The sequence below is a fragment of the Linepithema humile genome, chromosome 5 (genome assembly GCF_040581485.1).
Source record: "Linepithema humile isolate Giens D197 chromosome 5, Lhum_UNIL_v1.0, whole genome shotgun sequence".
Taxonomy (NCBI): Eukaryota; Metazoa; Arthropoda; class Insecta; order Hymenoptera; family Formicidae; genus Linepithema; species Linepithema humile.
In genome coordinates, this window is record NC_090132.1 from 7,550,086 (window position 1) to 7,694,264 (window position 144,179).

Sequence of the window (144,179 nt, forward strand, 5' to 3'; positions counted from 1 at the left end):
AAAGTGCGTACAAAAAATCCTTTTTATATGACACAAACTTTACATATATACACATCGCACATTTTGCAAAATAAAACATGCAAATTAACGTTTGATAATTACTATAATCATCGCAATATACACGGACGGAAAATCAACGTCGCGACGAATCGACGCGGTTGCGATTAATGGGGGGGAGGCACCGCGGGCTTTTCATCTCGCTAATGATCCGCTGCAATTTGTCGTCCAAAAGCACAATCGCGGTTGGGTCTCGTGAAAAAAAAACACGTTAAAAGAGCACTGTTTGACTGCGATCGGCATAGGTCGATCAGCGCGGCAGGGATAAACGGGAATAAACAGGGATAAAGTAGAATCCGCGGGGTGTAAGCGGGGAGATGCAGCCGCGGGGGTTGCGCGGGGACGGCTGATGATGCGGTTTGAAGCCACGCGTATACGGGAATTTGTTGTACGTCATGCGGCGTCCAGGTACGAGGTGACCTGAGGGGGACGGCGGGACGGCGGAAGGAAGAATCGGTGGAGGATGAGACCAAACCGGGGTTAGGGTCGGCACCAGGGTTGCTCTGCACGCTCGGAGCGAGAGCGTCACGGGGACGGGGGTAGCAAACTCCCTCGGCGAGGGTGAGAGCGAATTCGCGGCATTAAACATGGTGGACTCGCGCATTGGTTGCGCAGTAGCTGGGCGTTACGGGCCGCACCATCGACCAGCAGGGTGCACTATACCGGTCCGCTGTATACCAACCATCCAGCGGCGTGTTCATCCCCTCTCGTCGCGAGAAGAGGAAGAGAGAAAGAGAGAAAGAGACTCGGGGCTCCCTCGCCTCCTCCGTGGCTCTTAAAGCGAATTTGCGCGGTGCGCTTTTGGCGATCAGTCAGAATGCATCATACGAGAGATATGGTGTGGTGCAAGAAAAGCGTTGCCACGATTTTTTTTTTTAAGTAACGAGATGCTACATTTATATTCGAGTTAGATCCAGATAATAAAAAATGATCATATCAAAGTAAAATATAGAAAAATATTATATTTTGAAAATAACTTATAAAATAATCTAACGAATATATATTTTAAAGAGAATTTTACACAAATATAAAATATATTGTAAATATATAAAAAATATTTTCTACTCTCTATGAAATCTGTGAAATTTTTTTACTCGATGATTTTACTTGCCGTTTTGTGTCATTATATTCGTTTGTTAATAAATTTGTCAGGATGTATCTCCTGTCAGATTCGCCTGACAAATTTTATCAACAAAGGCTTCAGGATAGCTTGGTTGAGCTTGAAGCATCGATCGTGTGACTTAATTCGGTTCGATAATATTCAGGATCGATTGTAATCGGTTTCGGAGGACGCCTGATTGCGCGGTGCATATTAATGCGATCGCGTGCTCAGGACAGGCGAATCATGCGGTTATTGGTCACTTAAGGAATAACTTAAGTTCCTTCCACTTTGTTCCTCGTTCGGAAATAATTATCGCTCGATATTTAATGAAGAATAATATATACATGCGTGGTAATTCTCATTTATATCATTTACTTTGCATATGAAATATAAACTATGAAGCTTACACAAATCACTGAAATTGGGATTTGCATGTATGCGCGTGTATTTCCTCGCCGAAGGTGCGTCGTAGGCAACGGACGCGTTGCAGTTTTAAACGTAATTCAAACAATATTCGCGTACAATTGACATAGCCAAGCGCGATATTCAATAAAACGCGTAACTGGAAATATTTATTTTAGAAGGAGTTAGGAAATCGAATAAACGGTCAAAAATTAACTTGCAAATTTACTTTGCAGTCTAGATATCCGCGCCGTACAATTCACGTATCAATTAATTAAAGACGTTGTTGTAGAATGTAACATTGAAAATTTTGAACGAGGCGATTTGTAAAATGTATAGCTTGTTTAAGATTTTAGCAACAACCAAATTTTAAGTCGTAACACTTTTCATCGGAAGAACGAATTAATTAATTATTTTTCAGTGCACAAACTGTTTGCATCTGTGTTATATAAAAAATGTATTCCCTTAATTTGATACTAGAGGGGCAAAAAAAGATAAATAGAACGGCGCTTTGCGTTAAAAGTTCACTGCTTCCCTCTTTTCAGATTTACTAAGAGAGTTACAAAACTTTTCAAAAACCGGTTAATCTAAAAAACTTTCAAATATCTATCGGCACATAAAAAAAATAACTCACAAGAAATCTAAAACTTTTTTCAACAAATAAGGGCTTAATAATAAAAGGATTGATACGAGAGTGTTTACACAGGGTGTGCACTATTTGTACAAGAGAGCGGCGCAAAAATTACAAGAACGGAAAGACGAATAAAATGCGCGCGGAAGAATTTTCAGCAGAGACAGAAAGGAGGACTCAAAGGCGGACTCAAAGGGGTCTGATAGTCTGATAGAGGAGAACGGAGGAGAGAGGATGCGCGAGTATAATAAAGGGTAAACACATTTTCACCGGAGCGGCGGAGGGTCCTCCGCGATTTCGTGAGATTTTCAGTTAATTTTCTGGTTCCTCTCACGGACCACTCCATCAGGCGCCCCTTCCAGGCTTCCCGGGCTATCTCCCGTCCACCATTCGGATCCTCGGCCCCCGAGCCCTACCCTTCCGTAAGAGTTTCCAACCCTTCCAGCGAGGTAGCCTGGTATAATATTCAATTACATAGCTGCAAGTAAAGTCAAACAAGCCCACAGGGCCTGCAAATCTTTCTCGCTTTCTCTCTCTCTCTCTCTCTTTCTCTCTCTCGCTTTCTATCTCCTTCTCCCGTCCCTTCCTGGGTTGGACGAGAGAGTCCGTGGGGAGTGGGAGGGTGTATACACCCACCCGGGTGTATATACGGCGCGTTACTCCACGTTACTTTATCGCAACGTTCGCGCAGTTTGCAGAGACGCCTGGCCGTCGTAACGAAGAGAGTGCAAATTCTTGTTTGGAAAAGGAGGGACTGCAGGCTACTCTCGTCCTCGCTCGTCCCAAAGAAAGTCCTTGCGCAACGCATGTATTTCGTAAGGACTGCGTAGTATTAAACATTTTTTCTATTTTATTAGATATAGATAGAGGTTGTATTTCTGCTTTCCAAATGCATCTTGATACGATTTGATAATATGCAAATTAACTGGATTTTCCTATTATTTTTTATCTAATATTGTATAATTACAATTGTTTAAGTATATTTATATTTTTATTTGTAATCGCTCCATTGTTATTCTTTTCATCTTTGGTGAGGACTAACAATTTATTATTTTTATAATATTGTACATCATGTGTATTGATTGAACTATTCTTCAGTAGCTATAAATTCGACTTCAGTGGCGTCATCTGTGGAGATTTGTTGGAATGAACAGATCCTAAGTCTATCTGAATTGTTTAGGATTACAGTTGAATGCGGAAATATCCTTGAATTGATTATGCAAAAACTGTTCTTGTTAGCATTAAATGCGTAGCATTTAACATGTAGAATTAAAAAGCTTGCTTCTTCAAGACAATTATTTATTTTCTAAATTTTGTTTATTTAAGCTAGAGACCCTATTTATTAATTAAAAAAAAAACTGATTTTGTGAAAAGAGTATATTTATTTTTTATCAGAAATAAAAATTACAATGTTTTATTTAACAATTAAAAGAATTATAATAATCACATTTGAACATAAAACGTCAGTTTAGTTAATTAATACTATAATTTATTTAAACAATAGCGTAAGTCTCGTATTATATTAATTCGCAAACGAGGAGAGTGGATGTACTTTGCAATTGTCCCCAATTATTGACGATGATGCGTCGACAATGGAATGAAGTCCGGAAACGTGGTATAATATCTCACGTTTAACCGTGGCTAGCCCCTACGATTGACGCTCGTAACTACCCCCTTGACATATCGGGTGAATAAAATATGAATAGGCAAAGCGCCGGCCGACCGAGTGATTCTCATGGTTTGCTCGCCCCATAAAACAAATGGTCATTTAATGGTACTCGTATGAGGTATAATAATTGGAGGAGAATCATTGAGCCTAACTCGTTCGTCTCGCGTAATATATTTTCTACGGAATTCAGTCGCATTGATAATTCGATCCTGCGGTCAGATGGATAAAATAATCATTTGACACAATACAGAAAAGCATGAATGCATAATATATATTTATGTACATGTGCGCGAGATTGGATTGAAAATGCAAATTAATATTACATTATTTTGTTGTCGATAAAAATGTAAAATAGATAACCGTTGATGAATCGAAATATGTCGCATTAGCACAAGTCTGAATGAGAATCAGATCAATTTTTCACTTCAGATGCGCGCATAAAGGCAACTCGACAAGACTTGTTATTGGTAATCCTTTTTTTGCTTTCTTATTCCACCTATCTTGACAAATGAAGTCGCAATTATACCCTTGAGAATTACATCGAGACAGTCGATTAATCGGTCCGAGATTACTGGCTCGGAATAAAGGCTGTCTCCCGCCTCGATTTCTTGCTTTCGCGTCCCTTTCGGCCTCCGATCCGCTCTCTCCCTCCGCCTTGATGAGGAATTCTCGCCGGCTCTCACGAACACCGGGCCAGCCGCCGCTTAATTCCAGCTAATTAATAAACTTTTACCATCTCCGTGTTTGTACCCAACCCCCGCGCTCGTACTCGCCGATCTTCCCTCCTCCCTCGCTATCCCTTTCGTACGCTCTTCCGCGAGGAGAAAGAGAGAGAGAGAGAGAGAGAGAGAGAGACGGGGAGAGCGTTCGAATTCATCTACTAACCAGTCCGCTTCAAAGGGTGGCTTTACTGTTCGTTCTCTCGGCCCTTTCTATCACCGCACCACCATCCCTTCTCTTCCTTCTTTACTTCGTTTCCCCTCCGCAACTTTACCCTTTCGAGAGTGAATTCAATCCGCTTCAAAGACACGGTACAATCATCCGCCTTCTGGTATCCGACGTTCAACCTCGAGATTTTCCGCTCCCATCCCGTGCCCATCGTTTCTCCGCACGAAAGAACTGACCATTTCCGCAACATTTCCAATCCGTTTGTCAACTATCGCAGGACAGACGTGCCGCGTGTAATTGTTCCGCGCCATAGTGCTGAGGTAGCATGATGGATTATTAAAAACAATGTTAAGTAGTTTAAATTTTAGGCAAAAGTACAATTTTTGTCCCATTATTATCTACACATATCTACGCTTCAACGCATAAGAAAGCAATAAAATTAATTCATTTGAGATTAAAGCACGATGGGGAAATTACTTTGAGCCGGTTAACCATTCTTGTTGGAAGAAGAATTAAACAGAAGTCAAGGTAAAACGAATGGAGCATATTCGCGATGTGCGCGAAAGACAGTTGCGGTACCTTTCATCGTCACTCGGCGTCATTAGGCGAGCGATAGCGGGCGGGTCCTGTGGTAAACGTGCTTTATCTGCCGGCAGAGCACAAGGCCCGCCGCCCCTCTCCCGTGGCCTTTATTGGGGCATAATTTCACTTAACACACAACGCGACAGTTATTGCAGGGCGGTACGGGCCAGACTTTCGACGGGGATAGATCTTTAAGCCGCCGTTTCCGTCGTTTGTCCCGGCTCCTTCACTCCACCTGCCCCCTTTGTACATCGTCCTATTGTAGGACAAACATTGCCAGTCGCCGGGTCGCTAATAAACCCGGCTTCGGGGGACGTGATTTACACCGTTGTCGTCGGTGCGAGAAAGAGCGGGAGTGAGAGAGACAGATTGTGCACTCGCCCGGCGCAAATTACACGCGCGCGCGTTTACGATCCGCTACGACTGCCGTCGTGTACGCACGCGTGTATGCATATACGTACATGCCAGCGGCTGTGCGTAGAGTGGCGCGAAAAAGTACTGCGCAGTCGCTATTTGTTTTTCGGTTCACTCGAGCCGCCGGTTATGATCATCGGCGCGATGTAATTATCCGCGTGTTAGCTTTGAGCCTGCGTTTGTATATACAGACGTACCTACTCGGTGGTGAGGCTTGTTCGCGATGTTTCTGAATACCGACATGCCGAAATTACACTCGATTTCGAGATGTTACGATGATCAAAGATCTCTTTAATTAAGCTCAAGGTAAGCTGTATAGTTATCTATAACTTTGTTTTAACATAAAGTCCAATTTTAATTTAGCTAAATCTTTCGGTTTCAATTTCTGAAATTTTTATTTGTGCGAACGAAAAGGAAAAGTTAACGTCGTCGTTCTCTCTCGCGATTATCTTTTTTGCTGCGTCTACGTGGACGTACGACGCTTCAACGCGATGCGATTAATTATTACGCAGCGTCGCCGTTATTACACGTGGATGTGCGATGTCCTCGATGTCCACGTCGTTTTACTTCCGGTCACGTGGCTAGTACAGGAAAAAAGAGGGTCAAATGTGAAGGACCACCCTCATTAGGCGCCGTATATCAGAACGTTGGCGTGTGGCGGCGGCGCGTAATTGCGCACCTCACCTGAAGCAACGACGAACCCCGTGGCGTGTCACTCCGTGTGTTACATGTGTTACATCGGCCGGCCGCGTGGACGCGAGCGTGTCCGCGAACATTAATTGCGGCGGGACCGGCCGCCTAATTTATTTGCTTCTTCGTGTCCTCCGTGTGTGTAAACTACTACCCGCGACGGAATCTTTTGAGTTCCCACGCGACACGGTCGCCACGGTCCTGTTTCATTTGCCCAGCTCAAATATTTTGCTCGACCGGCATCTCCCAGGTTACGCCGCGACGCCACCCTTATGTGAATGCCGTGAAAAAAAAATTAAAATAAACGTCGTGATGATGGAAACACAGGCGTTCCTGTTCGAGATTGTTGACGTGTGCGATAGAGGTACCTCTCTTTCCCTGCGCGATAAATGCTCGATAATCAAATTATAAAATAATAAACTTCATAATATTAATGTAAACTTGATAAATGAAATTATTGCATTAATATATTTTATTATAATTTATTGGGCACAGCTTGTATGTGTGTGGAATATATGCGGCCGGTACTGAATATTAATCTATAATATGCTTCGCCAATGATGATACATTAATAATTACCAAACAACATAAAAAATAGAATACAAACAATCAATTAGATAATTTATAACATAAAATTCACATTACTCTTTCAGTATATTTTGTTAATAATTTTAGAAAATGTCGTCTTGATTCATTATAATGAAGTAACTTTTATAATTTTTTTTTTCTAATAAAATAATGATTTCTTATTAGTTAATATAGTTTACGGTATAAACGGTATAAACTATAAAACAGCAACAAGACGCATTTTGTATCACTGACATTTATTTTTGATGAAAAACGCGCTCTTTTTATTTCCATACCTTTTTAAATACCTTTCGTCGATATTAAACGAATTTCGCAAACTGCGGATTTACGTTACCGTCATCATTCGCAAAACCTGGAAAATTTCTTTCCCGGAAAATTTACCATCTCGATCGGCCGATACATTATTCAGTCCCGTCCCCAAACATCATAATTAGCCAGAATAGCTTTGCGGAGTAAGGACGACGACATGGGACCGGTTACGAGCGAAAAACGACGAGCGGAAAGTGAGGCTCGCTCACTGGTGTCTCGCTTTAAATCGACGCGCGGATGTCTATGTATCTAACGCGAACAACTATGTATATTTGCCAGACATAAACGGAATGGCACGGCGGAGGCACCATGGGGTTGCCGCACCGGGTATCTATGCCGCGCCACTACCTTGTAATAATAGGCACTCAAATATTTCCCGATTAAATATTTGATCTCGTTTTTATGCCATTTATTAAAAGCCACAAGTGAAACGCGAGCGCGACCGGAATTCTCGCTACCGCGACTGCGATTCTTGAGCCCGACGATATGTCGGGCATTTTAGAATTTCTATTAGGCCAGTTAGGCCGATTAAACGTATGAGCGCTGAAAAATTACATGGCCAATCGAACGTAAAAAATTAATCGTAGAAAATGAACGATTAATACGCAGCAAATTCTACTTGCCGAAGATTAAAAGCGTTATTGATAAAAGGCGCAATCTCGGTATCTCTCGATACTTGTTTTTTTTTTTACGGCGAAGTCAAACGCTTCTATCGTCGTCATTTTTCTCTCTCTTCGTCTCTCTCTTTCTCGCTCTTCCTGCTCTGCCACTTCTCATTTCCTGCCATTTCTTTTTGCAGCTTTTTGCCAGCGACAGCGCACGTCGCCCAATATCAACATTTTCAGCACTGCGCCGATGCACATTCCGCACACATTCCGTTAATTCGCGATTAATAAAAATTGCGACCGGTCGACTGTCACTTTTTTTTTTCTTTTCCTTCGCTCCAATGGATGTACACGGTGATTCCTCGATTTTAAGTGACCTCAGCGTATTACCTAGATTACCATCGGCGATGGATTCCCTACTCCCTCTCTTTCTTTCTCCCGTTCTATGTGCGCGAGAGATTCTCGATGGTCAGAGTTAGTCAATATATTCGGGATGATAAAGAAGGGGATGAGGAATCCTCGATAAAGGGGCGGCAGAGAAGGGTGCAAAACGGTCGCAAGGGGCGAAGGGAAAGGGAGGGAGGGGAGCCGGATGGCGAAGGGAATAGGAAGTGGCGGCTGGCGGCCCGAAGGTGGAGGAAGGAGGAAGAACAGGAGAGAGATGGGTTGTACGATCGAGGGGGAGTGGCGCAAACATTTGCCTGCCGCCCGGTAAATTAAAAGCACACAGAGAGGAGAGAGAATAGAAACGAGAGAGGAGAGTGAGTAAGTGAATGAACGAGCGTGCGAGGAACGGATCGTAGGTGGCCATCGTTTTCTCTGTCCCCCTGCTCCATCCCACGTCATCGTACCTCTCCTCCACCCTCACACCCGTGTCACCTCTCCTTCTCTTCTCGCCCGAAAAGGTCTACGTGAATGAAGAGGCTTGCTTCCTACGCGAATACTTTCCTTTCCCACCATCGGGACGAGCGTGAGCGCGCGACTGTTTTCGAACACCACTTTTGTCGTTTTTGATATACATATTAATTTTGATTTCTGGCAAAGAATTTTTCTGTGTCGACATAGCATTAAATAATTCCAATATATGTTAGTAAAAGTTGTATTGACGATTCTAAGGATTAGTAAATATAAAGCAGCTTTATGCGATACATATTTTGTAGATTATAAATATTGCTAGGGAAAAAATAAAATTAGATAGTAAATTAGTGATACTTGATTTAAAATGATGCTTGGCAATTCAACTCGAAATAATGAAGTTTTTTCCGTAATTCCGAGATCACTTCACAGTTTATTTGCTCATGCTTTATGTCACATTATACGGATCTAAAGTACGCAACGCCATAACGACTGAATACATGAAAATGCGATTTAACTATCTCACTCTCTATTGTCTCTGTAGCGCTCAGCTCTTACTACTCAGCAACCACGTGTAACCGCCTTCGATCATTATCCCATCGCAACGCGTTAGTATGCTGACAAACTGTCGCGATCAGGTCGGAACGGCGGGAATCGAGTTCTCCGTGTTCTTATCGCGCATCATTACCCTCCTCGTTCCGCTTTGTCTCTCAATCGGGCTCTTTTATGATTCGTTTGGTTCCCCGTCCTCCGGCACCTCCCGTCAAACGTTCCTCCCTCGGCTATGCATGTCGTTTGCGGCGCGCACAGGGATAGAGCGGGATGGTAGCGCGAGCCTCTCTGTGTTGACAGGCAAATATTTGTCGCGGCATACACCACCACCGTCAACCACCTCCGCCGCCGCCGCCACCGCCTCCGTCTCGTCAACGCATCCATCCTGTTCCGCCAACCCTTTACCGCTCCTCCTCCCGCTTCGCGTTTTCGCGCGACGACCTGAAGACGTTACGCTTCGAAGAGGCGCTGAAAATTCCCCGGTAATGCAATGATGACGTTCCGCTTCGAGAATCTTGGGTCCTCGGCTTTCGCCGTATAGCCAGGTCACGCATATTTCAAGACATCTGTATTTTGGGACCGACATACTTTGAGAGTTTGAGATAAAAAAATACGGTTAAAATACGGTTTTTTTCTCTGAAAATGTTGATAATAAAAATTGCGATAATGAAAGTGCTTAGAAATATTACTATCTTTTAATTATGGGTTTGATTACTAAGAATGGTGAGGTTAAAAAAGAAAGCGATGCAAAAAACATTAAAAAATACAGTTACCCAAAATTATCATTGAAAAAAATAGATTGCTTAATAAAAGTAAGATCTTAATGCATTCTGAGATTGATCAGTCTGTTTTTATATGAATTTGCAAGTCTGGAATGTTCAAGGAATTTGAAATTGGCGTTGAGTTGCGCGGAAGGGAATGAATATTAAATATAGCGGAACCTTCCTCGTAACGAAACACAATGAATGAGGTCAGAGCGACCAGGCGCAACCACTTTAAACAGAAGGTTAAGCATCATTTTAAGCCAGGTATGCACGAATACTTATATTTACTTAAACGATTGGCGCCACATGCAAATTTTTTACTATATTTTACTAGATTGATAAACATATAAAAATAATAATGATATTTTTATATGATACAGTGTAAATAATAATTTTTATAATATATGAAAAATTATTTTGTGCACATTTCCGCTGAAAAGTTTCGCAATAAAATTCAATGCGTACATTAAAAATGCAGAAAAATTTAATTTCTATATTTAGGAAAGTTTTATTACAAAATTACAATCCTTTTTTTATTAAAGAATTTATTAAAGGTATTATTTATCAAAGGCAAATATTGTTTTATTAAAGGATTTATTCTTATATTATTTATAAAAGTTATCGTTAAAGATTCTATTAAAGGAAGAAAATAAAAGAATCTTTTCGTACAACTTTTTTTAACTGATCTTCTCACGGAGTGTAGATGTAGTTTACGAGATATTTTGGGACAACATGTACGACGTAGATTAAGATGAGGAATCGAGTGTTTGAGATCCATTATGATACTCCCGCGTAGCCGATAACAATATTGTGACAACGTGAAGGATGTTTGACGGAAGGGTAAGCCTCCGTCCGAATTAAGAGTCAACGGAATGACATCCTGATAATTGGTTATCGAAATTGTGTTTATATATGAATAATTAATTTCTTAGCAGCAAATTGCAGATCTCGATTTTTGATAACATTGTCTCTTAATGTGTAAAACAAGTTAATCATTTCGTGAAAGAAATAGTAAATGTAACATTTTCTCGAGTAACACTGATTTCATTAGGATTATCGTCGCTTATTTAGATATAATATATATTACATATTTGCCATTTATTGTATAGATGATATATTTCGGATGTCCAGCTTCACAACAGTTCAAGTATAATTTTTTGCGATTGTTCCGCGCAAATCCCTGTAGTTCGGAAATTAATGCGATTGATTGACAACGTTTGGCGGCGCTTTATCATTCGATTAGCGACGGAAACTGGGTCAAAAAAAAAAAAGAGAATTTTACGCTCACGGGTGGGAACGAAATGCAATTGAGTCTTTGTTGCGCTTTTGACCCCGAAGTCGACTAGACCGGCTAGTGTCTGCCCGTGTGTTTGTCCCGCGCAAACTTTGTTTTTGCAAATAGAACCACGTGTTCCTCCGTGCACCCTCTATCCTTCCCTTCTCTCCGTGCACTTCTGTACCCCCCACCTCCTCGCTTCATTCTCTGTGTCTCTTTTCTCTGCTCCCCCTCTTTCTCTCCCTCTTTCACTCTGTTCTTCTCCCTCACTATTCTCCATCTCTGAATCCACACCCCTTTGCGCACACATGCGACAGGTGCCTGGCCGGTAAACTATAACAAAAAAGCAAGCTCATTCAGACGATTTGCGCACGATTGGCTTCGCTGTTTGATTAAGGAGTTTATCCGACATCGGAATCCACGGCGATTTCGCCGCCTCGATGTTCATCCACGTTCGGTCTGTTCTCACGTGCGAAGCGGCTAATAAAATTCTCTTAATGTACAATATTGATTATTAATTTGCGAGTGTTTGCATAAGATTAAATTGTTGATAAAAAGGTACCATCACAAATAATATAATTAATATTTACATTGAAATAATTGCAGTAATATTGTTATTGTTATTGCGTGTTTTCAATTAAACAATAAAAAATAATGATTGTAACATAGTTGCAATCGATTTATTATAATAAGACAGAATTATCTAGCTGGAGTGTAAGAGTATTTAGCATTACAAGTGCTAAATTTGAATTTCAACGCGGGTGTTGTATATTTTCGGTCAAACAGGTTTCTCGTTCTCCTAAAATTCATTGCGAACGTAACTGATGAGACCGGCACTCTGTACCACGTGATTCGACACATGTGTGGCACATACTAATTGAAGGGCCGGTCAGAAGCAACACGGTAGCGAGCCAGGCGATTAACACCTCTTGAAGACCACACGCATTTCGGGTTCCACGTATTCGAAAGGTGTCTTTGTTTGAAAAAAAGTCGGATTCAATTGTACAGATTGAATAAAACGGGATACTGATTGACGAGAACACGCAAAATGTATAATGATGAATAAATTAATAATAACTATATTATTGCAATTTAATTTTCAATTCAATATTATGTAATTTTATACAGTATCTCGAAAATATTTCATTACGAGATTTGCACATAATTGATCTTTTCAAGTTGAGTTTTCAGTCGTGTCAAGTAACATGAGTCTTTTGTTTATTGGCAGCGCAAATTTATAAACTCTAGTTGTTCTCTTTATTATTATTGGAACAAACTGCACGTGTCGCGAGCGCAAAAGAATCGAGGATGGGAACGACAGGGAAGATGTGAAAAAGCGACGACTTTCGGAAGTTCATGAAAGTTCGTTTACACAACTCTTTCCCTCGCTGCGATGCATTATGCTCTCGAGACGTAGTGACCTGAAATCTTCGACCTCTGCCGCTGTTCTCGAGGGAACAGCAGCGCGTCTCGTTATTCAGGTGTGCTTTCTACGGGTTTGCGTTATACAACGTGTTTCGAAAATCGTTTATGGAGAACGGCAGAATTATTCACATTTGCAAACGTGGACTTTGAAATGTGTATCTGCTCTTCGATGAAAATAACGTTTTCGATGCATGAAATAACTTATATTTGAAATATTATAGCAGTGACTGTTGTAATATTTTAATTACGACGTTAAAATCATCGAGATTAAAATCGTCTAGACTTTAAATTAATAAGGAAGTTTTTTCCTGTAAAAACACCGAAAGTTTGAGATTTTATTGCAATCAATGAATATTGAGCGTTCAAGCAAATAACAAAACTCAATTGTAATGTAGCTTAATTAGCAGAGCATAAGAAAGATAACTAAAATTTATAAATTGTTTTTATTATTATATACATATAAATTATCTTTAAAGACTTATACATTTCTAAATAATCTCGTAACAGATAAATTTCCGTGAAAAACAGGCTGAAATCGGCGCGCTTTGTTCGCACGATAAAATTGAAATTCATGGTTTTTTTAATTTCACGAAAATGCAGAATACGATAGTACGGTTCGCGTCTAAGAAAACTTCGGGAGTTCGATTCGACTGATACGAAACGCGCATCTCGAGACTGGTGTCGTTTTCTACCCGGTATGCTGTCCGGCCGACTACTTCTTCTGATGGAGTGCTTCGTCCGCGCGCGCAACCCCGGAGAGCACTCGAGGCCGAGTCGAGAGAGACCTCTCTACATGGGTGGTCCATTCTTCTTACGCATGCATTATATAAGTCTTGTAAAGTTCACACTAAGGACAACGGGAGCCGGCCAGACGGTAGGATTCGTTAATTGTACCCGGTGGTCGAGCGGTGAGGAATGCGAGAACGTGTTCGAGTAAGAAACGCGATAGAAATTGGAATCTCGTTGTAACATTTGCCTTTTTTATTAAGTATGAATACAATTCGTCGAATAAGGGTCGGGAAATTCATTTTTATTTTGAAATTGCATTGTAATTGCATTTGTGACTGAGATTTAAATAAATCTCGTGATTTAACTTGTAGAAATGGACAATTAATGTTCAGAGAAAAAAATCTAACTATAGCAATGAAATAAAAATTCGATGCTTTTCGGACACTCTGTATATGCTGTGCAGCATGAACGAATATGAAATCCGCCGCTTGTAGTTATAACTGATGCTAAAGCATGACTCGTGAATATAAAAGATACATATCCTTAGAACTGGTTACCATGCGTGGTTATCACGTCTGTCGCTACTGATAAGATGATTTGTCATCTTTTCATACACATATTGGGATCAAGGATAATAATATTGCATCTGTAATTTTATAATGCCTATCTTTTTAATTTGTGTCTCCAAAATTTTACGTATAAACTTATTAATTATTGAAGGATTATCTTACTTAACATAATTTTCTTTTTAAAAATGATTATTGCTGATATGAGAAGTATAAACATTAATTTAAAAAAACAAGAGAAAAAAATACGATTGCTGAAAATTATTTATACTTTTACTTGACTTTAAGTTTTGTGAACAGATTGTAAAAAGGATTATATTTTCTAGCGCATATTTCGTCTTAAAATATTGCGCGATTTACGTGATTAGTATATACTTTTGCTTGAAGCAAGCGTGAGAATATATGTAACAAAAGAACAGTGTACAAGCAGAATTAACCCTCTTTCGAGAATGGTCTAGGGCAATATAGCCGATTCATCACAGTATGTCCTGTTCGCTCTTCTCTCCTGGACTTAGGACATCGGGAGAGAGCGGGGAGACATTGCCTGTATTCCGCAGATAAGGACAGACCCTATATCGTAACGCTGACAACATCCCGACCCTTTCAGTGCGATCACTCCGCCTCGCCCTTGAGTTTCGCTTCGTCTTTACTCTCTCGTTGGAATTTCACACGGTCACGGTCCATCCCGTGCAAATATGAAATATGAGACACATGGTCGATTACAAATCTCGAAAGCACACTTGATCTAATAATTTATTCGATGGAATTTTAACTCTAAAATGTAGCTATGAATAGTACGTGCAGTATTAATTATTAATTGGTGAACATTTGAAGAAAATTGATATAATTTGTATGTCTACCAGCAATATGAGCAAATTTTTTATAAAATAATTTTAAATGTAAGGATTATTTTATCAATTTACAACACATGAAAAAATATTTAACAAGTAAAATAATTTTTTATTGATTAATTTTTTAAAAAAGCGTGATTTTTTGCAAGCGTTTATGAATTAATAAATTCTATTGTAATAAAGTAGAATGTTGGATGAATATTAAATGTGGTTTAGAAATTCGACATTTAATGAATAGTTGAGTCATCTGTTGTCGTGAAGGACAGTTGATGAGTATTATCATTTTAGAATTTTACCTCTTTTATTTAACGATTGACGATAATTATTAACTGACAATTGGGGATTGACAATAATATGACTTATATCAAAATATGACATGCATTGTCTCAGAATATTATCATCAAGTTTGTATTGATAATATATTTGTAAAGAACTGCATAAGACTTCTAGAACTAGATAAGAACTAGATAGGACTTTTTGTAGTACTTGTATCATCTTCTAATAAATTATTTAAAGTGTGATAAATATGATATTTATATATTGTAAGCTGTAACAAGTATAAAGTGTTAAAATATCTTTAGAGATTTTCTTCAATATTTTCGTGCAAATTATATTATCAATAGAATGAGTTATTGTCAGTCGGCACATACCAGATATGCCGACATGTCGCAGGCATGTCTTGTAAAACCAAACTGGTAAAAAATATACATCAGTGATATGTATTTTGTGTGTATATCTTAATTTTTAAATATTTTCTATTACATAAAAATTTTAAACGGATTTTTATATTTCAAATTTAATTATGAATTATACATTGCGGACTTTTGATATATTCTTTTAAATCACATCTTGTCGGTGTTTTGAATTAATAATTGCTATTTAATGATTATTATTTGTGTTACTTTTATAGTTTACTTTTTGTTGTTATTTCTAGTTATTACCTTTAGTTGATAAAGATATCGAGTCTACGGTAAAACTCTGTTTGATAACACATACCTCGTCGGTGTCGAGACTTCGGATCAATAATCACTGGTTAGTAACGTTATCTTTAGTTGATAAAAGTCTGATTGTTATCAGTTCTCCGATATTATGAAATGATAAGAAACGAGATATAATATTGGCATTTGATAATCTAGAAATTGAAATAAAGCTAATAATAAATTTTATTGAACAGAATTTGATTTTAATTTTAAATTTTTAATTCGACAATTTAACAATTAAAAAGAGGGCAAATTTTAAAAAAATAATGAAAGATTTTGTAAGAAGATTATTTGTTAATCCTTAGCTGGTAACATCCATCTGTGAGAGCGTTAATCAATCTTGAGAAGAAGAGACAACAAACTAGCAAAGTTGCAAGAAAGTTGGGATCAATGATTAGTTATATGTGATGAAGAAAAAAAGTATATTACCTAAGTATTGAAAACTTCTTGCCTTTATATCACTTATATCACTCGCTCGTCTAATATCAACTTTTCAAAATTAAATACATCTTGAGAATAAACGGGAACTAATAAAAATAAAAACTTGGAGAATATATGATGCATTGAAAGTTTAAAACTTATAATAATAAGTAGTTTTTATTTTTCAGTAATAAAAAATAAATCTCAAATTGATAAAAAAGGCACTTATAACATAGCTACATTTAAGATTTAATGTTATTGAACGTTTAATTATTTTATTTAATTAATTAATTGAACTCAAACTACGACCAATATTAGCTTTTATGTATGCATCAAACATGATATAATTATATGCATACGTATATATAATATATATACAAAGTTCATGGTAATTTCTCTTTTGAATGAAACTCAATTTCTCTCTCCAATGAAGATGAGTGATGGATAATAATATTATTGAATATTATTTTAATCTATTTAACTATCTGAATTTAAACTAATAGTTCTCAATAACTGTTCTCAATAACTGGTGAGAATGTTTAAAATTTAGAAATGTGTTAAACGTAGGTGAATGCGTGTTTGAATATAATGCCCTTTTAGAATTTGTGGGAAATCCCTTTGAGAGATACATAAACGCGAGTTTGCATAGCCACATAGTAGTCTGCATTGCCTGCATTGAAATTCATTAGTTTCTGCATGCGCGGAAGAAATAACCTTGCATGTTGTGCAAAATAGATCATAGTAAAAAGCAAACTTGTAAATTGTCCAATTTTATTTTACTGCAATATATCTTTAAGCACATAAAGCAAAAATAACAATGAATAAAAGTTAAACAAATCATCTGTAAAATAAAATTTATTAGTAACATTTTTTTTTCAGAAACGTTTTCAGAGCTGGAAAATGTTTCACAGCAAGGGAATAATAGTGTTTGAATAAAATATTAAATGGTCGAAATAAGCATTTTCATGTTTAAAACATGATGATAAAACATTAAGAAGAGATTTTTCGCTTCTGAATAGTTTATATTAAAATACTTTTATCATTTATTTCAATTACTTAAGGTATGAGAATGTTTGGTTATTGAAAGAATGACGTCTGAGACATTTTTCTTCCTTTTTTGTTTGGTTGTCGAGAGTCAAAAATTATTTCACGGCTGACTAAAGGGAGAGAGCGTGAGAGAGAGTTAGATCAATAAATTTAGGTGCTGTTTTCAAACGACTATATCTTTTTTAAACGGACGACTATTTCGGAACTGATGTAACTCATCGAACAGAGTTCTCTCTTTGTTATATTGCATGCTGCTGTTATATTGCAGCTGACATGATCAGATTTAGAATCGATATTTGACTCGGAATTGCTGCTTGCGAATTTCCCGCATTTACAACGTGTCGGTATAAATTAACTCAATTGGAGTACAATATTGTATATTTATCAGAACAACACGAATTAAAGGAAATTCCGTAATATCAAGCAATAATAAATTATATATTACTTGACACGCTTGAACCGATTTAAACCGATTAAATCGATAGGAAAAGTCAAAAGGTAAAGTAACTTTTTCGATTCCCAAATAAAAATCGAGAATGTCTCTTTCCGATTTTCTCTTTTTGTTTGCTCAAATATGTCGCGGAGAATTTTGCAAAAATCGATTTTCCTGGATTATATTTATAAAACAACGTGATGCGCGGTGCAAAGCGTATAACGCGGACAATATCAATTTTCCATTCCTCGAACTCACGATAATAAATTTAAAGCAAAGTATTCACTTGGAGGGGAAGCAAATTATAACTTCTACGCCCGCTGAAAAAGCTATTCTGTATCTTTTGGATTCTTCTTTACAGTTTTCACCATTCTTCTTTTTCTTCCGTTCACGTCCTTTCTCCTCCTTTCTTGTTCTACCATTTGTACCTGTCGGTGCGCACCGATCTGGAACACGAGGCAGTAAAAGAACCTCCAAGTACATCCCATAAGTGGTAGCAGAAGAAAGAGGAGAGCGATAAATTGCGCGTATCCAAGTGCGGTGTGCATTTTTATGAAAAACTACGACGACCCCGCGAGTTTGTGAAATCGACCATCTGGAATGCCTGAATTGAAGTTTATGAGGTTCGAACTCTTTGATATGCGCATTTTGAACAATTCTACTAACATCCGTGACGTCTGTGACGTTGTGTAACAATATATATATATTCCTAGATTGAGAGAGAGAGAGAGAGAGAGAGAGAGAGAAAGTAAAAAGTAAAATGTAGTTGTTAACACTTCTGTAAACAAAGTTTTCCAAGAATCTTTTCCGTTATTAAACCTCCGAGCATACTATCACAGAAGCACCTTAGATGAAACAAACCGGATTCTTTAGAAACCACATTTACAAAACCATTTTCAACATTTATAAACTTTCAAATTTCTCCAAGTTTTCTTCTGCTCGCAACTCCATTCAATATCAGGCGACAGCCATTGCAACTAAAAGCGTTGCTGGTGTGGTATTCTGTTGATTTTACTGGCTACTAACAGACGTATCCAACCTACAGCTACTGATTTGCAAACAGAGTTTGCCACAAAGTGAGATTTGCTATGCAGCATCTCTGTATGAAAGATCAAAGGGCATACAACTAAGAAGAGCGAATAAACAAGTCGGATTGATTGTAAACCGTTAGTAGAAATAAAACCTACATAAGAGAAATATTTGCACATTATTTTTAAATAATTTGCATATATTTTTTTGATCAGTTATAATATTTTTCGTAAAAAAACGCTATCACATATACATAGTAGATGAATCAATTTAATCAATATATTAAAATAACTTTGAAAGTATATTGAAAGTATATTAACAAAATAAAAAACTGAACGGATTCATGCAAGTCAAATCGAGAGCGACATTTTATATTCAACGTGACTGCTCTTTCTATCACGAGCAGAGTTGCCTTTTTTAAAATGAAAATTTTAATGATTTTAAAAATTGTTTCAATTGCATGTACAAAAATAATTAAGAAACATTAGAGTAACTTAATAGATCACATTTTGTTTTATCGAATATTTTTGACAAATGTATATAGCACAAATTTAATTTTGATCGCTTCATTTATGGTATCCAGTTGCTTTTTTAGTCCACTTTAATAACTAATTTCAATGGCAGGATGATAGGAATATATTCGTAATGTAGTACATTTTAGGCATTATTATTAAAGTAATTTGAAACATGCGGTTCTACACCAGTGTGGTTCTGTCGGAACTGAAGGCTGATGTATTTCTACAACGCGTTAGCTAGAGTGTGATAAACGAGTCACAGTTGAAGTTCAAAATGCTTACAATTCGTCTCCCGTTCCTCTCGATTGCCTCAATTTGCCCTGCGTGAGATTATATTAAGGGATCGATTGATTTTCATGTCCGGATTGTCACTACAAATGGATAACAATGGCGTGCGATGGTCGCATGGTCAACAGAAGATTGAGACGTAAAAGGAAAGGTCGGAGCGGAAAAATGGAGAACCAAGAAAATCAGCTTCATTATCCTTTACGAGATAAAAATGACCGTTGAGTATGAACAAAGCCGATCCTTTGGCTACGATGTAGAAAATCGCGATTCCTCCCATCATCGAGAAACTCGATACGCGAAATGCATATTACCTAAAGGCGACTTTGTGGAGCAGTGTAGCTTCGAGTTTCCAAAGTGACTATGTGCTGTCGGCGTAGTATCGACTTTGAAACAGTATAACAATAAACGTTTTACCGGTACGACGTGCCTCAGATTTTACGTTTCGAGATATTGGCAATTTTTTATTTTTTTATTGCCGGTGATTATGTTAAAGGCTATATATATATAAGTGCAAGATTTTTGCAGAGAATTTTTCTTACTTGTCCCTCGACTTATTTTTATGATTTACTTTACGATTCATACATGTGTTGCCATTGTGCTGAGCATATAAAAAGATTCATCACTGAATCACACTAGTGTGTCGTAAACTACACAATTGTAATCGATGAATTCAGGATCTTAGTGTAGATTCAATTACGGAGGTGTCCAAGTGTGCTTTACTCTTATAATAAATTAATTACATCAAGGATTATCGTGAAGCAGTCGAACCTAGACGGAATCTGGAAGGTATTATACGAGCATTAAGCCTACGGAAAGAGAACAAATGGTCTGGTATTCTGCAATAAATTTGTTGTCAGAATAACTTCTCGCGATACTGTAAATCTCAAGCTATTAAGGATTAAAAGCGTTTGTAACAGAAATATTTTATATAATATTATAAAACGCGATTATTCATTTTAATGTAATTTTTATTTAATTTTATAAATTAAATTTATTAAATTTGCCTGTCAAAAAATATGTGGAAAAGAATTATACAGTTTTATAAAAAAAAAAGAAAACAGAGACAACTGAAAATATTTTTCAAAACATTGAGAAAAAATTTATGTAGAAAATGTGCTATGGCTAGCATACGGATCTTTCTGTGTTAAATTTTTCAAAACAACAAAAATACTACTAAGAGGAATATTAAAATATTCAAATGATATTATTTGCATATTCATGCATTTTTTTACATTTCATTTAAGGTTCTGTTAATATATAAAATTTCCTTTGGGTATAAATACGCTTTTAGATTAAATAAAATTCTTAGATTAAATAGCTTCTAACTTTACGTGTGCGCATATTATTATGCATGTGCATGTTTATATTTAGTTCAAACAGTTTGTGCGATTATTATAAATTACTTACTAGAATTGGTTGCTTTATAGGTAAGTTGGATTTCTGGTTGCAAACAACTGCCACGTGATAAGTTTATTATCAGCTTGCATTCCCCACGCGATATCCCATATGTACATGTAAGCGCGCAGTGACCCTCTTAAAGCAAATCACTCTCTTCTGAGAATCGTAAAGTATTGCATTTGCATTCACGCAATTGTATCCGTATTTTGTACAGCAATTGCATTCTTTTTTTTTCAAGTTTTATTAACATTTTATTTGTTTCACAAACCAATTATTGGGCTAACGTGTTTTCCAATAATGGAGAGAATATCGCAAATATTTATAGAAATAAGAGTGTAATATTATATTATTATAAGTTGATCAAAAGTATTTATCTTTTAAATAAATAATTTATTTTGAATGGATCACTTTCTATAAATTGGGCAAGTGCAGAAATAATATTATCTATATATTATGCGATTTATATGTGTTTCATATTAACGTTAAAATGTTTTCTTTGGTACTTCTCTAGCTGTACGAGAAAAAGTACGTTTATACGTGACGATACTGTAACGTGCTGTTGCCTAGATGCCTTGTGCCATATTTCATAGTGCACGGATCTCGCGCTGTATAAACGATAGCTGCATGAATGAAATGCACATAGCGAATGTCTTGTTTATTTTCATTGTTTATTCTTGACGCAGCCATTATTATTTATACACTATAAATTTTTATTAACGCGACATATTTTTTCTTTTTTTTTAATATGATGTGTTTAGATTAAATCTGATTATTTTGCTGAGATAGCTTCAGACACAGCTTTTTGTCAGGCGTGAATTCCATGGCAGCGGAACTGATAAGATCACTTAGTTGTGTCGAGATTCCTTCGAGAAAGGGCAACCTTTGGAATTTTTTGGCTTCCGTGCAGCAGCACGGTGAAACTTATTAACATTCTAGAAGCTCTTCCTCTTATCAGTGTTTAGAGTGATTTTTGTGAAATTTTATTGGATTAAACAAAGCATTGTGAAATTCCATAAGTACAATGTGTGCATGGTTTTTCATTAAATCGTGAGATAACGTGGCCACTTCCTCTAGTTGCTAGTCGCGTAATATTAAACTCGCGTTATGAAACGCTGCGACGAGAAAAAAAAATCAATTTGTTGCGAGGGTCAAATTAAATTTCTACAGATTAAGTTTTTAATCGTGACTACCAAGACGAGTATAGAATTATAATGAGTCAAAATTATCATTTTCTGCAATAATGTAGTTTTAATGTACGATATGTATAACAAAAAGAAGACTTTGAAGTATAATATCTACAATAACCACAAGTTTTATCTTTTTAGAGAGATTATTATATTATATACTTTTATATTATTTTCTGAGATTTTAAAAACTGACTTATTTCTTTATCAATAGACATATATATTTCTTTATTACTATATTTCTCTAATTAACGAAAATGCAATTTATATCTTGATTATCAGGTAAATTTGAATTAAAAAATTGTTTTTTAAAATTCAATTTTTAACGCATATACCGTCTAAAGTTCTAGCTATTTAATCTAGCTAGTAAAGTGCGTCGTAAAAGTATATACGTGAGAATAAAACAAGATATTGAAAGTAATCACCTAATAATAAGCTGTAATGATATGTCGCAAAGTTATAGAGATATTATGCACGTCGTCGTTATTTTTGTTATAACCAGAAACTCTACTTTGAATTTGTCTTCAATTTACTTTAATGAAGAAACTTTTTCTATCATTGCATAAATGATATAAAAGTGGGCGAATATGATTTTGATATCATTTATATAATTATTGTTTGTATTATGTAATCAAGTGATAATAGATATTAATGTAATATTTTCGGTCAATACGTAATTTGCATATCGTAATTAGGAACAGTTTGATTTCATTTGAATAGAGAAATTTATTTTATTTTATTTTGATAGTTACGATCAATTTATATAAATATCCTGATTTATACGAATAATCTAATTTATATGAATATTCTAAATACATTTCTCTGTTTATATTTTTAGAATTATTTCCGTTTTCTCTGATATTAAAAAAGTGACATCATTAAAAAAAGTAATAATACTCATTTTTTGTATAAAAAGTAAAAGTTTGGGTAACTTGGATAAGTTTGGATTAAAAATAAAATATTATTTTTTTTTTAAAGAAAATTCTTACTACTAAAATATTTTGTTAGCTTGAAAGTATGGTTCTACTTCGTATTGTAATGATATCTGTTGCATACGTCTTTTATAGCGAGACATTCATTATTCTAGTCACGGTGCTAATTATAGTGATCTTTGATATGTTCTTTGCGTGTCGTAAAATTTTATCACGTCGTTTATGTTAATGCTTTTTTATGTGGCCTTTACATAGAAAGTACGTTAATCTTATGATCTTAAGATCATGAAATAGTAGGACTTGAACAAAAAATATAAAATTTAATTGAGGTAATAAATTTGAATAATATAATATATTTAAATAATATAAAACAACTTTTTTCTCTTTTTCTCTATAAAATAAATCAGTCAATTCTGTGAAGGGTTTTTCAATTACACACAATATAATTTAATTTATATACTGCGTGTTACGCTTGTTTGCCTGTGAATTTATTTATCAGATTTATTTATTAAATTTAAATTCGCTCGATGATTACGGTTATCACTTTACACAATTAAAACTGTAATCATATTTCTCGTCGATGTTATGTAGGTGGTATCAAAGTGATACGGGAAGTGCTTCATGTGTGCAAGAGTTGTAACATTGTAATGCTCAAAGCAAGTAATGGATATATCCTTTCGCCGTGACAGCTGCAATCTGCAGCAAAGTTCGTAATTTTGTCGCTAGATAGAATCGTAGGTAAAAAGAAAAATCCGTAGTTGCACAACAAATGTGGCTTGGGGTATAATTACGAGACGTTATTTAATTTATAGATTAGCTCAACTAGCCCTGGCGAGACGATATACCTCTCGTATCAACTGCCTTAATTAATTAAAAAAGTAGCTTGCTCAACTTACTGCTTCTAATTAAAATATAATAATATAATAATAATAATACTAAAATAATTAATAAAATTAACAATTACTTTTGTGTAAAAAATATTCTAAATATAAGTGTTTATATACTTTTTACTTTTTAAAATTGATAATGTGTACCATTAATAAAATATATGTAGAGTGATGGTGCAAACACATACCTATAATTTATCACAAAAATAAATTGTAGCATAAATTATTTTTATAAAAACTTTTCTAAAACATCAATTTATGGTGTTGAAAAATTAATATTTTCTTCTCTTTTATTAAATTAGAATAACCTTTAAAAATATTTTGTTGCAAATTATTAAAATTGTTTTTATGAATATATTATAAATACGAAATTTTATTAAAAAAATATAAGAAAGATTTAAATATTTTACATAAAATTTTCAATAATCCAAATTATTTTTAATTCTTTTTTCTTATTAATGACATGTAGTTTTTTAATTATACTGCCGTAGACGGTAGTACAACATAGACAAGATACAACATATATAGACAAGATAAAAACGTTGAAAATTATTAAATCTTAAATAAGAAAAACGATATTATTTTTCCAATTTAAAAAATTTTAAAGATATTACTTTTTCAATCTATAAAATTGATTTTTATAGAAATACAATTTTACAAAAATATGTACTTATTTTGTAAATTTGATTTATTTTTATATAAGAAGTTATCTGATATATGTTGTTTATACCATTGTTGTCGTTGCATCCTTTGTAAATATGAAATAACTATCCATTATCTTAATTATCATAATGATCATAGTACATTTTCTTTATTGGTATATGTATTTTTAATGCACTAATGAATGAAAACAGACTGATCACTTTATATTCAGTACACTGTAGCGTGCCATATGGAGATATTTGCCGTATAGATATAGAAATTACGTAATAGCAACACATAGCAGAGCATTTACACGCACATGACGGTCTATAGCAAATGTGCAATATCAGCACTTACAATTAGTAATGAAAGGTTCATGAGATGGAAATCGTAGGAAGGTTAAAGGGTAAAGGTAATTAGGCGAAGAAACGCTCCGTTCGCTAGGAAATTTAATGTAATTTTCCCATGCAAAATTACAGTGCGAGGAAAATGCAATTTATCAGTATATGGTGAATAATGTAAGCGTTCTTAAACGTGATGAACTTTGGCGTTAGAAAAATTAGTTTAATGAGATTTTAAGAGACTGTTTATGGTAAAATGTGAATGGCAAGAAAATGGAATGGTGCAAAATGTAAATAGTAAAATAGAAATAAAAATTGAACGATTTCTATCTCTATTCTTCTTCTTTTTTGACATTAGTTAAGTCAAGGAATATGACAATTTCACGACGATACAACTTATTGGCAATAAGATCTGTCGTTAAGTGGTGCTTCGCATTGCATTAAGTATGTGCAGATGTCATAATGACGCAATTTCCGCGGAGTACAGCTTGTCTGATAACGACAACTCTTGGGACAACTACTATGCTTCGGCTATTAAGATTAGCATTGTACCTTATCAACTTTCTACAAACACATAATCTCTGTATATAAAAGCTTGTAAGCTGCGTAAAGTATAGATTTTTGTATTATGAGATATATGTATGTATTAAGATAGAAAGAATATAATTATCAATTTTATTACATTATAATTTGTAAAAATATGAATTGTAAATGAGAATGTGTTTATCAAAGTGTAGCAATTAATAAATAGCAGATAAAAAGGATGCGCATGATATCAACTTTGTGGAATATCAATTTTGATATCAATTTTGTGGAATCATGCAAATATATTAAATGTTTTACTCATTGGTGTTGTATCCTAGTCAAGTATATCTTTGATCATATTTTGAAAAATAAATATATAGGTTGATTATTATATATCATTTAATTAATTAATATTTTTAATAATTTAAAAAAAATTTCTTATTTTGATTCAAATATAATTATCAATTATAACACAAATTGCGTGAATAATTACTTTAAAATTTTAATAAATGTTTTTAAATATTTTAATAAATATTTTTAACTACTTCAATAAGTTATTAATAAATATAAATTGTAAATGTATATAGTATATGTTTGTTATCGTGCATATGAGCCTCTGGTGATGAGGCCTCTAATAATAATATTCTATGTTAAATTATATTTAATATTCTTGACTAAGAAAGAGACAATCGTAGCTCTTTATCATTACTTTTTTCTTAGCGTTTAATGATGTCCAACGTAATAGTCAAGCAATGCGGATTTTAAGTATTGTAATTATATACATAATTAAATAATGACTAGAAAATTATATTCACCAGCTAGGATATTATTGTTTGCTTCATCTGCTGCAAATTCTGCCTGGGATTGTTTATTGTTGTGTCAACTTCATTAAAGAATCGATGAATATCGAAAATTTGCACTTATTGTTAGTTATGCACATTTATTAAAGAAAAGTCAATTCGCGCATTTTATTTTTATTTTTTACAGATTTGCGGATTTTACGAATTTACCACACGCTAGGTGAAATACAAATACGAGAGAAATGTCTTTTGTGTCGCGATTCGTCTACGCACATAATTACAAGCGACACTGCACACTCAGAGCAAGTGATAGAGATAAACGTACTACGTTTTACCGGATTTAATTCCAAGCTAAATTATCTAAATTTCTATCTAAATTACCAACATGTCTAGTGAAAAGTATATTGCATTTCAATCCTCTTTAGCGAAGGTAGTTTCAATTTTCGCGCATTTGCGGTATCAGAATCCGTACTCATTTAGCAGCTAAACTCTAAATAGGTTTTAATCTGCAGCTAATAATTGTGATTACTCGTAATTAATATGTTCTGACCGTCTATTATTTAAACGGAACTTTTGATAGAAATTCATACGTTTACAATTAATATACGCACGATTTATTGCAGACGACGCGTGCAATTAAATCTTGCAGCGGCCAGAAGATGGTGCGCATAGTATCGATTATGGATCATTTTGCGCTAGGCGCGACACCTCTCGGCTTCTGGGACAATTTTTTTTGACGCCATATTGATATGGATTTCGCAAAGCGCGAATGCTCCTTCGTGATTAATCCCGTATTTTATCGGTGAAAGTGCGTAACGAGTGCGAATTTTCGTCGGGAGTGTCGATTAAAGTGACGGGCGAGTGCCGGAATGTATTATTTGCCACGTGTGTTTGTGATGAACGGTGTTTTGTCGATAGCTGTACCGTGTATTGAAACCGGTAACCCCAGCAAGAAGTACAGAGATCCTGATGCTACAGACGTTATGTATACTACACAGACGGTATACTTTTTACGAATGTAGCATGTTTAGCTTATTGAGATTCGACGAAATCGGATAAAACATAGGTATTGTGTAGCATACTGGATGACCTCCGCATGACCGCCAATGCAGTCGTCATTTGTCTCGCTTACTCGGAGTGTGTACATAGCATCGTAGTTACATTATCTCGCGTTTGCGTTTTGTACATTGCGTGATATATTCGCGACATAAATCCGTGATTTTTGAAAGTAAAGTGTACGGGTTGGTATTTGACGTGTAACTAACAAGCGCAAAGTTTTTAGTGTTTATTGGTTTTGGATGGTTGGAGTGAGATGGAGCAATCTGAGGCAGGATCTGCAGAGTTAAGCAAACTGCAATATTCTAGCTAGGTACGATTATTTATTTATTGCTTAAATATGTACATAATAGTGATAACTAAAATCTGATAGTGCTTAAAGCGAACAGCCGAGCGTTTGGATTGTAGCAATAACATATCAGTTACAGCTTGTATTAAACATTTATTAAAATGTTTGAAAATATTCAAATATTTAATAAAACAAATATTTATAAAATTTTTAAATAATTTATACAAATTATCGCACATATAATTATGTTTTAATTTAAATAAAAATAAATAATGCGTAATAATAAGCATATATAACATATATTATATATATATAGAAAATATATGATAATTTATAATAATTAAAATATATATTTATTTTTTTAGGTACAGTTGGTGCGTGTACTTGGCTAGGATACAACGACTGGTGAGTGAAATCACATTATATTTGCGTAATTTCATAAAATATTGGTATTATCGTTATCGTTTCATGTGCCAATATTTTTTATATGTATAATTGTAAAGTGCAATTTGACAATTACATGTTTGTATGCAATTTGTATAAATATAATACATTTTTATAAATAATTAACAAAATACAGGATTGCTTTTTTGTCTTAACAGTAAAAAATTTTAAATTTTGAAAAAATTATGCAATTTATGCTTTTAAATTGTAAACCTCTAAAATTTTGAAAATATAAATTACATAAATATACATGTATGTAAAAAAATTTATGACAACATAAATTATGATATATTTATTTCAAAAACTGGGATTTAAAAAATATTTTGAGAATATAATTTTTGAAATATAATTTGAATGTATTATATTTATGCTTATTTTCAACTTAATCTTATTTATAAGATTAATTATTTAATATTTTTACAAAAAACGTATGACTACATGCGAATTTTCAAAGAATGGTGTTGAATACGTAATTAGTTATTGCAATAAAAAAACCGTAGTTATTGATAACATGAATATAATAATTGATATAATTGACTTGTTATCAGACGCGTTTTTTTATTAAATAATTTTTTTCTCTGGGCTTTGTAAAATTCATGAATTTTTTAAATATGACGTGCTTTTCGTGAAAAGAGTTTTTTTCTGCATAGTAGTTAAAAATCATTTTTTTTTTAATTGTTATTTTGTTATAATCTTTCTAATTAATTGGAAAAATTTTAGTTATCGTTCAACTTATCAAGCAATTTACTTTTTAATTCAGCTATTGATTTATCATATATATATGGCTCATAATTACAATACAAAATACGTTTTATCTCGCGTTTCTGTTTCGCATATTGTGGTGCGGCAAATTTGCAAAATAAATTTATACAGATTGCATGATACAAGGCAATTTGTAGTCGTGTCATTTTTAGGAGGGCATATGATCAGACGATTTCAAGCTCAGAGCGCAACAAGTTTGGCGCAGTAACTTTTGCAATAACAAGCTTGCGAATCACGAAAGCATGAAAAAGGCAAGGAGCGCTTGATAAACGGCGTCGCGTCGGCGATAGCGCGTAAAATTTCAACTCGCTACGAAACTCACGCGTAGTATTGAGCGTCCCTTCCTCCTTATTTTGGTAGAAATTCCGTATGCTTTAAACTAGGATATATTCTCCGCGGATCTGTTTCGTTTAATCATCGTGAGAAATGAGCGTTGATATTAAGGACAATAATGGCTCTAAGTTTGTGATGTCAAGGTCTTAGGGCATTTAATTTTTTGGAGGGTCGCGCGTGTATTTGTTGAAAGTTTGACAAGAAGGAGGGGCAGAATTCATGATACATACAAAACCGGAGCTTAAGAACACGCAAACTTCAAGTTTATTTTAAACTGCCTTTATATTAGTTTTACGTTAATTGCGTTAATTAATTAACTTTAAAATATCGATGGTGAAATAGTTCACTGACAAAGAAGTTTTTTTTGAAGAGATAACACGAAAAATTTTCTTAAGTGTACTTTGCGAGTGAAAAGAAAGTTTGTGGAAGGGATTTTATACAATATTACATATTACACACACATAGTATTTGTATACTATGTGGATATCATACATATTAATATATGTGTATATATTTATTAATTTAATATAGACAAGACTGTTATTGAGGTGCGATATAGTTTTCATTGAAGCTTAACATAAGTATTATGGACAATTCAGATCGGTGAACAAATTGATTTATGAACTACTGCTTATTGTTTGCACACGAACAATGAGAAATTTCCAGCTTGTTGGAATGAATCTGTATAGACCCGTGAGAGTCTAGCGGATTGGGTAGCTGTCAGGAGTGCAGGCAGAATATAAAGGGAGGGGGAGGGGGGTGCAAAACAGAGGCGAGAATATTATCGTAGGAAAATTGACGGCCAATATTCATAAAATTGCCAACAAAATTAAGCTAATGTAATAAAGTTTCTTAATTTTGTTATCAGTTTATAAATTTATAAAACAATTTATAAATGAATGCTACATAAGCGAGAAATCTATTTATCTCTTTATCTCAATTAATAGCAAGTTATTATTGCGACTACGTATACAATTGCATACAGTCATCTCTGACGTTTTTGTTTGGCGTAATTCTCTTTACTTTATATCTACATTATTTTCACACATTTTACATTTATTAATAGATAATTGAAAACTATTTTATTAACATCAAATTAGTGGGAATAAACTTATGTTTTATCGAACTGATTTACTAAAGCTCGTTATCTATTTCTGTGCGTACGTGTGTTAGGCTGCAAAAGATATTTTGATAAACAATCTTGGTTTGTTAGAGTTCTATCCGTTTATAATTTATAAAGAGATGTGGTGATTTTAATTGTTTAATGTTATGACAATTCTTAGTGCATAATTTAACATGAGGATCATATTAAACGGTTAATGAGAACATAGAAGCTGGTTGAATCTGTGACAATGGTTTTGTTTATTCCACGAATATACGTTTTGTTTTGCAAATTAGCTTGCAGAGGTGCTGCAAGTCTTTGTAGTTGAGCGAAGTAAACCTATATATCGCGGCTAAATTTTCTCTCGAGATGTGAGAGGCAATTAGTTATGAATCCCTAGAACATCTTATACGAGGCGGCATTTCACAGCATTGTCATTTATGTCGAGCTTGTCGCTAACAATTTATATAGTGAACCGTTTCCGCTTAATCATAACCGTGCTCCTGTACACGTGCTCTTCATCATGTCGACGTTGAAGTTTGCATCGCATAATTGTACACCTGTCATTTACACACGCGCTATAAAATGTTTGATGTCGTTAATATTTCTTTGAGTGATAAATGGGTGGTTAATTGAAGTTATAATTGTCAATTTGTTAAATAAGTTGTTAATTCGCTGAATTTGTTAAAATGTTAATTACTGTTGTTATTATTACTATTATCATTGAAACTTATTGAGCGACTGTGTTAAGGATATTTTAAAACAGAAAATACATAATTTATTTGTAAAGAAAAATTACGTAATTTTTTAGATTAGAAACTGCATAAAAATAATGATAACAGTTCTTAATTGTTTGAAATTTTATGAGCGGGAATGAAATGGAAGAATGCATAAAACAATTTTCTTTTTCTCTCCTCCATTATTCTACACGGAGAAAATTTTATATAAAAAATTACTATGTACGGTAGTAGCCGCGGACCATGAAGAAATTATAAAAATTTTTACTATATTTTTCACATGTGAAACATAGTAAAAATTTACAGTCCGCGGTTTTATGGTCCGCGGTTAATGCCGTACATAGTAATTTTTGATATAAAATTTTCTCCGTGTAGTGTGACGTTAGTTGGGAATTGAAAATTAAGTTGTCATTGAAGCTAAATCAGTGTTCTTTCGGTTGCCCTTATTATCGATAACATCATCGGACACGCTAATGTGGATGATGTCATTGGGTGGGCGGTTTTTGCTGCTAGTGTCGGAGGCGTAGGCGTCGCGTACAATTCAATAAACACGATTAGTCTAGACAACTCAATGACATAAAAAAGAGTGCAAGGAATAGAATTCAATCAGAGCACGAAAAAGATCTATGCATGAAACCGAACGCTCGGCATCATAAATCAAAGCAACTTTATCCGCAACTACATATAAGCAAAAGAGAAAAGTCTCATAAATAACAATGAAAAAAAGATATACCAGTATTTTCCTGTACGTCACACAGTTTTGCGCATTAAAATAAGAGTTAAAATTCCGTTTAAGCAAGATATGTAAAATTCTTTTCCTACTTAAAATTCTGTTCAACGGACATCAAATATTTATATAAATTTTTCTAGTCATTATGAATGTACGCGTTAATTCACTCGACCATCTGATAAAACCTAATTTGAGTAAATTTCCAAATTTGGTTGATTGATTTTAATCAAAATATATAGAACAAGTACAATCAATCTATCTACGCGCGCGCGCGCGTCGATATCCATAAAACAAGTAAATGGATTATTACACACAATTCAATGCATGTTGCGTTATCCAAGTAACGTGAATATTTAGCTTCTACAAAAGAAATTAACATACCAAATTGAGCTATAATCATAGTCATGTAAATAAATTAAAACTCTCTTATTTATACAAGTATATTAATATAAATAATTGTGATATTTTATGATTGCGATTAATAATCTGATTTATTTTTTACTGGGCATAGATAAATATATGATAAGAACATGAAAAGTAACACCGTTGATAATATCATATTTTATGCAGAATAAACGCGTTTGTTTAATCATTATTAAAGTTATTTTTTGAGAAATATGTATGATACAGTAATTGTACATACATATACTATACTTCAGAGCACTGAATTATGCACGAAAAATTTCAGGCGCACTTAATGTAAATTACAATGCAAGTGTAATTTTTAATTAAGTAAGCAAATTATAGTAAGATGAGAATACAAAATGAGGAAATGGAATATACGGCAGTACAGTGTAATTTTTTTTGCATTTTGTTTAATTATAAAAAAATATTTGTTCGTTGCTCAATATGTATAATATAAAAATTTATAGCGAAAAAACCAAGCATGTTCATTCAATTATATCATGCAAGTGAGAAGGAAAATATTTTATACGTTTGTTTATACGTATGAAATATTTTAATACGATTAGCTTTATTAAATAGTAACAATGTGCACTACGTACCTTCATTAATTAAAAGAGGAAAAGCTTTATTTTGCTTCATATTAAATTCTATTAAATATTAATAAAAGATATGTCAGATTGTATTAATAATGTAATTTAATAATATCACGTTTTTTACTTGACATTTAAAAATCAAAAGTAGCATAAATAAAAATTTACGAATGGATCATTCAAAAAAAATTAAATTACAAAATATATATGCATACTCTTCGTTTTTCTTTGTTATCTTTTTGACACTGTTGGGCTACGTAGTTGTATTAAAGCCGATCGATCAAGATTGTCCACACCTACCGTACGAGACGCAAGGTCGGAAAAAGCACTTCGCCCGCACTAAATCAATTTGATATATATATACCGGACACGCCCGGATACCGTTGCGATGCTGCAACCGGAGATGAATCTTGATGTTGTTGAGACATAGTCACAAAGTGGTAATCACGGTCTAAGATAATGTAATATTTTATCCGGCATATGCTGATTCTTTGAGGAAACACAAAGGGGATATTTTTACATACAGATATATTTTTATTCAATTATGTATGCGTTTGATCGACAATTTTTTGTCGCAATTTTTCATGCAATTTGATTCCATCTTCCTTCTGAATTTCTTAGTTTTTCCGACGAGAAACTTCTCAAGGTGGTTTTTTACATTGGCACAAAACTTTCTGGATAATCCGGTAGAATTTATATCATTTGTCTTTGATTACGATTTCTAGCAATTATATAGGGTTGAAGACAAATTATATACGCAGAATTTAATTTTATGGATTAACTTTATCGAAACAATACACGTTACAATTAATTCTTTAATTAAAGAATCATAATTCTCTTTCTATATTGGCGACATGTTTTATAAATCGGGCTAATTTTGTACATCTTGCATTTATGTGCGTTAACAAACATATATATTACAAACATATTGCGCCAATTTTTTTATTTGGTTTTATATGCGCGCGTTATTTTTTCAATCACCAGGCACAAACATATTTAAAAAATAATCTAAATTATCAAACTATAATATTTTCAACTTATTTTATATCTGGATTTAATTTTTACTTTAAACCGGATATAATATTAAGCAGGTAGTTTGATAATAGAAGATCCGTTTACTGTATCTCATTATACAACCTTCAAAAGTTGTCAATAGGAAAATTATTATTTTTCATAATAACGTCGTTGAAAGACTGATACTGAAGTCTTGTTCTTGAAGGTAATTTAATCGGCATCTCTTTAGAACGTATGCAAATATTGAAGTATTCGTGTGACGTGCAGGAGTGAGCTGAACTCGATTATAGGATGACGTAAAAAAAAGACAGAGAAGTTGCTCTTTACTACGCGATGATTTATCTCAAAATATAACTGTGCACTCTTAAAATTCCAAGGACATGTGCACGTAGATAGGAAATCCTTTTAGCACATTCGTATTCCTTCCTGCTATTCGAATGATAAACTTTTCGTTGGTAGTGGAAAAGCGGATTAAGCTGGTTGTGCATAGATAATGATTTTAACCTATTATTTTTACATCAAAATGTGAGCTATTGCCACATCATAGCACATTTTTCTTTTATGAATTCTTTCATAAATTTTATAAATATTCCTTTTATAAATGAATATATTTTATATTTCGCTGGTTTTATTCGGTTATCTTTGAATAATTTGAATAAGTTTTATAGATATTGAAGAATATTATAGATTTTTAATTAATAATTCAAATTAAAATTGATTATAAGAGATTGTAATAAATAAAATATATTCTTACTCATAATTCATATTATTTGAAAGTAGACAGAATTTTACTTGTGACAACTAATTAGTTATAAGCTATGTTAACAAATGTCACTGTAAATGTATATAAATTAAAACGTATATGGGTCATAAAGCTGCAAGAAGCATGTGTTTTTTGAAGGCAGATTAGACAATGGCTGTCTGATCGTAACGGTATTAAATCTGGTTTACATTACTGAATAGCTCGGATTAGCTTTAACCGTTAATTCGAAATGCAAATTAAAGTGGATTTGCCATCGTTCTCATTCTCATGTAAAATGTATGACAAGTTCAGGAAGAAACAGCAGTATTACTTCTAACTGATTTTAGATAATCAAATAATTCATCGATAAGCTTTGCAATTTGCATATTGCTAAATGCCATAATATGGGTACAATTATATACGCAAAAGTAATTTGTAATATATATATAATGAGATAAAATAGATGAAAGTGCGGTTTAATTAAATGCATTAATTAAATAAATTAATGCAGTGCATCAGTAATTTATAATTTTGATAAAAATTGCATTGTATGCTGCACTTTTTATGCAGCTTTCACAAAAAACAAAATACCAGGTCATGCGAGCTTGTTATTTTCGATTCGTTGCCAGCGCAGCAAAAAGAATTTCAATCTTGTTAATCACGTAAGGGAGTGCAGCATTTTTAGGTATGATAAAACAGATATAAAATATGATGAAAGAAAACAGAGAGTTTTTACGGTCTCGTATCTCAAGAATCTCGGTTACGAGGGTACTGAGAGAATTTATACCGCGCGTAGAATGATTGTATATAGCTAATAAAATCTAATAAAAGCTAATAAAATTGAACTAAACCTGTCATGAAGAGCATTTTCATTAAAAAAAAGCGGCTTTGAAAACGGTAATTACAAAATACGGCCATAAAAGCCTAATGCGTTATATATAATAGTCGAATGCTCTCATTGCACCCGATGCATATTTCTCGTTGAATATTTGTAGTCGAACTTTCCGTAACTTGTAAAAAGCCACGGAAATAACATGAAAGTTATCTCGCACGTGACTCTTGATTTAATTTATTCAATGACGCTTATTTCCGTCACACGTTCTCGCTTTGTTTTCGGAACTTTCTGTTACAAGAACGGAATTAGATATATCTCGTAGGAGTGATAAATGCATGTGACGTGAATCATCGAAGTATTTTCGCCCTTTGAGTTTTTTTACCTCTTGAAACTGGTCGTGATTAATAATTGGATTGGGGTAAATCCCTTGTGGACCGATAAGACACGAGATCAAGTGGCCGACACGGGACAATATCCTTCTCTAGCTTTACAAGCTTTACAAGACCTCACGTTCGTTTAGATATAACTCAAGTTTTACTTCAATCTTTTTAGTAAAAATTATTTAATTCGAGAGAAAGTCGATCGCGGCGTATACAAAGAAAGAAAAATTAAAGGATATCTTTTGATATTGAATTTTATTGAGAAATTTTTAACTAAATTTTTAAATAATTTTTGGAATTCGGTGTACATATTTTATTGTAGGAAAAAAGAATTTAAAAAAATCTGTTTTCTACGTATGCAAGAATTCCATTGTTTGATTTATTGAATATATCATTAATTGAGTGATTGGATTGAATTTATTGGATGAATAACTCGGCGAATAGTACTATAAAAAATGACCAATTAAAAAAAATATTTTCTATACTCTCTTAATTATAGCATTCCGTAACAAACAAGGGATTGGTTTTTCGATGAAACCTTATATGCAGTTCAAAATTAGTTTTTTTGTAGTGATAAATGGCTTTTAACAATGAAAATATCAAAATGAATGAAATTCGATATAAATATACAAAGATATATATATATATATATATATATATATATATATATATATATAGATATATATATTTTTTTAAACAATTATTCACATACATGTTAAATCGATGTGTTGCGTAAAAGAAAATACTGTATCATACGAATTTCACGATTAACTCTCCTTTCGCTTGCTTTATGCCGATGTAGCGATATATATTCGTTTTGTCAGATTATATTTTGCAAATTACAAATTTTTAATATTGTTTGATAGTAATGCAAGTAAAATTAAAATTAATGAAGTTAATATTTTAACGGAACATTATTGTTCGCGCGTTATAATATTATTCTCGCATCCATTATGTACCTTTTTACATTGTTAACATAAGTAAAAGTTATGACTTGCCTTTCGATTTGAAATTCATTCCGATGCGCGAAACTTTTTCCATAACTAAAAATCGTGCGCGAGCGATAAAACGAAATACTTTTTTAGTGTTGGTCGTAGTAAAAGTTGAACTGGAGAGTGTGTCTAATAGTTAAATTAGTTGAACGAAGAAAAATATTTGATCAAGAAATAATCTAGACTGCAGAGTAGTGTTGAAAAAAAGTTTATTAAACATCTTTGCGCAACGCCTATCTATATATAAAGTCAGTTAAATCTTATTCTATTTTGTTACATATCTCGCAACGCGAAGAGCTTTCGCATTCTTGAATATTTCAGAAGAATGTAGAACACCATGAGATTCATTTTGTTTTTTTTTGCGACGACGCGCAATTTACATTTTTGCGCGAATAATTATCTTACAATAATTATCTTATCGCGAATAATTATCTTACAATGCTGCTGAGCTGTCACGTCCATCTTAATACAATTTTTGCAACGTTCTATATTTTGCAATGTAACAAAGCAATGATTGATACTCTTGTATATAGAAAGATGCGTGTCTCTGCAAATATTTCTGATAAATAAAGAATATATCTTACAATTTAAATATCATGTAATAGAGGATACAATTGACTAAAAATAATTGTTAAACAAACACAGTTATTCAATTACCATTCAATAATTGGTTTGTCATTGATATATTTTTAACATTTTGAAAATTTTATGAAATCTGATATTTGTATGAAGAATCATTACTTTATACAGTGTCTTGTTGATGAAACGTTTCCTAAAAAATGCTTTAAAACGACAAATGGATTTGAAGAGTAAGTAAAATAAATTTTTTAGAACGCTACAGTTACTGTAATATTATACAACATGCTTATACGGAAAACGCCTGCGTTACACGGTAATGGCTCTTCACGAATAATAACATTGAAGTATTATCATAGAAATATGAGTCCTGAAAACAGCAAGAGTGGTTTTAATATGGCAACATGGTCGTGTATTTCACGCTATCATTTAAAAGTTATTCTCTGACAGATTCATAAATCGTGTGCAACAGGTGTATCAAAGATATGCTCGATGAAAGATATGTGAACTACATATGATGTGGCATTTATATATGAATTTATGTTTAATGATAATTTTATTAAAAATTTTCGAACGCTTCGTCAAATACAATTTTTAAAGCACTATATTTTCCGATTTTTTTCGCAGGAAATTATAAAAATTGAATTAAACGCGGTCTATTCTGGCAAACCACAATTACTATAAAATTTCGGGTAGTTCAGTATGTGTGAGCATTAAATATAAAACCGTCTTCCGAAATTACCATAAGTAACGTAAATGAGTAGGCGTTAAGCTAAAATAGCATAACTGTGTTTGTTTTCCACATAAAATTATGTTTACTGAATAAATATACTTTATAGCGCGCTGCGTTAAGCTTGTCTGCGAAAGTGCTTAAAACGCTTTGTCTTTTTTTATGCAGGCGTATAAAACATTATTTTGAAAATTGGGTTAATTATTAATTTTTTAGAACTTGTAATTCTTGCAAAATTGCGAGCATTTATAGCGAATGCGATATTACTATCATTCTTAAAGGGTAAAAACTGATGTAAAAATACAATTTTTTAAATATTTGCGTCTATTATTTTGAAGTATTTTATCTTCTATCCACGTTAAGGACATACCGATGAGTTATAGATTTAATGATCTACTGCCAACGGTTAATTTCAATTTTGTAGTGTTTTACTTTGTTAAGATATAGAGTAAGTACGTGGCAAATGAGCTTCATTATCTGAAACTTGAAGTTACTCTGTTAGATTTTCGCCAGACATTAATTAATTTGTACAAAAACATTAATAAGATAATTTTTTTTTAATTGCGCGAGAACGATCGGTTTGATGAAAATAGAAAAATAATTCGATGCGAAAGACACAACGCGCTTTTTCATGGATATTCTGATTTTCATAAATTAACTGAAACTATAAAAATGAGATCTGATATTTTTGTTAGGCCAAAGATACTTTACACCAGCATTTCACTTTATTCAATTGTAAAGGAAGTTGAGATTGTCCACGCAGGAAGATCTCGATGAGCAATGAGACGCGCCGACACACGCAAGTTCCTTACCACTTCCGCGACAAGCGACCTTATCGAGGGGCGGCTGCCAGGGTATTTTCAGGGAAAAGTCCACCTCGTGAGATTGAAGCAGAGATACATTTGACCGCGTCGCTTCCTCGTATAATCCACACGACCTATACTAGACACGATCTTCCTCTTCCAGCAATCGTACTACCTCTGAAATAATGGTATTTTCTTGTCGTGAAAATGGGAGATACGGGTATAAATGCAATACGGATGTTACCGATAAACGATGTCATGAATATCTTAATTATTCGAAATAATTATTTGACGTGAATAATTCAAAAATTTTCTAAATTAGATTTATCCAAATCTGCAAAGTTTTTTGTTCAGAGGTATACAAATATAAAGAATACTTTATATCAATTTTTTGTGCTTTTTGTTCTTTTGTATTAAAAATAAGTACATATTTTAAAATATATTTAGTAAAGGTATTATAAAACTACTTATAAAATCGCAGAATTTGCAGATTTTTGATTCTTTATATATTAAGACGGATTATCTGTATATATTAAGACGGATTATCTGTATATGTATATTCGGATTTAATGAGATAATTATTATTTCGAACAATTTAAATATTAAATTATCCGGATATTTGTAACTTTAGCGGGGATATATTTGTTCAAATGCGAAAGTACATTGATTTATTTTTCACAAATTTATGCGTTCTTCATTGATATTCGCATGGGTAAAAAAAACAGATTATGATAAACAGATTATGGTAAAACAAATTACGACATGCTTACTTGGCGAAATGGATTTTTGCGGAGATGCGAATGGGATAATGCATTTATTCATCGAAAGAAAAAAAGATAGGAGATGTGGAGTTCTGTATTTTCTGGAGTATTGTATTTTCGCAGAATTCGAATAGAAATGTTTCGGAGTAAACAGTGCTTATATAGTTTCCATGAAATTCAATCATGTCTGTTGCATCACGTACAATTCGGTTAAGTGCTATACCAATTGCCACAATAGGTATATAACAATGCTCGAATGCTGCCGCGACATTTAAAAAAATTCGTAATTATTAGAGAGTGCTGCTGAATCCTTTCGCACCTGTCAATCGAGCATGCATTTATGTGAATGAATATTTTTCGTGTAGGTCTTAATTATACAAATCAATTAATTTTTGGATTTTTCAATTTCTATTGCACTGGATATGCTATATATAATAAAAATTAATATTGGGAATTAATTATTATATATTTTGAAGAACAATTTATATATTAAGTTTAGTAGAATAATATTATAAAATTTTATTGTTTAATATCTTTTAATATTATAAAATGATTATATTCGAAAAATTATATTTTAAAATAGATTCTTTTTCGTATAATTATATTTTTATATCTTTTATGAGTTGATTAGTTCGTTCGGGTGGTATAAGTTAATGTTTTTTAATACTTTATTCGACAAAAGAATGTCCTCAATTTTCAATATATTTGTTGGAAATTAACGATGCTATTAATTTTCAGGCAATTTAATCTTTATTGTATATTCAATTTGCGTTTGTAATAGCATATGGTGCGTTCCAAAATTTAGTATCGGTTTACATATATATGGATAATATAATATACGCTTCATTAATTTTCTATATTATATACAAAATATTATTAAAATATTACTAATATATATATTGGCTACTGAAGCAAGACTGTGTGATCGTGATAACTTTTGCGTTATCAGTTACCGAGCATATTTTCTCGTAGGATGAATACAATAATTAAGTTTGAGACAATTAGGAATTAGAGTGGGACTCTAATAATTTATTCGCAAGTTCAGAGAAACATCCGATACGCGGTTAATGTAAATTTAGCATCACGGATATTCCACACTCAAACTTTAACGTGTGGTATGAGAAACTAACGAATGTCCGCGGCGGACCATTATCGATCCCTTGGTGCTCTTTAATAATTTGTTAATCAGACTAAAGAGAAAAATGTCTTTCACGTTTATTTTATTTATACATTTCGAGCAAGCACGGTGTGAAATTGAACTGATATTAGTTTTGATTTGGCAGAAATCTCATAAAATGATATGGTAAAATGTCAAAAAATTATGACGTCACGTATTTTTTGTCATTCATCTTAGATTAATTATCAAGATAATTTGATAGAATCTAAGCTGTTATAGTGTCGCGTTAACATGACGGAATCTTGGAAATTATGATTGGTGTTGCAATCGGATCTGTGGATGAAAATAATGAAACGATCAATTTAGTAGTAATAATGATACCTGATCTGGCGACAAGGGACGCTCTCCCTAGATATACCGTTGAGTCGTTTCCGCTTAATTCGCTGTTATTGCCAGCTTGGCTGACATTTCCGGTGGTTGCCATTGCGATGTCGTTGTGTCTGCAATCTATCCTGAAATAAAACGCACGTTTGTTTTACACGAACGCGTATTCGCAGCAGCGTTTATATCACTCATTAATTCGCGCGATTATTTTCCCGCATCTCGAAATTAAATCAATGAATTCTTTTTGTTGAAATATTCTTAAAAATATATTATACGATATTTATAAGCAGTGCAATTTTATAACACGCGGAACTTCTATAGGAGTTGTGTAACTTTGAATTTTATGTGCGTTGTCCTGCTTTCAAAAGTACTCCATAGAGCAAATTCTTTTACTCTCTTCTTCTCTTGCGATTTTTGTTGAAGAGCGTCTAAAAGCGCTAGAAAAGCTCAGAGTTCTAGAGAGCATTTCAAAGTAACTGAGCGCGTTAACAAGTTTCAAGCTTGAGAGCACGAGAGCGGCTGTTGCATAATTACAGTCCCTCTAGCCGCGGAGAAGCTCGAAAACTCTTCTATGAATCTTCCACGAAATTAATCTCTTGCTGCGACCGCCAACTGGCACAACTCGTAAAGAGGACAGACTTGTACGGCGGAGCTTCGTCTTACTCAGTCGCCATTACTCAGACGTGATACGAAAATGCGCGCACGGATTCGCCTAGATTTTACCTCCAGCACCGGTGGCAGTCGAAAAGCCCGAGGAACGCCTGGCGAAATTTTCTGTTCATGAAACAGTACGTGATGGGATTGCAGCAGCTGGAGACGTAGGCAAGCAGTTGCACGAGGCTGATGCCGGTGCTACCGACGACCGAGTACACGAAGTCCGGCGCGAAAAGGTACCATGTATTGATTACGTGCAACGGCGCCCAGCACACGAAGAACTCCAGGACTATCACGAAGAGCATCCTGATCACCTGCAACATCGTAGTGAGAGCGTTCAATCCGGGTGCGCCGGGCGCACTGTCTCGACGGTGTTACCGACTGGAATTTATATTTAGATGGCGAGTGGTATTGTTTCGACGTACATACATACCGGTGATACGATTGTCATCTAAGGCAAATGCAGTGTGACAAGCGTCCCACGCATGCAATATGCGGGTTTGAGGCGTCCGTATGCCAAATATATAAAGGGTAAACGTAATGCGATTTGCATGCTTTGTATTATTCAAGTATACGGAATGCAAGATCCTTTGGGAGCGAGCGCGCGCGTAGCAAGTGGATAATGGAAGGTTAATATAGCCACGAGGCGCCGATAAAAATCTCACGACCTAGCGTGCACCGCAATAACCGCTTTTTCCTACATTCGCTCCAGATTCCACGATTTCCTAGAAGCGGGACGCCACGAGGTGAACTTACAAACGTGCTTTTCATATGCATGCAAGGCGCACACGTAACATTACATTAAATTGTCGTAACGAAAATTGTCGCTCGCACGGAATTTGGCGCAGTCCAATTCGGTTAGTCAAGCCGCCCGTAAACCACGTACCTTCTTCTTCGCCTCGATGCTCTTTCCCATGTAATTACTGCGTATCACGTGTTGTCTGTTGAGCGGACAGGTTGAGTCTTGATGATCCTCGTTAACGATATCCTTCGTGTCCCGCGTTAAGCAGCCGCTTCCGTTTGCCCGTATCTGAATCCTGGATCCCTGGGACAAATCTGTACCGTGACACTTGCCGGTAAGCACCCTGGAGACCACCGTCCGTGGTAGCCGCACCTTTTTTAGAAAGGGGGAGAAACGCGAAATGTCACGGTTAACCGTTGCACGTGTTGCCCGAATGTTCTCGAGACGGCGGACGACTTAATTCGCAACCGTAATTCTGCAAATTTATCTGACGCCTAACCATTTCGTCGGATTATGAAATCTCAATTAGCCGAGGAAAGTTAATAATACACTAATCGTTCCTTCGAATTATAGTTGGAAATGCAATCTTGTTATATTAACAATGTGGTAATGAATAATTGGGTTCGGTAACAATGCACTGACTGTGAGAGTAAAATTATAATATTATTAATTAAAATTATCTTTGTAAATGGCAAGTTTAATTTGCTGTTTTAACTATTTTAACTGTAAATTGATATCGTAGAATTAAATCCTGTCAGTGATAACGTTGAGTTTTTGAATGATTCATAAAAAGGGTATTATGAATATCATTATGAAATATGAAATATTAAAGAATTCCACGCAATCCTACAATTTATTTTTATCTCAAGTAATTTTATTTTAAACATATTTACATAATAATTTTTTGTATATATTATATATAGCAATTTATTATGTTAGACTATATAACAATTTTGTATATATTATAAATATATTAGTGAAAAATTTATATATAAAAACTTTTTCTGCAAATTATTATTTAGTTTTGTTATTATAAAAATAGTAAAAATATTATTTATCAACGTCTGTAATCAATGCTTTTTAATTTTAGAATTAATAATTTAAATAAGAATTGGATTTTATGGACTCAATGTTATCACCGTAGAATTAAGAAAATATTACGACGATTAAAAATAAAAATAATTTAGGCAATCAATGTATCTGGCCATTTATCTTCTCGGCAATGCCTCGACAATTCGAGATATCGAGATTGTAAATCTAGATTCCTATTTCAAGGTGATGTTTGCGCAGTATTTTCTCACCCTAGATGGTGCACCTTGAGAAGTGCCTTGCAAGTGTCCCGTGGAAGACGAGAAACCTCGACGCGATCTCGAATTCGGTCTGCGAGCATTACTAAATACCACTGTGGATCTTGCATCGCGATCGTTGTTATTGTTGTAAGTTGAACTCCGCGTCGCATTTGATGCCGTTCTGCCAACTGTAATTCATAATGTTTATACAATCTTCGACCCTAATATTCTGAAAAAAAATATTCTACATAACTCATCTAATTCAAAAATTTTCAAAAAAATATATATCTTTCCGATGTCGATAAAAAAGTAAGACGAGCACAAAGTTCTTAAATTTTCTATTTTAATAATTATCAATTATACATTGATATTGTATTACACATGTTATTTTTGCGAAATTTTGTTGATTTATTTTTCACAAATTTTTTTATCGTACAACGTTTGCTGAAAATAAAATTTGCGAAAATAAAATGAGATTGATGCACGAAGCAGGAAAATGTTTTTCCAAGGGCAATCGCGACAAGTCGGCGCAGAGCGCTCGACGCGAAAATTGGTATCTGTCATATCTATCTTTGACACATCGAGGTGACACTTCACTTACGTCTCCTGGTGCACGTCGATGACTGTCGTATCTCGAGCTTCAGGCCGCGCCAAAGTTTTATCGCTATCAGCGAATAAGCCAGGCTCATGAGCAACAACGGTATCAACAGCAATGTGCCGTCTAGAAAGAGATTGTACGCCCTCTCGGTGCCGACACTCGGCCACTCCTCGCGGCATTTACGCCTTCCTGAAATCGCCAAGAGATGCGAAAGACTTTTTCGACCGTTTAGTCGTAAAAGGAATCGAGCTGTGTGTAACAGCGAGATGGCATTGCCGTCACATTTCCACTTCTTACACTTTGCCAGCGGAAAACATCCGATGCAGTCGGATAAAAGTTAAAATAAAAGGCAATCCAATTCCGTATTTGTTCACAGAAAATTTAAACGTAATCATTAACTAAATTTGCTAATTAGGAGATTGGAGATTCGTTTCTTTGTTTTGTAGGTTGTTTTTATTAACAAATCAAAATCTGATAGATTGGAGTATTATTATGACGCACATTTATACGCGAATTTTACGATTGTACTTATCAGCATCATTCTAATAGAATTTATTGCTGTAACGTTAATATTATTGTATTATATATTATTATATGTAAGCATTAATATACAATAATATAATGAATATAACATTATAATGAATATAATCCTTTCACACATATGGCATTGATATTGCTGTGCAATTAATCACCACAATATTGAGCTCAGTAAGTAATATAGAGCATCAATAATATTGATGTTGGGCAACTGATTTTCAATAATACTCCAATATCAAGTTCGAGGAACGTTTGAGCAAGTAATTAATCCCGAAGGAACTACACGCGATGTAATATGCATAGCCATATTGCTGCCCTATGCGCGAAGACATAAATCGGTAATCATATATGGTATACATACGTTCTACTACATGTTCTGTTGATCAGATTAGAGGTCTAGTGCTAATAGCACACAAGCGGTGGATCATGTGATTGATCTCTTAATGTTAAAGCAATACGATATAACGAATTTGCGTAATGAATCGATTTTAAATGAGGAATAATATTAAATACACATGATTAATATAAGCCAATATAAGAAGTAATATAAGTAATATAAAAAAAGTAATTTTCAATAATTTATGTTAACTCGTAAGAAAAGTGTTGTATTAATTGTCGTCAGTCGCTATAAAATTTCAGGGACTAAATTGATACTGTTTCTCATTCCAATTGAATCGCGCCTATTGTGTAAAAAAATTTTTATGACACAAAGGCTCCAACTTCTTTTATAAATGTTCAATATTGAGGATTCAATATACCAGTAGTTGGACAATATGTATATGCATAAGTTGCTTATACCAATGAATAAAATTCCCAGAGGAAGGCGAGGGTGGATGTCAGTATTGAGATAAAAATGTCAACACAGTAAAAGATCCAATTCCGTTCCAGCAAGCAATTGTGATAAATTTTACAAATGACATTAGAGTGCATGCAGTTCCGTTACAAAGTTTTGCACCTTAAATATATAATATTTTGTTTAGGTATATAATACAAAGAGAAAAAAAAATTTAACATAATTTTTCAAAATTTTTGATTTTTTAAATCAGGAAATTTAAAGTCATTTAGCCGTTTATTTATCAGCTATTATTTATCTACGAGTCTATTCAAATGAAGTGTTTGTGTGCTCTTACCTCCACGCAAGTTTTTTAATTGGGACATGACGAGAATTGGCGCGTTCCACGTGAGACTGAGAGTCCACACAACAGCAATCATTTTATAAGCGTGGAACTGCGTTTGCCATCGTCTCGATTTCAATGGTCGGCAAATAGCAAAGTAACGTTCTAATGAAATAGCGACCAGTGTCCAGACACCCACTGACACCGACACAGCTAAAAAAGAAGCATATTGTGTATTTAAATCACATTTACGTTCTATCATACAGAGTTATCTAGTCTGCCTTTACGGACACCCAATTTTTATATCTGATTTAATATTGAATATGCCTATTTAATATTGCTTTTTTTCTTAATTTGAGATAATTTATCAAATATTTATCTTGATCTTTAATAATTTATCCGTGGAGCACGCTATGAAATAAGAAATTAATTAACGGCCTAGCAAAATATAAAGTATCGACAGCCGAGTGTAATTACATTTTGTCGTTTGCCTCGAAACCCGAAATAAATCGATAGATTTAATTATCTTAGAACACAGGGAAAAAGAATAAAAATACATGTTTGAGTTTTATTTTTTCAATGTATACAGTGTAACGTTGAACTAACAATAACGCACGTTCGATTGTCAGCAAAAAAATATCGCTTGCGCGTTCTCAATGATAGAAAAGAGTTCGACATTCAATAACAGAAGCTCTGAAGAGTTGAAACTAACTGAACTAGCATTTTTGCAAAAAATGAATGAACGCACGTGACATGCACTCTGGTAAAGAAACGCTTTTACCCCAGCTTTTCATTGCAGTATCGTTTTCTTTTCACCCATCAGTCGTATGAAGGCTACTAGTGGAGAAGTTTGGACTCGAAAGTGTCGCCAAACAATTTTCACTGCAGTTTAAAGTACACAGATGGAGGAAGAGTGAATTTTATGAGAAACGTTCTCGACGTGACCTCGGATCCGATTACGAAATTCTTTCGCGACCACGACCTACTCACGCGATATTTTCTGTCCAGGTAGAACAAAAATTTAGGACGAAGCTATGGGATTTTATCGAATATTCTTAGCATAGTTAAACTGTGCATTATGCATTTATTACAGTTTTTAGTCCGAAAATAACGGAATATTCGTTGAAAAAAGAAGAGTAATTGTTGTATGTGAGCGAAGGAATAAATTCGCAGAATTAAACTAAAATTTCAATTGCTTGTATTCATACAAAATTTTTATCTCGCGTATTATTTTTTACGACAGACTTTTTAGTCAATTTTTTTCAACGAAAATGTCGAGATACCGAAATTATTTTTTATTGTAGCTTTTTTCTATTTTTTGTCTACGTAACTAAACCGTACTATAAATTTCTTTTCAAGTAAATTTCATTTGGAATTAACTGCGAAATATAATTTTATACTTTATTTGACTTCTTGAAGCCTTGAAGTTTGTTTCATGAAAAATTCTCTTTCTATCGAACATTTTTGGTGCTTCAACATTTCCTTCAAGTTTAAAATCAGTTTCAAGTTGGTCAAAGAGTTTGTTGTTAATAAATCATATATGAGAAGTAGAACACGATATATAATTACACTTTATTGCATATAATTATTATTTTATTTAAGGACGCGTACTACCACGTTGATGAATTACCTTGATAGACTTTCCATTTAATCACTACGATTCGCATAACTTGTGCATACTTTTAAATTTGATGGACCGTGAACGTCATTATCTCGCATAGTTTTCGTATTTTCTTCTAAGCATTCTTAATTACAGTTTGCTCGGAATTTCGTGAAAAATTATGTCGTCTTTTTTCTCATAGCTCTTTCAAAGATAACACAAAAGCTTCTTAGTGACGTTGTGATTTCAACAAATTCTCGTTTCTGAGTCGTGAAATTAAGAAAAAATGTTAAAAGTGATGTAAAACATAAATAAATAAAGTGACCGTAAATAAATACTGCACGCTTACTCATTTCAATTACAGCGAAAAGTTAATTACATTTTATAATAATAAAACAGTGATACATGGAATAAACGGGGACTAATTTTGCACATAACTGCGTTAATTAAAGTTAAATGAAACTAACAACTGTAAGTGACTCACTTGTTTGTCTTGTTATTGTATCTGTCTTAGAAAAAGAAAGAATTTTCTTTCTGTAGTTTGTTCGCAATCAGATATTGTGTTACATTAAATGTATTGTGTTTAAGTTTTAACTGGTTATTTTTAATTTCGCAGTTTAAGAAAGTTTAAGACTTTAAGAATCTACGAACGAGTCGTTAATATGAATCATTTCTGCCACAGCTTTATATATTATTTATTTAATTAATTAGATTAAAAGTTTATTACATTTATATAATAATTAATGATTGCTCGTTGTTTCGAAATTTCCATTATGTACAACTACTATTTCCGCTAGCACGTATACCTTGCATAAATTCATATATAAAGTCGCTTGTTCTGCTGACGTAGCGCAAGAACGAAGGAAAATCCTTCGTCACTTTCGTCCCTTATTGATATAAATTACGAGAAAAGACGCCGTCAAAATCGACGGGAAACATACCAGCTGACTAAATTGAGAAAGACGCGGACTTTTTGAACGTTACTCTAAAGCACCAATATATTCGATGAATATCCGTCGCGCCACTTCATCGATAAGCCTTCATATGGCAAGATGAACGGAAAATGCATCCATCCAACCTATGCGCTTGCGACCTTTGCTTTATTCACGACGCGCTTCCGTTTTCAAGCCGGAAAGAAAATGCGGTGCGGCAAAGTTATTTTAAATTAAAATTTTTTTTTGTTTGAACAACGTTGCGCATTCTTATTATTACCATCGCGGCGTGAAACAATGCCAAGGTGGAAATAACACCAATAAATGATACTTTTAACGTTTGTAACGTATGAAAATTAATGTGACAATTTAAAACATGCAATAACTGCGTTAGTGAAGTCAAGCACGTTTTTACAAAAATTTGCATAAAGAGCTTTGAATTTCGTATCACCGACGCATATCAATCGACGTCGTTAATACACGAATTAATATGACACGACACGGAGCTCGCTCATTACGTGAAAATAGTACGAGACATGTACAATATGGAAATCTTTTACGTGCAACACGTTATTATGCCGTACTTTATACTTCTTCATTCGTAAAAGGCCGCCGGTTAAAGCCTCCTAGTTTCATACGGTGAGACACAGGACGATGCGAATTTAAATTGCTCTGAAACAGGGCCGACCGCGTATAATCCGCGATAATGGTAGAAAAAAAACGATTATATCTCACCTGCTTATGTCATGACAATAAAAGTACCTCGAGAAAAGGGATGATATCTACGATGAAATACGTACTGGGTCCGTGCGATTTCAATTTCAAAACAGGTTTTGCACCGAAAAGAAGATTATATTTTATACATGGTACATTTTCAAAAATCCGCGAGCGTCGCGCACTTATGAGCAATCTACCGTAAAAAAGTATAATAAAATTTCTTAATAAAGCGGGCAGGGTACATGACAATCTTTATCCTTGATTTCTTTTACTCTCTTTACGTTCACGGGTTAGCACTGCGCGTACAAAGAAGTTACGATCGGCTTTACCGTTGCGCAATTGCATTTTTTCGCCTTACTTTAGAATCCCATGCGACAATGAAAAGAAAATTAGAACAAGACTATAAAAAGCAAGCAGTAAATAGAAAATATTAATACGATTTATCAAATAGTGAACATTTTATCGATACGTAACAGTATATTTTATTGAAACAAATATAAATTACTCCGTATACGTAGTTTCTCTTATTTTTTTGAATCGGCGGAGCAAGAGCGCGAGACGAGCTTAATGGCGCATCATATGCATCTGAAGAAGTATCGAGGTATCTCCGAGATACCCAGGAGTGCAATAAAAGTTTGTACCGAAGTACACAAGATCGTTTTCCTTTATCGGGGAACATTCGAAATGCGATTTTCTCAGGAACGATCACAAACGCATTTAAATTCCGTAAATGTGGCGCGACCATTATGACATACAGCAGATATATTTTCTCTTTTGGGACGAAATCCCGCTGCGACTGGGATTCGACTTTAAGTCCGTTGGCGCGTATTAGTCATTATAATACAATACAATATAATTTCGCTGTATTCTATTGCCAATATACGCAGAGGTAATATTTTAGAAGAATTAATAATTGAGTTAATTAATATATTCTATACATATATTAATACAAAGTATTAATTAGTACACAAATAGAAAATTATTTAATATTTATTTATAGTACGTAAAAATATAAGAATTATATACAGAAATGTGTCTAAAATAGGTTGCCAGATTGTAACAATGCATTTTGTTTTAAGCAAATAATAAATTTTTAAGGAAATAACTAAAGTTATGTAAATGCATTATTTCTAGGTTATAAACGCTTTTTAACTAGCTAAAACGTTCATAAAATTTTAATTTTAAAATAGACGTTTCTTTTTCTTTGCTTTCAAAAGAAGTTGCTGAAAATGACTTCCTTCCGCAGCGGTGCGGGAAATTTCACATAAATGGCTTATGACTCAAACACAAAGTGATACAAATTTACGTATTTACTACGACATTCAGAGATTTATTGCCACCTTATATAGAATCCTGAGATCATATTGGGTTATCTGGGATTATAAAGAATGTTAGTAGGTACAAATATTTAACATAAACATAAATAAATTTATAAATTTTTACGTTTATCAACTATTCTTACAATTCTTTGTCGGAAACATAAAACGTTTATATCTCAGAAAGAAAAGCTTTTCTTACCTATGTACTGATATTTTTCATTTTTAAAGTGAATAAAATGCTGTTAAAGGAATGGCGATGCGTTTCGAAAATGTCATAAAATATTTTTGTTATTTCACAAGGTATTTCAGATCAACCAGACCACATCATTTGTTAATGGCAAGTTCCTGAGATTATATGGAGACAAAAAAATTTTATATTAAAATATCGAAGTTACAATAATGTTTAAATGAGAAGTGTTTAATATTTACCAGTCATTGTTAAAAATTCACGCGCTTTAGCACGTCACATATTGATTTTTATATTCTTATCATATGAGAAACCTCAGAAATCTGCTGTTAATATGGTGATACAGTTAGTTTGAGACACCTTCTATATTTTACATTATTTTTTAATTTATTCTTTTAATGATAAAAGAAAACAAATTGGATTGACTTGCCAGTACGATGCGCAGCAGTGGAATTATTTACAAGTAGATTTGTAACATACAAATTACACCCCGATCATAAGAGCGTTTAAAATAATTATTTGAAAAATAATTATTACATTAAACTTTTACTTATTTTTTATGCAAATGCGTAATAAAAGAATTATATATTAATATCTAATAATCATAAATATTAAAAATTGCAAATTTTTTACTAAAGATTTTACAGTTTCTATGTGCGTTACATGACATAATATTTTATATACAATATTTTACAAATAACAGATAACACCTAAATGGTACTCATTCTAAAGTTGCATCGTCCTTTTTATTCTGAGCCTCCTTCTTTCAATCCTCTTTGTAGTTCTTCAAGGCACTCATACGCGTTCGTGATGCGAATACAAAAATAGCACGAAGTTTTAAACGGCACTGCCGACGTATATTTTATCATTCGGACAAAGTAAAAATCGAGTATCATCTTACAAATTACACTTTGCCGCGTTTGTAACAAATAACGATGGAAAGGGTGAGATTACAAACTGCAGGAAATAATAAGAAAAATATTATTGGAAAAGACAAACACGCGTTGATACGGAACGATCGGTCTTGTACGAGGTATCACCGTGCGAACGATAAAGGTACAATAAACATATGAAGGATAAAATTGTGCCAATTCTGATCTGGGGAATGCAAGGAGTAAAATGTAACAGTGTGCGTTCCGATACATAGCACAAGAGAAAGAGAGAGAGGGGGGAGGAAATATAGATCACGCAGATTCTAAAAGTGGCGAAACAATTCCACCGAATGCCTCAAAACTGTTAATACTAGAGTATTTATCGAACATTTATCGAAATCAAGATAAAATCGAGTTTAAACTCCATTTCGATAAATGTTCGACAAATACTCTATTGTTAAAAGTTTCTAGACCGACTCGCAGTGTGTGGTGGAGTTGTTTACGTCGTCGCATTTAAGGCCATTACAGTTTTAGTCGTAATCGTAAGATGTAAGCAAATCGAACCAATCACATTGAGCAATAATGCGAATCACTCGTGATTGGTCGATTTGCTTACGCCTTACGGTTACGTCTGAACTTTTTTACGTATAAAGGCATTAGTCTGCGCACTTCATATTCCCCCCTCTCTCTCTTTTTTTCCGCATTCCTCCAAATCAGAATCGGCGCGACTTTGTTCTTGATATGTTTATTGCCTCTTTATCATTCGCACGGCGGCACTTGTACGAAATAGATTGCGTTTCGTGTCGGCGTGTAATCTCTTCCAATAATATTACCCTTACTATTTCCTGTTTTCGATCTCATTCTTTTCCGTCGTTACCTATTGCGGACCGTGTCGAACGTGTATTCCATGCGATGATATTCGAGTTTTCCTTTGTCCGAATGATAAAGTACGTGTCGGTAGTGCTGTTTGAAGCATCGGACGATTTTTGTATTCGCGTCGCGAACGCGTGTGAATGCCTTGAAGGACTGCAAGGACTGAGAGGAGGAGGAGAATCAGACGCCGGCGGAGCAACTTTAGAGTAAGTAATTATTTATTTGTTATCTATTATTTGCACATAAAATATCATGTAACATAGAAACTTTGAAATATTTAGATTTACAATTTTTAATATTTATGGTTATTAGATATAAATATATAATTTTTTTGTTAGATATTTACATAAAAGATAAGTAAAAGTTTAATATGTATAATAATTATTTTAAACGTTGCTATAATCTGGCTGTACTTTGTATGTTAAAGATTAACTTGTAAACAACTTTGCTGCTGCGCTTCGTGCTCCGGTAAGTCAACTCAATTTGTTTTATTTTAATATTATTAAGAAGATAGATTAAAAAGTAATGTTAAAATTAAAAAATTTACAGAAGCAAAAGAAAATTAATTTTACTTACTAATACATGTTTTTAATAGACAGTTATTAATGACTCATTACTCCATTAGTAAATATTTGCTATGTGTTACAAGGAACTTCGAAATTGTTACAAATATATATTTACGGTCACTATCTCATATATGGACAGCGTAACGGCAAACTAGAAAATTAGCGCTACACCACTGTGGTCTCTCGTGTATGCGTTGCGCAATGGTAATTTGCTGCTCGCTTAACGAATATATCACGCCTGACGGCTACAAGCCCTTTGAGTATCACGCTGGTGGATTGATTGTTATCAAAGGTCTATCTCATGGCATGTTTCCTCGCGTTTATATCATGAAATATTAAAAGAATGTAAATTGCGTATATTGTGTACTGCGTATTTAAGAAAAAAATGCTTGCAAAAATTTTTCACAGTCTCGAAGAGAATATTGCATAACTGCGATTGCTTTTTCCAGTCAATTATACAAAGTTAATTTTTCTTCGCATGTCATGACATTATTTATAAATATTATTACAAGACGTGGAGAAGATTTTTAAGTATGTTTCTCCAATGTCCTGTATTGTCGCATTTTATCTGATATTACCATCCTTTCCTCTCGATATGAGATCTTAAAATGCATAGTAGTTGCAATTTCAGCAAAAGCTTCGAATACTAACCACAAAACCGTCTTACAAATGTATCTATTCAAATTGCTACATTTTCAAGCAGAAATTCAATATCGATGGAGATTTACGTTTCTAAAAATGTCGAGAAGTAACGAATTTAAATCATGCCGCATATCTGCAGCGGAAGTATACGTATAATACTGAAAACTTCATTCGAAATAAAATCGTTTAAGCTACACTTTTCATTTACATATTTTTCATCTAAAAATTACATACAACTTTTAATGCGCGTAGTAATTTAATGTCGGGAAAATAAAAACCTTTTCGCTACATTATTTATGAAATGACGATGTTATAATATTACCGTTATTTTTTTTGCGAAGAAAAAGTATAGAATTTTTTACTAAACACAGAAATATAAAAGTGGTGGATCTGTTCGCTTAAAGATAGTTTAAACGTGAGGTTTGAAGTCAAATTGAATCACTGAACACATTTTATTGCGAATAAACGACGAACTGATACGTTCTGCTGCGTAATCATTTGAGCGATTGCACTTCGTGATTGAATTCGGATCCTTTGATGAAATTTTCGAGCATATAAAGCATAGAAATTGGTATGTAATGCAGAAACACGCAGTTATAATTTATTTTTAGTATTACTTTTGTTTTTTTTCTGATTTCAATCAAGGCAGATACAGTGAAAAGACACACAACAAATTACTTGGAACAAATCTTCTCTTTTTGCCCGCGCAGTCACTTCCGCAAATTAAATCGAACCTATCGCCGAGTTAAACGAGTATTCGCGGAAAACTAATCCGGAACCAAGTTGAGACACACAAAAGTTTATCTATCGTGTTGTATGGCAAATGTATCCAATTTTCATTCACAATAGCGTACCACCGAATCGATTGGTACAATCATCGCAACAGATTGAGGCTTCAAAACTTTGGACATCGAGTGGTCGTTTTACGTATTAGTTTACGAGCACAGATATGTAGTAGTGCATATGACTGATTGTCTCTATTTCTCATTTTATAATTTTGATTTCTATCTCTGGAAAAACACCTTTGTATGCGAGACTATTGTATAAGAAATGCAATAAAAAAGTAAATTGCATTTTTTTCAAAACGGAGAATGTAAACTATTGTTCTCCCATTTTTCCATCTTTTATGAAAAGTATTATTAACCGCATGTTAAGCTTTTATGAGAGGAAGCGGAATAATTGCGTCAGAAGTACAGCATTTATGCTAATATTTGAGCATAATAAAGTTATAAACTTGCATGTTAAGATTAACTCGATCTCACTTTTAAGCGCTATTGAAAATTCCGGGACCATTTACGTGGGAGTTAATGAAAATTTACTTCCGTTCGTTTTACTTCCGTTCGTTTTACTTCCGTTCGTAAAAGTAGTGTATATAAATACGCACAAAAGTTAAGTGTACTTAGCTTACTTAGACCGTATCATTTCTTACAATTATCAATAAGTATTATCCTTCCAAATGCATTCCTTTCTTTTTAAAAACTTAAAAGCGCTAAGCACTGGAAAATATGTCACAGCGGAGTGCTTCAGTATAGTTGATTCCCTCTATATGGGTTGCGTCTTTGATAATTAATTGTGTTCATTAATTAAATTAGCAGATTAATGATTTAATGCTCCTTAGTGGAAATCTTCGCCTCTTGCTTTAACAGATTGTCGGAATAGAACGGCTGCTGACGTGACATAAAACAATTACCTTCATCCATCTAGTAACCCTCTATTTAATAAATTTTACACTACACGTTGTATCTTTCGGCAAATGTCTTAGCAAATAAGCGATAAACGTAACTTTCGTGATATCCAAGACCTTGTACCACTACCAGAATCCGTGAAAATTTCTTTTTCTCCGACCGTTATTATAACACGGCGCGACGGTAAGGCAAAAATTGGACGTCCATATAATAATCTTCGATTTTTATGTCACCTAGTTTATGCCGTGGTCAGCCGAAAAAAGTCGAAAAAGCTTACCTTGAAAATATGGTATCAGCTTGCACATTGTGAGACCAAAGACGAAGTTTTTGAGAATTTGGCCCAAAAGAGTAAAAGGCATGCAGAACACACCGAGCAGAAGATCCGACACGGCCTGAAATTGATAGTATTTTTGTTAATTACATCTCTCAGTTTGCAGAAAATAGAAAGTATAAACAATTCAAAGTAAAGTGAAAGTGAAAAGAGTCGGTTGCAGTTGCAGGATTGAGCGATTGAAACGCAACCAGTATTTTATCGGGAAGTTGATTTTTCCGAACTTTGTTTGATGTGGCAGGTGGCCGTATCTAAACGTTCTGACGTTTAAACATCTTAAACTAAAATATCGTAAAAGTAGATGGTCTTATTGCTTTTTTATTCGTGCACTCTCAATTCCTGAAGCTGCAAATAAACGTAGTAGCACTAAGTACGCACTAGTTCTGGTCGATCGATCATCGGTAAACAACGAAAGAATGGGTTTCAACGACATAGTAAATTTCCGGACCCCGGAAATTTTCAATTCCGCCCATAGTCAAGATTTCAGCTTTGTTTGTACACCTCAGAATAGAGTTGGGATATATAATATTTGTCTGTACAAAGAAAAACCTTATTGTGCAATACACGCATAAATTGAAAAGGTACGATGCGACACGTACAATTTTTTGTAGGACACAATTTTTTTATTCCGCAAAGAAAATATTTCCTGCTTCGTAAAAAGATACAGTCACTACTTTTAATTAAACTAAAGTCGCGCGGAAAACGGGATTCTTATTTTTCTTTCATTCAACGTTCATTGAACATAGCAGTTCCAACAATGAACATTCTTGCTTTATTACTGGACTTTTGATATAGCTTGCGAGAAGAAATTAAGATAGACGACCGGGAATAAAGATATCTTGAAGCTCGATAACGAGAAGACGAAAATAAGAAAATAAAACGAAACTATTCTAGTGTGCAAACGAGTATCGTACTAGTGGATATATATTGGATCCGAGCTGTATTATTACAAAAACTTTATTAAACTACGTCGCAAAGTTGAGCTTTTCTTCTGCGTTATATTCTTCTAACGTTGTAAAATTATTATAATATAAAAAAATTATAATATATAAAAAGTCGACACTGATCATATGCAGATGTGTAAGGATATGTATCTGTGAAAGAAAATAATGGCATATCTCAAATGAATATTTATTTGAACATTATTACTAGTAAATTCATCTTTTATCTTTTTACTCAACATAGAATATGTAACGATATTGTTCCTCGAGACGAAACAGTTTGTTATATACATAATACGTAATAATTTTAGAAAACGTACAAATACGAGTATAGTATAAAGTGTTAGCATTTTGTTCCGCAGTAGACATTAATAAGTTAAAAAAGTTAAGAGTATGAAAGGATATCCGTATATACATAGAAGAAACCTCGACTCACAGTTGTGTGATCTACATGAAAACGGCAAATATAGTCTATTATCCTACAATATTTATCACGTCCGGATCGTAGATCATCTCGTACGTTCACTTATTTCCACTACACACAAGCGCACTTTACACTAATGGCTTCATCCAACTTTTATTCTTCGTGTTTTGCGTTCCGGCCGTTCTGCCAGGCGGAAACTTGAGAAGTCACCGGTCTAATAGTCGACGTTTTAAGTAGCCGGACGTGTAACAGACTTGAACAACTCAATTACAAATTTTTTTGTAAAAAGTTATTTAATTCCCGACTGTCGTGTTCTGTCAACTTTGACCTTTGCTACGCTGTTATAATGCATACATCGCACAACAATACTGAACATTTCAATTTCAAAAGCGTAGCGTTAAATTTCTCACTACGTAGGACGTATACAGGTATGCTGTCTCAAGAAACGCTTACTTTGGTTGCAAGCATGTATGTGCTGAAAAAACGTTTGTTGTAGCTGCGAAGCATACATGACGTGCCATTTTATTCTATATTGGGCTCGTGAATTCGGCAATCAGTGACAAGTGTTTCATGCCGCTGTGGCGAAACGGGTTAAAAAATCACGTTTTCATAGAAAACTATTGTTGAACTGCATATATATTTTACGCGTTTTATTTTTTGGAGATAAAATATTAAAATAAGTATAGAAAGAAAACAATTACCACGTTGTTTTAAATTTTATCATGAAGTTTATATTTTATATATGCTTTGCTATATAACCTGAAACTCGTTAAAATTATTATTTTTTTTTAATGGACAAAATAATTAAACTTTTACTAAACGTGGATTATTTATAAATAAAAGTTCTACAATTATCAGATAAGAATTTTGTGTATATTTTATAATTTACCGTTTTATATTTTACATATATGTACAGGTGTGTCGTGATAAAATCATATAACAAATGCGAAGCATAGAAAAATTCTTTTTAACTTATATGTCGCTACGTCAACTTTTTGCTGATAATGAGTTATAGCTCTTTAAAAAGCTACTTCCGAAGAGCGCGTACATTATTTAGGAATGAATATGCAGTACGTATGTATGAGTGTGTACGCGTAGCTCGTGTAAGCCGATCATTACTACTGCCACAAGCAGCTGATCAGCTGGTCAGTGGTAGTAAATCGGGCTAATTGAGCAGGCTGTCTTGTCCGCCGACTAGATCAGAATCACTTAAGATATGATAGCCACAGGTTGAGAAGAACACACGGAGAATCGCAATAAATTAAAACAAGTTGTTTGAGACTCTAGAATCATTTATCTTGGATAATTAGCTCGCAAGGTATTGATATATCGATTAATCATTGAAATAAAATTAATCTTTTCTATACGACGGTATAAGAACGCGAGACAATCGCCAGCTGGCGAATAGATTAGATATATTAAATTTTATATTTATATTATATATTTTAGAAGTGCGCGCGCGTGTGTCTATACGGCTCGGAGCCATCGCGGTTGTTGGTGTGAAATAAATTTATTTTCATGTGAAACATATGTGCACCGATCTCAGAGTGACACACTCATTGTCAGAATGTACAAAAATTAAGTAATTACATTAATCTTACAATAGAGAATCAAAATTATGACAGAATTATCACAAATTAATTATTTATCAATGCAAGTTTATTCTTCTAATTTGTAACTAAATGAAACATAAACATTGTTTGATACTGAAACTAAGCATAGATAGAATTTGAAAGAGACATATTTTTATAAATTGTCATATTTTTTGAGAATATATTATAATCTCTATAAAGATATCAAATTTTTAAGACACTTTGTACACGTTAGTAATCATTGAAATATTTTTTTTACATTGTTTGAATTGCTGAAATATATATGTATCTATAACCGCATCAATCAATTCATCGTGGATGTTTTGCATATATTATTCTTATGATTTTATGTAGGTAAATAATTTATAATACAATAATATGCAAAAATTACAATGTGAAAAAGAGCATCATGGCAAAAAATAGAGAATTAGAAGAAAATAAATTGTTTTGTTGTAAGAAGCTCGACAATATTTATCCATTATCTAAAATTATAGTACGTTACACTCTCTTTGGTTTGCCTGTACATATTATTTCTGTATTATGCTCAATAGAATGCAGGTATTGTGGATCATTAATTAGCAAGTAGTTGCGCGTGTGGCTTGACATGAAACACATCGAGATATGATTATTGGGAAGATATCAGAAAGCAAAGTCATGGTTGATTAAAATTACAAGACCTTTATAGATCCAATATCGTATTTATCACTATCATTAATTGATAATCATTTCATTTATGCGTGTAAAAAGAAATGCATGACAAGAAAGCAAAGTGGGCAATAACCAAAAATCGCAACTCTGACTAAAATATTTGCAAAATTGAGTCTAACAATGAGATACATAACGTATCTGATTATTTTATATAATAATTTATGCTTGTTTAGTTTATGCGTGAGGTTTATGCATATTGCAAATCCTCACTACAAAAATTTAGATTTGAGTATAATATACTACATAATTCTAAACGCTTGTATATTATAACTAGTGGACTATATTTTTGAATACGAGATAATTCTCATGTCAAACTCCATCTAGTATATGAAAATTGATACACAAACGTTGAATGTCATACACACTGCCGAATATAAACGCTGCTCGACCGCGGTAGTTTTGGCAATATATATATAAGTATATATATATATCTAGGGTTATATGTCAACTTTCACATACTAGATGGAGTTCGACATACGCAGTTTCTCGTATTCAAAAATCCAATCAATTGGCTACACGGAAACAGATCTATAATTACTAGAATTTGCACTCAGGTGTACTTAATTTTTGGATTGTAGGGACTTGCACTATTACGAACCCCACGCATAAATTTGAACAATCATAATTTGTATTTAAGAACACTCATATATTAATGTAGGCTCTTTATTTTAAATATTTGCACTTGTTGCTGTTTCAGTTGTAGAAGAATATAATTTTTATCGTAAGACAAATATGTAGAGAAAGGGAGGAATTATTTAGATCTAAAAAATTTTAATAAATATTAAGTATATAAATTAACTTGCATGGTTTCTTTTTTGCGAAATTTAAAATTTTGGAAGGAAATGGCTTTGGAAAGATACCAAAATCTTAAGACACTTTATACACGTTAATAATCATTGAAATATTTTTTTTACATTGTTTGAATTACAGAAATTTATATGTACTCGTATTTATAAAGGCATCAATCAATTCATCGCAAATGTTTTGCGTATATTATTTTTATGATTTTATGTAGATAAATATTTTTTAATACAATAATATGTAAAAATTATAGTGTGAAGAAGAGTATCATGGAAAAGAATAGAGAATTAGAAGAAAATAAATTGTGTTTTATAATAAGAAGCTCGACAATTTCTATTATCACTAAAATTATGGTACGTTACACTTTCATTGGCTTGGCTGTACATATTATTCTTGAGTCACGCTTAACAGGATGCAGATATTGTGGATCATTAATTAGCAGGTAGTTGCGCGTGTGGCTTGACGTCAAACACATTGAGAGGTGATTACTACAAAAATATTAGAAAGCAATGTCACGGTTGATTACAAGACCTTTATAGTTTCCAATATTACATTTACTATCGTTAATTGATCGTCATCTTGTTTATACGTGCAAACAGATGTGCATAACACAAAAATAATACTGAGAAATTGCAACTCTGAGTAAAATATTTGCAAAATTGAGTTTAACAATGAGACACATAACGTATCTGATTATTTTATATAATAATTTATGCTTGTTTCGTTTATGCGTGAGGCGCATACTGCAAATCCTCACTACAAAAATTTTTCTCGAATCTTTAATCTTTAATACTACATTATTCTAAACGCTTGTATATTATAACCAGTGGATTATATTTTTGAATACGAGATAATTCTCATGTCAAACTCCATCTAGTGTATGAAAGTTGATACACAAGCGTTGAATGTCATACACACTGCCGAATATAAAAGCTGCTCGACCGCGATAGTTTTGTAATATAAATATATATCTATATCTTGAATTATGTCATTTTTTATATACTAGATGGAGTTCGACATACGCAATTTCTTGTTTTCAAAAATTCGATCTATTGATTATACTGCATGGAGATAGATCAATAGTAACTGAAAATGTTATGTAATACTGCTTTAAAACAATTTAAAGAAATTTTTAAACTGGGGACTCGTGCTCTCTATGACGAGTCCCACGCATAAATTTGGACAAACATAATTTGTAGCTTTAGAGCTGTTGTATACTAATGTAGGCTTTTTCTTGTAAATACTTACACTTGTTACTGTTTCAGCTGTGGAGTAATATAATTTTTATCTCAAGATAAATATGTATGTATTATCATACATAAGAAGGGAATTTGTACCGCGCGCGCCACAGCTGCTGGAGTTAGCGCCGTTGAGCGACACTATCCGACAAATAAAGTGGTTTTTCTAATTTTCTAAATTTTAATAATCGAGATCTTTACAAAAGAGAGGGGGGGGGAGAGAGAGAGAGAGAGAGAGAGAGAGAGAGAGAGAGAGGACTTTAAAGAGAGAGATACCACTTTAAAACGTGGTTTATTATTTAAATTATAATTTTTATCACTAAACTTTTGATATTACTTCTTGGATGTTTTGTAGGACATTGCACTTTATCCAAGAGCCATACAAATCATATGGATAATTTCAGCAGTATTTTTTTTACTTGAAAGGCAGTCCCTGATATCTACTTTATCCGTGGTCATCGTATTTAGTGCTACTTTTGAGTTTGTCTTGTTTATTTGGCTGTATTAATTAACGTTTAATGTACATAATTGACAATCTTTTAAAATCGCATTAGGACAGGAAAATATATAATTTCAAGATGGTGACTAGCAATGAGTGAAACTAAAGGCACCGAATTAATTTACACATTTAATATATATTATACGTGGTAAAACTGATACGTGATTTATTGCATACCGTATTTATTGCACACGCGCCGATACTGAAGTTTTTAACTGTAATTTATGAAATCCATTAAAATTACGATGTATATACCATATATGTGTGTGATTTGTGAGCACAGCAAGCGTTTTTTGGAATGCATATTCAATATTGAAAGGATTAAAGACAATACGAAAAGCGCACGTAAGACAAACGTAGTTGAAATGACATTTGGCGGTTACAGATTTCATGGAAGAGCGAGCGATAACAATGAATACAATGCATGATCATTGTTCTCGGTTTTAGATTTAATGGTTTAGGTTAATTGAAGTCGTTGATAAAATATTTATCTAGAAACACGGAGATGCGTCGTTTTATTGTGATTGATTGGTACGCTTGTATCACATATAACAGGCTGTATCAATGCCCATGCGAGCCATCCACCTGTGTTCAATTGTATCTACCTGTACGCACAGGAAAAACCGGTGAAATATCAAAAGCTCAAAAGTGATAAGCACGAAAGTCGTAATCCTGTCTGCGTTTGCTGAAATATGAGCTGTTATTTCATGTAACAGTCTGCACGTTCAACATGCTGCATCCCACGAAGCTTGCCGTAATATAGGAATTATGGTTTCCCAACAAGCGCAAATCTCAGAACTCGCAATTATATTATAATTCTGTCTAAACATACAGTTATGCTTTGTAAAGTGGCATTGGTAATATCATTAAATTTCTAATGAATTTCGCAAAAACCTTATGAATATTTTGGATATTACAAATATTTGGAATGAGAGAAATGTCTTTAGAAAAAGTTTCTTCATATTCTATGCTGTTTGAAAATGTCGCGTACCAAAAATGGTTGAATGATGGTCCACCTTTCTGCATTCATTATGTCACAGTACGTTTATTTAGTGAAAACGAATTATGTAAACTGTCAGAAGTAGGTAGTTTGCTTAAATTGCAAGTAGTTCGAAATCAGAATAAAAGGTTCTTATCGGATGGAACAGTCCTTTGTTCTTGAAATGTCATCGCGTGCTTTCGCGGCAGGCTTTTTTTCACCGCGTTGCGACTTTTCGATTTGTCCCGAATACGACTGAGTTTTATCTCGATATATTGGTGAAAGTTTTTCTAGTCTATTCGAGGAATTGTCACGCGACATTTACGACATTTAACGCCTTGATTCCTCCTTTGTCGATTTGTTCTTTCATGAGTTGTTCTTTTATAGTATTTTCACTGTACTGTTTATTGGCGCAGTTATATCGTACACAGCGACAAAGGAAAGTTTCGGCTGCATTCTATTAAAATCACAACCTTATATTATTATTATTATACATTACATAATAATTGATATGTTTTTTAGAAATGCATTTATAAAAATTGTGTCGTACGTTATAATTACTGCGCACTTATATTTTATTAAATGTTTTAATAAACATGCAGTTATAAAAGTACGGTAAAAATATACAGACCGTTATGCTTATTTAAATAATTGAATGACTTTCAGCAGCATTATTTATTAAGTATTGATTCGACGAAAATTTGTCGACGATATAGTATTGGAACTTTAAAGTGTATTTATAAATATGTATTTGTCAATATCATTGCGCATGCGAATATTGAATATTATATTTACAAATTAATTTTTAACGTGTATGACGCGTCAACGTTTGAAAAATTTACAACTATGAGTGAATTTCAACTCTTTCGTTTAATATTTAAACATGCGTTTTTATTTCAAGTGAGCAAGAATTTCTGTGAAACATTATGATATCACAATATTAAGCGAAATAATAAGCGAAACAGAACGAACGGATTGAAATCTAACTAATCGGATTTTTGTTAATTTTTGTTTCGTGTAAGTGCAATTATGTTTTGCTATTTTATTTATTTTTCTGCCAATTCGTCACGTAAATGATTCTAGTTGGAATTATTTGACCGTAAATAAAATAAACTTTAATTCTACGTCCCGATATTTCTGATCGAACGAGGCGAAGTTGTAGAGCGGAAGCATCGGGTGTACACAGCATTCCGAAATCAAAGTGCATACTTCTGTTTCTCGTTCCCAAAAAACATTTGAATGGATTTTGTTACGAGTTTGAAAACTCTTTTGAAATGACTTTCTTATTCAGTAAGTGTCCATTTAATTTCTTCTACAAAGAGAATCACCAAAAAATAAAATAAAATTCAACTAGTTGCTTATTCGGTAACGCAATCACAAGTTTCTACTGTTTCCCAGAGAATAAATCGCACAATATTCTGAAATATATGATCTGCTTTTTTGTCGAAAGAAAGACTGAAGTCGTATCCTTAAAAGTAAAAAAACAGAATACACTGTAAATAATAGTTTTGCGTTATTTTTAATAGTAAATTTTTAATGGAATTGTTATGTATAATATAACTGTAAAGAAAACGTTTTTAATAAAAACTATTCGGATCGGAATTTATTTGACTGTGAGCGAGGCATTTGTCAAGTGCCTTTGCAGACTGTAATGGCGCAAAACCGTGCTGGTAAAGGATATTTCGTCGGACAAATATATCAGTAGTAGAAATATATTGAACACAGCTTGCCAAGCACGAACAAGTAGCATTATCTCGTGCAACGTTAAAGATATTATTTTGGTCGGCAATTACTAGAGTTGAAACATGTATTAAAAATTTGTTAGCAGATTAGAAGACGAGAAGCACATAGGATTATCCTAGTATAGTAGGATTATCCTTTACACATACCGACAAGATTCATGTCGTGGCTATAAAGAATGTCCTTCGTGCTTATCTGCGCTGCAAAACTTCGTTCAAAGAGAACGTTTTTCTTAAAAACGCAATCACAAACTTCTTCAACGTAGAGTCTCGATTAATGTTATTAATTTGATATATAAAAATCAGTGCAGGAAATACATGAGAAAACTTTGCAGTTATAATATCTGTAGTAATATCACGAATATCGGGGAGAAATCTTTTTCTATCTATCTAAATCTCAGTTTTTTTTATTTTTCAATTTACAATCGTTCGCTTCGTTCATTTTGACAAAACGGGAAAATGCCTGTCATCTTTGGCTGTTACTTGTTAATTGACTCTTACATGCGAAACGGTCGCCCCTTTCAATCTCCGACTCTCTCTGTCAGAAACAGACCGAGACTTTTATATCATCGATGATGGTGAACCGATGATGCGTTAGGAGCGAGATAGGCATTAAATTGAATCACGTACCAGAGATTTTGATTTAAGTTTGATGTAAAATTGCAGACTTATGTAGACTTGTGCAGACTTATATAGATCGATCTTCGCCAACTTTTAAAGATAGGTGAGCCACGGATACCATATCTTATCAACTTTCATTTATCTTACCGCGATAGTTTTAACTTTTAAAGCAGAATCCAATTTCCATTTTTGTCTAAAAATTATATATATACATAATTCGAAATACTAAATAAATATTTAAATTTATTGCGTCACATAATGAAGACAGAGTGATTAAATCAATCTCTAAAGTAGTACGCGTGGTGAGAAAAATATTCCATGCCCGAATGGTCACTTTAATCCTTAAATTATTGCCACAACTATAAAAATCAAATTACAAAAATAACGGCCACATATTGACTCGGTGGTTTCAAGTACATTGAACAAATAAAAAGATAAAAGGTCAAATAAATGGTATTGAGTTTGAACGCGTCATCGATCATTTTTTGATTGATGGGAATACCAGTTCAGCATTTAAGCAATTTTGACATTTTACCATGGTAGTGATACATGGCAAAAAAAATTTATTTCTGCAAATCAATTTACGTGATATGTTTTTCACATTGTATTGGTTTTAGAAAAATATTTTTGCGCGAAAGTGCGTAAGTGACATATACATAAATCTTAGAGATATTCTTCAGAGATATCCCCGAATTAGCATATGAAATTCAGCATATAAAAACTTATTAAAATTTTTTACAATGCATAATGTGTAGTTTAATCTGCGACTTTTTTTATCTTTAAAATGTGAAAATCCATGCAACATCATAAGCTTTAGCAAATGTGATATATGTACATGTTGAAATATCATCATTTTTCTCTTGTAGTGTCAAAAACAAATTTATGCGCAACGCACATAAATCCGGTGTAATGTGTGCGAGATTCAATCACTATATTTTATTTGTAATGACAATTTGGCATGTACTCTCAGAATTTGACGAGTCTGCATTTGTCATATGATACATGTGATGGGGGATAAAAGGCCATCGCGATGACGAATCCAGATTGGGCGATTGCCATTTGCAATGATCCATATGAATACGCGTGCTTGTCGAGGTTTTAAGTCTGGCGAGATCGCCATATCGTAAAATTGTTCACATATAATTCTTCCAGAGATAGGCAAATACAGTGAAAAATAAATAACATGCAAGAATCATAAAAAATATTTGTAGATCACGAAAGATAAATTTACAAACCGCAACGTTTGCACACAAGTGCTTCATGTTTTTGTTGTACGATGATACTAAAAACATATAGTCGAGTTCATTTTATCTCGTCCGCGATCTTTTACTCGTCGAAACTGCATGAAATATTTTACACAAATAGCAATTGTTGTTTGATACACCCGCGCACAAATGAATCATATTAAGCAAGTACGTAGTTTTTTAACTTTGAAGAATTAAACAGAACGATTTCATCTTTTTGCAGATTGTTGTAAGATGAATTGGCTTAATAATTTTCCGCGTTGTTCACTAGTACAAACTCAGCGCAGATTATATTTATCGATTACATTTCCGTGAAAGCTCGCCGGCGCCAAGCCGAAGTCTCTGCTAAGGCGCTTATCAGCATTGCGAAGCTTTGTTGCGGAAAGATTGCGGAGATACGAACAGGGGTAGAAAATATTTGAAAAATATATGCATTACGTATAAGTAAACCCGTGCGAGAGGATTTTGTTATCGTAGTCTGCGTTCAAGATGATAGTGCAGAATATGGAAAAATAGAATGTACAGAAATCCCATTGTTATTACAAATTGACTACAATACTTAAATTTTTATATTTTTATTTTACGTCATAAAATTTTTATTTATTTTATACACAAATAATTTTTGTATATATACATATAATATGAGCAATTATTCTTTTTTATTTTTTTAAAATTTATTTTTTGATGATCGCCTAGTTACACACTCAAAAAATGTCATCTAAAAATTTACATATATCGAGCTTCATATTTGATAAAAATTTGATGAAATATCAACAAAACGGCATTCCATTCGTCAATTGGCATTAAACATAAGGGTCTTAAAAATACTATCGAACAAATAAATTTTAATTAAGTAAAAATGTAGCAGAGATTAATTGATGTAACTTTCACGTTATTCTCAAATTATAACTATGAAAAAGAATATATTTTCAAAATCTGATATTAATTTATACTAGTTATTAGTTTTTGATTCTTTAATACGTTTCCCAAATTTTTACATGTGAGTTTTAATACCGTTACGATTTATATTGCAGTTATGAGTATCTTTCTTTGTTTCCTAAAGATTTTTTTATTTTTCAAGTTTTGTCTTAAAAGGTTTAAGATTTTTTTCTTATTCAGAAAGTGTCATATCGCGACGCGATTTATTGATGACACGACAGTTATTACCAACTTTCCCTACTTTTGCGGTGAAATGCTTTGTACTAAATAACATTTATGTAAAAAAGTAAGCACTCTTGCAGTTATGAACCTGCGCCAGTATCGCCTTGATGAAAGATCTCAAGCGAAAAGCAAAGTTTCATTTCTTCAATCTTAAGACGTTTAATATACAAAGTGAACTTTTTTATTTATTCTTTTAACCTCAATACAATGTTATTAGCCAATATTATTAATCATTTAATCCTTCTATTAAACTAATAGAAAACTTAGATAATGCGATTTTAATACATTTATATTTTGCGAAAAAACATTTAAAGTTTATATTGTTTATTATCTTTTATACGAATCATTAATCTTGTTTCTTACTTTTGAAATTAAAGGTAAATTATTATATAGCATATGTAATCTTTATCTATAAATCAAAATTTAATTAATTTTAGTGAATGTTTAATTAGGAAGAATACATTTGTAAATAATTAATATATTTACAATTAATAAATTTATAATTAATAATTCTTATCTATACATACGTACTAGTAAATACATATTTGAATTACTCGTTATTGTTTATTTGCAAATATATTGCTCAACAATAATATACAATACGTATCATATATTCTGCCAAATAATGATCTTTATGCAAACTATATATTTTCGCTCGTTTGTTTGCTAAATCTAGAAATTCTTGGAAAATCTATACATCAATATGAATAATATTGAACGCTTTGATATGGAGATGTGCAGTGACAAAGTGGTAAAAGAAAAAAAATAACTAAGTTTTGTGCACCAACTTTGATATTTTCACTGTGCAGTTTGAATATTTGTAAACAATATTTGTGTTATTTGTATACTTTTGTGCAAGCCGTTGTCGCAAGTCGTGGGCGCAACTGAAATTTTCCGTTTAATATAAATATTCAAAAACTCGTATATATTTTCTCACGTTTATTTTGATGCGCAGTTTATTTTTAGAAATGAAAATATCTATAACGTTTGATTATACTTTCATATTCCGAGCACGAGCAAGTAAATGCCGTAAAACAAATAAGCATATCGAATATGCCCCTCGTTGCATCCGATAGGAAATAAAATATATCAGGGTTAAAGATTATCCGATATTTTATTTGCATCGGATTGAAGATGCTTTGCCGATAACACGTTCTAGTAATGTGTTTTATTATTATACTTTTTCTGTATTTTTTAATAACACGTCTTTCGTATCATTAACTGAAGACTAATATTGTCGGATATTAAAAATACCAAACAGCTCAATAAAATGCATTTATAGGTAAATGATTGACGTCGATAAAACCAATCAGTTGCACATGCCGAAGATTTCGTTAGAAAATATTTCTTTCTATCATGAATAATTTCATGTGATAAAATTAGATTGATCACTATACGATATCCGTAAAGATCTCTTTAAAGGCCTACTTTATCAATGATCAATCGCTTGCCCTCATTGAATACGTAGTAGGAAATGGTTTCAGACGTCCGTCACATTCACGAACGTGACCGACATTTTTCTTCATTCTAGGAGAATGATGACAATGCACGCGTGACGAATCGCTAGCAGCCGGCGCAGCCGAAAAAAAGACGCTGTTGGCATTTTTCCGCTGCGCTCGTTTCGTAGCCACCAGCACAAAATATGCAAAAATGGTTCGGCAAATAGATGCACGCAGGACATACTAGACTCTTGAATCTTCTGCTCCTGTTGCCTCTCTTATCATTCTCTGTTTTTATTTATTAACTCGAGCCGGATATTTTTACTCGCGCGCGAACCTGCACGAGACATCGTAAAAGTTGCAAGAAATATTACATGGAGCAGACACGCAATGTTATATTTTACCTCGTATCTGATTTGAAAAATTGTTCAGCTAAATCTATAGATGCTATAGCTATAATGCCTGTGCATTATATCTAAATAATGTATTAGCCGCGCGAGATCGTAGACGGATGAGAAATTACTATACCGGAAACAATTAGTTTGACGCGAGCAGGAATTTATATATACGTTTTCGACTTTATTCTTTTTTTCTTTTTTTTTTTTTTGCGTCACGGCATCACGTACAATTTTCAGTTGGTGTAAGAAATAAGAAGAGAATTTTAAAAATTGCGATTCGAGATAAACGACGCTATGAATGAAAAAATCAAAAACTTATACAGTTAAAAGGTGCCGTTCATGGAATCATGTTCGCACGTTCGCGGATTCAACATTGTCGTACTGACAGAAAATTAAATAACAAAAAAAAAAGTAAAAATTTAATAACAATATTTACTTTTCGTGAGTTATAAACCGAGGCATGTCAGTTGACAACTCGCCAAGAATTTTAATTTTGTGCGCGAGAATGTTGGTCAGGATTTATACAGCTCGATTATGTTCAATTACGACCAATTACAGAGCAATTTGATATTGCCATATTGTTGCTGTTAGCACTATTTCCGAACACGAATAACCAGTCGAGAGCCGTTACCACTAAGTACCATTACATTCTATGAAATATAGAAGCGAACTTCAAATCAATCGGCAAGCTCATCTATAAAAAAAGTTCTCTAATGTATTGGTTGCATGGATAACGAAGCACATCACATAGTATAAATTTTAGACGACAATAGCATCGGATATTTATAATAAAAAACTGTGTGTATATTTCTTTCAAAGAGATACTTATAAATATACATTTACACATGTGGTTATAAGCTTGCATTTTTACATGCATCTTTATGGAAGTATTATTCAGAATTTATGTTCGAAAATAATAACGTGCTGTATTTTATCAGAAAATTGAAAAACAGCTCGTAATTGTGCTATATAAACGTAGAGTTTTTAAAATTAATTTATGAATACTCCGAGCTTGAAATTGAACAATTTATTTTGCGAATTTTTAGTTTGCCATTTTTTATTATTTATGCGTATTTTATGCCATAAAGATTCTTAAGGGTATCTTGTATGAAAAGCAAGATAACGAATGCGCCATCCAATATTTGTGAAGGATGCGAGCACATTCTTCATCGAGCTAAAGTCGAGTAGAGCACAAGAGACTTACCAGGTTCAATAGATAAACGTTTGTCACTGTGCGCATCCTTTTGTTCCTTGCCAGAGTGATGAGTACCAAAGAATTTCCGACGATGGAAAGAAAGAAGATTATGCCGTACAGCGGTATAATCAAATTTTCCAAGAGGTCATTCTGACCGGACGATTGTAGGTTGATGGGCGGGGTGACATTGGCGATACCGGAAGTGACGGTGGAAAACCGGGGCAGAACGGTAACGATCGGCGACCCATCATCGGTTTCTGAAGCACCGAAATATTCCGTGGAAACCAGGTTATCGGACAGGTTGCGCCCTTGAATCGACATTTTCTTGTCACTCGCTCTTGCTCTTCGATCTTCGTTCCTCTCGTCAACTCACGCGCTTATATCGATGAAAGTGTCACGGATGTTACATCGCTCTGAGATATCACTTTTTGTTCCTTATATCTCGTTACAAAATTATATCCATGCATGTATGCTCTCCTCGCTACTCATTAGTTGTCTAACATTGTTTTAATTGAGAACTGTGTTACGAAATTGCAAATTTTTGTTCACGCTTTGAAGATTTTGCGAGAAATTTATTTGTTATTATTGATTATTCCAATTCATTATTGCAGCATTTCTTTGCGCATTATTGAACATGTTATTAGAGCGTGTTAGCTAAATGGAGTTTAAAATAAATAGGAAGTATTGTAACGATAAATTTCGTAGTTCGAACTTTCTACGTTGTTGCGTAGGTAAATTTCAGTCCTCTGAAGCTTGCGATGGAATTTCTCAATGAATATCTGTAAAAAGAACAAAGTATAAATTAATAAACATCAAGCAATAATCCTGTGAGTAATATGACATAATGGAGAGGAATATATATGTGCATACATTTGAATATTCAATTCTATGAACGGTATTTTTAGTCTTATTGGTTTAATGTAATGTAATGCAGATTCTTCTTAACGCAATTTTATATCATTTCTTTTATCTACTTTTAAATCTAACAGTGTAAATTTTTTTATTAAAATCTAAATAAAAAAACAGATATTTATGTTAATTACACAGTAAAAATAAGTTATTTAAAAAAATTATAAAATATTTAAGTGAACGAAAGAGAAATGCTCTTTTATGCTTAAATATAATGGCGGTGCAACGAACACCAACGTATTTGTTAATCTTATTTATATGGTAATGATTCTTTCGTTAAAAATTCCACAAAACATAAGTTACGAGTAGTACATGCCCCATTAATTATCCGCCGTTGATTTGTATCGTGCGTATTGTCAGATGGTATTACTTTTTCTCGCAAATAGATCACAGAAAACATGATGCGTTCCATTTTATTAAAAATGTCGGGTATTGCACAGTTCTCTTTCCGAGTTGTAGTTTTCGCAGTCTTTATTTTCTCCGTAAAGAGATCAACAGCAAAACTAATGTCCATTTTCGCAAAATTCTCGAAAGTTATTGCATTCTCTGTTCGTCACGATTTCTACTATTCTTGCTTCATATTATCAATAAAACACAGGACGTATGCATATATGAAATTTGTCTAGTTTGTGTTAATTGTATTTAAAACTTGTTTGTGCAACTCTAATCCTGTTAGGAAGCTATTATATTCACACATATTTTAACTTCGTAAAAAAAATATAAAAAAAACAAATTATATCGAATTACACGAACACCACATTCGTATCTTAAGCAATTACGAATTTTTTATTTACTTTTTTTTACGAGTTTTTTACGAATCTTTACACCTAACAACTGGGTAGCAGCGCTGCTTTTGCAATAAAAAAGTTTCACGTTATCTGGTCTTAGAGTTCTTCCACTGTTTTGCTGTTCTCTCACGTCTGTCCTTCCCGCAACATAAGAAATATGGTGCTTATCGTAGGTAACTCTTTTTCTCACTCGTGCAATTTTCCACCATATTACTGGTAGTATCCTAGTCGATGAAGCATATTCGTCGAGAGAAAAGAACCATTACGATCGCGACGCACATCCTTTACTATACTGATTATGGGAATTTATCATTTGTTGTTTCAAGACATTGAAGATCTACGTAAAGAATTAGAGAGTGAAAAGAATGCACAGATGTATAAGTACAGTTTTTAAATTAATAAAGCCATTTGGTTTTTAAATGAATTAACGAATAATTAAATTACTAATTTACCTAGCAAATGTAGAATTTACTAGTGAAAATTTATTATGATTATAACTATAATATTATTTTTATTTTTAATAATTTACTTTTATAATTATAATGCAGTTCTCTAATATTTCACGTAAGGTAGAAATATGCATCAACTGTGAGTCTTTTTTATTACATTGAAACATTGACATAAAAAATTATGAAAAGTTGAAAAACACTTAAAACTAGAATTTCAAGTTTTGCAAGCAGATTTAAAATGCCTAATGTAATTGAGAAAAGATTCTAGTTTCAAATAATTTCAAATCTTCTCATTAACAAACAATCCGCTAGAATCAGCACAATTTCCTGGAGCATTTCTCTTTAGCTCTTTAGTTCTTGATGCTACACCGTGAACTTGTGTGATCTATGATGCGAATTTAGCAGTCTATGTTCTCTTAATTGTTTTTGCATCACTTTATGAATTCCAGCTTTATTTGCAGAACTGAATTTCAGATGTTTCTTTGATCCATGAAATTACGTAATATTGTTAACAGCGTTTGAGTAATTTAAAAAAAAAAAATTGTAGTGAAATAAATATATACATAAAAGTTTGAAATATAGAAATTTATATTAAATTTATATTAAATTCTTAATTTTTGACAACATACGAGAGACATCCGATAATGTGATACACACGTACATATACATTCACGTACATCTCACTCTTCAGGATTATATCGGAGCATAATGTCCTGGAAATTAAAAAGTAAACTGCCTACATTCCGGCTGGTTAAAATTCCGTTCGCGAGTAGTCCGTTCCGATTTTCGTTCTACATCTCCGCTGCAGTTTCACTTACGTATTGCAATATGCAACGGTGCGACGTGCCGTGGATATTTGATACATCATGTGTAGTTATCACCGTAAATGTTCGGGTATCAATCATATTTTACGCAATCGAATTTGAAAATTATGAATACGATGTTTACGCTGTGTAAATGTTCGACAAAATTCCCGAATCATATCCAAGAAAAAATATCGATATCAAGAACGAGCGTTTCCATGATGTTTGACCTAATAATTTTCTGAAATTCTCTGACAGCTATTATTATACATATTCACGGTGATATTAGCACGATAGCCTCGCCAAGTGCAATAACGAATCTGTCGTTTCGTGACGATAAAATTGCGAATGGAATTTGCTCGAGATTCCTACATCGTTTTCAGCAATCAATTTACGATGCTTATCATAACGATGCGACACTTTTAACGATTTACAAGTCTCATTCACTTACGTTAATGATTATCTGTGCGGCATAGATTTGAACGATAATTAAGCAATGTATAATTTGATGCAAATAATCTTTTGTTCAGCGTATAAATTTACACAATCAGTATTTGCAGTATTTGGTCCAATTATCGCATTTATTTGTCCCGCACTAATTATTTTCGAGGATGTGCAAAATGTTTCACCGAAAAATCATTGTTGTAAGACCGCTGAGCTTTACGCATTTATTAATTAATATTCCCTCTTGTTGTTTGCCCACAAATCGTTTATTTACATATATTGAACAAACGCACGCATACGCCGTCGAACTGGCCGTCGCGATAAATTCACGTGACAATTTTTCAGTGGGTTTCCTGCGAGCGGAGTTTCACACGATCGATTTTAGCATTCAGGCCACCCTACGGTAACACGCAGGAGCGAATCTCTAATTGGAGTATTACGGCACGGAGTCGAAGAAGATTCGCGGGGATTGATAAATTTTCGGCTTGAATGCTCGACTGGGGTTAACCGAAGTCCCGAGGGTTGGCTGGGAAGGCCATTTCGCGAGCTAACACGTTAAAGTGTTAACGCGTTCGCCTGAGACAGTTTCCACAATTGCTGCTACCGCGTGTGCGAACGGCTGTGAGACGCCCCCATTCCCATTTATACACTTCAACACTTCTCTAGGAGCGGTGTGCGGCGAAAATAAATTTCTGAACCATTGGAATACCAGGAGTTCGAGATAATGTACACTTAAACGAGCGGATATATGCTTGTTTTTACGTGATGTACCACTAACGTCGCGGCGTAAACGGCAAATGACGTGTCGCGTGAATAACGCGAGCGGAGCGTTTTCCATTGAATTTATAATTTGCGATGTGCTGAACTGTACAGATTGTTCTATCAACCGCAGGTAACGGGAAAAGAAAAACTAAGAAAAATCTCATGCCTTCCATTAAGTTTTCTCCGAGGAAAAGTAGACACCAATTTTATCATAGAATCTGCGACTCAGGGGACACCTGGTGTTTCTAGGACACCTTGCATTAAAAAACTGAGAGTTCTCTTAATAAATGAAAGCACTTACAACGTGCTATTTATTAAACGTTCTCCTCAGCTTGTTTTATTCTAGGAAATATCCATGAGCATTTTTTTTGAAGTTTTCAAATTCCCAAAGTAACGTATCTGCGAAATTTTAGTGTGCTTTGTGGAGTGGCGGGAATCCCAAGAGAAGGGAAAAGTTCGTACGAGCATACATATGAGGGAAATACTGTAGGGACACATTTCATCTCGTCCCAGGCCGTCGGATGGGACCGAATGGTGGACGCGCGGAAGACGTAAACAATGTAGCGCGTCAGTTTATTAATGCAGTGTTGCAATAAATGTTCGAAGATACTTCCTCTCTGTCATTTGTATGCGCGCTTCACTCCGCCACTTCGTCAGGTAGATCGTCCGAATGGGTCGGGTCGGGTTGCACCGCGAGAGAGAAATGTTACATGTTACGTATTTCACAGTCATCACAAAATCATGGTAGAACTGCGGAGCAAGTGCTGATGTTTAGAGGAAGAAAAGGAAGGATGCGCGGAAGCGCTTTACACAGCTCTTTTCTCAATCTCTCGTGACTCGACTCTTGCATTTGACGGTCTGCAAGAAATAGGAATGTGTACATCTACAACGTTGTTCTTTCTGATATGCATTTTTATGAACTCTTTCCTTTATTTCGATTTCTCGATAAAAAATACGGTCAGAGGAAATGTGGAATCTGCTGAATAAATTACTGATAAAAATTTTAATAAATTGCTTATAAAAAATTTATGTGTTTTCAGAAATATGATCAAATTTATAGAAATATAATTGCGTATTATAATTTTATCAATTGAAAATTACTACCTTATTGTAGATATGTTTCGTATATCATTACTATTATTCGATGTCGTTCAACTGAATGAATTCGAAACCCACGGCGACGTTTGTAATACAACGGTACGTCGATTGTTCGTGGATTTCTGCTATCTCGGATAGAATTTCAGTATTAATCGCGAGCCGGATTGATCCGTTCATTCGTCCCACACTCGTGTAAAATACTTTGTTGCGTTAGTTCTAGGATTTAGCGTTGCTCAATTAACTTTCCTGTCATGCGGGCGGTATTGAGCTGACACTGCAAATAGTCGGCGGATTCATTGAACAAAGCATGTGTCCGACATGCAAAATGTTATAGCAACAGTACATATTTTAGGGTACATATTTTAAAGTATAATATTCTATTAATCTTCATAAAAGATGGAGGGCTGTAGCGTAAATTTGCCTGACTTCTCTTAGGGCTTGTCTCGAACAGCTAAAGTTTCCTTTTAATATTTTACAACGTAATTTCTTTTTACGTGATAGCGCAAGTTTATCTGTTTTTTTTTGTATTCTTTAAAAATTATCATAATTTATATTAAAGCAATTAATAAATTTCAAATATTCGCAAAGTATGCTGTGCTCGATGTTCAATGTTAATTTGCATGAAATGCGTGGAGTACAACATTAAATGCAGCTTTGATGCGGCTTTAAATCGACTTTGATGATACCAAAATATTGTTAAGCTTGTCATTATGAGCTTTATCGACTACGTATCGACTATGTATTATATATGCAAGGTTAATTTTTTCCGTACAAACACCATTTTCTCACCCTATTAATCAGTATTCAAATGCGATCTCAATAGCTCGCGGTAAACACTGTTACTTTCTCATAAGGATAAACTTTCACGGACGATCGAGCATTATGTGTCAAGGATATTGACTGATCATTAAACAACAGCTAAATTAAAATCCTTCGCTTTAAGGCTAAATGTTAACACAATTAGTAACAGTACGTTTAGTAAGCGTAATCGTATTGACTGCGATGCATTTTTGATTTAATTCATTATCAAGCAATTTTCTCGGATTATGGCTGATCATTAGATTAATGATAATTAATTTTTTATGCATTGCCCTTTTTATAATAACTCCACTTTCTTTTGATAGGTCGATAAGCGACCATAAATCATATTAAAGTCACAGACAGATCGGTACAACGACTGATAAGCTTAACGAATAGTAAATCGCGTTTTCAGCAATCCCAAGGCATCAATCAGTCTCTAATACTTTTTCCAATCTGATCTCCCTGTCTCTCATAAGCTCCTCCGAGTAACTTCGTATGCAGACGCAGTTTATCAGAGAGACGAAAATGTATATATATAGCTATATAATAATCATTTAATACATCAATCATTCGTGATATTCTGCTTTGACTTTTCTTCTCTTTTTTTTTGCGGATTTGATTGGCGCGCTCATAAAGACTGCCGCATAAAAATTGATATAAAAGCGTATATGCATAGTAAATGAACGATTCGTCGATACATGCTTAATAGAGTCATTAAATTATATGTTCCAATTTGCATTAAGTGTTTTAATGATCAATGTACTTTTATATTACGCTTATTCACTTCGATAATTTGTATACGGTATAGTTCTTATATGAAATTATTTTAATATGAATTGGATTCTAATATGAATTCTAATATGTACTAATGTGCCGAGTTCGCCATTGAGCATTACAAAGTGGTGGGCTCTTCAAGACTTAATCACTTCCTATGCACGGTAATCATGCATGATTAGCGTACATGGCATTACGGACACCATACATGGAAATAGGAAGCTATTACATATAAATTGCATTTCTATGCCATTGTATATTTGAAATTAATAACCATGAAAATCTATATAATGTATTTCGTTACATCAATATCTAACGATAGGTCAATAGATGATTTATGCGTTAGATTACTAAAATTATCGCATTACTAAAACTAATCTCGTGTTTTGCGATAACATTTCCACATTACAATTAAACAATTTCTAATTATTATTTGATAATATTGCAAACAATTCAATTATAACAATAATTTAGCACAGTTAACTTGAAGAATAAAATTTTTACGAAAAAATCAAATATAGAAACATGATTGGTTATATGAATTTTGTACACTCACCGATACCCGAATATCTGTGAAAGATTGACTAGCTGAATTGTTCGTAAAACGTTCACGCTCGTTCCTCGCTATCCCAGCAAATATAACATGCCGTTAAATACATAGATATTTTAATCCGTACAATTTCAAAACTTTTGCTGGTAGGTCATAATAACGTAACAATTTTAATATCATAATTTTGTTTTAGCTTTAGCATTTAACGAAAAAATTTTTGGATAAACTTTCTTTCAAATAAATATCTTATTTTCGTTGTACTTAGATTAATTTATGAGCTATACTTGCTAATCGAATAAAATTGAATAAAAAATGCAAATTTCCAACTATATGTTATTTTCGCGATAAGCTGTTCTTTCCGCAAAAAGAAAAGAGTATTAAGAGTTCATTGAAATGAGCTTACCATTTAGAGTCGTAAATTTGCGGTTACTTTGGAAGGAGAGTTTCTCTGTTATTTCCCATTTTGCATAACATCACAGTGACCAATGCCGTCGCCGATTCAGTTGATAGGAAACTAAAGAAGCTTAAATTGCATTTGCTTAGCTGCTCAGGGACGATTGTTAAAAGTTCGTTCGAGTTTCATTTTGGTTGGCTTTGTAAGTAGTAATGTAGCGTTTCCCTCCGACGTATCTTCCGTTAGTCCTGCTGCTCCGGAATAGTGTTGCTTCGAGTTTTATATGACAGCTTGCAAATGATTGCAGAGTTTTTGCTGTCGCAATAGCTGGTAAATTGTATAACTCAAATTTTACGTTTCATCACCTGACTTCTACAGGTCTGTGAAAACGAAATAGAACTTCTCATGTCGCGCATGTAAATGTCGTCCGCGTTGCTTATCACCTCCACGTTTCTTATACACGGTTCTTAGTCACGTTCCTTATCATCTCGTAATATTTACAATAATGCTTATAGTAATATTTAATTTATAGTTTTACACAAATTTTACGCGTATTTTAACTTACGCAATGTTAAGCGGTTTAATAGAACATGTAATAATAAAATATGAAGGATTTAATCTAAGTTTCATTATTACTTTTATAACTATGAAGGAATCATGATTATGAGGGAATCATCAAAGTGTTACGAAGTTTCACCAGAGTTTTATTGAAGTTACTCTGTAATTGTGCTTTTATATAGTATGTTAATTTTATATTGTTATTAGAGATTATTAATATTCTGTATTGTAGATTTATTGATAATACCGGAGTAAAATTTCCATTTTATTATTAAGTTTCACACAATTAAATATGACAATTAACATGCCACCATCAAAGTTTAATATGATATTTTTGCCGACAACGATTATTTCTGAAATTGCTACAAATTGTTCACTATTTCCGTCTCTAATTAATAAAGATCGACATATCTTTTACATTTTAAATATTTTTAGTTTGCAACTTTATAATTATATATTTTTTAAATTATCGTATGATTAAAAATTTATTTTCATTAACACATATGATAGCACAGTTGAAAAATTTAAAAGATTCACAGAGGCATTTAAATTTCCATGACAAAATTTATTTATATAATTTAAATCCAAATCGGGATTTGAATTTTTTAAAAGCACGTAAAAAATTAGTGATAATTAAAATATTAATCAATATTATTCGAAGAACGGCACGTTGATTAATGAGAGAATATATTATGTTTATTATCGATTTTGTAAAAAAGCGTTTTAAATTTACATCGCATTGAGACTAGCGGTTCGCGCGCTCGGTAGCTAGTAGTAACCGTCGGCGTGTGATACGGCAGCGACGCGTACGCGACGGATCTGCGCCGCTGACTGAAACCAGGCTGGCTCCGAACTGGGCACTGCACACCTCGCCGACTCCGTGGCCAATCGTGAACGAGCTGTCTTTATGTTCCTCGCGCTACCCTTATGCACGTATTAATCCTTATTTTATATCACAGTATAAAAAAATCGTTTCCTTCCCAATCGATCCCGTCGCGCGTCCATCGATTTATTAATTTTCGATCGACAGTAATTTCTTCTATTACACAGAAAATAACGCGCGGAACGTATTGCTCAGGCTGGTCACATATTTCGTTTTCTTCCCGCAGTTTTATCCGAACGGATAATTCCGTTCGAACTTCTACATGTGCTGACAATATTTTATGAACGACGGGGATTTCGCGCAGGTTTGTGTAATTCGAAACTCGCTTGCTAACATTATTAAAGCCGTGTTGAACTTTAAAATATAAGAAATACCGTACGAAATTAAAATTGGATATAAAATAGTGTCGCGACACTTTTGTATATGATGATGGGATTTATCGCTTAGATAGTAACGTTACATCCTTTCAGTATAATCTCACGCCACGTTCGCCGTCTTCCATCCAGTCTCCGGATCTGGAAGACTATATTTGAAGGGTACTATATCGTCGGATGCTATCAGCTGAGACATTTTTGTTGATGTGTGCAATAGAGTTTGCCCTGCTACTTGCAGAATATCGTCCCTCGTGCGAAAACGCCTACGTTATAGTCTTATGTAGCATTGTTTGAGCACCACTTGCTTCCTGAGAACCTCTCCATTGCGCCTGGCTATTCCTTAGCATTGTGTCTTTGAGCTATCTTCATTATTGTCTATGCACGTTGTTGGCTTGTAGTTGGATGATTTTGTTTGATGATATAACTTTACGATCTGGCATGATTGTATCCTAATGCCATGAGCTTGTACAACGGCACGTATCGTAGACCTAAAATAAATTCACTATTAACTCTGGACACGACTCTGGACGCTATCATGTTTGCACAGCATAAAGTGATAATATTACCATTATTTTGTATTGAATTCTTGTACATATTTACCTCTAACTTCTAAGAATTAAATTTTAGCGATTTTTAAATTTTAAATCTTAACGTATTTTTTGAAGCTATTTTGTGATTTTAAAAAATTAGAGAGTGATTTAACAAACAAAAGAATTTAGAGGAGCATTTACTTAGAAAAAAAGGAGATGCTCACTTAACAAATCTGTAAATAATGAAGAAATAAAAGAACGTTTATTTAAAGTTTTTTAAAGATATTCTCTGTGTGCTTTCATAAGTTTAAAATCTTCTTAGAATAGAATCTTTTTCGATCTCATCACATTTAAATTATGCTTAAAAACTTGATCTGCAGTAAACAGCTGTATTTATTTTACTTTATCTTCGATTTGTTAAAATCGATTTGTGAACTGATTTTAAGTACTTCTCCCATTTTATTTTTCTATATACTGTACGCTCTTGGATTTTTCGACTTATTTTATCAGATTGCCTTGTTGATACTTCATGTTGAGGTCGCATTTCATGATTGGCACTGACTAATAAACAAAGTGGAAAAAAGATGTAATGGTGCAGTCGCCCTCCTCGTGGCAACGCGAACGCGAAACTGTCACGGAAACTTCTCCTTCGCGAAGTAGATCGATGATAATTACTCGACACGTGCGTTAGATTGGACGCGAGCGGGTGGCATGGAATCTTGCAATTTTCTTCGTTCTTGTGTTCTCTTTTTGTTTGTCCCGTAGGGCGTCGGTACACGTGTGACTCTCATGAGACTACACAATAACACTAATGAAGGGCGTGCGTTTCGCGCTATCGATGCTCTATCCGTTACTGTTCGATAGCGTGAGAAACAAGATAAACGAATGCGAACAAATAGTCACCGGCGTCGTGTTCATTCCTTATCAGCGCCACAGTTAATGGGTTAACGTTAAATAAAATTATAAAGATCTCGGACCGAAGCGTGATTACGTCGTTTAAATAAACTACTCACAGATCGTTCTTCGAGCATTGTGCACTTTCTTATACGGTGATTAATCATTTTGTGTATGAAGGAGGAGTATATATATAACGAGAGAGAACGAAAGAGATGAGAGAGACTACGCATATATCGAACTTTGCGATGAAAATTTACAATTCAATACTGCAACGTCGAGTCTGCTATGAAAAATTGCGCTGCTGCAAATTATAAATTACAAGTACAGATTCGCGCACAAAACAGAGATGATAAAAAACCAAAACTTGCACACAATACGTAGGAGAATGATTAACACGCAACAGCGTTTTGTTTCGTTGTTGTTGCGACAGTAGATTTTGTCAAATAATAGCAATTTAGAATTATGTATGTAAATTAGAATGGTTTACATTGGTGTAAAACTTGTTTTGTAGGTGTAAATTCCGATAACTTCCGCTTAAGCGCTCGATCGAATAGAAATTTGTAACTAATAGATTCGGTGAGTGTTTTGTCGCAAGTTTCGTTTCTAATCGTTGATTTCATTTGCTTGGTAAATGCCTCTCAGCGATTGCGAACACGATGTAATGTGTATCTCTAACTTTGACTTAATCCAAAACAAGCAAGTTGTGCGTCTAAGTTTGGCATGTCTGACGTTGTCACGAATTATGCATTCAAATATGCGCGCTGTAGTACACGTTAGAACATTGTATTACTTAAACCATTAATGTCATTATACATGATTGATTGAGATTAAATTTTACTTTGCCACATCAAAGATTTGAAATGCAAATAATCTTTTATCGCGGCTCTTAATTTTCCACCATTAGCTAAACCTCTCTTTTTTTTTAACACCCCGGATATATTCGGTTACTCTATCGTCGGCGATTCCGAATTATGCATATGGAATGAATTATTAGGCAGAATCTATTTTAAATTCTGCATAAATGCACCGTGAAAATCGCGTGAAATCGCTTTGATATTAAAGAATGTGTATATTAAATATTCCATCATGCCGTCTTGTTTTCGACTGAATTAACGCTACATGAAATACATGTAAATTTCGTGAGAACATTCAAGTAACATTGTCGGTGATTCACAGCATAGTAGCCTTGTACTAGATATACGTTATCATCTGAGGTATCTTTCTCCGCCACATCTGAGGCACGAGCTCAGGTGGAGGTTGCGTACAATTTTCTTAGTTCATTGTAAGACAGACCTTATACTGGATAAATAAATTTCTAAACGGTGATACGAAATTGTATTAGCGTGGCCTAAGGAGAAATAGACACTTTGTTAGAATATATATTTCTCTTTATTTTTAATATATAATTTTGTTGAATCTCGTTTAGAGCGAATATAAACTTATATTATTAATATTTTATGTTACAATATTTAAAGATACAGAAATATATATTTAAAAATAAAAATACTTATTTACTTATATATTTATAAATAAAACTATCAAATAGTACAAATTTTAAAAAATATACACATAAATTGGTAGAATATAATTCATTGATATTTGTATTTTTATTTTCATTTATATTGTACGGTGATCAATATTACATAATGATTAGAATACATTTAACGCGCTATTCACATTGATCTGTCACGTCGGATATATTTCCTATCCTTGTTGCGCCGTGCTATCTGGTCTCGAGTTTATATGACATAGGTTTCGCAAGAGGCTCACAGGAAATTGAAGCCTATCAGGTAGCGTATCATACAACTAGCTTCTAACAGATCCTTTTTAACGGCTCTTTTATTGCCAGACGAGGCTCAGGTGGAACTTTCTCTTTTTTTGTTTCTTGCATTCCTACTTTTTTACATCTGGACAAGATCATCACTCATAGTCTGTAAAAACTTAGTAATCTAATTCAAAGTTGAGACGCATCCACTTCAATAAATTGAGTTTAATGCTCAACGCAATATTGCAAAAGATAATTAGCATTCAAGACGCACGCGCTGGATCAGGTAGATCAAAGAAAGTGTAACCTAAACTGGAGACTGCTTATATGCGCGCTATCGCACACTCAATAAGGCAAATCGATGATTACGCGAGAGTTAATTAACCTCAGCTCCGAGTTTGTCTAGAGAAACGCTGACACAAATCCGTGAACTTATCGTCACTAATTTCTAACTCTCTTCCTCCTTGAAACGAGATTCAATCGAGCGAATCGCATAGAGGAAGAAAAAGAGAGAGAGGGAGAGAGATTTCTTCGATGGATCGAAGCCCGCGGATGTAGCAGCCGCGCCTTCTTATCCGCTTCTGCTTTCAGCTGACGTCGTCGTTTCCGACATAATCGCGACGCGCGTCATTATAGGTAGAGGACCATCGATCGTGATCGAAAATAGCAGCGCGGTTTTAACCTTTTTGAATCGATCACTTGTCAGTACCGCATAAGACGGTTTACAGTCAGCTAACAAGTTAAGGCGAGAGATACGGCGAATGCGACGTCAGCTTCGACGCATCGCGATATAATTTTGCCGCCCTGTCGAGCCGACAGATTAATATCAGTGGTGATATGCGTCGGTACGTCTAGCACACATATTTGAGTTACGATAATGACTCGTGTCAGTAACAATTTGTTCCTATATTTATCGTAAAATTATCCTGACAAAATCTTAAATACTCTAATAAACTAATATATTGTAAAATTTTTTAATAATTGGATGTTTGTTCATGACTGATTCAGTGACATCGATTGTTTGCGAAATTCAAGGAAGCACGATTTTTCTTCTAACTACAAATTGCATAAACAATATAGGAGAAAGGGTGGATTTTATTTATATATTTAGGTTTAAAATAAATTCTTTTCTAATATATAAAATCCGTTTTTGTTGGAACAATATTGATATTCACAATTATGCCAAAAATAAATGCCTCTGTAGATAAAATTAGCAAATATAATAGATGAGGACTATAAAATGTAACTAGATATTTTTATTCTTAGTGTACAATGTAAATATTAGGTATGTAAATTAATTTGGTGTCTATTTTGCAAAATTAAAAATTTTTGAAGGAAATGGCTTTACGGATCATTTTCACAAACTGCTCAGTCAGCTCTTTTCGTTTGTGTGGAGTCTTGGTCGAGTAGCAACTGCAATTTCTCATCTTCAAATTTTTTGGTGGATCAGAACGTGATTTATTATTGAAATAATAGTTTTCACCTTTGATACCACTTCTTGCATGTTTTATGAAACACTAATGATTTATTTATCAATGCAAGGTTATTTTTTTAATTTGTAACTAAATTGAACTTAAACAATGTTTGATACTGGAATAGATAGAATTTAATAGAAATATATTTTTATAAACTATCATATTTTTTGAGAATATATTCTCTATAAAGATATCAAAATTTTAAGACACTTTGTACACGTTTTTGTAATCATTAAAATATTTTTTACATTGTCTGAATTGCAGAAATATATGTATAAGTATCTATAAAAGCATCGCATATAAGTATCTATAAATCCATCGTGGATGCTTTGCGTATATTATTTTTATGATTTTATGTAGATAAATATTTTTTAATACAATAATACGTAAAAATTATAGTATAAAGAAGAGTATCATGGAAAAGAATAGAGAATTAGAAGAAAATAAATTGTGTTTTATAATAAGAAGCTCGACAATTTCTATTATCACTATGAAAAATTATGGTACGTTACACTCTCACTGGCTTGACTGTACATATTATTCTTGTGTCAGTTTAACAGGATACAGGTATTGTGGACCATTAATTAGCATCAGGTAATTGCACGTGTATGTAGCTTAACGCGAAACACATCGAAAGGTGATTACTACAAAGATATTAGAAAGTAATGTCACGGTTAATTACAAGACTTTTATAGTTCCCAATATTACATTTACTATCGTTCATTGCTCGTCATCTTGTTTATGCGTGCAAACAAATATGCATAACACAAAAATAATACTCAGAAATTGCAACTCTGAGTAAAATATTTGCAAAATTGAGTTTAACAATGAGATACATAACGTATCTAAATATTTTATATAATAATTTATGCTTGTTTAGTTTATGCGTGAGGCGCATACTGCAAATCCTCACTACAAAAATTTTTTTTTACAACATCTAATACTACATTATTCTAAACGCGTGTATATTATAACCAGTGGATTATATTTTTGAATACGAGATAATTCTCATGTCAAACTCCATCTAGTGTATGAAAGTTTATACACAAGCGTTGAATGTCATACACACTGCCGAATATAAAAGCTGCTCGACCGCGATAGTTTTGGCAATATATATATATATATATCTAGGGTTATATGTGTCAACTTTCACATACTAGATGGAGTTCGACATACGCAGTTTCTCGTATTCAAAAATCCAATCAATTGGCTACACGGAAACAGATCTATAATTACTAGAATTTGCACTCAAGTGTACTTAATTTTTGGATTGTAGGGACTTGCACTATTACGAACCCCATGTATAAATTTGAACAATCATAATTTGTATTTAAGAACACTCATATACTAATGTAGGCCCTTTATTTTAAATATTTGCACTTGTTGCTGTTTCAGTTGTAGAATAATATAATTTTTATCGTAAGACAAAGTAGTATGTAGAGAAAGGGAGGAATTATTTAGATCTAAAAATTTTTAATAAATATTAGGTATATAAATTAATTTACATCGTTTTTTTTTGTGAAATTTAAAATTTTAGAAGGAAATGGCTTTGGAAAGGTACCAAAATCTTAAGACACTTTATACACGTTAATAATCATTGAAATATTTTTTTTACATTGTTTGAATTACAGAAATTTATATGTACTCGTATTTATAAAGGCATCAATCAATTCATCGCAAATGTTTTGCGTATATTATTTTTATGATTTTATGTAGATAAATATTTTTTAATACAATAATATGTAAAAATTATAGTGTGAAAAAGAGTATCATGGAAAAGAATAGAGAATTAGAAGAAAATAAATTGTGTTTTATAATAAGAAGCTCGACAATTTCTATTATCACTAAAATTATGGTACGTTACACTTTCATTGGCTTGGCTGTACATATTATTCTTGAGTCACGCTTAACAGGATGCAGATATTGTGGATCATTAATTAGCAGGTAGTTGCGCGTGTGACTTGACGTCAAACACATCGAGAGGTGATTACTACAAAAATATTAGAAAGCAATGTTACGGTTGATTACAAGACCTTTATAGTTTCCAATATTACATTTACTATCGTTAATTGATCGTCAACTTGTTTATACGTTGCAAACAGATGTGCATAACACAAAAATAATACTGAGAAATTGCAACTCTGAGTAAAATATTTGCAAAATTGAGTCTAACAATGAGATACATAACGTATCTGATTATTTTATATAATAATTTATGCTTGTTTCGTTTATGCGTGAGGCGCATACTGCAAATCCTCACTACAAAAATTTTTATCAAACCTCTAATCTTTAATACTACATTATTCTAAACGCTTGTATATTATAACCAGTGGATTATATTTTTGAATACGAGATAATTCTCATGTCAAACTTCATCTAGTGTATGAAAGGTTATACACAAGCGTTGAATGTCATACACACTGCCGAATATAAAAGCTGCTCGACCGTGATAGTTTTGTAATATAAATATATATCTATATCTTGAATTATGTCAATTTTTATATACTAGATGGAGTTTGACATACGCAAATTCTCGTATTGAAAAATCCGATCAATTAGCTATACATAAATAGATCAATAATAACTAAAATTTGCACTCAAGTACACTTAATTTTTGGACTTGTACTATTAGGAGCTCCACACATAAATTTGTACAAACAGAATGTGTACTTAAAAATTGACATATACTAATGTAGGCTCTCTTTTTTTTAATATTTGCATTTGTTGCTGTTTCAGCCGCAGAATAATATAATTTTTATCGTAAGACAAATATGTATTTTGTAGAGAAAGGGAAGAATTACTTAGATTTGAAAAATTTTAATAAATTTTAGATATGTGAATTAATTCTCATGGTCTTTTTTGCGAAATTATAAATTTTGAAAGGAAATGACTTCATGAATTACTTCCAACTGCTCAGCCAGTCCTTTTTGAGTTTGTGTGGAGTCTTTTTCAAGTAGTAAGTGCAACTTCTTATTTTCCAATTTTTTTGATTTACCAGAGAATGTGGTTAATCATTCAAATTACCGTTTCCATCACTAATCTAATACCACTTCTCACATGTTTAATGGGTACAAATGAATTAAAAATCGATGTCAGAGGCTCGATATGATAAATATTCTACGTTCTGGTAAACCAACAAAAGTTTTAAATGAGAAGAATTATATATATATCGTGGTTGTGATTCAAAATACATTTATTTTTATATAATAATTATTTATCTACAAAGAGACATTAAAATGTACATTGATGTTTGAGTGTACGAAAATTAGGTACATTAATCATACAATAAAGAATCAAAATTACGACACAGTGTTATCACAAATGAATTATTTATCAATACAAGGTGATTCTTCTAATTTGTAACTAAATGGAACATAAACATTGTTTGATACTGAAACTAGGAATAGATATAATTTGAAAGAGACATATTTTTATAAACTGTCATATTTTTTGAGAATATATTATATTTTCTATAAAGATATCAAATTTTTAGAACACTTTGTACACGTTAGTAATCATTGAAATATTTTTTTACATTGTTTGAGTTGCTGAAATATATACCATATGTATCTATAACCGCATCAATCAATTCATCGTGGATGTTTTGCATATATTATTCTTATGATTTTATGTAGATAAATAATTTATAATACAATAATATGCAAAAATTACAATGTGAAAAAGAGCATCATGGGAAAAAATAAAGAATTAGAAGGAAATAAATTGTTTTGTTGTAAGAAGCTTGACAATATTTATCCATTATCTAAAATTATAGTACGTTACACTCTCTCTGGTTTGCCTGTACATATTATTTCTGTGTTATGCTCAATAGAATGCAGGTATTGTGGATCATTAATTAGCAAGTAGTTGCGCGTGTGGCTTGACATGAAACACATCGAGATATGATTATTGCAAAGATATCAGAAAGCAGTGTCATGGTTGATTAAAATTACAAGACCTTTATAGATCCAATATCGTATTTACTATCACTAATTGATAATCATTTCATTTATGAGCGTAAAAAGATATGCATGACAGAAAGCAAAGTAGGCAATACTCAAAAATCGCTACTCTGGGTAAAATATTTGCAAAATTGAGTTTAACATTAAGATACATAACGTATCTGATTATTTTATATAATAATTTATACTTGTTTAGTTTATGCGTGAGGTCTTTATACTTACACTCAAAAAAATATTTCGCTGATGTAGTTAGATTTCTAGATATCGCAACAAGAATGTATCGCTATTTTTCGTATCTGTGAAAACATTGTTTGTCACATACAGAATTTATAGCAGTAATGTTCTAGCAATAGCTTCTGAAAAATTTAGGTACCATTGCTAAATGTTATTCATTGCATGATCTAACACGTGATTGATCTTATATAGATAGGCGCTTTAGAGAAACTTTCTTTTTAAAGTTCACAAACAATACAGATATATATTCTGTTTCTGTCATCTAAACTGATTAAGTAATTACATATGCAATATCACAACAGTTGCTAATCATTTATCTGTTTTAGTTAATTTTTTACACCTAGAAAATTTTAGCTATTATTGCAAGATTATTTTTTTGAATGTACTTGCAAATCCTCACTACAAAAATTTAAGAAGAATATTTAATATACTACATAATTCTAAACGCTTGTATATTATAACCAGTGGACTATATTTTTGAATACGAGATAATTCTCATGTCAAACTCCATCTAGTAGGTATATGAAAGTTGATACACAAGCGCTGATTGTCATACACACTGCCGAATATAAAAGCTGCTCGACCGCGGTAGTTTTGTAATATAAATATATATCTATCTTGAGTTATGTCAATTTTCATATACTAGATGGAGTTTGACATACACAATTTGTCGTATTCAAAAATCCGATTTATTGATTATACTGCACGGAGACAGATCAACAATAATTGAAAGTGTTATGTAATACGGTTTTAAAACAATTTAGAGAAATTTTTAAACTGGGGACTCGTGCTCTCTATGACGAGTCCCACGCATAAATTTGAACAAACATAATTTGTACTTTAAAGCTGTTGTATACTAATGTAGGCTCTTTCTTTTAAATATTTATACTTGTTACTGTTTCAGCTGTGGAATAATATAATTTTTATCTCAAAATAAATATGTATTATCATACATAAGAAGGAAATTTGTACCGCGCACGCCACAACGGCTGGAGTTAGCGCCGTTGAGCGACACTATCCGACAAATAAAGTGGTTTTTCTAATTTTCTAAATTTTAATAATCGAGATCTTTAGGAGAGAGAGAGAGAGAGAGAGAGAGAGAGAGAGAGAGAGAGAGAGAGAGAGGACTTTAAAGAGAGAGATACCACTTTAAAACGTGGTTTATTATTTAAATTATAGTTTTCATCACTAAACTTTTGATACTAATTCGTATGGATGTTTTGTAGGACACTGCACTTTATCCAAGAGCGATACAAATCATATGGATAATTTCAGCAGTATTTTTTTTACTTGAATGGTAGTACCTGATGTACCTTATCCGTGGCCATCGTATTTACTGTTATTTTTTAAGTTGTGTTGCTTATTTTGCTGTATTAATTGACGTACGCGCCGACACTGAAGTTTCTTACAGTAATTTGTAAAATCCACATTTAAAAATAAAATTATTTTGATTCCGCCTAGCAACTAGTTCTACTTGGATATTAGAATATCTGTAGAGTTGGAGCATTTCCTATATAATTTCTTTATAATTGTCTTATTATGTAGTATTGAATGCGATGAGTTATACACGACTACGCTGACGATGAATTTTTTTCATTCATGATTAATATTTTCGCAATACACACCAACTGGGAGTCAAAGTTTATTTATTTTTCATTTGTTTTGCCGTTATTTGCGGAACTTTATTTATTCTGAAATTATAAAGCTTCAATTGATTTCAATGGTTATAATTTCCAAAAGTGTAATTGCCTTTTCTGATATAGGTGGTGGTTTTTATTTTTCGCGTTTTTACTTCTTATATTTTATTTTATAACGGTTATCTACATAGTGTTATTATCTTTTAATCTCAAACTATTTTTGTCATTATAATATAGTCAAATTTCTTCCGTTTGATTACATTAATCTATTAATGAATATCGCGATGCGCATGTTATTCGAAACATTGTAGTATGTTCAGCTCCACTCATTGTCAGTGTGTGTCAACTCTTGCATTATATATAATTTATATTGTTATATGTCATATATGTGTGTTATATCACACGGAGCGGCTGACATTACGATATGAAGAGTTATATGTTATGACTTCAAGTAGCATGAGTTATGCTGTGATGGATATAGATTATGCTTTTGAAAATTTTTCGAGAATAGATTGAGAATATCTTATTTTTCAAACTTATATTTTTTATGAATTTATTATGCTTATATTTCTATTGTTAAAATCACTATAATAAATATGTTGCATTATTGATCAATTAATCTCGTAATGGCAACTGAAAATAATAATAAATAATAAATGAAATTTCACTGTGATAAACAGTTAAGATGATACCATTACAGTACAGTGATGTACAATAAACGCATACGTGTTCTTTTATTTTTATTATTCTCTTTACTGTCCTGTTATTTTCCCGAAAAACGCTTTTGTTAAAAAGAATTGCAGTTTTTTATAGAGATACCTGAAATCGCGCGCAATCATTCAACTCTTTGAGTACTGACAAAAGCAAAAGCGCCTTTAATGATGCACTTTGTTCTCTCTAGTTGCATTACATCCTTTGTGTCGGTCGCAGCGATCGGAGACTGCCGCGAGAATCACAAATCACAGATTACTTGAGTATTAAGTTTTACGGCGCGTGCAAAGAAAAACGGGCAAAACTGAATGGCCCTTTATGAGTACGGCGGTTTTGTTGCGTTGATGTGTAATTTTGCGTTAAGCACTTGCAATTTTTGTTTCATAGTTTCTCAGTTCAGAAAAAATTCCAACAAATTGTGCTACATGAATATTTCAATTCAACCGAGTTAATTAGTGCAGTATTCTTAAAGAGATATCGTTAAAATAACGTATACATAAATTAGCTCTGATGATTTGCTTCAAGCTCGTTTTGAAACAATTCATAATATATAAATTGTAAATTAATATTGATTTAAATTATTTATTCATATAAAATAGAGATATATAAATTTAAACTAATATTTCGCTACGCAATAGATAACAATGTGAGTTATGTATGCAAATAGTCTTTGTAGCGAGATATAAATTATTACTCCGCGTAAACGCTCTGCATTACAAAAATTTAATTCATTTCAATTAATTAATTCAAATTCTTATGCAAATTATTCATTGTCACTATACTTACGTAATGATAATGCATATTCATGCGAAATAAGTCATTCTCTTTTGCAGGAAAGAAACCGAATCATTCATGAGCTTTTGTCTACATACTTGAGCTGTGAAGGAAGATGTCGATCAATAAAGGGGAGCTTTTGTGGGGAATATTTCAGGTACGTCTGAAAATTTATCCATTCAGAATCGTAAATTCGACGAATTATATTCCGCATTCGTCGAGTTTGCCAATGTTGGCCAATGTCCCACCATGAAGGGAGAATTACTTTATGATCCAATTAATCACTCTATTAATCTTACCTAAGGGTGCCTAAGGGTCTTCCCTTAAATGAAAACATACTCAGGATTTTTTTAAATAGTTTAGTTATAATTCTAAAGAGCAAACACAAGTATGCGAGCGCAAATTGAAGGGCATAATTTAGATATTGCTCTCAGCGAACATATTCATGTCACATTTGCTTTGGCTTTATCTTGATTTTCTTGCAGTGTTGAAAAATATATTTGATTGTCAAAAATATTTCGAAAACAATTTCTTCTTAATTCACTCTCGTTTGACGTAAATTAGAATCGCAAAGAATCGCACGTTTGAATGCAAATTAATTGTGTTGTTCGGTAACGAAACAAACGAGCAACTAACAAGCGTGGTTCTGTCAATTCCGCCATTGCCGATTTCCAAAGATATAGATAGAGATATCCAACTAAGGCGCGTGATTAATAACGGCTTAAAGTCTTAAAGTTGTCCTTGTTTCTGAATAGTTTCCTCAGAACTATGAACAAAGCACTCCGTCACGAAATGTGAAGACGCGAATGTTCGAAAAAGGATAATCCTCAGTGCTATCCATTTTGTCAACACGACGTTACCGAAGATCACGTTTCCGGAGAGTAAAAGGTTCCGTCATCTGACTCGTAAACCGGGGATAGCCGTCCGATCTGCCGTCCGATAGATGTAATAGCGACTGCGTGCAAACCGTGTTCTTTTATTTGACTGTAATTCAATATCTTATTCGCGCCCGGCATGTCAGGATTTCCAAAAAAAAGTCGAAGAAAAAAAGTCTGAAAATATCCGCGCGAGCTTCTTGACAGAGCGCTTTCTGATGGAAATGAAACAGTCCGCCAGCGCGAAGCGTGTCTTTGCATCTCGGGATGACGAATCGCGATGATCAATACAGTTTGCGCGTATGTTACGTAGCTTGTGTATGCCGGTATTATGCGTAATATTAGATCAAACGCCGTTGTCACGTATCGAGTTCATATCACGTTCGCCCGGAATTCATGCAGAAATCGGGGATTGCGCCAGCGGCTACTAAAAATTACTATCGAACGCGCGATGCAGACGAACGAGACGGATACAGAAATTTCCAAGGCAGATCAATCGCAGGTTAGTTGTGCCGTTTGAATTTATCCGAACATGTGATGCATTTTGATCGTGCATTTATAATTATTTCGCCGATCCATTAGCGATCATTAAAAATACATAGATGTATCAGAGTCTGGAGGTATAATAAAACTGCATTTACGTGAACATCTGTTAGGCCATTGTTAACGGTGCTCATTGCGAAGAAAACGACAAAATGTCAGTAAAGCAAGAGGTAATTAACGAGCCCAATACATCAGGAATACTACTGAGTGAGTTAATTAATTTGTTTTCACATTGTCATATTTGTCGCACGGCACAGGTAGCACACAAGCGCACAAATCACCCGTTTCACGCTTTCAATCAATACCTTTGTTCATTAAATTGAAAAAAACGGCTAAATAATGTTTGTTTACACAGTTGTACCGTCTATCTAATTATTACTAATTATGTTTCTTTGGTATATAACTATTCACTAAAAATAATTAAACGAGCGAGGAGTCTTGAAATACACCCGTATTTCTTTTTCTTACACAATAATTGAACAATTCCGATGCATACGTATGCTTTGATTTTATTCAAAATATGTCGAGAAATAATTTTACGAAGGGATTGAAGTCCGAGTTACGTGTTAATTTTAATCGACACTCAATATGGCATTCATTGCATTGGGGATGGAACATTGCTATGGAGATGAAACTTTAATAGTATCATTAATGCTTCACACGCACAGAGCTTTATACTTTTGCTATATACTTTTTTTATACCTTTATGTTTTGTCAAACTTTTTGTGACGATGCACAGTTTCGACACACAGAAAGCACATACAGAGTTACGTTTTGCAAGAAAAATGAAGAGATAAAATTGCGAAAAATGTTAGCTTGAAAGATGAAACTTCGTCTAAAATTTCCGCATTCGTACTCGATATAAAACTTGGAAGGAGTTGCTTCGCGATTTATTTCACCGCACCATCTGCGGCTCGATAAAAACACGTTCGTCCGACCATGCAAGCGTAATTTCACTAACTTACAGTTCGGTCGTAGTGACGAATGAGATTACTTTCGTCTGATCTTCTTTTCAAAGGAATATATCCCGTCGCGTTAGTGATACAGATACTTGCATGCGCGAATCATGTTTTAATCACGTATTTATTGCTGCAGCTGCCGTGCGAGTGGCGGACTAGTTATCGATTTGCCAGTTGCGGGTATAGTTTATTTACAAAAGCAAGCGGTGAAACGCGATTGCTCGTATCGTGTATTATATTTAATTGTCGATATTTGTAATATATCATTTATATATGAAGACGCAATATACTGTGAAATTGTTGATTAACATCGGTGATTAAGATGAATTAACATCGGTGATTTTTCACGGAATCGGCCTACCACAGATCAATATAACGAATGCAATTGACGCAACAGATGACACATTTTGAGCTAAAACGTCTACTGTTTGCAAAACGGCAACAGATTCCGCACGGCGGATCATCCCGTCAGTATCGGGGGAATTGCCGAAATTATCTCGCACGATGTCAAGAACTGAGGCCGTTAGGCAAGACGTCCGAAGGCTGAAGAGTGTCACGTTGGGCAGAATGGGGAAGATGTTTAAGACACGTACGCCCATCGCGGGTAGATCCTCTACAGGTTTGGACACAGTAAGTGATTTGGATCCTCCGGGCGTCATGTTTCACAAATGTAAGGGGCTTTTGGGGGCGCACGACCCCCGAGCTTCGGTAATATTCGTGATATATAAAGGAAGTTTGAATCCTAAGAGTGTCAGAATAGTGAGAACAAATCGTTATGCACATATCGCATCTGACCTTGGACGCATATCGCCATTGTACGTTTTATATTTTGTATCAGATTATTTCGAAAATCTTGAAAATTAATACACAATGCGCGAAATAATTGTTAATATAATTTCCTTTTTCCTTTATAATTTTTAATTGAATTTAATTTGATTAAATAATCTAGGTATTAAACATTTAATGGGTTTTTAATTAAAGAATGTTGTAACTAAACAATTCGTATCGACAATCAATTAAAAATATCGCATCTATATTGTTCTAGCAAAAATATTTTTCTCTGAATTCGACGTGTTACATGCTATAAAAGATTAAAGATCTAGCTATGTATATCTATGAATCTATCGTAAGGATTAGCAACGGCAAATGTAAACACGGTTCGTGTGCGTGTAATGTGCCACTGAATAATGCAAGACTTTTGAAACGATCTGATATACCTCCAAATTCATTGGTACAATAGGCGCGTAATTAATCGAAGCATATGTCAATATAATAATCGTTGTGGATATTGAAATCGGAAAATAATATTAATTAGAGCGTACCAGTCACTTGTTCGATTAAGTACACTTAATACAATTAATTAACTCCGTATAGGGGCGCATAATCTCACGTAGCACGTTAACCTTTAATAAAAGGCACAGAAGTTTGAGCAAACTTATATATTTGTTACCTTTGGCTCTTCCATTCAGAATGTGACAAGCGTCAATAATAGTGACGAGACAGCATCGAAAAAAGAAAAGGCAAACTCTTTGGGAAGGATGCTTAAACTCATCGACAAAGACGGTTCGCCTAAGAAACTTTTTGTTCGTCCCCGTGCAGGATCACTGAGTCGTATACTACGTAGGCATCCTCATAATGAGGACAAAGGAATTATCGATAAACCCGCGGAGGACACGACGCGTGGAATTCTCTCTAGAATGCTCAGCCAACTGAGAGGAAAGTAAAGATTTAAAGAAACTTGTCACAAGCGTCTTAGCAGGCGTGTCTTGTTGCCGGGACAGCGCGACGTTACCTATATTCTTAGAGTGCAGATAATTTTCTTTGAAGAGTTCAGTCTTCTATATCATGCCGGAAACATGATTGCATTTATTAATTCCTTTGTGTTATACATCTTTTGATATTGCAAAGATCAGATTTCATATAAACGATTTAATAAAATATTTCGTGCATCGCACCTTTCGTGCTTACACCTTAAATGTAACGACAATTCCACGTGAAATTTAATGAAATGAAAGTTGAATAATATTTGTTAATTATAGGTTGTCCCGTGAGCGGAACCACCGCTAAATCTGATAAGCGCAAACTCAGTTCTTCGTTATCATCAGAAATGTCATTAGACTCAAAGACGACTAATATTATGTAGATGGAATTACCTGCGTCTTGAAATTCAGCCGAGATCACGTCTAACCTGAAATACCAGATTGACACTTAACTTTATTATTTATTATAATTATAAATTTTTTGATTTTTTTGAAAAAAGTAAGTCAAAATTGTGCACTAAATAAATGAAAATTATATACTTAAATAAATTTTAAAAATTATATAATTTTCTAATGTAATTTTTACGCGTTATTTGATTTTTAATGTTGTTTTTCCATTTACTCATTGGATTTGATATCGATTATTGATGGTAAAGGTTGAAGAATAAAACGCTAAAGGTTACTGGAAGAGTCACGTTTATTATGCAAGCGTGTTCTTTTTCTTCTGTATATTTGTATTATAATATGATGTTGCGGGACAACCCGTGCCCCTTCATGTTTCGCATGTTGTACAAATCTTTATGTATATATACTAATATGTATTACAATATTACGTGACAGAAATAATTGAACGAGTTTGCAAATCGTATCACCACGAGGAATAGATATGAGATTCTTGATTTGTTTTTGCGCATCGGACTGTCCTCGCAGCCGGTATAAAATATATATTTACAAAAGGAATTCGATCTATCAAGCGGAATATGCGCTTTTGTAAATATTGACACTTTGTGAAAAATTACGGCAAAACTTCGGAAATAGCGACTACTATCACTTTTACTTCTTTAAATATTCGTGTATCAACAAATTGTCATGACGATACAATTGTGTGATTTTGTCATAAATTCTTGAATGATGCACATGGCTTATTTTTGTTCATGCCATTTCAAATATTTTCAAATTTTTTAATTTACTAAAATAAAATATTTAAATTTCTGCTTTAATTTTTAATCTAAAAATTAAAAAAAAATTTTAACTTTACGTGTGCATTAAAAAAAAAATGTTTTAAGCACTTTGGCACTATTGAAAATCGGCATAAATACGAACAATTCAAGTCATTTAAGGATGATGTAAATTTATATGCCATGTAAGAGATAAATATTTTATTTGAAAAATGTCTCGCGATCGATACACCTCGAATAAATTTTTGCACTATTTTGCCGATGGTTTTTCGCAGAGAATCGCTTCCGTTCGTAAATGAATTCGATATAAAACCTTAATATCAAATTATATACAGTATCGCACTACAGACGCACGTTTCGACACGCAATACATCAACACCTCGTTCCGCAATTTCTCGATTTTGATGTCAATTGTTGATTCAACAATCTTGGCACATATTAACGCAAGCGGTAGCGATAAAAACGATTAGTCACTATTACAACATTCGTTTTTGGAAGATCTACCGCATTTGTGTGCCTGACGGGTCTTTTGTTTCTCGTCCTTGATCGACGATCATAATTTATCACAGAATAAAGTAATGCAAAATAGTCCAAGTGCTAAGCTATTTGTAAATTTGACGGATTAGAATTTAAATACCTGTTATTTCCGTCCTCAACGCGATTTTATCTCTAAATTAAAAACTAGAGAATCTTAACTGCAAAATCTTAACTATGAAAGAACAATTGTAATTGCACAAAATGTCGATACTTTGAAAGTTGTTACGCAAGTGTAGAGTTTTCAGTGTATCTAAATGTGAGATATAGCGTTTATAGTTCACAGTTAGCAATCTGCTTCCATTTTTAGAAAGAAACATAAATGCATTCTTAAATTACGCAATTAATGCTCGGATATATACTACAATAAAAAATTTTTATCTTTTTAATCAAATGGATAACAATTTTCAACATTAGTAGTCGTGCAAATAATGGTCTTAGGTTAATCATACAATTAAAAAAATTAATTGATAACGATAACAAAATAGAAAATATTTGAGCTTGCATTAATAAATCTAATAAATAATGTTCCATTTAACCAGACATCGCAAGTGCGCTGTTACAGCGCTAAGGAAATATACAAGATATTTAAATTGTTTATGATACTTCACATATTCGATAACGTCAACGTTTATGTGTTAGGGTTAGATAGAATACAACCTTACATCCGGTCTTTAAAATAAACATATAAAAATGGAAAGCTGCAACAAATCAGTAAATATGTACTATGCGAAACACTGCTTCGATAATATCGCATACCTCTGCTGCCGAAACATAAAAATACTGTAGAAAAATTTTCTAAAAAGTTCTTGAGTATTAAAAAAAATCATTGATCGTATCAAATTGTTCTAATAACGGCGGTTAAGTGCTTGCTGAAGCTTTATGTGCAAGCAATATTACGTGCAACAGTGATCGAAGCTACAAATAGCGGATTCACTAGAAATTCGAGATCTCTTTTTTCTGCGTGCCTTTTTCTAATATATCTTCCGTATTTTTTACGAATAAATTGACACTGATAGCATATTTTAGCAGCATATCAACAGCATTATAATTACTATTGACGTGAGTACGTACGTGTATAGTACAATTACATAAGATTATCATACGAAATTTTGATGGGTTAAGCAGAATTTTTATTAATTCGCCCTTTAAAAATACTAATGGTTCCGCTCTCGAATAAATTTCATTTAAAATATGTACCTTATCTCATGCTGATCCCCATGCTTATTTATGTAATTATTAATTACATCCGCGAAGTTATTCGTGTTCTCAAATTAGATAGATTAATAAAAATCCCGGATATAGGACGCTTACTGTAAAATGTAATGCATTTTTAATAGTCCCTGTTATTGTTTATATTGATCTGTGGTTCACAATGTGACCGATATAAAAATGCTCATCCAAAAATATAACATTGATGAACACTGACTTTTTAAAATTTATTTATGTTCTTTTTTTTAAGAATCTAGTGAAGAAAATGTAATTCCGATCGTGAAAAAAATTTACCTATGATATGCAATCAATTAAATTTTGTTAAATGTTGGTCAAGAGTACAAAATTAAGTACACCTCGTCGCGAAGACGACATTAAATACTGGAAATGATGATTCGATCTTTTAGCGATTTGTCCTGCGAAAATAATCACCGTAGAAAATCAATTTTAAATTGTAAAGATAAGAAATATCTATCTCATCTAGAAGTGAGAATTATTGCTCATGTAGGTGTGATTATCTGTATTAATTACAATAAAAATTGTTGTTGCTCTACTTCTGAAATTCTATAACTCTTCAGCGGCGATCATGATTCGCGATGATGAAACAGGACAACAATCGCTCGATCGATTATCGATCAGCTACATACACGCGCACACACACTTATACGCATACGCACATATATACACACATACTGCGATTCCTTCCAAAAATGATATGGCTTCTACGGAAATGCGAGTTTCTTGTTCCCACTGATATTGTTTCGCCCATCTCAGAAGTAAGGATCGATTAAAAGCTCTGCACATCCACACCCGCTCGTCCTTCTGATTTTCTTCCTAGGTAATTCGTTTTTACATTTAACGTTATTACTTATTAAATCGTCAACTAGTATGGCTCTTGGACGGACGATATTTGCCATTCCGAGCAATAACTCAACCAGTGTCGAGCGTTTTACACCTCGCTTTTGCAACGAATCGCTTCTTAAGTTTCGTGCGATAGGACTACATTAATTGTGAAAGAAGATAATAATAATATAACATAGTAGGATAATCATTTCCGTTTGTTCGTACGAACATGGAATCATGAACAAAGTGTTGTTGGTGGTAATCTCAGAAAAATATTCGCATCGAGAGGAATCAAGACGCCAGTTCGTAATATCCGCGCCACGTTTCGGTGGCTCTTGGTTATTTTTTACACATTGCGATCTAACGAAGACGTACGATAGATTCATTGCGGATGCGATGTGGTTCGAGGCCTTATCGTGACACAACCAGTGGAATATGCATCTTTGCACTCATTAATAGACGACTTACATTTATCAACATCGCGCGTCTTATCAGCTTCCTGTTACTTATGTATACGCATGATGAGTTATGTTAGTAAAGACGTAATCTCCGATCGTCGCACAACATAAAAAAACATCGCGCACGCATTTGATTCGTAATCCCACACTTGGCAGCATATTCGATTTGTCCGTTCACATCCTCTTCTGCTATCGACATTCCTTTTTACACTCTCTTGATAGAATTATCTTAATCGTGATACACTATTCGACGTGTATCACGGATTGAACACGCTCCTCTTCGATATGTAAGTGATAGAAGAATAAAAACATGTGCTCGTTGTGTCTAATATCAAATATTATTCGAAAACATGTTCTTTCGTTCTATCGTTTTCGGTTTCGCGCACCATTTAACTTATTTCTAAATGATCATTGTTGCATTGCTCTCTTTCATTTTCATGTCCATTCAAATTGTCATTTTTTTGACTATACTTTTTCCAAGGAAACTTGAAGAATCCTGGTGAGAATTCAAGCACCTTTGGAAAACGAGATCCACTTTTGTCTCCACCAGTCATTATTCCTAACCAGTAGTTGAACCGTCACATTCCTGATTCGGCTATGCCTTCGTCATCTGCAAAATATTGAATTAAATTAGAAAAAAATTTGTTACGATTATGCTGCTTGTATTGCACATTGCGATCATGCTGATGCAAGCTACATCGCAATTTTCGGAATTGCGAATGGTCCGACATTATTGTAGAAGCCGTGCCTATTTTTATCTTGAACGAGTCTAAATTAAAAAAAAAAACATTTGCGAATATTTTATATTCAACATAATATTAATTAAAAATAATATAATTGTAAATAATTATGTGTAAACTTGAATTCGGTGAAAAAATATTTATATTGTGTTAATAAAATTGAAAATTAGAAAAATATTTATTTTAAACTCAATTTTTCGGTAATCAATTAGTAATCTTGACCATTGCTGTGTTATTCCATTAAAGCTTGTATAGAAAATTATGATAATTAATTGTAAATGCAGGCAAGCATTATCACTGCTGACAAAATGTTATCAGTGTTTAATAAAACCACATAAATTGTTAGTTTGCTCTTACATGCAGCATACATGGTTAATACACAGATTTGACATGTAATTTCTATGATATATCGAGGCTCATGCAGGAAAGAAGAAAAGCGACGAACGAAATTACCGTCGATGCAGGAGTCGCTGTTCGAAGGTCACCTCTCCTTCTCATCCTCGGCAGGACTCTTAGTGTTTTCGACTGAGCTTCGATTCTTGCCTAAATACAAAGTTCGCAAAAGATTGCAGAAAGGGGGTGTGTGAGTTACTAGGCGTAGGAAGTGAGATAACATTTTACAAAGAGGGGTAACCGTCGTTTTCAGTCGCAAAGGTAGAATAACCACTATCCACCATCCGTCACCATCGCAAGAATAATTAATTAATTCGCTCATGATACTTTTTTTACGCTTTGTTAATTTTTTATTTAAAAAGATATTCCCTGTAAAATATGTAACCTGTTCTCGTGCGAGGGAGAACAGATTTTGCATAAGAAGATGAGTAACAAATTACAGATATACCGTTTAAATCCCTTCCGATACATGCACTACCATCGATTCTTTTTAACAAGTTTTCATCAACTCTTCAATAAGTGATTTCAGTTACCCATCATGAAGCATTCTCTAAGTCGTCACCGACTACCCAACTTGTCCCGTGATCGTTCCAATTAATTCGTGTTTTATGGAGATAATAGAATTTCGGTACGCACCTTCGAATCCTTGATTGTCATGAATCTCTCGTGGCGGCCCGGTGGTGTCCTGTCCCTCGAGGACGGCAAGAAGACATTGGTGGATACAAATGTACTGCTGCTCCGTCTGGACCATCCAGACTCGCTCCTTCCTCATCGCCCAGACGATCCCGAAGATGTCGACGTATTTCGACACGAGAATCTGCTGTAATATTCTGTCGAGCGTGATGAAGGTGCCGCTACGGCCCACGCCGGCGCTACAATGAACGACTATGGGCCTCTGATCGGGCCTGACTCGTTCTCTGAACGCTCGCACGAACCTCGCCAGAGTCTGAGGCGGACTAGGAACGCCGAAATCCGGCCAGGTAGTGAAGTGGAAATGCTGTATCACTCTCTTTACATCACCCTGTGTAGCATAGCAATTTTTAATTTTAAGAGAGATCGAAAGATCATTGGCGTTTTAATAAATCGCATATTCAATGTAGCCACTCACTCTGCACAGCATGAATTCTGTGATACTCCAATCCGGATAATGCGTCTCGTTGAGTATCGTGACGCAAATGTCTCCGTAGTAGACTGGTAACGTGTCCATCGGCCAGTAATGATCGCATTTTTCTCTGCCTTTTTCGATGCATCTCGTTAGCATGACGATAGCCCTGCTATTACTCTCCCATACCATTCGCCAGAAATCATCGCGAGTCGAATGCAACGGTCCTTGAGTCACGATAAACTCTCGTGGCGAATTGTGACCCTGTGTTACATTATAAATTATTTTAGAAATTACAGTAAGAGATATATATATAATATTTTTATTATTGAAATTAATTTGGCTGTTTAAATTTAATTAATTTTAAATATTTATTAAAGATCTTTGAGTGATCTTTTACATACCGGAACATAATTAGCGTTGATGTAGTCAGAACCCTCTTCATCATCGACAGGTTGAAGCTTGAACCTACTATGATCGTATGGAAGAATATTTGTGAAACGATTCTTCGGTCTGTTACAAGGCAAATCCGCCGCAGTGCACGGTTGGTCTCTTCCAACGTGTTTCAATTCTTCAAACTCTTCCGAAAACCGAAAGTCGGAATCCGCCGACATCGTGCGATAATGCTCGGCAAAATCTTCGACTTTGATAGGCCGGCTAAATAAAATAATAAATATTATATTATTTTAAGCAATAAATTATTTTAAACTAAAAATTTTTGTTGGAAAGAAAACTGCGAAATTGTTTTTTGCCCAAAGTTTTCCATTTTTAAATTAATTTTATATAGAAAAATGTTAAAAATATATACGTTGAAGATTTCAAAAAGAGAAAAAATTTTCAAAGATGATATGAAAATAATTATCTTTATTAATTATAAATGGACAAAAATAAACGACTTTTCGCAAATTAAATTTTAGAAGTACAATAACATGATCTTTTTAATTAATTTCAAAAGAATTTTACTTGAATAATATGAAGCATAATTAATATAATATTTAAAGTTAAACATTTTTAAAATAGGATGACGTTTAAGCAAATTTTTACTAAAAAAAGCAAATATCGATTTTAAATTAATTACGAAATGCATGAGAATAAAAAGTTTATGATTTTTCAACACTGCCTAAATTAGATGTATCACAATTATCGCGCATTTGTTATTATAATCCCGATTAGGATATATGGGTGAAGTATTATAATTTCTTGGCACCTGGTCTCAATGACGCTGTCCGGCAATGACAGATTGTCGGTTGCCCTGGTTTCTGTTGTCTTGCGACCCTGACTTCTCCTCCTTCGCATAAATAGTCCGATACCCAATAGGAACAGCAACAACGCTATGGCAACGGTGACACCGACTATGATGGCCGTGTTGTCCTTATCTGTTTGACACGCACAGCGAATTTTGAGCGTTACAATTATGCTGTGTTACAATGAGTCGGACGGTCGTCAAGAATAATCGCGCGTGAATGATACACATCTATTTATAAAAAAAAAAAAATCACACACATCGCATTTGCAAGACTGTAAACTTTTATTCCGAGATCTTACCTGCCAGCAGCAATCCTTGGGCAGACATGTACACGAAATAACGAGGCATGAATTTAGCGAGGCTTTCACTACATGCGCAGTGTGCCTCTAAAACTTTACAAACCCTTTATCGCATCCGATGCATCGATATCGTGTAATTTCTACTGTTACTATTTTTTAAATGCACATTTGTACATCTTTACGAATATTACTATTTCAATTCTCATCGAATGCGTTAATGGGCGCGCGGTTTCTCTCACGTCTTCAGACTTTCCACGCGATCGCTCTCACCTGTTTGAATGGGGAAGCTGTAGCTAGTGTCCGTGAATTTGTCTGGTGCGGTGAACGCACGCACCTTCACTCGATACGTGGATCCTGATTTTAATGGTCCGTTACAATATCCGATTTTGTTATCACAGTTCTCGGAGCCGATTGTAAAGTCCTCCACAGACCCGTTTTTGAAAGGGTAATACGGTTCCATTACCTAAGATTTTATTGAAAATTACATGTCTTTATTCTGACTCGACGTTATAATAATGTGTGCAAATTTATTAAACAAATTTATCTTAGGCCTATAATTTAAAGAAAATAATATTTTTAATTATAGAAGATATGTATGTATTATTATCTCATAAGCACCAATGTGAATATTTTCTTGGTTTCCAAAATTAAATCGTTCAAAATATCCATCGTCGAATCTTTTAAACTTGCACTTTTTAACTAAGACGCGATTTAACTAAGACGCGAAGAACAATTTCCTGTATCACACATTCCTCGGCGAACTTTGATCTAGTGCGCAGTTTCATTAAAGGAACATTAATATTAATACTGGTATTATTCAAAGTATCAGTCGCATAAAATTGCAAATGATCACAATAACATTCGTTGAGCAACTAAACTGTTAATATTTGCAATAGAATTGCCATTTAATATAATCGTATTTTTGTAACGTTTTTATAATATCATATATTATTTTTAAGATAAATTTTGTAACACAAAGTCTACTAATTTATCATGAAAAATGTCAAATTGTAATTTGACATACTTTTAAGAATTTGTAAATTTAAAATTTAATTAAAATTGGTTTTATTAGACACATTGTTTCGCGGTTTAATTTTGCAAAATGTCCATATTGTGGCAACTACATCTTCACTTTTGCGGTTTCAGATCGCAACTAGATTACGCGTATCCTTCAATCCACGTATAATGTTGTCATCGTAGCTTGCGGGCGTTTATGCGTGATTGCGGATCTAACGCATACGTTTTACGTCAATCGTCCGTGATCTTGCAAGTCAACGAGCTTCGCGGTATAATCAGTTGTATTAATTATTTTAAACGATCTGTTTATTACCTATCTTTTTAGCATATTCATTGCATTGACTCGAAATTAACACTGCTGATTATTGTAAGAAGAAAACTTTATGCACATTTGTTTAACTCTTACTGAAATTTAATTAAATCGATTTTATAATAATCAGTTTACATAACATATATTTTACAATTTGTCATACGATCGAATTATTTCAAGCATAATGCAAAGCTTGACATGATATTTGAATGTATTACGAAATATTTCTTTAAGTTTGCATATACTTTATGGTTGTAAATTATAGTTTCCATTTTAAGAATTGTACAATAAAAAAAGAAATAAACTTTACCTGATAGGGTGGCCAAATGCTGTAAGCTTGAACGTCCCTCCAGCTAGGCATTTCCAGTCCAGAAGCATTTTTGCTGTCATCCTCGGCGACGATGATCGTATACGACGTGACCGCGCCATTCTGCTCGCTGAAATAGTTCTTCCGGAATCTGATTTGTATTGTCGTGCTGCTTCTGCAGACTTCGGTCGGCACCACTTGCGTGGACGGCTTCGGCGGTGCCAATATCGGCATCTTCTGCTTCCATATCGCTTCGGGACCGTAGCCGATCTTTGTCTCCGCTTGAATTCGGAAGACGTAGCTCTTGCCCGGTATGAGAGATTTGATGACACCGCGTAACTCATTCGGTTTGAAGTCTTGCATCTGAGTGTGAGTCGAGCCCTAGAATCACGAAAAAATATCGATCTGATTCCAAATACGCTTCACGATTTATTTTCCAAAGAAATGTGAAATATAGCCTGAACTTCTGCGATCGTTGACGTCTCGTGTATTTTTTTTACATTGTATGAAAAGATGAATTTTTCTAAAGTGTTTCCATAAAGATATATTTTACCTCTAAACCGTAAGTGATGCTGAATTTTCTGATAATGCCATTTTGTTCCTGACTAGGCAGCGACCACATGAACGTGATGTCACCCGGTTGAATATCGACAGGATGAAACTTGTCCACTTTTCCGGGATACGATTCGCTGGTGGTGAAGCTGGCGCTGAGCGGATTTGAGACTCTCAGGTAAGAAGATTCTGTACCCGAACGTACAACCAATGTGAACGTATAATTTCTATGCGGCTTTAGATCATAAATGGTGATCACGTTGACCGAGGTAATATTTTGGATGTAGTTCCCTTCCGTATTTATGTACTGCACTTCAAAAGTGTCATACTCTCCTTGCGGCACGTCCCAGGTCAAGGTGATCCTCGTATCATTTACGTTGATCGCGTGGATCGCAGTGATCGGTTCAGGATCTAAAAATCATATTTATCTTCGGGCTAATAAAGACAAATTATATGAAAAAATGCCTAATCTTTCTTTTACGAAAAATTTTGGTTCGCGCGAATAAAAATAATATCAATATAACATACATAAAAATTAAATAAATATTAGCTGCCATAAGAAACTTGATATAAAAGATGAAATATATATTGCGATGATATTATTATTAACAAGATATAAATTCTTCGCGCAGATTACCGTGCATTGGATTCTATTGCCTCGCCCGATAATTTTTTATTGCGATTTTTATTTAATTCCTTCACTGCAATCTTTTTCCAAAATTACTATCTGTCTATGCACATGTATGCACAGATTAATCATAATGTTATAGAAAATAATATTCAATTAATATCTCAAGAATAATAACACCACGCTACTAACATAAATGGATTATCTATAAATCGGTGCAGTCTTTAAGCACGTTATATTAAATATAAAAATATGATATAAACTAAAAATTAAATTTTTCAAAAATTTAAACAGATATTAGCGTTCACTCGTATATCTAAAATCGATTAATTAGCATCTATGTAAGAAGCATTGTAATAATTCACGCTGTATTGCGTGGATACTCACAGAGTCGGTCTTGCCGCAGGAGAGGTCTGCTCTCTACATTATCGCTTACTGTCCAAACAGTAACATTGTACAATTTGCCTGGTGTTAATCCAACAAATGTAACCTTGGTGTCAGAGTCGTCTATCATGCGCTCCTTCGTGGTGTTGTGCTCATCGCTAATCCTGAACCGGTATAGATTGAATCGCGAAGATTGAATCGGCGTCGGCGTGTACCTCAACGTCAATGATCCCGATTGATCACGGTCGACTACTACGACGACCTCAGACTGGATCAGCGGCACTAGATTTTAAAGTTTTATTTTTTGTTTACCCAGTTGCGAATCGATCTATATACCATGAATTTAATTGCTCTTTACCCCTGTCAGCCTTCGAACGAAATCGCCAAGCCGGTCTAAATTCTGAGAGATAAATATGACGTAACAAAAAGCGCACACGATACGAACAGAATTAGTATTTAGCAAGAAAAACTGAGATGTCGCGTGTATCTGTTAGCATTCGTGCTCAGGCGAAATTTCGTTAATAGGCCATAACAGTATTTACGCTAACAAGATTTCACTCGTCATCGATGACGTCGATGACGAGAAGATCGATGCATACTCACTCGTTCTTGTTGTTAAATTGCTGATGTCACTGACGAGATCATAGGAGATCGTGTAGACGACGAAGAAGTACTGCATTCCAGGCATCAAGTCGCTCACTAAGATCTTCTCGGTTTGCACAGAATTCTCCTCGAAACCGATGTCGGAGACATCGTTGCCTTCGCTGACATTCTTCATCCTGATGTCTGCTGGATTATCCACAGGCCACCATCGTATAACATAGGTTTCGATACGACCTTCAGGCCGCGGCCATTCGAGGGTCACATTGGTAGAGTCGATGATCGGTGTGATATTCAAAACCGGATTAGGTTCTAAAATGATAATAAAGTGTAACATAAGTTTTCAATAATTTCACAATAATTTTTTTGCGGTGGCGCTTGTAAGTTAATTATTGAAATAATTGAAACACACATACATTAATTATTATTGGAGTATCACGCGATAAATTTATAAAAATTTACTTACTGACTGTGTGATTCACGTGCAACGGGTACAAACTTTCGACGCCGTAACTGACGGTATTCACTTGTATAGTATATCTATCGCCGGGTGTCATGTCCGCCACTTCCGCTTCCGTGTCGCGAACGCTGGGTAGTTTAACCCACCTGGGATCATCCTCTGTACGATATCTGATGGAATATTCGGTAAATATTGAGTCTGTCGGAGCTTCCCAGTGCACGACGACGGTGTTGCTCGTGACTTTTTCGATACTGAGATTCTTTGGCGGATGCGGCACTGAAGAGCAATTCGAGGGATCATTAATAAATAAAACAGAACACGATGAGGAATGATGATCTATGAATCCGAAGAAATAAACGATTGTTACTTACAGACGGCTTGCAGATTGTCATGCGGCTCGCTGCGGAGTCCATGACTAATGGCAAAGACCTTGACTTCGTACGCCGCGCCAGGATAAAGATCTTCCAAGACAATATGCGACTCCGTAGTCAGAGTGGTCGCACTTTCTCCGGTATCATTTCTGTTGTGGGTGACTTCGAACTTTTCTTGTTTAGAATTAACGTCGCTCTTCCAGGAGATATTTAGACCTTTCTCAATAGGCTTCAGATCTTCGATTATAGGACTGGCAGGACGCGTCGCTTGATACAGGACGGTCTCGTTTGACTCGATCTTATTGCTAATCGCCTGAACGATTATGGAATAATTTCTACCCGGCAGCAGAGCTTCCAGGGTGACCTATCGATTTAACAATTGTGTCAGAGAAATGTATAGAACATACGAGAAAAACTGCAATCTAAAACGTTCGGCGCTGCTCGTAAAATCCTTTTTTTACTCAATAAAAAATGTTCCGTAAAATGCCTCACCCTGGTTTTATCGGTTGCCAAAGTGTTGCTGTCGCCACCAATCGTCGTTTCCACTTCATGGTACTGTAACTTGTAACTGTCCTGCGTACTGGAATTCTCCGGATTCCAGGAAATTTCGACCATGCCGGTTTTTTCATCGATCACCGCTCTGAGATCCTGAACAGGTAGCGGCTCTGCAAATACGTCGGCAGATTAAAAAGCGACATAGTTACAGATAATCACGACATTGCTGAATTCAAAGCAAAAGCAGTAGCAAATGGAGAAGCGGCACAAGCGTGAGGCGTACTCAGAGTGACATCCCCGCTGGCCGGCCAGCTGGTGACCTTGCCAGAAACCGTCTTTACGACCACTTGATATGTCTTGCCAGGCTCCAAGTCCTTGAACTCCCATCTGCTCTCATCGTCTCGGTTTCGCGTGACCGGCGCGAGCCTCCGATTACTACCGAGCGATATCTGATACTTATCGAATTCGGACGTTCCGTTCGGAGGGTTCCAAAACACGCGGAAGGAAGTCGACGTGATGGAGGATTTGTCGAAAGTCACATTGAGAGGACGCAGCGGTACCGTACGGTACTGAGCTGTGGTAGGCGCGGATGTTTCGTCCTCGGAAACGGTCTGCACGGAAATATTATACGCTCTACCTATAACCGGAAATACGGGCGATATAAAAGCACAATAGTAATACAAGCAGTAAAGCATATTTTTTTTGTTTTCGTAAGCGATAATAATTTTATATATTTATTATGATTAATATTTGATTATTATGATTTAATATATACACATCTTTTTTTTTTAAATCTTTGTGAATTGTGAATTAATGCTTCGCTTATAATGATTTTAAAATTAAATAAGTATAAAGTGTACATGTGTGTGTGTACGTGTTCAAAATTTTATAAAATTTAATGAATTATTGAATGATTTGCTCAAGGAACCATCAACTTTAATTAAAATATTTAATTAATGCATTGTCATTTCATACAAATAAATTTAAGATTTTTGAAAGTAGATATGCGAAAGTTTACAGTATCCACTTGTTGTAAACATTGTTGTAAAAGTTTAATAGTTTCACTTCGAATTTTTATACCGCAATTTTTTTTTATTGCATAACTTTACTGCTTTCTAAGAAACGCCGTAGATACCAGTTGTGATAACAAAATTCCGTTGCACTTGTATAATCAGGAGAATGAAATACCTGTACGTACGAGGAAAATAAAACTTCTGGTACACAACTTAATTAGGACGGAATAAACGCTATCTTTTGTAATTGTTCGTTTCATCTACGCGAGTACATTACGATCTCTAAAGTAGGAAAAAGTCTTTAAGGTCTGTTTGTGTTTTTGGAGAAAAATAAATGTTGATACATTTGTGCACAAAATCTACTCGCGTCTTCCAATTCATGAACCGTTCTCTTTACAGCAGATACTTTCTCCGTAATTCTACTTGAAATGGTTCCGCTTCGTATATCTAGAAAAAAGGGAGCGATGAGATCGGTTTGATTTCAACGCGTATGTGGAAATATCTCGCGGTATGCACATATCATTTGCAATGCGAGGCACAGTTCCTGTCTGTTCAGAATCGATTTCTCACGGTGTAATGCAGTGTACCACGAAATGCGATTACGCAACGTAGTCCGGTTTATCCGCGGCGCATTCGATAATGTTCCGTAATGTGCGCGTGTAATTACACGATGGTGGACAGCTGACCTGGAATGAGTCCTTTGAAAGCAGCCTGTGCAGGACCAGGTGGTTCGCCTTCCTTCTCTACATAGAGAATGGATTCTATGGCGTCTGGCGGGTCTATACTAACTTTGTAGTGCGTATATATTCCGGCAGGATAAGGCGGCTGCCATAATACCAACAGCGTCGTTTCATTCCTGAACCAGACGATGAACTTTCCCGGAGTATTCGGTTCTATAAATGTTCCAATGCTAGAGACGTTTATCGATTTACGAGTATTTATAATTCTCGAGGTATATACTTGTCGTAAAGTTCCTGCTGGTGTAGGCGACGCTCTCTTTCGCCTCCAGCACGGTGAACAGTTGAAGTGAATACGTGGCACCAGGTGTGAGATCTCGCAGCGTGTAGGGCACCGAGTCGACCGGAATGATGCTGGTCCTGGGATTTCCGATCTCGCTGAAGCTCTGCGTCCGCAACCGGAAACCGGAATAATTCCCCTGGGCCGGCGGCGACCAATATACGATCGCGGTTTTCCCATTTCGCACCGACACCGTCAAGTTTGAAGGAGGATCGGGCGCTGATAAATAATACAATATTAATCGATCTTCCGAGAAGAATCTTTACCGCGCAATCGTTTTTGCTTGTTTAATTACTTGTTCGACTGCATTAGAAATTACAATCGTTCAGACCGTTAATTTAAAAGCCCACTAAAGTCATTAAGATAAAATGCAAAGTAAAGCGTTCAGAACGATAAGAAATTACGGAATTCAGATAGTTGAGAAAACAACAACGAAACAAAAACAACGTTGTGCATAACGTTTCAAAGCGCTGTTTAAACGTTAAATTAACAAGTGCGCTATAAAAAATGATCATCGCCGTACAAGATCGTATTACGTACGCGTTGTGATCGACACGGTCCATGTCAGCCAATCATGAAGAGTGCTGTTGCTGTAATACAACCAGTATTCGTATCTCGTCCCGGGCAAACCGTCCCTGAACTTTATGACATCACCGATGTCGATGGCAGCTATAGTAGTGTTTGGCGGCGGAGAGCCGACGGGCGGGTTGTAATCCAAACGGTACCAGGAATCATCCTGGCTCAGGTTGCCCGGTATCTCGATCGCGAGATCGGCCGAATGTGTAACCTGAGATAAAACACACAAGAACCGACATTAATTCGCACGCGCTGATCATCACTCATGCAATTAATTCCGTGTTTAATACACACAGAAACATAATAAGTACGATATATTTTATGCTGAACTTTGTCGTTGCTAACAGATAGCACAAAAAAACTTATTATAAATATTTATCTTTTGCTGAAAATAATTTTATTGAATACGCAAATTATTATAATATTAAATTAATATTTATTCTACTATTCTCTTCTACTACGACGGGAAAATTCTCTTTCCCAACGAATGCTTTATTAATTCGTAAACTTTGTTAATATGCATACATGTAAATTTATCTATTACATTGAATTTAAACAATACAGGGTTTTTATGGGAAGGTGTGATTTTATGAGAATAAGTATACGTTTAACAGTTTCAGATAACACAATGCTGAATTTTAGATTCATCTCGGCGCTTGTGTACTTTTACACAGTCTCGCCGCGTAATATCGTAACCGTGATCTGTGAGTCGGGCTAGTGTTAGTAAGGATCCGTTATAAATCAGCCTCGTATCTTGAATTTCAAGGTTCTGGCGTCCTTAAAGAAGAATGATCAAGAGAATGGAGAAAATCAAGCATGCAAATCATCGCATATTGATTTTTTTCTATTTCTATTTCCGTCGATATAAAAATAATATTGATATCGATAAAAACATGTAGCATATTATTTGCTTTCTTAATGTATCTTTGCGCGATATTTTAATTCTCACAATATGAAACGACTTTAAATTTGTAGACAGCGTTTAACGAAGCTTACAGACTTGTTTAATTTGATTTTTTTATCGCGAAAAATTTGCTGTAGCTTGCAAATCACTCACTTTCGTATGCTAAACGTTTCATTATTCTAATTACATATCTACAGCAGGTGTAATGTTTTCAAGTTTATTATATAACTATATTTGCATAGGAGTTTTTAAAATTGGAGAAGAATCGATTTAAACTGAGTGTTTGTGGGACAATAATAGCGGCTATGAGAAACAAACAATACGTGTTGATTTCAAATGGATGTATTTGCAGTTACTCGTAGCTATGAATTCTGATGAACGAGCAGCGCATATACACGTCATGTTGAAAGCAGCGCGTTCCCAGACGTGGGAAAGATGCGTGCCGCAAATCCATAAAGCTGTCGCTGACGTGTAATGTGGAATTCACCGCGTCTGATGTCCGATATATAGACGTCCGACATCTAACAGGAAATTTGATTCGCAAAGAAAAAAAAAAATGACTGAATAGAGTTCCTAAAACATAAATTATTTTCTATCGAATATTGAATGTCCGTACGCCAAACATCAAAAGCGCACTGTGTATCTTTCATAACAAATATATTAGATATCGATGTCGTGCTAGTATTACATGTCCGAAAATTAATATTACGAGATTGCATGTATACAAATACACAATTTCTCCTGCAATTTCAACACACAAATCTCCAATAATAATAATATCCCAACTAAATATCCAAATATTTATCACTGGAGGAGCAATTGGTCGAGCACAACATTTAATTATAATAATCGATATTTTAGCAAAATAATTTTGAATACATAAAGCACAACCGGAAAATTATAAGTAGTTATTTAGCTTCCCGATAAATTGTTGTAATTTGATATACATTTAATTTATCGGTTACTCAATTACTTTGCGAGAATTTAATGACAACGTCGGCATTAGCCGACTACTGCGATAATAATACGATTAATCTCTGTGTTCATTCGGGCTTGAAGCGACGAAATCGTCTTCCCTACACCCACTCTTCCGTGACAGTGAGGTGCATATTGATCCTTGCTCTATCTTCTTCTATCACAACGTCTCATTTCCCGCCTTCTCTGCGCATCTCTCGATTCCATCCTCGCACAGGGCAACCTATCCCTTGTGCCTGCCGTTGCATAGACGACGACAAAAACTCTTAATTGTACAAAGAAGGGTTGAATAGCTTGCCGGCGGGCTTAGTCGAGAGGATTGTTATATCCATGGCTGGTGTGAGACACGCGAGAATTTCGTTTGCGATAGGTGCTTCACTGGGGTTCGCTGGGCTGAGAGAAGGGTGCAAATTCAACTGAAATTATTTGTCGCGCGCGTACTAGCGGTGATTAAACGCGGTATGTCGACAGCAGATGCAAAATGCGCGGTACTTCCGAAAAACACAATGCACAATTCCAGTAATTGAACATTCAGTTGTCATTCTGGCAAAAAAATGGTACTTGAATTTTTCACGAAATTACGTTCCGTATTTACAAAAAAAAAAAAAAAAAAAAAAAAAAATCATTAAACCAGCCCAATCGGTATTTCGTTCGAAATTGCCACTTGAAAAGAAGAATACCGGAACTATTTATTTTAATTTATTTGAGATTCTTGTGAGAATCGCGCGGCAAATACATCAGCCATGATGGCCTGTGTAACTTGCGTCATTGGAGAGAAAAAAGGAAATTGCAGATGTAACTTGGGCTCCCATGTGCCACGCGATTTTGCATTACGAAGTGTGTCACGCCTAGCACAACTTATCTCATAGTCGTTTGTGAAACCTTGAAAAAAAAAAACATCTGATGAGTCGGCGCAGCTGTATCTACGCACAGTTTACGCTAAATCACCGTGAGAGAAAACTGCATTCTATCATTATTAGACTGATCGCGTACGTTGGCTTGTTCTAAAAATATAACAAAGCGCCTCTTTGCCGTTGACTGCCACGTGCGTTACCGGATCGCGGAATGTACGAATATTTTCCGCAGTACGTTGCCTTTGCTGAAGTTGTCAACTTTATTTACGTTCAATTTTAATGCAGTTTCTCATCATTTCTATCATGTTTCAGTGGAAAGCACGGTCTTTATTTCACCAGTATAATGATTAACTTATCGCTCCCAGTTGAAATTTTGAAAGTAGAAAGTAGATTCTAGAGTTATTCTAGATTCTGAGTTTATACCGTGGAATCTACGTGGCTCACGATCGCATGCTTACAGACTAGCGCGCGTCACTTCCGGTTGACCGTTGTCACGTGCTTTGCGCGGTTCCGACCTCGAGCGGTTTTCGTTCGTGTCCAACGCGTGTGAAAGACCTAGGTAGGTAGAGGTAGAAATGACGTGTCCATGACATTCAATCAGTGACGCGTCCGTGACACTTTGTGACTGATGCCGATCGTCGCCCTTTCTTATCCGTTTCGGTATCCTGTTAGCAAAGCATTAAGTAGGCTTCGTTTTTTTTTTTAGTACGTTTCAAGCAGTATTCACAATCCATTCCATAGATGCTAGCAAGATTATGACTTTCTTTGAAATTAAATAATATTTTTATTAATATTTAAATTAATTAAATTATATTAATATTTTTCTATCTTTAGGACAACTAAAAAAAATTTTTTTTTAAACATTATTCTGAAAATATAGTTGTTATATCATTGATCATGAGAGCGCTCAAGCTAATGTCAATTTTAATAAAATAAGTACAGCAAGAGTGTGGCTTCTCCGAGCACGATATTCTCCATCCGGTGCATTACGTTGACATCGAAATTGACAGACTGCACATCCTCTATTACATCCGTATTATTCAATATAATTCAGAATTATACTTTTGTCGGTATTTCCTTTTCTTAAAAATTTTCTGTTAAAAAACTGTGAAAAACTATTCGCACACACAAAGATGTGAAATAAAAAAGGAAGTATCTTGTGTATATTTTCCCGGCTTTGTTTTGTGTCGTCTCGAGCTAAATGAATTCTAGCTGCGAATTTCATCAGTTTGCACGTTGGCTACGAACGACAAGCAGGTTGGTCGACGTAGCGCGACAGGAATCCAATATTCCCTTTGTCTCGGCAGGTCTCAGAGCTGAGACTAAAGGCACAAATGCGTAGAACGCATTCTGGTTCACGAACAGGTCCAGAATTTCTAAATAAGCGAGACCCGTGATCGTGCATAGAATATGAGAAACGAGTGGACGAGCTGGAAAAAAAATTCAGTCTCAAACTCGTAAACAAACAGTAAGAACATAATAAACGCCGAGGCTGTCCTTAGAGAAGCGGCGGCATAAAAATGAGGACGTCGTATGAACTGCAACAGTATAACGGCAGCAACACGGCGAGCATTTCGAGCGTGTGATGTTAATTAGTTTTTTCTCTTTTGAAATGAATTTTGTATGAGTACGAGCTATTCTTAGCATTGTATAAAATGTACATATTTGTTTGCTAATTTTGTAGAATACGTAAATGCGTGTGCTGTTATTGTCTTGATGCTTCTATATGTCTCTATTACAGTCAATTATAAAATTAAGTTAGTGCATTATGAATCCATTGCTAAATTCATAGCGCAGAATGAAGGAAAGACGCTTGTTTTGAATTTGTACTCGGTAGAATTCAAATAGCTCGCGTGCTTCACCATATCTTTACCCCTTGCAAAACCTGTTGCGCGACCTTGTTCGATTCGTGCATGGAGGCCTCCTTTTCCCCCTCCCCCCTTTCAATTGCTACTTAATATCCTCATATATAATTTATATATTTTATTCACAATTTTCTCATTTACCTTTCCGTTATTTTAATCGCGATAATATTTCTTTCACAAAAATTCTATACATCAGTAATATATTAGCTTGGCAAAAATGCTGCAATATTATTTGCGTGTGATGTTAAGTAGTTTTTTCTTCTTTGAAATGTATTTTGCTTAAGTACGAGCTATTCTTAGCATTGTATAAAATGTACATATTTTTTGCTAATTTTGTAGAACATGTAAATATGTGTGCTATTATTGTGTTGATGCTTCTATATGTCTCTATTATAGTCAATTACAAAATTAAGTTAGTGTATTATAAACCGTGCATGATTAATTAAATAGAAGTTCTTTAATTTGCTAATAGCTGAATTAAATAAAAAGCAAGATAAAGCGCGATGGTAATAACAAAACGCACGTTATTCTTAGGTAGTCGCACTGATGTCACGTACATACAATCTCGCGTGACGGTTTTTCACTGTTATCGATCGTCATTTGCCAAGCAGAATTATACATTTAGCCAAAGAAGTTTCAAGCTTAATTCAAACGAGTTTCGCGATCAAACAGTTTAATCACTGCAAAACTTCGGGCGCTGGTATATTACGTTCAACAGCACGCTATTTTTTTCGAATGCGTTGCGTATGCTTTGTTGTGCTGAATGACCAACAAACTCGCGGATGCGAATTGCACGCCTACATTTGTGATCGGCACCACGAATCGACCCACATATTGTATTCCACGCGAGCCAGCGCAACGTTTCTTACACCAAACGGGTGAATTTACAGCTGGACGTTGCATTAACATTCCGATGTAGGTATTTCTCTTGACTAGTCGATTATATAACTTTTACGGCGTGTCACGTGATTGTCCATCCTGTTGTCCATTGACAAAGCGTGACACTGAAACGACCGTTTGAAATTTGTACAGACAGCAGAGAAGATAAAACGATAATGATTGCGATACGATTACCGCGAAACGGAATCATTACAGTAATTTCCATTGGCGTGTCGTCGAAGTCTGTTCGCGAGAATCGGAAAATCAACGAGACTGTTAAATAGAATTCTTTCTGTCGCAATGCGCAACGTTTAAAGCCTTTCGTTCTTCACATTTTTACTATTTGATCGAGATAAATCAATCAACAAGCCTATATTTTTGATCATAGAAGCGTTTTTATATTTTCAATGGACGCATTATTTATGTATATTGCCATGTATATTTATTGTGAATGGATTCTCAGTATTCAAAACGATTACACGCGATACGATTGCGCGGTCATCGATGAATAATCCTTTTTAACGAAGCGCTCGTGACATTTCGAGCAGCGATAACGCTGCTTATGCTTAGTTATCGCTCAGTAATTCCCTTTCAGTATTACTCTACTTCCTGATGACTTCCGAGATGATAATCGAGAATAGTTCTTTCACCGAAACATAACGCTCTAGCATTTCGGCTCGCGAATATTCCGCTGATCGCAGCGGAAGTGTCTCTGGAAAATCACACGAAATAATATTGTTCAATGAGCGGTATGTCACGTATATATTGAACACACACGACGTGTTTTATGATAATACTGCTTGAACAATTTATTCTTTCAAAGGGGCGATAAACGACGGCGTGCCATATCAAGCGCGGCGTGATGCCTCATTAATTGCTATATATATATATATATATATACGAGAGGGCTTTGACATTTTTTTATAGGAACGTCTGAAGGATGTGAGACCGGTTATGAAAATATTTCTCGTGTTAAAAAGAAATTAATGAATATTTGTTGTCGGTCAACAAACCGGACCGATTAATTGCTACGTGTTTATTTGACAATTATATCTCCTTCTCTCTCAACAGAGCGATAGACAGCAAAGAAACGATACGTATGTTATGTTATATCATTACACCTTAGAATAATTGTTTGTCACGCATATAAACCCACCCTATAGAACAATTGTTTGTCATATATACAGAGATTGTTGGCTGTATGTTTGCAATTATGGATTGAAAATAAACTACTGATACGTCAAGTGAATGGTATGCTAATTGCAACGTGTTCGCACACGAATGCAAGCATTATTCCAACGGTATATGTGTTTGGTTTTTGAAGTTTTCATCAACAACAGAGATGTCGATGGTAAATAATGCGAACACTTAAGATAATTATCGGCAGTTATGCGAAGGCAGGTACTGCATCGCACGGCTTGTGAATAGCGGACATTACTAGAATTTCATTCCGGCAAAGGAATTTACTGCTCGTAGCTTATCTACTAAGCACTAACAGCTTTTCAAGAGGAATATTAACTTCGGCCGTCGGGCAAATGATTTATGTAAAATGACAATTGCGTCTGCCAAAAATGACAGCGTCGCTTCGTCGAATTCATTAGTTACGTAACGAAGCAATTGCATTCATCTAGAAATTACCTTCTGGCAAAGATTCATCGTTATAAACTTAGTTACTCGTAGTTACAACCATCTCGGAAGTTGTCGGTGGAAAAGTTATGACAAGGTTGAAGACGCGTCTGGCAATAACACATTTGCATAAATTCCAATTTTATCCATATCGGGTATTTTTTTAAACAATAATCCGCATTTGATGATGCATTTAATATACTAGTATAAATCTAGATAAGATCTGGAAGCACTTAACCGTCTCGTTTCCTGTTTACCGGTTGCTCGCAGCTTCTCGAATGTAATTCGAGTCTTCGCGGCGAGTCTCAGCGAATCATTATGAAAAAAACGTTACCTGCGCGCGAAGTGATTGATGATTGCGTAAGCTATGAGGCACATTGTGTAGGCGATTGTTAGGTCGCTCGCCAGGCTTGGATGCTTCTACTTCCGTGCCGAAACTTTTAGTAAATCTCTATGCATGCAGTATATAATTTATCTTATTTATGAATTGCAATCGCGCATATATATTTGCTCTTAAAAATAGATTTTATGGAAAACTAATTTACAAACAATTAATTTTTTATTATTAAATAAGAAGCTATTTTTAGAATCTTAAAGTCACTTTCATTTATAAATTTTTAAAATTATTTTTATATATAATGTTTTAAATTAAAATTACAGTTTCTTTTAAAGACACACAAAATATGATTTTTATTTTTCTAGAAGTAAAAAATTAAATTTGTGTAATAAAGACTTTAAAAACGATTTGCGTAAAAAGCAATATTATATCATAGAAATTGTGTCGATATATCTGCATGGCCTTAATCTGTTAAAATAAGACTTCAGTATGTTTAATCGAGAATGAAATGCACTTCGCTATAATGTCCGTTACAAACTCATTTGGACATAAAACGCGCGTTGCTTCTCGACTATCCGTGACGCATTTACCACGCAACTTTTGACTTTGCGCAATTAAGGCTTGCGTCATCGTTCGTGTAATTATACGATCTTGTGGCGAGCAAATACAGAGTTTGGCGTTCAGCATTTCAATGCTGCGAGCTATGATGAGACTACACTCGTATGTAAAATAAATAGGACAGCTAATTCTTTTTTAACGAGTTTAAGATATTAGCGATGATTATTGATTATAATGAATAACTCAATGAGGCGCATTGCAAATCTTATTTGGAATTGTATCAGTTGTTAAACAATTGACGCATTTGATGAATGAATTGCAATTTCTTGAAATGATTCCTTCTATAAATTAATAAATTTGGAAGACGAATCTGCAAAATTATCTCAAATTAAAAAATGAAGGCTTGGGCTTCTGTGATAAATCGCAATTTGAGGCTATTTAGAAATAATTATCGTCAAATTATATCGTCAGATCTTCCAAGGATTTGTACAGCGGTGTGTTTGTAACATAAATTAAAGCTAATTATTGCATCCGGGAACTTTAATGATTCGCGTAATAAATGAACACTTATCAAACGTGGCATCGCAATTTACATTTTTACATCCGAATGTTCGTCGCGTTGTATGAGTCTGTAAACTTGAAAAGGTCAAATTATGAAACATGTAAGACATGCTTTTTTTTTGAATAAAAAAAAAACGATAATATTCAAATGATGTAGTATTTTATGAATAATTCAGTAATAAAGAGAGTTGTATATTGTAATGTGTACTGCGATGCATAGTAGTGGTAGCGGTAGTGTAAGCGAATGGTTCTATGACAGCCTCCGGTACGTAGATCTATTATGATATATGACTCCGGCTCTAATGAGACCAAAGAATTTTCTATTAAAGAAAATATCTACACTCCATAATACGTATGTAATATTGGGTAAATTGTTATTTATCGACTATGTTGTCATTCATTAATCACACGCCGATATTTACACTGATTTAATTTTAACGCACATTCAAATAAAAATCAATTTGTTAACTTAGCTTCAGCATGACATAACAGAACTCTGCGAAGCCGGCTTTAGGCACAGCGGGGGCACGTAGCAATGGTTTTGCGAGCAAGCATAAAACCATTTTAATTTGCTCCAACCCACGCGGCAATTGAACGATCCTACGAGCCTCCTACGTTTGCGAATAAATTTCTTTGACTCGTATTTTCAGATGTCGTGTCAGATTGTTTTACACGGTAACATTAATGCAGATCAATGATATATGCTGTTTACGTAAAGTATTTTTCTTTTATCATTGTATAAACATATTTACATAAAAAAAAAAGATATTTTGCTGTTGCACAGCGAAATCAAAATACTGTCACTGCATGTGAAAACGGAAACTTTGCTACTACTACTAATTATTCGATGTTGCAGCGAAATCTGCTTTATTAAAAATAGAAAAATCTTGTAGCGTAAATTTGTTCAGAGAAATCAAAATTTACTTGCTAATAAAATTAATAAACATTATTTGCCAAATAAATCAAATTTGTCAATGCGAATTTAACTTACTATTAAATGATACGTCTATATATTTTTAGTAAATGCATTTGGCTTTTACAGCGAAGCTATTGCTGCTTTGTGGCGAAATAAAAATCATTTTGTTATCGACTAGTAAAATAATCTGCAGATTTATAAAAACAATTTTTAGTTTAATTAATAGTCTTATAACAATTTTTCTTCTTTCTTATATAACAATTTTTCTTCTTTCATATAAAATTTATTATACAGCAGCATAGAGCGTATTGTGTCAGCTTTCCTTTCTGTGTAAATAATATATGAAACTCAGGGTAATTAAATATTGCTTACATACATTCTGTGGAGTGTTTGCTGATGAGATGTAGTTATGCAATTGTTATTCCGGTATACACTATGGAATTTTAATTCAAATGGAATTAATAAAAGATCCACATCGCACAGAATTAACCGCGTATCGCATAAGTATCATTTATCTTTGCTACAAGGTAGAGTACTCAAGAATTTCTCGTATTATCGCGGTTACTAGACATCGGCGCGTACAGGATTAATCAACACAGGATGGAGCAGGATGTAAGATGCGGTTTGCTTTAATTAAGACGCGAACCTGAGAAAAACACAGCTGTGTGAGGATCCCACTGCGATCCTTGAGCGCGCGCGTAAAGAGACGCCGCAGACAGCGGGATGACGTCAAGCGTATGATTTTTTTCAAAAGCGCGATATGCAACTGTACGCGCGCAACAAAGGAAAAGAGAAAGAGAGAGAAAGTGAAAGCGAAACAGCGAGTGTATGTACGCGGATACGATGGGACGTGCCGAAAAAAACCACCAAGCTGTTTCTCTTTTTTTTATGCTCAACAGCACCAAGGAATCATGTTCGCACGTGATGCATCGTCATCCGTATTTTTGTCTTTCATTCCGTGTCTTTTATTACTTGATGTGCTGGAGAATGAATGAATAAACTAAGCGTGTGAATAAAATTGCGGATGTTTACTTGCATGGAACACATTTCTAGAAGAGCAAAAATCGTAAAAATTGTGACGAATTGATATTCGGCATCCATATTTCAATTTGATAACAAGAAATCTACAACAAATGTATGTATTATGTCTATAAATCATGTCTACGTTCATAAATTTTTTTTTTAATATCTGTACGCACAAATGTGTTTATGGACTTTACTGATGATAATTTAATCTACCCACAGTATCCTTTCTCGCAAAGATAATCAATGCGATCGATTTGCCCGCAATATGACGATGGTTGCGGTCTGATAACGAATACATATGGATTATATATATATCTGGGAAAATAGGTTTGGAGATGAAAAGAGAGAAAGAGGGAGAGAGCTAGAGAGGTTATGCAATATTAAATCCAATCGAAAATCTATTTAACGATTACTAAGAAATAAAAAATTAGAACCAGAAAAATGTGATGTGTAATTTTTCAAACTAATCAAATAATAAAAGGAAAAAATAAATTTTATTTTAATATTAATAATTTTTATACTATACATCATAATGAATAGTATGAAGAGTATATAGCAATGATTACATTATCTTCATTTTTCAAATTTGCAGTAATTTGAAAAGTTAAAAAAATTTAATGATTATACATTAATTTATTATCAATATTAAAAATGTTATTTTTATACTATGTAAATAATTTGAACGTAATTCATGTATTATACAATAATACTTTATTTAGAGTGCCGTGACTTTGGTTTTTAATCATGTGCGACAGCTCGACACGATCGAAGCTCGCGAGACCTCAGATGCGGCCCAGACGAGTGAACGGTGATTTATTTCTCCCGTCTGCTCTATTTTCGTCATGCGTGCAGCCCTATCTTCCCAGGTTAGTCCAGGATATAGCCGCGTATCCGGATGAACGACTCACCGAAGTCGTTTGACACTCAGCAGAGCACCACGTGTAGCTTGTTCTTCGTCTTTGCGAGGCGCCGTTTCCGGTGAGTCGCATCCGTAGCGAAATAAAGGAAATATTAAGCTTGCTATTTTTAGCTTCACTCGAGTAAATCCGTCGAGTGAAGCTGTGCAAATATTGATTTTCAATCAATTAAATCATTCGTGATATTTCAATCATTTACAGATTTAAAAAATGCTTGTAATCAATACTTTTCTACAGATCTTTATCAATCCAATATTCAACATTTTATTAGTTTATTTAATATTTTAATAATCCGCTTTTTGAAGCAAATATTTCAAATGGAGCTGTTTTTAATCCGAGTAATTGCATACAATCGAAATATGCGTAAATTCTTTCAAAAAGTATTCACGCGTTTTTTACGATATCTCAATTACTTTTCAGTAAAAAAATATCCGATAGTTGCATGTTTATTTGAAATTCGAATAAAGTCAGCTTTATTGTCGGCGAGAACTTTAATCTTAAAAAAACTACTAGAGGCAATTTTCGGTCGTGATGGTCTCAACGAAATGCTCGCGTGTCAACGTAACTTATCACTTGTGTAGCGTAACGCCCGACTTAAAAGTGACGACGCCGGCTATTTGCGAGGCATTCGGCGAATAGGGTCTCCGTAGTAAGAGCTTAATATAGCGCGGTCATGAGCCTCGAATTCTGGGCCAATAATGTCATGGCTTCGTTGCACCTATCTTCCTTCTCTAGAGACAAGCGAAAAAGAGATAAAATCGAATTGAAGTATTAGATTATATTATACAAATGAAATAATTATCTAATAAAGAAATTTGGTTACTATTAACTGTTATTAATTTTTATTTTTATTATAGAGCATATTTTTTGAGCAATTATCAAATAATTTTATGAAATATAGACAAATTTATTTATCTATTTAATTAATTACGAAAAGATTCATTAAAAAACAGTGAACGTCTTCATAATGGATCATTATGATTTAAAAAGATCATGGATTTTGTCTAGTAGTTTAAATTTTAGCTCCTGCGAGCGCTGCAAATTTTGCGAACGATAGGTGATGTAAAACAAACAAGCATCCGGTGTACTTGGCCGTGTTGCAAAAATATGTAGAAGCACTCCGCAGAAAGAGCGGATATGCGAACAGAAAGCCGAGCACGTGCGGGACCGGAAATGACATTGCAAGATTCAAAAGTATAAATTCAATCTTGATTATAAATTTAATCAACTGTGTTGTAATTTTTATCTGCGTATTTATATTTTATTATTTATTTTATTATACAATTTGAGTATAAATGAGTTAATTAAACTCTAAGTTAATACGATTTTTAAATCGCTTTAGAGTTATCAGAAAATGTATCGAAAATTGCTTTAAATCATGAAAGCTTGATTTCTCATCCTTTTGCAAAATTAATTTCGCAAATTTTTTATATTGCGAAATGGAATATTGCTGACAGTTGTTGCTTTGTTATTGTACAGGTTTGATCATCAGGTTGAAATCAGAATTTTAATTAACAAATATTTGATAGTAAATTTTTATTATTGAAATTCTTATTTTATCTTTCACTTGTCTATTGAAAACCCGATTCCGCAAAATGTAATATGTCGATTATATTACGCGCATATATCTTTTATACACATATCACATTTTATTTGTCGTGGGTACTTCTCATTTTGCATGATTCAAATGTTTTTGATACGTTAAAGTCAGCGGCGCAATGATTACTTTTTATTTTTTCCAAGTTGAACAGATTATTTCGTGACAGAGAAATTAACGTAAAATCGAGTTTGTGTGTAAAATAGCATCGTATAATGATCGTCGAAATGGGCGTTGGCTTTCTTTCAAGTATGAAGCATTCAGACAGTCCGTTTTGTCCATTACGAGCCTCATTGGATTCAACACGACGTACTTTCGCCAACCAAACTTTCCTTTGGTCGATAAACCGTAATCCAGCCAACTCCCTTTGGCCTCCCTCGAAATATCCTCATCTTTGGAGAATACTATCGTTCCCTACGTCGGAAGTATCGATCGCTGCGTTTGAAATAAAAGTATTATAGTATTATATATTTTACAGTATTAAAATGGTATAAAGCATTACGTTATATTTAATAAAAAAATATTAAATAATTTTCAAAATTTAATAAAACTTATTTACACCAAAAAATAAAAATATATACGCATTATTTTAGTATCATCGGAGATATTTCTATGTAACCGTAGCTTTTTAGCTAATTTGAAATCGATTTCTCTTGAGCGAAAATATATATTGAGAGAGATAGACATTTATCTCAATTTTCCACACATTTTTGTAATTAACTCTTATATTGGAATTCTGTTAAAACTTATCCAAAATTATTACTGTCATAAAATTGTGACAGTATAAAATTATTTTTGCCATATATTTACGTCAGTAAATATTAATATTTTATTACCAAACGCGCTGCAATTATCACGTGAACGCATTTCCTGGAATTATTTTGCAAAATGACGTCTTCCATATCGTCCCGTCCGATTATCATATAATAAAATCATTACAGGAACACATTCTAGGAACAGGTAATGAAAAACTCGTTTATGTAATTATGTGTAATCTTTGCGTTGTATTAAATATTTAAATCACTCGGAAAAGTAGATTCTCTCTTCTACTTCTCTTTAAAAGGAGGGAAATCTCGCAATCTGCGGTCTAACTGTTGGCAAACAGTCTGGCTAACTAATCTTTTCGATTATCCATGGCAAACGCAATTATAATTCTCTTTCATTTGCTAAGTGTCCGACTGAATGTATTGTGCTTACGCAAAGCAAATAAATATTCAAATTTGTCGTATTTAAGTTGAAGATATTATTTATATTTTGCTTATGTAAAACATATCTTTTTAAACTTATATCTGCAATCTATTACGACTGACGTTTAAATAAATCAATTGAGGAATAATTCATCTAAACTCAATAAAAAACTTATAGAGTAGATAAAAATGCGCCAGAAAGATTAAAAGCTTAATTTATCTTATCAATATTAGAAAATGAGTTGTTATCGAATGCAAGACTACTCCTGCTAAAAATACGAATACAGTGACATAGATCTAATGACACTAATACGACTAAATATTCGTCTGGAGTCAACGGACATCGGCATTCAAAGCAACGTATTTGCAGTTGAGAAAGTCAGGCGAGTTTCGCAATGTCCAGACACGATTCGATCGAGCAAAGAAGACTGGATGTCGGTCGCGTTCCCCTTCACCGATCGGTTGACCACAGTTTAAACTCTGACTCTGACTCCGATCTGTCATATGAACACATTATCTCCTCTGATTAAAAAATTTGTCACCTAACAATATAATATTTCAACACATTAAAATTTACAATCCTTTCTCTTGAAAAAAAATTTTATTGCTTACGTTTATTCGCTTGTATCGAATCAAAATTTTGTGTTAATTATATCTCATTAACCAAATTAAATTTCATATCATGAAGTGAGAAATTTTTGAAAGCTACTTTTTATGCTGATTTTTATCGTATTTAGAGCTGCTTATTCAATTTGCTTAGCTGTGTATCTTCATCATGAATTCAGATTTGCAAATTTATGCTTCCACACGTCATTGCCTCATGAATGCTTCGAGTACACGTATTTCAGCGTAAAAGGACATTCCCGAGAGGAATGTCCTAGATTCAGATCAGCTACTCTACGCCTCTGCCAGAGATAGTAAGAACAGAAATGTAATGTAGTGATACAAGGACACCGACGGCAAATCTATATTATTTATCACAGTAAGACAAAGATGAAGAGTGCAATTTAAATGAACTAGTGCATACATAAACGATGGAAAGTTTAAATAACAGTAAAATCGTAATTTTTGCTAATTTAACAAATTGCGATATTAGTCATTTATGACTGTTCTATTAAATAGAAAAGCTGAAGACAAGAAAAATTTGAATTAAAGCTAAACAATAATGTTTATCTTATTAAAAATAAATTGACATTAGTTCTCTAAATCAATATATCATTTTTGGGGGAAGGAGAAAAGTCAAACATGTATGCATATTACCACAGACGCGCGTCCTTCGCGCTAGTATTTACATCTCGTAAAACGACGTGCTATCAACATCTCTCAGATCCATGTGATATTGGCGGCTGCACTCACCTTGGCTAAAAAAGTCAGCAACAGCAGAAGGACACCGATAAACATGAATATCGGTTGCAGACAGGAGACTCCGCGGTTCGTCATCCTCGAAGAATATAATCCACCAACGTCAAGACCCTTATCCCTTGCTCTCGGGGCCTCCTCACCGAGGCACTCACTAACACTTCACGGAATGACACCCGCGAAGACACCTGCGGCGTGCAGTTAAGTGTCGAGGAATGCGCGAGGAATGTATGTGCGTGTCACATCGATCGATCGACGGCACTGGGACTCACTTTTTCGAGCCGCGCCGCGCGTGTGCTATCACAAGAAATCGCGTATCCCACCCCGGGCACCTCGCGGTAACACCTGTTTGGCTGTTTGACAGCTACGCCGGCGTCGGAGGCAGCGATGGAGCTGAGAAATCGCGGTGGCAGAAACGGCGGCTGCCATATCAGCCGGCGGACCGCGTGTCGTCGAGCCTTCTGGCTGAAAGCTGCACGTTATCGCGGAAACGAAGCACGAGGAAATAATGACTCGAGCGCGCCAGCCTCAAACGTCGGCTGCTTTTAGTCCTCGGACTGCCCCCACTCGGACCCGGCGCATCCACCCGTGTCACGTGGCTCAGAGTTATATAAATTTTCCCAGATTCAGTAAATCAAAATGTGAATCATTTTCATGTGTCTCACAGCGCGCGTTCCTCATTAAATTCTGCTTCGACGAATCGCATTATCTTCGTGCCAAATTGAAGTGGGTCGTCTTTATCGAGTGCATTCGTTTTTATTTTTCTCTCGAATATACCCAGACGTGGAATGCTTGATTTTAAATATCGCAATGTTTTTCTTAGATAAAAAGCCGAATGTTCCTCGGAAGATTGATTGATATAATAATATTTTTCATTTATTACTTTTATTGTGCTTCTCACATTTTAACATCTCTATCTGATGTTAAAAATGTATATATTAGTACATACATAAATAGTTATCAAAGAATGATAGGCAACTTTTTATCTCTTCTGCGTTTCCTATCTTTTGGTTCTGCTTCTTTTCATGTTGTTCAGTAGAATACTGGTTTTTCCCACACTAAAAACCAAGTAGTTTGATTTTTTCTCGAAATACGTGACGTGAAGAATAGCAGAGCGAGTAGAAGATGATTATAAAATTACTTTGTTGTGTCGCACAGAATGCATAGCGTAGTATTTTTACTTCTATTTGCGCTCTTTTCCACGTATGTTCTTTGCATTGCGTTTGTCTATTCGAAGAGTAAAAAACGTGATATCAACTTCTGGATTAGTTTCCGCCCTTCGTTACTCTCCAATTTGAGCACTCCAATGTGCGGAACGAAATAACGAACTGCAGGGGTGGCGCCCTATAGCGCGGTCAACGTGACGACAACGAGGTAACGAAGCAGGCTTCAGAAAACATTGGAAATAGCCGTGAGATTGCTCGCTGTGATCGGAAGCACATGGTTTTACTCAGAGAAAAAATAATCGATTTAATCGTTCCTCCCGCATTTGTTACTGCAATCTTTCTCTCTTGACTCTTATTGAAATTTTTATTACTCGACAATTCGACTTAATGTAGAATTCGAAAAATTATTTTTAGTAATCAAACTCCAATCTCTTGTGCGTCGCACGTGTCTAATTAGTGAATGACTTCGCATCATCGGATATCACTGACGAAACATACGAACTCGATCGCGTGACGGAACACGACACGAAAACTGATACGAAATATAAGTTACGGCCGAACTATGACGTTCACTTACCAAGGAAACTTCCTTCCGTTACTGTATCACGCTTTATGTGCACGATGTCACGCGTGAGAAGATCTGCCATGCGTTACGTCCGACGCGAAGTTATTCTGAATCGTCCGCCAGGACGAAACATCCATGAGATGCAGGTATCGTGTACTTAGGATTACAAACGCTCTGCCTTAGCTAACAAAGGAGCATATACCTGAGCATTATTTCGAAGTCATTGTCTATGCCGCTCCCTATGTATTCTCGTTAAATCATCGGAGAGGAATCCGCTCAGGCATTGTTATAAAATACGGAGTTAAATTTTAAACAAACACCATGAAACAACACCAATTTTTTTTCATCAAACGCACAGGAGAGTCTTTTCTCTTCGAGGTCGTCGCGCGGTGTCAATTAAAAATCAGCACACTGGCCGTGCTTTTTCGCGATGCTCCGATTGTGGTTTTTTTTTTTTAACGAAGAAGAGAACTACATCTCTTAAATTCGTGATCTCGTTTGTAGCCTCTCGTAGTTCCAGCCGGACGTCCGCACGACGTCTTCGTCATCCTGCAAGCCAGATGAACACCTGGATCGAAGTCCTGGGAGATACTGTAACGGCCGCCGCGTGTCGACGTCGTACTTCGAAGTCAGGCGGAAGTGCGACGGAGAGAAAAATCGGCAGCCGAGAAAATGGGAAGCAAACGAAGCGTTCAACGTGCTTTCGTACGGCCGTAGGTGCACTCGGTCGACTGGCGCGCTTTCATGACGCCTCACCCGGTGCGGGCGACCACCAGGGCCAACGGGACCTCGGTTGCTCTCTCGACACTCCACTCGTGGCTCCGATCGTGGCAGCGCCAGGCTAAGCCATTCTCTTCGCCTCGCCCCTCACCGCTACCACCTCGTCGAGCAACCTGGCTGTCTTTCCATTCCGATTCTCTCTCTCTTTCTCTCCCGCCTGCCTGCCTCGTCTATCCTCTTCGCTCTTCCGACCCGGTCTGTCCCGGCTGGATATTCAACACAGCCGCCATCACACCACTGTATCCGCTGCCTTGGCTCCCACCAATTCGATCTCTCCCTCTCTTTCTGATTCTCATTCCCCCTCGCTTGCTCTTGTCGTGTGAATTGTGAGCGTGTACACGGTGTACGTGATGTACGGACGAGCAAGGTGCGTTTGTGTGCGAGTAAATCCAGTAGCGTAGCTAGAGAACGAGGGTTGCAAACGAAATAATGGATGGGACTCAGTTACTTGTCAATGTACTTCATTTCTTTTGTTTTCCGAGCGCAATTCTGGTAGGAGTGTCTCGTTGTATTCGATACACCTGGTTTCATCCCCCGTAGTTGCGGTGTAATCTACTGTCAGCTATTCATCTCTTTCTGGTATTGTCTCTGCGCACACTGCTGAAAGTAATATCTAATAAAACATGCGAATGTATCGAAACAAGAGCATTAAAGCGGATGAATGGCGCGATATTTTTAAGAGACTTCTTAAAAAGGCAAGAAAAAAAATACAAGTTTCTTCTCAAAGAGGAAGTTTCTTCAGAGGAAGTTTCTCCGGAGAAAGTCGGTGCACGTTATTCAATGTTTAGATCATGCCATATCATTATAATTATTGAATCGTTTTATTTATCCGCGTAATTCATTTTATTCCAAGATTATTCTTCTTCTTTCAATATTTTTTCTCATTGCTCTCTCAGATGCTAGAATCTGCTTAAATTCTGTGCATGACCGTGAAAAATGATTCATAATATTTGTAATTAACATGAAGTTAAATATGGAGTATAATCATTATGCTAAAAAACTCATCTCAGATTACTTTATGCGGATCTGTTTGCGGTTGCAAATATTTAATGTTTAACTGACGAATATTTAAAGCGACGGAATATAGCGTAGTAATATAAGAAATTTAGCTGTCGAAAGACGGGCAATATTAGCACGGTAAACATGCCAACGTTAATCGATAATTTCTATTTCTCAATCGTGAAACGTGTGTCGCCCATATGTCACGTTAAACGATGGGAAGACGCCCATAGAGTGTGTCGTGTCAATTCCACGCAACGGCATTTAAATGGACGAGGTGTCTCCGCGGATTTGGAAAATCCTGAGCGCGACACCTGCGATTTTCCACAGCCATGTTGACATCGCTGTCTTCTTTTATATCTTCTTTTTCCCCGGGTAACATCGTTCCCCGCCCCATTGCCCGGCGAGCTCCCGAAGTTGTGGAAGGTGAAACTAACACACTCGCATCCCTCGCCCGCTCGTACGTATACGACGCGTGCATTTATACGTGTGCGAACTACTGACCACACACGCATCCACCACCTCTTGCGTCTTCCTCTCCACCGTCACATCTCTTGCTAAGCCCTCCCTCCACCCCTCGCCGCACCTCGCCGTACGTTCCCCCCCGGCCTTTGCCCTCCACCACGTTGTTCCTGAAGCGACAGTCGCCACCTGATACACGCGCGCGTGCGCTCACACGCACGCACAAATCTCATAGGTGTACCACCTTTATTCATGAAGAGTCGTTGCTCTCCCACACCTACGCAGGTGTCCCTGCAAACCCTGAAGCCAGAGACGTGGTTAGCGTAATTAGTACCCTGCTGTAGACAATTGTCAGCGTTAGAATTTGAAATCGCGCACGTAAAGCGTTAATTCCGAAGCGCTGACAGGGGGATGGAAAAAATCAATAGCGACTACGCGACGCAAGTGTCAGGCACGTTCTGCAAGTTTTATTTAAGTTGCTTGCAACAAATGCATGAAGATCGCAAATTGAGGAGCGTTACGAACTTTCTATGTTCTGTGTCTTTCTACGCTATAAATGATTTATGCGCACCTTACTCAATAGCAGTCTGACGAGTAACAAAATAGTAGCTCATCAAGCTGTCATTTTATGATAGCAACGAAAACGCGTTTTAGTTTACGTCATCATAGTCACGCTACTTTCACCGTATCGTTCGTATATTTTCTGGCATAGAAATAGTGATAGAATAACGAATTTGGAAAAAAGACGCAATACGTTTGAAAATTTATATCTAATATCGTTGTAAAATGAAGGAGTTGGCAAGCGCGTTAAATTTTTCATACATATGAATACAAAGAAAAAATTATACTATAAATGCACGTAGAATTATACTTTTACACATTATTATAAATAAAATAGTACTAATTTGTTTACAGAAGTCCTATATTTTTTAAAATAAAGATTACTTTTTAAATTTGCATTTGGGTAAAATCTGCAAGTATAAAATAGTTCGCAGTGATACGTGTAGGAGTCTATTTTACATTCTATTATACTCTACTCGTACAAGTAAAATAGTTCTGCTAACAAAGTCTGTTATTACACTGGTGGGTAATATTACTTTCTGCTATTACACATGTTGGTTTAAATTCACAATTCAAATATAAAATATCCAAATTTTTGTATTGATAAAAATAAAAGGATACTAAGAAGTTTACAACTTCTTATTTTGTAATTATTTTTAACAATTTTTTATTAACTGCCGACGGTAACAGATCGCGTAGTTGAAATGCAGAATAAAGCCGATGATCAATGAAGCGATTTCGTCACTTTTATCAATGACAACTAGCTATATATTCGACTACCCACAACCACCAATAAATATGCATACTTGCGAATGTATGGCGAGGGCCAGGAAAACTGACGTCAGCAACAGGTTCAGGTATCTTTTGTCATCTTTCATCTCTGCTCATCATGACGTCATCGTCGGAGCAGTTGGTCGGCAGGCCTTTTAAGAATAGACCCGTTTCTTTACCATAGTTTTAATTACAAGAGAAACAATTCTGAAAAAATTATTCTCAAACGTAATGAATTTATATTTCAGTAAAATTGAACGTACTTGATATCTTTTAAAACAAGTCGTAGTTTACGATGTTTACGATAACATTTCGAAAATACGATAATCTTATTTATTGCATAATATGTTTACACACAATCATAGACACGGTAACACTTTAACCAGACAAGCGACGCGGACGCACATTTGACGAGATGGTCATCTGCATCTATGCTTTATTTGACAATGTTAAAATTGGAAAAAACAAAAATACATGTTAATTTTCTATTTTATTCAATTGTGCATATCTTAAATTACTACAAGCTTCTGAAATGACATGTATATAGTAAAAGTAATCACTTCTTTGTGGCGCAATTTGATCTTGAATGCATTAGAAAATGATGTTTCGTAATATCGATGATCTCTCGATCTTGAAACGTGAGGATCGAGGGCTTCCACGGGTCGGGGACACCTAACAATTCGCGATCTATAGCGCATGCGTTTGCTCTGGTCCTGTCTACCCACGTCGGATTCTGGCGAGCGGCGAGCAAGTGAATGTAGTCAGTCCTGGACGGACGGTCAATCCGGAGTCCCACGAACCGCTCTTTCGATCGGAATTGATCGGTTTGGATCTAGCGCGTGAGAAAAGTTGCCGGGAAGAAAACAAGCTAGAAAAGTGATTTAGCCGGTGTGCAAATTTTGGATTACCCTTTCTCGCGAGGTAAGAGTAATCGCATGATGTTTTAAACTCTTTTTTAGGCCGTGATAATCGATTTGAAATCCATACAAATTTATTTAATGATGATTTTATTTAATATTATATAAATTGCAACAATTTTGTAAATATTATTTGTTGACTCGTATTAAAGAAATTTATATAAAAATATCTATAATAATTTTATAAATATTTGTAAGTTTTGATCTATTATCTTATTCTAAGCATCGCAAAAATATTAAAAAATCAAACATACGCAAATTGAAACTCATAAGCTTTCAAGAGGATTTAGAATACAAATAATGCAATTACTCAAGCAATTTAGACGTGATCATATTGTAAATGGACTAATTGTATAATTCTTTAATTACCAGCGCACAAATTAGCGGCGTTATCATTATTAATTAACGTCATTATCTTAATATAGAATTGTTTCGTGCAATTATGTTGCTTGTTTCTATTAAATTATCATCGGTGCAAGCCGCCGCGTTATCAATTCCAGTAGTAGTAATCAATTTTCATTGAAAAAAACTTCAGTGCTTTTGAATGACTGCGAACAGTAACCATCATTATGCCACACATGACATTGGTTAATTCACGCCATGATTCTTGATGTTACAAGATTAAAAAAGTCCATTCTTACTCGGAAATCGTTCATAATCATGATTCGTTACGGCGTGGAATAATGTAAAATCATATAATGCGTTACAAATTATATTAAAAGATTATATGAATCATAAAATTTTAAAATTAAGTTATTATATATAAAAAATTAAAGTTTTTATATTTACAATTTCTGTTATTTGTAAAAAACAAAATATGTACAATTGAAAAATTTATTTTTGACATTTTTTAAAATGGAAATTAATTTCATAGTTTGATTTAGATGTAAAAGCGAAAAAGATAAAACATAAAAAATATGTTTTTAACTTTATATATTGTATTTTATACGTCACATGTAAAATTTATATTGCAAATTATTTTTACAATTTTGGTATATTATATGTATCAAAATTTTACAAAATTAAAATTGTACAAATCTTCTGAATTTTTATCTTTCTATATATTTAACGAACGATGAAAGACATCACATCACGTTATTATGAATAGTTTTACAATTGTTTTATCAAAATTATAAATTTTGTCAAAATGTAAGTTTACAAAATAATTGTGCTACACAAAATTAAAAAATTAATTATTAAGAAATATTTATTTTAAAAAAGCGTTATATAAAACTAGTTTCTGACGTGCGGAAGCTTCTATTTCATATGTAACAATCTGGCGCTGTGTTTATAAGTCTGTAATGTTAATTGGAATTCGTCTCTTCAAGCACTATGTAATACGGTGGGCAGATGATCGAAGATAGGCGGAAGGTCGAATCCTACTTTCCGTCTTCACAGATCGCTCAGCCATGTTAGGTGCGTTTTAAACACCACTCAGAGTGAATACCGGTATGCATAATTCATGCGTCACTACAGACGTTACAACCTTCATTAAGAGCTTCGTAAGCAATGCATAATACATGAGAATAACATTACCAATAAAGTGAAACTCTTTGACATAGTGCAATATTTGACGACAGTTGTAAAATACATAATTATTAATTATCTTCTTAAAAAATGTACAAGCAAATTATTGAGATTTGAAACAAAATCGTAATTCTTGAAAGTATCTGGCTTTTACATAATTTTTCCGATTTATTCCTATCATTACTATTCGGATGGTATATTTTTGCACGAAAAACGGACTTGTCGAATAATAAATAAGACGGATTCTTTTTTTATACATTATAGAGGTGAGAAAAAAGACACCATGTGATGAAGGTAGAAGCAAAAATAGGCACAACGCCAAAAACATATTGGCTCGTAAACATAAAGCTTCTCGCCATTGGATAGCATTCCAAAAATAGAGCTGTGTACTCTGATATATCTTCCGTCACGTTTCTTTACGATGTCACGTGAAACAATTAATTTTACAAAAGCGTGATTTTCTAATACTACAAAATATTACATCGTCAAAATTCCATGGAGATGAAATCTACGTAAAATATATTTAGTCAAATGCATTTCTTAGTTTTTATACGTTTAAATTATTATAAATTTGTAGCTACGGAAAACAGTTAATGAAAACAGTCACGTGTGCAAATTTTATCTTGGCACTACACGAGCCAAGATTCATGCTTCGTTTGTAAACGTTTGCAAAATAGCGTTAACCCTTAACTGACATGCGGTAATCTCACAGACTACCGCTTCTCTATTCCGTCATCTCCATTTTCTGCTCTGGACCTGTATTATTAAATATCTTTCTTTCCTGAATGTTTTCTTGTGAATAACGGTTTAACAGATTATATAATGTTAATTAAAGAAAGAAATAATATATATTTTATTTGATAGTTAATAAAATCTAAACAAAAAGTACTAATATTAGATTAAAATTAAAAAAATATTGCGATAAAATTGAAGTTATATTAAACTAAAATGTTATATATTTTTAAATTAAATTTGCATAAAAATTTAAACTTCTCAAAATTTTTTACATTAAATTTTGCAGACTCTGCAAGACTCAATTTATCATTGTTTTGTAGTTTTTCAATAAGAATAATTTATAATAAATATCAACAATTGACTGTGAAATATTTTAATATATTATTCGTAGTACTATTGACTTCATAATTTATATCTGGCTTGTCTATCTTTTTTTTTGTTACTTTTACTTTGTTTTTAATATTATTTATTAAATTAATAAATCGAATATCGTCACACACACACACACACACACACACACACACGCGCGCGCGCGCGCGCGCGCGCGCGCGCAAACACAAATTACTATGAAAAATTTACTATTCACGTGAACTGCGTCAGCAGTAGGAAATCTGCTAACTGAAAAGTAAATAACAGCATAAAAGTGGATGGGTTATATTTAAACTGGTTAAACAAAGAGTGGAGAATGGCAGCGGTCGAAGAAGGAGATGAAAAAGAGATTCCGGGCGCCAGTTGGTTGGACGATTGCCACCCACGTAATGTCAAATGTCGCCATTAAATTTACACGAGATGAAGCGTATATTTTTTTCTCATCTCTCGCGCGTGCATACGCGCGAAACGATAATAAATGACTGGCGAGATTTATTGAAGTGCCAAATGTCACAACAAATTGCCAAATGTTGAAGACATTAAAAAAAAAATTTTTTTTAATTCTTAATAAAAAGATTATAAAATTTTTTATTGGTTGATAAATATTTATAGAATTTATAATTTATAATTAATATAATTATTATATTAATTGAATAGAAAGTTACCCAAGGCCGTTGCGATAAATTTGAAACTCTTATGATTTTTTTATGGAACGGGCACACCCGAAAAACACGAAAAATCGGACACGCAAAAAGTTCTCATTAAACTTTCATACATTATTACATATGTATCAACAATACCATATCACGTTTCAATTGTTGGAGTCTCAAGATCAAAACAGGAACTTAATATTAATCAGTAAAATGTTTTATTAAGTTTTTGAAATTTGATGAATATTTAATAACGAGAAAAGTCATTCATATTTGATGGAAATATTAATGTTTATATCGTTTGCGTAATTGCATGCAAACCCAGAACTTTCTCCCATTGACACAGTTGTAATATTATAATGTTTATACGTTTTCACCAGTCCAAATATAGTAAGCAAATCCGATACTATAGTTAGTAATTCCACAATTAATAGTGACATCATATACCGTTATGTAATATGTATCTAGTATGCTGTAACATAGAACAGTATACATTTGTAGCGTGTAGTATTACAGAAATGTTACGATGCGTCAATATGTCAGCAGTTGTAACATAATCATGTCGTTGCAATGTGATTTCATAAAACGTTTAGGATAACAATGCAGTTCTTACAGTAGTAATTATTTTTTTCCCAACAATAAACAGATTTTGCATCAGAACGTATATCTGTACAACTTTGCTGGATTTAAAATATTTTTTTGTTATATAAAATAAAATATTGGTTGTATATTAAAAATAGATTTCAATAATTTTAATTATTATTATAAATTTATAAGTCACTTTGTTTGTTTCTAGCGCATTTCATAATCAAATTTTGGCTTCTTACAATTAGAAACAAAAATACGCATGATCTTGTAAACTTTCGACATAATTTACATAATTTGCGAATTACGGACATCGGCGAAAAGGTCTCTTCATGAAGCAGAACACGTTAATCATGAATTTGTTCTCGCTAGTTACCGCGCTTAAAAGTATCTTAGATCGGTGCCAACATGATTAACTATCTAATTCCGTCGGATTGGATCATCGAGTTAAATGTTTCTAATGCTTGTTTATACTCCCATTGATATTATTTCATAGCTTATTTTAGTTTCTTTCTTTGCTCTAGTTTAAAAGAATACTATATCAAGATTGATATATCAATAAGAACTTGCATATAAATTTTTTCCGAAACAAATAAAAAAAATAAATTTAAAACGCAGTTGGAGGTAATTAAAATTATTGCAATATTAATTATATATTGGAAAAGTAAGAAAATAATATTAATACGATAACGCGGTTGATTTTTTGATTTTTATAAAACACATTTACATTTTAATATAATTTAAAGAAACCATGTCACGGTTTCATCGACAAAAAGGGGCGCGTTTTCTGAGAGGTTGTATCGTTCTGGGCCAACAGCGATGTAATTTTGCAAACGATGTTTCTTCTGTTTTCCCTCCGCCCACTGCGCGCAATCTCTTCATGTTTAAATGAGACGAAAGTGATTGCGCAAGATTTGCGATCAGTAACGCACAGGTGCAGCTTCATGTTGAAATTATTACTCGCAGCTCAAAGCGGCCAAGAGTGCATTTGCGCAAATTATGCGCTTAATTAAATCGGTGGATAAATAAAATTTTGCGACTAGTGGGAGTCGACATCTATGTTTCCACGGGTATTAAGCTGATTGTGAGCGGAATCGCGATCAGGTTGTCTTCTTAGAATCGAACGAATCGCGCGATCACCGTTGTTTCAATTGACACGATAACCTTGGAAAGCGGGGTACAATGTCACTGACGATGACCGGCTAACTATCTGCTTCAAGCAGTTACATCGCGCGCTATCAACGGCGTAACTGCGACAATGTGCGATTACACGGAAGCATCTCGAATTCGCGCTTCTAATTGTATGATTTGAAATTTATGAAATTTATTTTATCAGTTTTACGTGGCATTATCGGTTTTCTATATACGTTTTGCGAACATGATTTGAACGTATCGCGATTATGAGAAATTAATTTTATCATTTAGTTTTTTTTTTTCAATCGAAGCTTTAATTACGCCACTGTCCATTTGAGCTGATCAAGTAGTTACGTGTGCTCTATATTAAACAGGAATGACGCGGCATGCTTTGAAGTTAACTTGCAACGCACTCTGAATGCGAAATTGTGCGATTAAATTCGAGATTGAGTGGTATATAAACTTGTTATCGCATTTTTTAACTCCTATTTCGTAACTCACACATATCTATGACTACTGAAGTTATTTATACAAAATTGCAATAAAAACTAATCTTTAGAGATTTTGTTCTCTAATAATTTTTATGATATACATATATACGTATGCAAACATAAAAATCATATATAATGCGTTGTATTGGCGATGTTATGAAAAATATTTACTTTGTTAACTGCTAGAAATAGTTTATGTCTCATTCTTAACATGTCTTCGTTAGGAGTAAACTGCCTTTTATGGAGATTTTGATAAGTGTGTGTACAGGTCTCAAATGCGGTGTCATTAACAACACGTAAATCATAATCAAGGCGACGACATTCATTATGAAGGCGCGTACAATACCCTAATTGACCTTGATCTGCATCCATCCAGCCTTGGTCCAATTCGCCCAAATTTGCCTTTAATAAGAGTCATCTGTCACTGCCAAATTTGGATCGAAGCCCCTTTCTTTTTTCTCGTATCACGATTAAGTAATATATCATCAACCTACGCTCGCATTCAACAGTTGGTAACGAGTTCCAGGAACCATCTCGTTTCGAGGTTTTAGAGGCGATCATATGAATGCGTACCTCTTTAGCTGCCGATTCTTGGAAGGCCTCCTTGGCCCCCTGGCCTCATTCGTATTGGTACCTCCTCCGGAATAAATATAAGTCCATTTGACATTTCCGCTGATTTAGCTCTTCCAGACATTGCTCAGCTTTTTTTTCGAGTCTTATGTGCTAAACTGGTTCTGCGGAATTTTATATCATACCTCACATCATAATTTCCTAACGTAATGATATTTAATAACACGGAGAATTTATCAGCGCGAAATGATTTAAATTTCCGTACATTTTTTTTCTCTCTCTCAACATATTTTGCCAAACAGCCTATGGCATGTTGAGAAACTGCTTTTACGATTAAGGTAAAAAACTTGCATGCGCGACGGAACCTACACCCACTCGAACCTAAAAGTGGTCGCTCTGGTCACGACTGTTGCGCGAGCCGTAAACCGGCTTCGAGTACGAAAGTTTCTGCGAAAGTCCATGGATGCAGAGATCCGCACACAAATCCTAATATCAATTCTATTTATAACTCCGGGCTATATATGTAGTGCGTTGCAGCGAGAAATATCCGTCCAGACTATCGTTCCAGTTACTTAACGAGCTGCAAGATCCCAAGATCTGATAAACTCGATGAACGTTCACAATGAAACTAATTGATGACAGATGACACTGAAATTAATCAGGACAATTAATCAGGGCAATCAGTTTAGTCTCTATGTTACTCGTTGCAGATTTCGTGAGGCAGGGCTCGAGAGGAACACAATGTCAGCATCTGTGAGGGAGCGGACGGCGACGCACACCAGCAGGAAGATCGTGAGTCATGGCGGTCCTATATCTGGCCAGAGAGACGGCGCGGCCAACAGTCTCGAAAACAACTTAGGTAAACCATTAAATGTGCCACCAGCACATGTAACCCTATCTATCCGTTATTCCTTTTCACACCTTTCTTTTACGCGACACGAATCCGATCTTTTTCACGATATTCTCTTGAAAATTTTTAAATAAGTAATGTATGTATATATATATATTTATTTAATAAAGAATATGATTCTATTTGTTTTAATTTGATTTGTTTCTTTAAAATTTAGTTTTTCAATCGCTTGTAATTCGGACTTGTAACTTGATATTTTTGCTGTGAGAAAATTCGATTCTCTAAATTGTTCTGAAAATTTGTCATTAAAAGGGCGCATGTAAATTTTGAAACATCCTATACTTGGATTCGCTTTCTCGACCCCATTCTTCAAAATGGCATGATCGTTGAAATAGCGTGGACAACGTGTTAAATTGGTTCATTTGGCTCTTTCAGACGCACTTCTCGAGGACCTGCAGACAAGCGTCTCGAGAAGTGCCACTCCTAGTCGAGACAGAACGCACTCACCCCAAGTTATCGAATATCGAGTGCCTGCCAATTCCACCAGGGTGATATCCGAGGGCAGGTGAGGAAACGAAAGTCTTCAAGTCATGATAATGCGAAATAATTTTGTTTTGTGTTCAATAATATTCTATAATATATATGAAAAATTATTTACATTCAAATTTATTGTCCAGGCCGATGTCTCCAACTCGTTCGAAGGTGACAACCACTGAAAAATTTGTTAGTAGCGGTCCAACCGGCACGACAAGCGGTATTCCAGGACTAGAATTTCTCGACGCGGAGCTGCAAAATGTGAGTCTCCAAACTGAAAAGAAATAATATTCTACAGAAATCTTATATACTTAGCATTCAGCAATCTATTCGTGCAATTAAAAGCGTTGTAACTTTATTTTGGGCAAAAATATTTTGTGAATTGTGCTTTGCGAAGCGGATCGAGCATAATATCAGATTTTCGAAATTTTATTTTTGGCAAACTATTGTACAGATAAATCTCCGAAAAGTTTTACAATTACGGTACTTTTCATTACTGTTGTATTGTTGAGTACGTCTCATTTGTTATCAACGTAGTCACTTATCAAGGAAATAAACGTCCTCAATTACTTGAAAGATCATAAAACGGATAAAAATTAAATCTAAAGCAATATGAGTTATAGTATCTCTTTTTTCACGCTTTTAAGAGTGGATATTAGCCTGGGGATAAAATCGAGAAACAGGGAAGAACGATAATCTCAACACGGATGAAATTGCGTGGACGCCCGACGGTGCTGGTTCTTGCACAAAAAAATGCGCACTGTGATTAATGCATGCAAGAAACTAGTTTCACATACCATCATGCGCCCTTACCGAGATTACTGAATGTGCTGTTGCACAGAAAATGATGATTTTGATCATCTGACGTTAATTGAGTGTGGCTACTTGATAGTAATAATAAAAATTCTCGATAACCGGCTTAAACGAGCAAGAAATAAAAGTTCGAGTGACATAAATTATGTTATTGAATCAACATACAGTTCATAAAATTGTCGTAAAAATTATTAGAAAAGATCTTCATTTTACTTTAATTGATTTAAAATTATATGACAAAAAAATGGATCAGTAAAAAATCAATAGAAAATCGATAATATCGATTAGCGAATTATATCGTGAATCTCTCATATTTATCAAAGATTGTTATTAATAGACAATCTGCAATACTTGATTCTCGTGCTACGCAAATTAAGTACAGAAGATTGTTAGATGCGGAGTAATCATTTCCATATTAACACCCGCCGGGTTTTATGCGTCCCGCCGGACGCAGCAGTTCCAATTATGCAGCACGCAGATTGCATCGTTCATATGTTTGCCCGAGGGGCAAGTACCGATGGAACGATGCGAATGCTTAATGCTGTTCTTTCGCAGCATTAGAGAGACCGCGAGAAATAAAGTGAGATCATTTTTATACTTGAAATCAAAGGAAGTAATCATCGCACCTCGTCGCATTTTCGAGCGTAGATCTAACGTGAAATAAAAACAGATTCGTGGATCGTGTAATTTCACTATAACGGTTGTCCATACGGCTAACTAGGCTCATCGGGAGAAGCCAAATCACGATCGTCTGATAGCGGCAATTATGCCGCTCCTTACCTTTCGCATTCATCCGTTGCTCTTTGGCCTTCAACTTCGACAAATACTTTAGTAAATGGACAGAATAAAATGCTGATATAAACTTTAAATTTTTATGACACTATAAAAATTAGTAAAGATATTGAAAATAAATCAAATCTAAAACAACTAGTATAATTAATTTATTACACGTGATTGTATGTGTATAAACCTTTCGTGATAATTATAAAAAATACGATTTGACAAGTGTACGATTGGGCGTGACTCTTCTTTCTCTTAAACGCTTGTAATTTACTGACAAGAACAATGAAATATTTCTTGTGCGTTCTTTGGGCCGATCTTGCATTCTAGAAAGAGAGAAAAAATAAAGAAATGCATCAAAACGATTACTTCCCGATAAAAGTGTTTCAGGACAGTCTTGTAATTGTAGTAATATTGTTACCATTTTACACGATATATTAGACATTAGAAAATCATGGAGAGGCATAGGATCACTCTTGCGTGTAACTGAGGCTGCGGTAATTGCAGCGTTCGCCGATCGTACGGCTTGATCCGACGTTCAATGAAAATAAATTGGTTTGCTCGGACTCCTTGCATTAGCCGGATATAACTTCGAGCTAACGGGCTCTAAGATCTTTAAACGACGCTGCCTATCATCATCTGGAACGCAGGAATGTGATGTAGTGAAATAATCTATAAAGTTCCCACATGTATATTATTCATATATTTTTTATAGAGATATTTTTTATAATTCAATCGTACAAAAGTAATGCAATGCGCGTATAGATTGTATGTTTAAAAATTGCTAAAAAAATAAAATTGTTCGTGATATTTTACTTCACAGCTGCACTTTGCAGCTGAAACAATCAGCGGCCGTGAGTCGTTCTACGGAATTCACATGTTGTTACGGATCCGCCCATGCTTCACACGTGGGACAGTCGTAATCAGAGTCTTATAAGGAGAGTCCGGTGCTGACACTGCCCACGCGTTGCTCGCACTAATTTGTTACGATTGGATCGATGCCGCGTACAAAAACGGATGACCTGAATGCCTATGTATATGATGTGAGCTTCTGCCTCGAGATATATATTTTCTTTTTGCATTTGCAGGTCCAACCCGGTCAAAGTAAAACGATAGCGT

General features: G+C 34.4%; 5 protein-coding genes and 1 long non-coding RNA gene across 16 annotated transcripts in view; 3 read left to right on the top strand and 3 right to left on the bottom strand.

Moving 5' to 3' along the window:
- Positions 1 to 26,368: 26,368 nt before the first annotated feature.
- On the top strand, positions 26,369 to 28,127 carry LOC105674538 (uncharacterized). The gene is made up of 2 exons (XR_001101139.2): positions 26,369 to 27,745; positions 28,087 to 28,127. It is a non-coding gene; the product is annotated as an uncharacterized lncRNA (long non-coding RNA).
- An 8,852-nt stretch (positions 28,128 to 36,979) lies between these two features.
- On the bottom strand, positions 36,980 to 80,804 carry LOC105674520 (cholecystokinin receptor type A-like). Of its 5 annotated transcripts, XM_067356467.1 has the most exons (11): positions 79,860 to 80,357; positions 78,578 to 78,948; positions 70,806 to 71,575; positions 55,764 to 55,878; positions 46,109 to 46,306; positions 44,445 to 44,630; positions 43,856 to 44,031; positions 42,699 to 42,926; positions 41,882 to 42,126; positions 41,156 to 41,286; positions 36,980 to 39,073 (listed from the first exon to the last, which is right to left on the bottom strand). In XM_067356467.1, exons 3-11 carry the CDS (start codon positions 71,115 to 71,117, stop codon positions 39,036 to 39,038), a joined length of 1,629 nt encoding a protein of 542 aa, XP_067212568.1. In that variant the 5' UTR covers positions 71,118 to 71,575; positions 78,578 to 78,948; positions 79,860 to 80,357; the 3' UTR covers positions 36,980 to 39,035. The 5 variants fall into 5 exon arrangements, 4 of the variants coding, with proteins under 4 accessions (XP_067212568.1, XP_067212567.1, XP_067212570.1 ...); XR_010890577.1 differs by having other exon boundaries at positions 41,156 to 41,281; positions 78,578 to 80,804; XM_067356466.1 differs by having other exon boundaries at positions 78,578 to 80,357.
- An 11,737-nt stretch (positions 80,805 to 92,541) lies between these two features.
- Positions 92,542 to 97,506, top strand: LOC105674434 (uncharacterized). Of its 2 annotated transcripts, XM_067354824.1 has the most exons (6): positions 92,542 to 93,256; positions 93,646 to 93,745; positions 93,900 to 93,993; positions 95,191 to 95,375; positions 96,215 to 96,465; positions 96,785 to 97,506. In XM_067354824.1, the coding sequence occupies exons 2-6, from the start codon at positions 93,695 to 93,697 to the stop codon at positions 96,810 to 96,812; spliced, it is 609 nt and encodes a 202-aa protein (XP_067210925.1). In that variant the 5' UTR covers positions 92,542 to 93,256; positions 93,646 to 93,694; the 3' UTR covers positions 96,813 to 97,506. The 2 variants fall into 2 exon arrangements, with proteins under 2 accessions (XP_067210925.1, XP_012226159.2); XM_012370736.2 differs by having other exon boundaries at positions 92,542 to 93,745.
- On the bottom strand, positions 97,185 to 130,792 carry Ptp10D (Protein tyrosine phosphatase 10D). Of its 5 annotated transcripts, XM_067354792.1 has the most exons (20): positions 127,799 to 130,792; positions 112,205 to 112,451; positions 111,608 to 111,883; positions 111,334 to 111,540; positions 109,918 to 110,271; positions 109,632 to 109,804; positions 109,140 to 109,503; positions 108,775 to 109,044; positions 108,312 to 108,620; positions 107,712 to 107,990; positions 106,698 to 107,107; positions 106,148 to 106,525; positions 104,781 to 104,973; positions 104,511 to 104,525; positions 104,173 to 104,341; positions 103,370 to 103,622; positions 102,972 to 103,229; positions 102,500 to 102,884; positions 101,924 to 102,013; positions 97,185 to 101,340 (listed from the first exon to the last, which is right to left on the bottom strand). In XM_067354792.1, the coding sequence occupies exons 1-19, from the start codon at positions 127,880 to 127,882 to the stop codon at positions 101,952 to 101,954; spliced, it is 4,686 nt and encodes a 1,561-aa protein (XP_067210893.1). In that variant the 5' UTR covers positions 127,883 to 130,792; the 3' UTR covers positions 97,185 to 101,340; positions 101,924 to 101,951. The 5 variants fall into 5 exon arrangements, with proteins under 5 accessions (XP_067210893.1, XP_067210895.1, XP_067210894.1 ...); XM_067354794.1 differs by lacking the exon at positions 109,918 to 110,271 and having other exon boundaries at positions 127,799 to 130,790; XM_067354793.1 differs by lacking the exon at positions 104,511 to 104,525 and having other exon boundaries at positions 127,799 to 130,788.
- The window catches only part of LOC105674464 (uncharacterized), a 42,215-nt gene continuing 4,892 nt past the window's right edge, over positions 106,857 to 144,179 (top strand). The window contains exons 1-5 of one of the 2 annotated variants that reach the window (XM_012370794.2): positions 106,857 to 106,874; positions 140,794 to 140,942; positions 141,369 to 141,498; positions 141,611 to 141,728; positions 144,149 to 144,179. The exon at positions 144,149 to 144,179 is cut by the window's right edge and continues 48 nt beyond it. In XM_012370794.2, the coding sequence (XP_012226217.1) occupies positions 140,825 to 140,942; positions 141,369 to 141,498; positions 141,611 to 141,728; positions 144,149 to 144,179 (397 nt within the window). In that variant the 5' untranslated portion in view covers positions 106,857 to 106,874; positions 140,794 to 140,824. Of the gene's footprint in view, positions 106,875 to 133,851; positions 134,027 to 140,793; positions 140,943 to 141,368; positions 141,499 to 141,610; positions 141,729 to 144,148 lie in introns of those variants that run through there. The other variant, XM_012370785.2, reaches the window with a different exon arrangement.
- The window catches only part of LOC136999889 (dynein light chain Tctex-type protein 2B-like), a 6,968-nt gene continuing 5,994 nt past the window's right edge, over positions 143,206 to 144,179 (bottom strand). The window contains exons 4-5 of the transcript XR_010890161.1: positions 143,482 to 143,699; positions 143,206 to 143,386 (exon numbers count right to left, since the gene is read on the bottom strand). The gene's annotated coding sequence lies outside the window, so the exon portion shown is untranslated. The remainder of the gene's footprint in view (positions 143,387 to 143,481; positions 143,700 to 144,179) is intronic.

Excerpts from the sequence above, each read along its gene's own strand:
- LOC105674520 (XM_067356467.1), bottom strand. The coding sequence starts at position 71,117 with ATGTCGATTCAAGGGCGCAACCTGTCCGATAACCTGGTTTCCACGGAA. Across the intron at positions 55,879-70,805 it reads ACGTTTATCTATTGAACCTG|GCCGTGTCGGATCTTCTGCT; the intron begins GTAAGTCTCTTG and ends TATCAATTTCAG. Across the intron at positions 42,927-43,855 it reads CTCAAGGTGCACCATCTAGG|GTGCGGCTACCACGGACGGT; the intron begins GTGAGAAAATAC and ends TTTCTAAAAAAG.
- LOC105674434 (XM_012370736.2), top strand. The coding sequence starts at position 93,575 with ATGCGTAATATTAGATCAAACGCCGTTGTCACGTATCGAGTTCATATC. Across the intron at positions 93,746-93,899 it reads CCAAGGCAGATCAATCGCAG|GCCATTGTTAACGGTGCTCA; the intron begins GTTAGTTGTGCC and ends AACATCTGTTAG. Across the intron at positions 96,466-96,784 it reads CTCAGCCAACTGAGAGGAAA|GTTGTCCCGTGAGCGGAACC; the intron begins GTAAAGATTTAA and ends TGTTAATTATAG.
- Ptp10D (XM_067354792.1), bottom strand. The coding sequence starts at position 127,882 with ATGACGAACCGCGGAGTCTCCTGTCTGCAACCGATATTCATGTTTATC. Across the intron at positions 109,805-109,917 it reads CAGCGGGGATGTCACTCTGA|AGCCGCTACCTGTTCAGGAT; the intron begins GTACGCCTCACG and ends ACGTATTTGCAG. Across the intron at positions 109,045-109,139 it reads TGACAATCTGCAAGCCGTCT|TGCCGCATCCGCCAAAGAAT; the intron begins GTAAGTAACAAT and ends ATTGCTCTTCAG.